Source organism: Scomber japonicus, chromosome 21, assembly GCF_027409825.1.
Source record: "Scomber japonicus isolate fScoJap1 chromosome 21, fScoJap1.pri, whole genome shotgun sequence".
Taxonomy (NCBI): Eukaryota; Metazoa; Chordata; class Actinopteri; order Scombriformes; family Scombridae; genus Scomber; species Scomber japonicus.
Genome location: NC_070598.1, coordinates 17261825 through 17383720, shown reverse-complemented (window position 1 = coordinate 17383720; position 121896 = coordinate 17261825). Strand labels below are relative to the sequence as shown.

The window sequence follows — 121896 nt, the reverse complement described above, 5'->3', positions numbered from 1 at the left end:
ACTGTCTAATTATGAGAAGTGTAGTAATAATCAGTATGAGAGTATGAAAGCCACACAGCTGTGTGTGCGTGTGTGTGTATGGTGATGGTATGTGTGGCTTTGATGCTGGTTCTCACTCTTCACACACAGATAAGATAGGCTCTGGCAGCAGCAGCAGTAGCAGAGACAGAGATATGGACACCTTTGGGCCTTATCATCAGGACCATCACAGTCTGAAGGGACCATGGAGACATAACACAGGTTAGGGTGAAAGGCATGAAGGGAGGAAGAGGAGGGGGAGAGGGAAAGATAGAAAGATGTAAAAGAATTTCTTCTTTGAGACATATGTGCTGCTAGAACTAGATATTATCATAATTATAATAAATGTATAGATCATATTGGATTAATATTTTACCCATTGCACGATTTGTTGGTATTTACAAGAGCGGTAACAGGAAGGTGCAGCCTCGTCCTGCAGCTGATCTAACCTTGGATTGTTTAGTTAAACGGTTAATTAAGATTTCTCAGTGTTTGAAGGAGATCGGATCACGTCTCCTTTGTAGGTGCTGTGCGTTATTGCTTGCTGTTTCCCTCTCCATCGTCAGGGGTCGTGCCTCAGCTGGAGAACATTTATTCTGCCTCCGCGGAGTAGACACGCACCTCTGCCGGATGAATAAAGATGCAATTATTTATCCGTGCTTCATTAGAGCAGATTTGGACATTTAAAAAAGTGTTGTATTATTAAGATTAAAGGTGCAGCCAATTATTTTAAGACATCTGGAGACACATCTGAAGCGCAGCTGTCCAAAACTGAAAGCGTGACCCTAAATTGTGGAGACAAACACCTGTAGACACACCTCAAACTAATACGCAGCTGGTCGCTAAAACATTACAACTGATTACCCCGATAATACAAGTAATAACATGTAGAAATGAAACGAAGTATCAAAAAGTATGAGCTTATGATGGGGTCTTTTTTTAATCACAGAGACTGTAAAGGAATGTAACAGGAACAACATGTTGCAATACGCATGCAAAGCAGACAAACCTGACGTTTATATTAGTATAGACAGGCTGTTATTCCGCAGAGAACAAAATATGGAAATATGATGTTAGAGTTGTCCTTGTAGCCTGAAGAGCTCCACCTCTGGCTAAGTGCGCACGGAGTGGGCGGTTTCAGGACACACACACACAGACACACACACACAAAAGTACACGAGAGCGCACGCATATTATGGACTGCAACCTGCTGATTCCTGTTAGACTCTCATACACAGCCCGTAGGAGTATGTGACCGCCACTGAGACCAGTTCAGTTATTAAAGGAAGGCTTTTGCGGTGCGCAACTTTGGAAAATCATATATTTTGGAGAGTAAATACATCCGCTTGAGTAAAATGGCTTCTTTCAGAGAAGTTGGTCTTCTTTTACTGGTGACCGTCACATCAATCGGTGTCTTTTGACCGACTAACTGCCGCGCTCAGAATAAAGTTTCACATGGTGCACTTTATCCTGAAGCAGCAAAGCGCGCTACGGGAGTCAGAAATGAAAGCAGGACCGACACTATTCTGCGCATTTTGCTTTAGGAAGTATTTCAAATGGCTTGACACACGAGTCCTTTTTCGCTTTTGATCTGTGGCTGCAACAGATAACAGCACGCTCGGACGGACTTTGGGTTACCATTACGCACATTTTGCTTTTGGATAGGCGACTGAAGCTCCGAGCCAGACAAACTCCGGACTCCGGAGAGCACAGCGGGACAACATCATGACCAGCTGCTGGCTTGCCTTGGTCGGATTGTGGTGGAGCGCTTATTACTGCATGTTCCCGGTCGCGGGGAGTAATTATTCACTGGATGGGAACAACGAGGTGCACCCGGGTTTCATCCACCGGAGGCTGCGGACGCACGAGAAGAGGGAGATGCAGAAAGAGATCCTGTCCATCCTCGGGCTGCCCCACAGGCCAAGACCGCATCTGTCACACGGAAAGTACAACTCCGCTCCACTTTTCATGTTGGACTTATACAACACCATATCTAGCGAGGAGAAAAGCCCAGTGGAAGGCATGCTGGACCGATACCAGTACATGCGGACGACTCAGAGCCCTCCTCTGGCCACATATCAAGAAACCGCCTTTCTAAATGATGCAGATATGGTGATGAGCTTCGTTAATTTAGGTAAGTTAGACGAACATATATCTTTAATATTAGGCTACATGTTTGTGAACTGTGCGTGTATGCTTGCGCTACTGTTAGATTCGCTGAAGTGTAGGGACGGTGAATGAAGCAGACAGTTTCAATTCGCGAGACTGAACTAAAGTGTGAACAGGTGTATACAAGCACAAGTGCTGTGCAATGTGGTGAAAACCCGCCTTTACTGACATGATTATTTTATATGACATTGAATATATTTTTTAAATGACATAAATTCTACCTTCTGCTTATTTTAATGTGTTTTTTAATATATTGGACCTATGATTACTACACCTGTAGCTCATACTTGACCCACTTTTTTAATTTACCACTCCATCACTGAACACAATGCTGCGCACAGCCGAAATGCCATTACGCGCGTTGAGTACTGGATCATGAACTAGCTCAGTTTCTGAACCACACAGGGGCCACATTCTCCCTCGTCTTCGTGGGTTTAGAGAACTGATGAGGTTTGTATTGTTTAGGGGTAATTTATTGTTACACGTCCTCTCTCCGGCTAGATTGGCCCTCCTCGGTTCATTTATAGCCCCGAAATTCTGTGGTCAGTGTTGCTGTGCAATCTATTCCATGATTTATGACTTTGCGGGAAAAATAGACCTAGTATCCTCAGCAAACCATCAACCACCACCGCTGGTATTTGTATATAAAGGGCTATTCCTGCCATTGACCTCCAGCGCAGAGAGTTGCGGTTTCTGTGCGTAAATTGTGTCGCGTTGTTTGTGATATCCCAGCAGATTGTCTTTAATTAGTTCCAGGGACGATAAAGAGGGACACTTTAATCATAACGAGTTTGGAACATAAAAGCCTAAAGCCCTTCCTTCCATTAGCAGCTCCAGTGTTTACTGGGAGACTCTAAACAGAGCGCCTGAAGATAAACAGAGGCGCTGCCAGAGTCAGACGCTGGTGGACAAGGAGGCTTAAATCCAGATTGATTGTCATTCTTCTTGGGAACTAAGGGCATTGTCATAATCCGGCCATGAGAACAGTGGGAATGTATCACTGCTGAGGAATGTAGTCTGGTCTGATGTTTTTCTCTCATTTTTAGCTGCTTTTGAAATAGGAAGTCCTTAAAATATTTTTACCCCTCACCTTTATAGATGTTTTAAATACCACACATGAAGAAAAGAATTAGGATTGGAACGGCTGAGTTAGAAAAAGTGAATGCCTCACTACTTATTGGTCCTCCGAGTATTGGTGTTGCAACATGTAGTGATGAATACCAGATATTCAGACAGAGGGAGGCCGTCGTTTGGGTCTCAAATATCGAAGCCCCTCTGTTGGCTTCTGTGTGGGAGTGTGACGGTGGCGGCATGGTGTTGGTGTGTCTGTGGTTTTGGTATTCCTGTGTCTGTGTCAGTTTGGGTTTCTACGCCTGTGTTATTGCACATCTGGCGCTCCACTTTGATTAATCACGTCCTGTGCATCTTTTGACGATTCCCTCAGATTTCTGCGGTGACCAGGGGATTAGGTTGCCATCTCCTCCAGTCGTACACAGAGTCCTAACCGCCCTGGAGGAGGGACGGCTTCCTCCCCGAATGTGATTGTAATTAATGTTGGACAGGCCAAGGCTTTCCATCTGCTTTGCAAATAAGACCTTGCACGACTACCGTGTGTCATCGCCACCCGATTAGTTTTTAATGTGTCTTTAATGTGTCTCGATTGCGTGGAGTGACTTAGAAAGCTATAGTAGAAAGAGGCCTGCAACACTTCTGGGTGGTCCTTCTTGTTTCAAAACCAGGATAAAAATCTGGATATCATGTGTGGCCGAAGTGAAACTACAAATTAGAATCAAGATAAATGAAAGGAAGAAAAGCACAGCGGCCAAACAATCCGTCTGAAACGATTTGAAAAAAAAATGGAGCAGGAGACACAGCTCAAGCTTGAGGCCCTTATTTGACAAATGTTGGGCATTGAAAGGCACTCCAACAACATAATCTGTTTGTGGAACCAAATCAAAGAGAATATGAAGACAGTGTCTCTGTTTACACTGATAGTCTGATTTAAAACTGGACTCACCTGTTTATATTAGAAAATCCTCCCTGTGCGTAGATCTGAGAATCTCAGGCTTTAAACTGACCCATAGCAAATAAAACGATGACAGTGATTTAAGCTTCGGCTTGAACTGATGTCTTTCACAGCCAGCTGCAGCAGTAGCACAGATAGAGAGCTCATTTTCTGGGGGTATTCTCCTGGGGCACGGGTAGATTTAAGAGCCCCTGCGTTACATCCAGTCTCAAGTGCGCTCTCTGCGAACCATATGCCTCTTCACCCCCCCCCCCTCTTTTTTTTTTGCATGATTCATGTAGACCTCTTGTTCAGTCATCTGTTCTCCTAAGCTTTCATCACTTGTTCTGAATGACCCATCGGGAAAAAAAAAGTAGAGCAAATGGTGGAAAACTTCAAATTGGGGGACCAGAAGCATATTTTCCAACTCCCTTTTCATCTTCATTCCTAAAATAGCATGTTCATCACTGTTTGCCTCACACACGTCCTGCTTTCCACTGAGGTCTAGCGAAGTGACACCGTGCTCCGTATGACTCATGCTGTGTGACACACTGCAGCTCCGAACATGTCGTGATGTACAGCGGGGCACCCGACTAATGGCCACAGCCACTGTTAACTAGAGTGCCGGGCTTGTACACACTTGTTGAATGTCGATTTTGTGCTCTTTGTAACTTTAAACATAAAAGGAAGGGATTCTACTGTGGTAAAGTACTGTGGTAAGTTTACATTAAACATCCACATAAGTCTACTTAAAGAAGTTAGTAGTAGTTTATGTGCAGGAACTCCTGAGAAGTCTCTCTGAAAAGACGCTCTTTGTGCTATTTTAAGTACAAATGTTTCTTTTTTGTATTTATATTTGAGGAGAGCTCCATTTCATATATATATTTAGTGGAAAAAAGGATGACCTACCCATTTCAGATGCTGGTCTCTGGTCACAGACCTTCTATAAATCTCTCACAAGGTAATACATTGTGGAGTGAGTGGGGAGACACTGACCAATATTGGCAAGGTACATGCCAGTGGAAAATAAAATACAAGAGGTCAATGCTCACTCAATTATCGAGGGGTGACTTATTGCTGAACAAATATCCGAAGCCGCTGCGAGAGCTATAATAGCCAGCAGAGGAAAGTGAGCTATTCCTATCACGTTTGGTTTCTGTGGCTGAGCTTTTACCTTGTGGATACGGTGAGTCAAGGATGCACAGAAATGGCTTTGGTTTCCCGGGTCACAGAACAGGAACTCCAAATGTTGTTCCTGTGTCATCTGTGTTTAGCTGTGATGAGTTTGCTTCGCTGTAGTACTCTCTTGCCAGCCAATCCAGCCATCTAGGCAGACAGGTGTGGAGGCCTCTCTGAGCTTGGCTTGGCTCAAAGCTCCAGCTGCTTGTTTGCTGTCCCATCCCTCTGTGTTTGTCTGCTGTGTCGTCCAAAAGGGACAACCCTGTAATAATTTAGGAAAATCCATTCACCGTTCTAGGGTTGATCTTGTTTTACTTTTCCTACAGTTTTAAATACACTTCCATGATATACAGGTGAGCTTGATCACCTTTTTAATTGGTCAGCTAATGTCTCTACTAAGGTCCAATTTCAAAAAAGTGTTTCATGTCTAGATAAAATCTTGTACACTGTGGTCTATACTTTGCCACATGTTTCCGTCAGCCAAATCACATATCTGATTGCATCCATCTTGTTGTCCCCGGGCTACACACAAATTAGTGTTCAAGCCTAGATTTAATGCACCTGTTGCTTGATAACTGTAAATAAAACACCAGAAAAAAAAACTTAATTTAGCAGTTTATTGATTTACAAGAGCAATGTAGCTAATAACTATCCCTTAAATAAACAGATGGATAAAAGTTGAGCTCTCGTCTGCTCGAAACAGAAAAAGTAAAAGTTTTAAAGCTGTTCCGATATCTGGAAAGTTAAATCACACATACCTCAAGTAGCACAAATATTCTAAAATTATTTTCTGCTTTCTTGCACGTCTGTCATCACGACTACCCTCATTTTCTTCTTTTCACTCTCCTCTCCCTCTTTGCACACCCCATTGCATGGCTATAGCTGAGCTGTCACTAGCCCTCTTACCTAAGTCAACAGCCAAGTTTTCTGCCATCCTACCTCCCACACTTTAAAGGCAAACAAGCCAGAAAGCTTTAAGAAGTGGCTTTTCAGGAGATTAGCCGGGTCCAGACAGCCCTGGGATTATTCTGAAATGAAGTGCCCTTATTAAACGGCTGTTTTCCTTGTCTTATGATGCCTGGCTGCATTTCTCTGCGCATAAGCCCAGGTAAGCCACTTCCTCTGCAACGAAATGTGTCCCAGAGCCCCAGCATGATCAAATAATTAGTTGGCTTCGATCAAAGAGTCAATTGTTTGATGCAGAAAGGAGCTTTGGAAACATTTCACTAAACCGTCTTGAAACACTTCCTGCAAAGCCTCAGAGACCAGAGCAGGACCACCCGTCACTTCACCTCAACTTTCAGCATACCGTAAACAGTATTAGCCAGAAGTTGATCGAGGAATTCAAGATATGCTGCAGCGGAATAAAGAATATTTTCCAAGACGTAAACTTGGCAGTTGCAACCTTTCTACAATGGTGAGAAAAATTACATTAACAAACTACAAACCACTGTGTTTGTTTTCATATGTTTACAGTATCAGATATGTTACTGCCGCTACAAGTTCACTTGAGCTCGCAGTGATGTTCAAGAACGGCCCAAGATATACAAATAATTCTGCTTATTGAGTTACAGTATTTTAAAGTGCTTCCTTTTTCTCATGTTTGGATTGTATTGGTTGTCAAGCTCTCTGGCAAAACACACAGCTGCCTCAAGAAACAAACAGGGCTGATGGGGGAAACATCTCTGGTTAACCGAATTATTTCTTTTCCAGTCCGGCTTCATTGCTGTCATTAAAGACGAAGTGTTACAGAACATCTCTATTGTTCATCTGAGCTTGTGTTTCTTATGACTTTACTGTCCTCCGCAAGTGGAGGAATGAGCTAACCTTTTGCTCGGAGTGTGTACATAGATGGAGTTGTACACACACACACACACACACGGCTGGTTGACTCAAAGGTCAGCGATAACCATTTGTAAGAGAGCATTCCATTTACACTTGTAGTCATCTCTGTCACACACCATGCTCTTAACACCCCACTAAAGACACACACACACACACACATACACGCATAAATCCTATGTCCCCACGCCCACCCACCCCGATGATATCTCTCCCTCTCACGCCATAACTCTCCAACTTGACGAGATGGCAGCCGCGATTGGGGCTAAGTACAGAGATTACACTTCTTGCCATGTTTTCTCTTTTCGCCCTCCTTTCTTCTCCCAGCAACTCTTATGTCTTCACTGGACATTCCAGTCCGGAATGATAGTGGTTTGGGATGGAGGAGTGTGACGAGATAAGGAGGTGAAGTGCGGCGCACTCCCGGCTGGTAACGATCTATGGAACAGAACTGATAACCCTGGCGGAACATCTGATTAGGGCCCGCTTACTCCCATTTATCACCTCTGGGTGTAGGCATGGAGGAATTTGCTCTGTTTGCTCTGCCGTGCCTCAAGGAGGACGGAGCCAGAGCTTCACTTTCCCCCTCACACATCTGTTGTTTTCTCCGTATCTCTCTATCTTTACACGTCTCTTTGCCGTGCCTCACTGTATTTCATCTTGATGCATGTTCTCACACCTTGATTGCACCTTGATTTTGCACACCAGCTAGAAGGAATCTTGACATGCTGCGCAGTAAGATACAACTGATCAAAAACATATTCATAGCCACTTTTAAGAGATCATATAAACAGACCGAGATATTGGGTGTCAAATACTGTTTCAAAGGCATTTCTACCCCTGAAAGAAGAAAATTCTGGCATGAAATGATTGAGATCTGGCTCAAAACAGTGAAAGGTTTATAAAAAACATGCATATATGTGTGTATAGTTATTAGTATAGGTCATCATGACTTTTCATTGTCCTTGTTGTCAAACTTTTGCATGTTTAAAAATTGTTGTAATGCTTTTAAATAACTTGGCTGTATGTTTTGCAGTGTGTCCTGTGCAACCTTATGTGTAACAAGTGTCAGTCAGTGCCTACAGAATACAATAGACTTGTATCAGTGCATGTACATCTAAGAGTGTGTGTGTGTGTGTGTGTGTGTGTGTGTGTGTGTGTGTGCGCATGTAAAAGAAAGAGAGTGAGTGTGTGTGTGTGTGGGTATTTTTACTCCTGCATCGCTCTCTGCTGCTCAAAGCGCTATAAACCTGTCAGCCTTTGTCTTGTGTTTAACCGTCTGTGAGGAGGCCATGCAGAGGAGATCATTAACCAGGAATTAGTGTTTGTGTGCCTGTGTGAGGCTGTGTTTGTATATAAGAAGTTTGTATATGTGAAAGAGAGACAAAGAGGCTCAAAGACAGGCAAAGATGCAAACAAGTGTTCCTCTTTGTTTTGATTCCTCTCATTTCTGTGTCCCTGACTACAAATAAAACCAAAACCAGATAATCCACTCATTTGAAAGTTAACACCCTCTGCCTATGGTCAGGTGATTGTAAAAACAGAACAGAGATGCACGCACATAATGAAGCATGAATACGTAGATTTCATAGGTGGTATTATTGCACACACGAAGCCTTTAGGCTGATGTTACACAGCTGGAAATCACAACAAACAGCTGTCCGAAACTAACATCCATCTTCGATTCTTCCACTTCAAACATTTTTTCTTTGTTACATTTTATTTAGGTTTAAACTCATTTAATACATTAAAGCTACATGAATCGATCATTTTATAATAACAATTCATCAGATTACCCTGTCTGACGTGAAAGATGTTGCTCATAGGCACAAACCCACAGAGATTTATCATCGACTGCAGTTCAGAGCTATAATTCAGGACATTGTTTTGTTTCAACACCCACATCTTTACTATTCTGATTCACTCTCGCTTCTTTCATAGCACTGTTTCTGCTGCAGCAGGCAGCCTCTGACCAGAAGGCAGGTGGGAAAAGTTAGCGAGTGAACGCAGTGGAGCATGTAACAGCTTAAGAGCCAGATGTTTTTCTCAGGAGCTGGTGGGGACCAAAACAGAGCTAAAAGGAGGGTGAATATTGGATCATTCATCACGTCACAAGAAACATGACTCCAAATGTTGCTCTGTGTCTACTGGATATGTAAATAAGCAACTGATTGCTAACATAGCCATATCAACTTGATAAGTTAATATGTCACATTGTGTTTTTAGCTTGTTACGCTGCCCCCAAGTGGCCAAAAAAAATCAGTTTATGTTAGTTTGGTTCACACTCTCAACTTGGTATGTATTTTTCAGGTCAATGTTGGTTTCTGAGCTGTTTTAAATAATTAATTTTGTTTGATTCCAAGTTGCTGTGGAGAGGAAAATTAAAAGAATGGCTGAGCTGAATGGAGATGTGAGGAAAAATCCTATGAAATCAAGTACAGAGCCACTTTTTCCTTCTCAGACGACTCCTGCATTGGCATTCTTTACATTTCTTTGATGATGAATGTAATGCTGCACAGCATAGTACAGGACACAGCTCTTTTAGTAAACACTGGTAGGTATGCCTTTGGAATTCCTAGCCCGCCCTGGTGTTAAAAAAGGTTGTGAACCTATGAACCACTGAACTCAGACTCAGCGTGTCCTTGTGTGCCCACTAAACTCCATCCATTATCATAATGACCCCGTCTTTTGCTCTGCCGGAGAGGCTCGTTCTGGTAATGGAGATGACCACGGCCATCAGGAATGGCGTTAATGTCACGGTAAACATTCCTGCTGTCACATTCTTCTGTGAAGTCACCGGGAAGCCCTCGGGGATTTATCTCTAGCCAATAAAAAAGAGACCAAGGAAGAGAGAGAAAGGAAAGAAAAAAAGGCACACCCAGAGGATGCTTGAGGGGTGAGAAACTCTGGGACAGATGAAAGGTGATTTAAAGCCTCTGGTGACCTTGAAGGAGCAGAGGAAGGAGGAGTGTGTGTATGTGTGTGTTTGTTCTGGGGGCTGCATACACATTTATGTATACATAAATGTCTTTGTGTTTACACGTGTGCGATTTGAAGTTATTTTATAGCCAGAACAAGTAGAAATATGGAAACCTTGCTGAGTTCGACTGGTTTTATTGTTGCTTTGCTTTTAGTGACCAGACATGACTGTAATGTTAAGGTTGGACATATTGGATACGTTAAAGGTAAATGTCACATTTTTACATATCACCCATCAGTGATGATTAGTGCCTTTTTAGGAGTTTTTATGTTGACCTCGCTCTCTGATGACCTGACTTACCTTTGTCTATATAGTGATATCCATCATAGTTTTGTCTTTTTTTTTTTTTGGGGTCAAAATCTTTTCTGTGAAAATATCAAAATCTATTACACCTGTATTGAAAAATGTCTCGTTATTTGGAGATTTGAATTTGAAGGATCTCTATTATCAAACTAAATAGAGAATTGTAGGGAGATCAACAATAGCATGCTTATTTAACAGTGATAAGTGAGATAGGGTGGAGATTTCCTTCAAGGCCAGGGTCAAGGGTCGTGCACTAAAGTCTTTGCAAGAAGACAAATACAGACATATGTGACTTGGCTTTTGCGTGTCTGCACTGATAATTGGTTTGAATGTACTTTTTGGATGACTGGGACTCCCACCTCGTTATACAAGAAGTCTTCATCAAACACTGGTGTCACAGAGAAAGCTACACCCCTCAGCCCCACACATGTTCCCAGGCTGGTCGTCTCTCTAAAGAGGACGTGCCTGAAACAACAACCGCGGGTTCGCAGTGAGAAAAAGGCCCCATGTGAGCGCTGATGCTCCTGACCCTCCTGAGCAAGTAGCCTCCCTTTCAACCACGCTGCCGCTGACAAATTTACGAGCCCTAGGCTGACCCATGGGCTGACTTTCCAAACATGATACTGACAGGAAAACAGTCGGGAGACGGGAGGGATGGAGGGAGGCAGGGAAGAAGAGTGAGATGAGAAAATAGAGCACGAAGGAGGAAGAGAGGTAAGATATGTATACGCTGTGTTTCCAGTCAGTGAATAATGTAATATATAGAACATAATTTAATTTGGAGCAATGAAAATGAAAATTGGAACTAACCAAGATGGTTGAGAACTGCAAATACAGACAATAAAGATAAGACACAAGAGTCAGGCGAGAAAAAAATAAGCTGACGGGAATCAAAGTGGATACAACTGTACACTAATGCTTCCAGAGGTTAAGGGTTTTGACTCCCAATGAGGCCACCCATACCAAAAATGTATCCACTCCCAGTGCCGTGAGGCAGTCTGGATAAAAGGATCTTATCACTAAGGATGTGCAAGGGAAACTCTGCCCAGTCCTTCCTCATGTACGGACACTTTCCACACCTCCAACCAGCCAGTCTTGTGGTTAGCATATCTGACTGTTTAAACGTGCAGTATGAATCCACCTCCAAGAGGAAATCTCACTTTTTTTTGTCATGTAAATCTCCATTGTCAGTTCCATATTACACATACTGTACAATATGGTCAGTAGGTTAAGAAGTATTCCTAGGCTGGTGTATATTTTCTGAGATTAGCTGCTGTTGAAGCCCAGCTGGTATTGTGTACACTCTGAGAGGAATGCAGCCTTGACATTCATCTAATACAGAATAATACAGAATGTCTTTGTGCAGATTAGGAAGAGAGGTGGTGCTTAGTGTCTCACTCTCTTTTTAATAACGTCTCCCCCTCTCTCTGTTACTGCTGTGTTAGACTGATGAACAGACATCGGTCCAGTACGTCTCAGGCCTTTGCAGTGCACAAATATCTCTTGGCCCGAGAATCCTGTGATAAGATTTTGATAATTATTTGGATCTGAGGTTTCAGGCTATTGGAGACAATAGTTTTATCATCCTAAAGTTCTAACAGCAACGCATTTACATTTTCAGCATTTTCTTTTAAAACGGTACTTTTGGTTAATCACATGGCACACAAAATATCCAAATTTTTCCCATCGTTAAAGTGTGGAAGTGTCATTCAGATAGTGAAGGTTATTATATTAAAGGATCATTCCAGGGTTGCTTATTTTTAGATTTTTGTCGTTGCTATCAGTAATATTAACTTGTTTGGAAGGAAATAAAGACTTCCTGGTTCAGCTTTGATGTAGAGTGGTTAATCTGGAGAAGCATTTGGCTTTGTTTACAAGCGGTATGTTCTTTTGGATCAGACCAGAAAAGCTGTAATGAACCAGAATTATCTTCTAACATGGTCATTAGTCACTTTTCCTCACTGTTTCTTTTTTGCAGATGATTAGGCTATATTAAGAAAAGATGTAAAGCCCCTCTGTATGATTAAATCTATAATGATACCCCAAAATAAAGACCATATTACCAAGTAGCAAAACATAATCAAATAGAATTACACACTAATTTCCTTCATTAAGGTATGTGGTTTTGACCATTGCTACAATTTATCCCCCGTTTTTTAAAGTACTTTTATTACAGTTGGTTACAAATATAGAGACATTGCACTGACCTCATGTTAAATGCACTGAATTGTAGATTTAGGAAACAGTATTTAGGGAAAAGTTCCCGCCGGAGATTCCCGACTGAAATAACACACAATATTGAAAAGTAGTCAGTGAAAACTCAAATGACACAAAGAAAGCTTACCTTCTCCACACTTCCCGCTCACCAGTATTGTGTTGACATTGTGGACAGATGTATTAGAAGAAACATTGATTATTTTTCTGATTTTCCTCAAGGCCCACCTGCTTTTTGAATATCCATGGATCTGGTTACCGTTGCTGTTTTTGGAGCTGTGTCTGTGTGTAAAACAAGCAGTAGGTCTTACATGTAAGTCAGCCCAGGGGGAAGATTGAGGCCGGGCTAGACTGATTTATCAGTGGATCATGTGCTCTGCCTTTAAGCCGCTGAAATGCGTTGCGGTCACCGCAGACTTTCCAAAGGGAATCGCACGGAGGCTCAACTGTCTTCATGACAGAGAGACTGGAGGGGAATAAAAGGCAGACAAAGAGGTGAGGATAGGAAGATATGATAGCGGAAGGGCAAGAAAAGATGTACAGAGAGGCAGAGAAGGAAGTGGAAGGGAGGTGTTCACAGAGAGAGAAAATAGAGTCCCAAACAGCATCGCCGGGTGAGCTGGCCTTCTATCTTGCGGCTATGGAATGCAAAGCCACCAATATTTTGACTTCTCCTTTGGAAACAGCTGCGTTTCCCTTTTTCAAAGATATTTTTTCCTTATTTATCGGATCCCTCAGGAGAGATCCATCTCCTGGCCCTGACACCGGCTTCCTCCTCTAAATCTGGGACCAGACTGGCCTAGCCCAGACACACGTATACACACACGCACACTCACACACATACACACCTGCTACCCAAAAGCAGACGTTAACAACAGATCACTATAGCAGGCCTCTTTACTGCCTGTAGTGCTGCACATAGAGGCACAGGGACACATAAGACAAACAAAAATACCTGCAAATGTATTCAAATAAAGGGACACACATACAGGCAGGGGTACAAACAAATACCCATAAGGTAATGAGGAGAGCGTGGTACTCCAAACACACAGACGCATAGACACACGATTGTGTGATCAGTTTGCAGATGGTTTCCCAAAAAGCCTGACAGGCCAGTAAAAAGGAATTCTTGACGACCATCATCCCTGTATTGACGCAGAATGAAAAAAATGAGGCCTGGTAAAAATTTAAACCCACAGAAATGTTTTGTTTTGCTCAAAATGGACTCCCATCAAAAACCATGGGAGTACATCTCTGTTTACGGAATATTCACTTAAGGCTGAAAAGTGGCGTAGCTCTACAGCAACCAAGGGAGCCGTTTCTGAGGGGGTCTGTGGTCGTGACCCAAGAGGAAAAGCAGCGGCCATCATCTGCCATATAAATCGCAGAGAAAATGGAGCCGAACATCAAGGATGGAAATTCGTGCAGGAAGAAGGAACGAGATCAGACGTTTCTTTTTTGAAATAATCAGACCCCATGTATGCCATGGTCCCCAATTTATCCAATAAATATTGACTTTAATAGCATCTTAGAAAATATTTATGGGCCTACCTGTTATCCTATATTTGGGGATTTCATATTTTGGCCAAGAAAGAGTCAAATACACTTTATTTTTCAAAAAGTTGATAGATTTATTGCAATTCAATCCAGTTTTATAGCAGAGAGTTGTAGATCTTGACAAACCCTTCCCTCCTGGCTTTTCAAACGTTTATTCCCTGTATCCCATGGCAACCAAAGGACACCAAATCCCGACAATCTGATCCACTGTAAACAATATATCCTTTAGTTCGCAGTGTATTGCAAGATTAATGATTCTGGGTTTAGAATTGTTGTTGTTAGTCACATACGTTACACAGTGAAGTGTTTGGTGTCACTGGTTTTGTTTATGAGTGCAGTGTTTGGTTGCGTTTATTTGCTTGTTCATGTCTAAATGAAACAGCCAATAGTTTTACTGCCAAACCAGACCCCAAAGAGAACAAGATGTTGGAGGAAGCACAAAATGGACACACACAATAAACCTCAGCAGGAATCTTGTGCTTTTATCCAAAGAGTTCAAGTAGCGTTGGTCCAGTCAGTTTTCACATTTGTGAAATTAAGTGCATCCGCCATACTATGACCACAATGCAGGACTGAATCCTTATTTTTGTCTGTTGTTAAAATTGACTCCTCTCACAATACTGAAGTGGCTCTTTACTGAACTTGTATTCGCAGTCTTTGCTCTGTACTCTTTCCACCACTGACAATTTGAGAAGTCATCTGGCTCTTCCGCACGCAGAACCGAATCTTGTGTGACCACTGATTTAAGTTGAAGTGAAGTGTAGGCCATCATTAGTCTGACCAGACGCTGTTGTGACAGCTGCTCCACTGTGGAATTACATTTTTATTAACTTCCCATAAAATTGAAAAGAAAAAAGGAATTTATGCATTGTTTATTTTCCAGCTCATTTCTTTCCTGATTTCATGGAATTTTCTTATAAATGTGAAAAAGGTGTTTCACCGTCTTTTGTTGACAGCTCATTGGCTCGAATTTGGGTCGAATGAAACGAACACTTGTTTTTACAGGGACTTTTGGGGAAATCACAACTGGCCATTAATGTCAGAGAATGTGACTGGACACATCTAGACCTGTAAGTGTTCAAACAGACACAAATAACATGTAAAGATTTATTATAGACATAGGCATGAAATGGTTGAATATGTACATACACATTTGTCTTGTTGTTCCTTTGAGGTCCTTCATCTTTTATCTCCAAACCAGTTTCACCAAATGTGCAACATGCAAGCTGATTTGCAACTTCAGATTCATTTTGACAAGTTTTACTGATCACAACATAAAACAAACACTGAACACGCAACTCAATGCGTGAGCATGCAAGAGACTTGCAAATGTATCCGTGAATGACACTAGCACCATTTGTGAGCTCCGTGTAAGTAGATGTTCTGACATTTGGTTTGCTTTTATATTTCCTTTGTATTTAATGGATAACAGAAGATAACAGTGGACTGAAACAATATCCAGTATATCAAATCAGTTCATTTTTCTTGTGGTTTTGTTCTGCTGTGCTTGTTGTGTCCTTGATATTTATATAAGCTTATTTCATTTTAGAAATATTTTCTTTGCACCATCTCATGATGCGATCCATTTCCAATGCTACCAAGCTGTAATAGCCTCTGGTACATTTATTTTTGTTTTACAGCTGATTTCAACGCCCTGTTCTCCCCCACATACTTATCAGGACATTTTCAGTGGTTTTGTCAACAGTTGATGTTATTACAGATGTGAGAGTGAATGGTGGTTGCTTTAGTCTTCCTTGTTGTCATATTATGACAGATTTGCTTGGCTACTTGTGATTAACACAACTGCATCACAAATTCAGATCTGCACAGTGTCAAAATTTGATCGCCTCAGCTTTTTGCCGTAGTATGCAGACTACAGTTGAAGGAAAAGGTTGAGCCCTTTGTAGTGCAACAGTACCTTACACTGTTTAACACTGCGTTACATTACCTTATTGTTACCTCATGTTACGGTATGTTACTTTTTGTTACAATGCATCAACAGAAAAACGGCTATTCAACTATACCCCAACAAAACATTTCTCCCTGTTTAAATTCCCACTGCTACAGTATCAGTGCCTCCACATCTTCATCTTGGATAAGAGCATTTGACGAGATGGAATAAAATCTCCTATTGACACACAGGTATGACATTTCCAGCTACTTGGAGATCAACTAGAAACTCAACCGAGAGCTGATGACTGCTACCACTCATCTGTCAGTCTCATCGATGGAAAATCCTGATACTACAAAGTCCAACAGTCATACCTTGGATATCTATCTGTTAGCAAAGCCCTAGCAGAGGAGCAATTACAGCAAATTATCCGCCTACCCTCAGGGTCAGACACATACACACACACTCACACACACAACCCACACACATCGCGCACTAGCTGAAAATCTCAAAATGAAAAAAAAGATAGATGTGTGTCCAGACCTCATTTTATCATCTTGTATGGAATGCAGCACAGTGATGATAGAGCAAGGGGTGGTGGGAACAAAAAACATCTAGCCCTGTGTGGATGTGTCTGAGTTTGTGTGTGTTTGTGTCTGTGTGAGTGTGTGTGTGTCCTGGGACAGTACGCCTGACATTATGTGTCATGGTTTTGGATGGTCCTTTAGAAACCCAAATGGTTTTTCAAGGATTATATGGAGGATGATGGCTGTAGAAAAATGTGATTATATGGTTCAAATGGAGCCTTTGTTCCTGGGGATGCCTGTCCAGTGAGGTCATTATGTACTGTAACCTGTGGGAGGTAATAGAAGAAGAACTGGCTGGATATCCAGGCCACCGATAAATATGTGTGTGTGTGTGTGTGTGTGTGTGTGTGTGTTTGCTAGAGGAGAAATTACTGCTTGAATTGTCAGGGTCTTAGAAAGTGCTGTCTGTTTTGAGTTATTTGCACATACACAATGTATTACAGTCTGAGTGGCTGCGGGGCGCTTGTAGTCTGACACAACAAATCAAATGTACATTTTCTTTCTTTTTTTCATTTTGATTTTTTTTCAAAACTTTTAGTGCTAACTACTGCACCAGGTTTTTTTAGTTTATTCCAAACAAACCGGCCTGAAACATAAAACGCATCACTTCCTGTGCACCAGAGGAATTTTCCCAGGAAAGACGCCCCACACCTGCTGTTTTGAGCAGTAAACGTGAAAACTGTCTTGCCCTGGCTGTAGATTAAATCACTGTGTTTCTAGCAAAACGGATATTTATTTCCATAAAATAGTCGCAGATCGTTACTTTAACTTGATTTATTGCTAATTTTGAAAGTGCATGGCCCGCTGAGTCCTGAAGATATTTCTTGGTGTTTCTCAGCTGTCTGTCATGAACATGAAACTGTAATCAGTAATGCACTGAAATCACTGCACTGATTCATGCTGAACACACAGATTAAAACTGTCGGCTGCTGTTCTCTGTTTGCTAATGGGCCTTGACAGTCTGTAAATGGGCTGGTCTAGCTGCCTCATATCTTCGCTATGGACTAATGCTCCTGCCTGGCCCTGAATTCTCACATCACTGACCTCTGGGACCACGAGTGAACACTGTGCATCACACACGCCCCTTTTTCTTGTATGTGTGTGTGTGTGTGTGGGATAGCATAATGCATGTGTGTCTTTGCTTTGACATTTAAATTTCTCTGTGTGTGTATGTCAGTGCCCATGTGTGTGGTGACAAAGCTGTGTCTGTGTGTGCGTGTGTGTGCGTGTGTGTGTGTGTGTGTGTGTGTACCTACTTGCATTGGACATAAACTCTCACTCTTGCCAGTGGCCCTTGGCTGGTCCTGTGGTGCTCAGTGTGTCGGCTTTGATGCTGGTTCAGGGAAGAAGATCAGAGCACAGGATGAGTCTCTAAAGACACACACATATATACACACACACACCTCTGCTCAAAGCAAATGATGACTCCCAGCGGACCCCCAGCCCCTTCGTCCATACCTCGACCCCAGGAGCTGCCTTACAAGCTGCCTGACTACAAAGGACCAAAAAACAGCTCCTGGTGGCAGCCAAGCATAGTGGCAACACCTCGGGCAGATCACACTACTATGGTATGTGTGGGTGTAGTTGTGTGTGTGTGTGTGTGCTCGCGCTGTAAGCTTTGCAAAATTGAACTAATGTCTCTGTTTTATCATTCCACCCCGCTCCGATGCCAAATGTTCCAGAGTTTGAAGTATAAAAGCTGGTTTGAGCCTTTACAGAAAGTGATGTGTTTACAGCATAAAGTTTTCCATTTAATGAGATGTTTCTCCTTTTGAATGAAATAGCGGTGATCACCGAAGATTTGCAATCTGCAAAAATGTCCTGAGAAAGTCAATCTGACGAGCCAAACCTTTAATTAGATGGTACTTTGGAGGAATTAACGATAAATAGAAGACATAGAGATATCTGACCTATCCTCTGAAACCATCAAGTCTGAGAGAGAAAACAGACAGATTATGGGCTGTAATTACATAAACACAGATGGATTCTTCTCATGCCTTGGACATCCAGAACATTTTTTTTATTGGTTTAGCCCTCCGCAAAGTCTTTAACAATCTTGACAGGTTCTTGGTGTGCAAAAATTTAATTGAAGGGTGTTTGTGAAAATGTCAGCTTTTTGATTTTCTTTCCTTTCCCGCATTCACTTTCATTCTGCGTCTCTCGCTTAACGTCTCCTTCACTCTGATGGTTGCGGGTCATGGGATATAGTAAATTAGAGATTTAATTAGAAAGCAAAGATTTTCTTAAGGATCCAGTTTTGGCAAGTTTTATTCATAAAAGCTTGGTCATGAGGGTAGATACTGTAATCTTTGCTGTGCTGTAGAGAAAAGTTCCGCTTGTTATACAGAAACACTGGCCTCTTGTTCCCATGTTAGTTCAACAAGGTCAGCGGTTCCTTTCATTAATAGGACTGCAGTCATCCTATTTCTTCAAGGAGACATCGAGAGGAAAAGAAACAAACATAGCCTGCTAAAAGAACAGTAAACCGGAGCATTAAGATGTCTTTTAAATCATACTTTAACTGTTTCACAAACCAAATATTATCATCAACTATTTCCTGTTGGAATGTAGAAGAAGTAAACTGTGGGTTGTCTGCTGCATTGTGGGGTAGTTCTGGACAAAAAGGTGTCTTGCAGGTTTGAATGTGCAGGACTGAGCAAAACACATTTTTAACTTCTTGAACAATCCCTTCAAAGCTGCTCCAGTAGAGATGTTCCCTGAATCTCATTTGATGTGCTGCTGTTGAAATCTTGTGCTGTGTGCTGTCTTCCCTGACAGTCCTGTAGGCTTCTATTTTCATACATTTAGACCAGAACAAACTTGTAGTAGAGCTTCCAGATCTCATCATAGCAGCTTTATTCTGCAGTGAGGACGGGCTTCCGTATGTGCTTTTTTGTGTGTATTTTTTATCAGAGGAAATAATTACGGTCTGTGTGCTCCAGATTTTTCTGAATGGCAGTGCTGATGTGAAATTATGATCTCAATGTGCTTTTTTAAATTTTTTTTTAGAAGTCTTAAGAAATAAAGTATTTGATCTGTTTAAAGTAAGACTATGTAACTTTTGAAATGAGAAATTATACGCTTCGTCTAAAAAAGAAAAATGAAACGTAACCTTATTCAGTTTAAAACACAGTGGTTTTGCAGCCACATCCTTACTTGGTTTGGTAGCTAATGTTAGCTAATGTGAGCATACTTTAAATAGATACTGTAGTGCTGTAAAACTGACATTTCTAAATCATTTCACTGACTTTATGACTCTTCTCCTCCTTTTTAAAGCGTCTAGCTCAAGCATTTTGGGAATTGAAGGGAAATACATTGTACCATTATCCTGTAAAAGCTAATTGTGGCTACGGTAGCAGCTGTTCAGCATAATTCATGTAGTCTTACTTTAATATCCCATAGCACAAAACATCTGAACTGGTTTAACATGCAACTGTCTGAGGTAGAGGGATTTGGATGAATGGATGTTTTACATGTCAGCAACTGTGGGAAGGATGAGAAAATCCAGTTTAAATTGACAGTATGAGCTAACTTTAGCTGTCTTTTTCTCTGTGTCTCTCATCACACTGGTACTCAGTAAAATCTTACTAATAGATCTAACAAGAGCTCCTTTAAGAGCCTGTTATCTGGGTCACAGGTGTTCTTTTCTCTGTAATCTACATTAATGTGAACACACGTAAACTGGATACAAAAGTAAAACTACAACAGAAGATATATTTTTGAAAATGCAGTATAAGTAGGGATGTGATTCTGAAAACTTGCAAAACTTCACAGAACTGTGACAGGCCTGACTATGGTAGATGTAGTAATAAAAAGCATCAAGGCTGCAGCTAAAAAGTTAATTGCTCATTAAGCTTTGAGGTAAAAAAAAATCTTCAATAGTCGTCTTATTAAAATGGACAGATATTATCTGATAACATAATTACTTTTAAAGCAAGCATCCATAATGTTCCCGTTATCACAGATAGCGTTAATGAAAGTGGAAAGAGCATTTTGGTGAAGGGGAGGCGGTTGTCAGTTGTTTTGCTCTGTGGTTGTGGGACGTGTGAGTGAAAGCAGGAAGGGATTTGATGCAGGCGGCCATAAGCCAGCTGTCCCTCCACGGGATTGGCTGGACGGCATCAAGAGTGCGAGCAAAGCGCTGACCACTGACCACAGACAAGTCAGCCTGTCAACCACCACCAGGCCTCTCCTACACAGTCCTGCTTCTTCTGCTTCACATCGAAGAACACAGCAGTTCTTCTCTAAACTATTTTCTTTTATTTTGTGTTTATTTATTTTTTTTAAATTAGTCATCTTTCCTTCTCCAACTTATAGCTACCTTCACTTTCTATTTTGTTATTTTTCCATCATACCTCCATCCTCACACCCTTTCAGCATCAGAATCACAAACATCTTTACATCTTTGTTCCCAGTTTAGTCGGTTGTCAATGTGCCAACAACACAAAAATCTTCAGAAATATACACAGAGACTGATGCTGTACAGGTGAAACTGTTTCTGTGAACTGTAAAGACAATACATACAAGAAATGAAGAGTGCAAGGAGCAATGAGATATTAAATGGTACTAAAGTTATATGTATGTATATATATATGTATGTATATATATATATCTAGTAGGTGGTTATGAACAGTATACAGCATGTTCAGATATACAGCATTGAGTGAAATGTATTACACATTTTGTATTTTAGACTAAAATAAATACATATAATTTGTAGGTACAGTGTGTATTATAGTGTTCCAGGCATATTACACAGTGCTACAGTGAGTTAACTGTTCATAAGCAAGGCAAGGACAGCGAGGCAGAAGAAACTGTTCTTGTGTGTGGTGGTTTTGGTGTATGGTGCTCTGTATCGCCTGCCATAGAGGAGAAGTTGGAAAAGGTTATTTCCAGGGTGTGAGGGGTCTGCTGAGATTTTCCCTGCCCGTTTCCGGACTCTGGAGGTGTACAGATCCTGGATGGTGGGCAGGTCGGCACCGGTGATCTTTTCTGCAGACCCGCCTGTCCGTTGTAGTCTGTTGCTGTCTTGTTTGGAGGCCGATCCAAATGATGGAAGTGCAGAGAAGCCTCAATGATTGCAGTATAAAACTGGATCAGCAGCTCCTGAGGCAGGTTGAACTTCCTGAGCTGGCGCAGGAAGTACATCCTCTGCTGGGCTTTTTTAATGACGGTGTTGATGTTCAACTCCCACTTCAGGTCCTGGGAGATTGTAGGACCCAGAAACCTGAAGGCTTCCACATCTGAGACAATGCTGTTGAGTATGGTGGGGGGACAGTGATGGAGGGTTTCTCCTGAAGTCTACACAGTTTCGGGCGTGTTCAGCTCCAGGTTGTTGGGAACGCACCACAGGGCCAGCAGGCTCATCTCCGTCTTGGATGAGGCTGATGACAGAATCTCAGCAGTTGAACAGACGGGTCTCCTGAGGTGCAGTTTCATGGTGTAGGGGGAAAAGAGCAGTGGACAGAGCACGCATCCTTGAGGAGCGCCAGTGCTGACTGTCCAGGTGCTGGATTATTTCTCCCAGCCTCATCTGCCACTTCCTGTCTGTCAGGAAGTTTGTGATCCACCGCAGTTGGCTGGGTGACTTTGGTGAGGAGCACCTCTGTGATGATGGTGTTGAAAACTGAGCTGAAGTCCACAAACAGCATCTTTGTGTAAGTTCCTGGGGAGTCGAGGTGTTGCAGGATGTAGTGTAGTCCCAGGGTGACTGCATCCTCCACAGGAAAACTGTAGGGGGTCCAGCAGAGGGCTTGTGCTATCCTTCAGGTTTATTAAATAACTTGTTGCGGTTGCTGTTTTTTTGTTATCTTTACTCCAGAGGTTGTCGTTATCAATCACCGTCACATTCATTTTTGTCTCTTCTTCTGTATTGTCTGCCTGTTTGTCCACTCATCCGCCCACCTCTCCTCACAAAGACAACCTTCTGGCTCAAAGATTGCTCACTTGTCTCTCTTTCAGCACCTTTTTCCCTTTTTTCCCTTCCTTTGCTTCTTAAAGGGGCATGCATCTCAGTTCATAAAAAGCCTTACATGCTGAAGTTCAAGTCTGTGTTTACGAGGGTTGAACTGTGAGTTCAGCTCTATTAAAGCCTTTTAAAGATTTTTTTTCAGTTTTTTTTCAAACAATGCATAGTCCAGTGACAGAAATGGGATATTATATGCCTGCTGACTCAGTCTGTTGATTTGGAGCAAGCATTTCATACGTAATAATAATCATATGAGAATATGATTGCAGATGGGACTTGACTTATTAGCCATTTTAGACTTTGAGATTTCTTTGAGATTTCTCAGAGATTGCTTTTATGCTCGAAATTGTATTATTTAATTTGTAGTCATATTCACAAAACAAGGTTATAAAGCAGTTTTCAATTTTAAGAATGTGAGCAGACTGTATATAAGATTCCTAAGGTCAGTGTGTGTGTGTGTGTGTGAGTGTGTGTGTGTGTGTGTGTGTGTGTGTGTGTGAGTGCATGTGTGCGTGTGTGGGGGTTGCTATAATACCTACAGCAGTAGGAACAGCGTAGCAGAGCCAGATGTTGCGCAGGTGGAAACGAGAGAACAGCTCCTATCAAAGCGTCCAAGTGAATCTGCAAATCGTCCTTCTCACTCTCTGTCTGTCACTCTCTTCCTCTCATTGCATCCCAGACTGTCTCTTCTCCCTCTATGTCTCTTGTCCCTTCGGCCTTTCCATCTTCATCTATGTGACACCAACTTTGTCTTTCTCCGTCTGGTCTTGTCATCTTATTCACTTCTCCTCCTCTCATTGTGTTCACTTGTATTATTTTAACCGACACAAAGGCTTTTTTTATTGACACACAAATTATGCTTTTTGTCTTTTCCATTCAACTTCATCACACATCTATCATTTTCAAACAAACGTCTTCTCCAATAAAACTAATTTATCTCTTTCTTTCTTACAGTACTTCATTTGTTTCTTTCTCTCTCAATTTTTCTTTTTTCTTTCTTTCAATTGTTTGTTTGTTTGTTTCTTTCTTTCTTTTTCTATTTCTCTATTTTGCTTTCTCTCTCTCTCTCTTTCTCTTTTCCTTTATATATATTCCTATTTATATCCTCCCATGTATTGCTCACCCTCTCTTTTCTTTCACTTTACCCCCTGTGTCTCATTGTTTGAGTGAATCATCACAGAAAGTCCCTGATATTATCAGCTTTAACAGTTAACTGTTTAGATAAATATAAACTTCGTCATATTGTGTGTTTGGGTGAATATTCTCAGGAAGTCATGACTAAAGATGGGTGGGTGGTAATAAAATAAAGCCATAAAGCACACTCACAGATTAGCGTTCACACGTATGACACGTTTTCCTGCAAATTCCTTTGTGCACAGTTTGTACCAAATCACTAAGATAATCACTTTTTTCCCATCTTTAGAATCACTCGGAATGAATCCCTCTCTGAATCATCCAAATCTAAATCCCTTTTCCCTTCTGTGTGTTCCTGTCTCAAAGCTCACGTCATGGTAGATTATTACAGAGGTTGTGCTCCCTGTACGCGTCGTGTGAAGACTTCCCTTTGATTTTAGATGCGACCCTCGGTGGATTTCAATCGAATTTCAGGCTGAGAAGGTGGAGAAGCAGCTGGAATGTTACTTATGGCCGTGACTCCCAGGCCACTTCGCAGAGGACTGCAGTGATAAAGTATGATTATGTGAGATGTGAGACTACAGCTATCTAAATATTTCATGCTTTTAATTGTTTGCCTTCATCTGGTGGCTGTTCAAAACAGATCCCCTCTCTTGAGATTTAAAAAATGATGGATTTGAACTTGAACCGGCTCGTGACTCGTTGAGTGAGCTCAGGAGAGCCCTGAGATTTTTTTCAGTGAGGAAAATCAATGAAAAGTGCTCTGTGAATTTCATTAAAGCCTCTTGAAATCAGTACATACATCTTTCACCTCAGTGAAAACAGTTTCTCTTCCAGACCAGAATCGTTTTCACTCATCCTATAAAATTTTGTCACATTTTACAGGAAATACGAAGAATAAAATGAAACACTAAAAGGAAATGGGTGAACACGTTATTATCTTCCCATCAAGGCTTTGAAACCTCTTACTGCGTCACTGGGTCTGTCTACTAAAAGACTGGCTATACTAAGTCTGTGCATGTGCAACTGGCCTTACACAACATTTCAAATATGCTGCTTTGACATCATATGACACAAATTGTAGATGTTAAGAATTTCTCATTGCTGCAATATTTCCTATTCAAAAAGACATTAACAAACATAAAATGGCAGCAAACCTAATAGTTACTCAATTGATTTTGTATTTATATTTCTGTAAAGTGGATGATCAGAATTGAAGCAGCAGAGACCAACATATCCTGAATTTTAGTCACTACTATTGGTCAACCTCCAAAAACTCTACATTTTACACACAATGCAACATATAGCATCTTTTCATTAAACACACATGCTTTTCAAACGCCAATCCTGCTATTTGTAATACAAGCTTTCTTTTACCAACGTTAAATCTTCAAGCTCAAGCAGACATAATCTCGATGATGTCACCGTGACATCATCAGGGTCATTTTCTCAGATTTGACAAAACTAATCTTTGCCAGCCACAGAAAACATTATACAAATTGACTGTTTTCATAAGTTGAGTTGTGCTAATTGTGGTAAGCAAAGTGAGCATGTGTAGGATTACTTTGAGTGCCCTTTAAGACTAATATATTTACCTACACTGTAACAGCAGTTGTACACTATTTATATCTTGTTTCATTTATTACTGGAACTGGTGCGATTACAAAGTAGCATTTGCAAAGTTAACTTAGCTTTGTTTGGTAAGATGCTGAGATTGTCACTACCTAACCCTAACCCTCTCTATCACTATCTGTACAGGTGCTGGATATTTTGTACATCTGACTATTGTATTTTTGCAGCAAATGTAATAAATATTCGATACATACATGTGAAACTCCTCCTGACCTTCTCACCACCTACACGAAGTTTATCAAAGAGCTTTCGTGCCAAAAAGTCAGTAGATTCTTTAGGAGGGAATATAAAATTTCAAGCTGTTGGTCTTCAGGCCCGGGGGTGTTGGAAGGAGTGTTGTAAAGTCATTTAGAGTACCATGACCTCTGCTCAAGGCCTACACACACACACATACACACTCTCTCACACACAAAGTTTAGCTGATTTATCTACCCTTCAACACAAGCCCAGATATCACACACAGTTACTGCAACATCTGTGTGTGTGTGTGTGTGTGTGTGCGCGTGTGAGAGTGTGAGTGTGAGTGTGAGTGGGCAGCTCATGGAGTAAGATGATGAAATGGTCACTGTCATATCTGATAGAAGACACAGGGACACTGATGGGAATAACATTTCATTCTCTATAGGTGGTGTCCTTTCCTCTGAGAAGTGTTTGAAGTGTAAGAGAGACCGGACCTGCTGAGTCGTAAACTGAGATGCTTCAATTACCATAATTTGTTTTGACCGAGTTGCAGCAATATGTGGTTCAGAATTGGAGTTCTTCAGAAATCCTATGAAACTAGACAGACATTCCTTCCCTCCCTGCCTTTTCTGCTCGGTTTGTTACTTAAGTTTGGCATTTATATAAGTTGCAAACGGCTGGGGACGAGGGGAGCTTTGACCTTCCTGGGTGTGGGTATGAGGTGGGGCTGGCACTTTTGAGAGGGTCTGATTGGTTCCAGTATTCCCACATCAACACAATTTTCTCCTCAGCTGTGACTCGGGGAACAAAATGTGTCATTGGTCCATTTTGGGTGGGTCCCCACATCATAAAATTACCAGAAAGTTTTAACAAGCCTGGCTCAGGTACAAAAATACATTTTTCTTACCTCAGGTTTGGGCTGTAAAAGTACCCAAATTAATCTTCTAAATATAATAGCTCTTTAAAAAAAATCAAAATGTGACTTTTTTTTTGACTACTTCAGTTATATACTTTATTAAATACCGCTGATACTTCTGGACACAATTAATCATAAAGCCATGTGTTGGGATAATGTAGGAAGATGTTTCTAGTGCAGCCTGCATTTATGTAGTCACAAAGACTTCTCACACATAGTTACCTTTAGCAGAGCCAGGCTAGCTGTTTCCAGGTTTATGCTAAACTTAGCTGCAGCTTCATGCTGTCAACATATTTTAAAATAAGCATTTCCCAAAACTGTTGAACTATTCCTTTAAGTCCTGCAGAGTAGACAATGTATAATGATGAATATCTATGTTTGGTACACTGCAGGTGAATAACTTAGTCGGTTGTATAAATCCAGTGTTGGTTCTCAGTCAGTCTGCACTCTGTGGTGGTGAAGCCGCAGCCTGTTGGACCTCACTGCACTGAGAGGAAACTGGCATGGAGATGATGACAGTGTATGTATGTTTGTGTGTATGTGGTTGTGTGTAGCATACAAGAACGTATTTAAATCAGTAAGAGTGTGATGGAGCAAGAATAGTAAGAATGTGTTGATGTGTGTTTTGGATGCTCAAGCAATTAAGTTAGACTACTTTACTTTTGTGTGTGTTTTGCAGAATATAGCACATATCTGAGGTTTTAGCTACTGTTTATGCTTACCAGGGTATTTCTGTGCACGACCTTCTAATTGCATTCGACATGCCCCTCTTTATTCATTTTCCCCTTCTCGCTCGGTGTCCTTCGTCGACTGACTCTGCTGGCCCTTTGCTGTGGGAGAAAAAAACCTCCAGCTGAAACAGGAACCGATTCCCCAGAGAGCACATTATCATTATGGCGCATATTGTACTTAAAAGCAGAGGAGGGAGCGCATTTGTTGGTTTTTGTCATTTCACGCTGTCAGAAGTGGTCTCAGAATGTCTCTAGGTCTGCTGCCACCGACAAAAAAAAAAAAATCATGGGCTTTTGCTTCGGACTGACGATAACAGGAGTTTATTTAGGGAAAACTGGAAACCACAAAACCTATTAGACGTTTAAGTATAAATCACATGTGATGGTTTTAAAGGCTTTCATGGTTGATCTGAGCGCAGTGTCTGTGAAAAGAATATCCGCTCATCACTCACTACTGTATATTTACACGGAAACCCTGTTTGTAAATATGTAATTTATCCCTATATTCTGAAAATGGAAGTTCTCATTTGTATAAAGTGTAAAATGTAATCAAACAACATGAACAGTAGTAAGGAAATGCAAAAGCATACCAGTGTTTAACTTTATTTAAAGAGAGGTCTTTTTCTTTCTCTTTGTTGATAAAGTTGTGACCCAGTGTGTGTGTGTGTGTGTTTGTGTGTGTTTCCATCCCATAGTGGAGTACGACAGGGAGCTCTCTCCACAGCGGCGTCACCACAAGGAGTTTAAGTTCAACCTCTCGCAGATCCCCGAGGGCGAGGCCATCACCGCAGCCGAGTTCCGCCTCTACAAGGAGTGTGTGAGCCGCGCCTTCCGCAACGACACCTTCCTGCTCAAAGTCTACCAGGTGGTCAAGGAGCACCCTGACAGGTAACACAAACCCACAGTTATAAGCATGTGGATTATACTGTAGTTTCTGCTTTAAATACATTAAGTTAGATTATAAAGCCCAGGATTCTTGTGGGTGCATCCTTATATCAAATGGAAATATCAAAGATTTTATACAATTGTTCCCAATATTCAGCATGATGTGTTTTGCATCATTAGAAACTCTGGGATCTGGGATTTGTGTGCATTGATACACTAGAGTTACACTGGGTCTCACACTGGAACTACAATTTAAAGTAATGTATTGCTGAAAAAAGCATGCTCAGTCAACCTTTTTCTGGATACTGAAGGTTAAAGAGTATGATTTGAAAAAAAAGTTCTCCCCGTGTGTTACACAGACTCTGGGCTCTCACCATGTTTATCATGTAAAATCAAGCAAAACCACGTCTTACAGAAATAGCACAGCTTCAAAAATCCTCCGGTCCCCCAAATGAGCACAGCTAATACATGCCAAACATTTACATTACGTCTACAGGGGTAGATAAACATCCAGTAAGATTTCTGAATGATATTTGTGTTTTATGAAGCCCCCCCAGTGCGAACCAATACTAACATGAAGAGAATTTCTGATATACACTTTTAGGCCAACATCTGATATCGCCGGGTATATTTTGTTTATCAGTGAACACACACATCAAAGTTACTGTGTGCCAGCCTTTCTTTATGTATAGACTGTAAAGCTGTAGATGTATGGAGAGCCATTACACATGATTAATATGTTATTTTGTGTTGAGTAACATCAAGAAACAGAAATACCTTTGGGTGGGGTCTCTTAACACCAAATGTTCTCAGACTGCAATCCCGGGATAAAACGGATCCATGCTGAAGTCCTCAGATTGAGCAAGTTTAACACCTTCAGCTCTAGATGTTTGCAGAGTATATTTTTCTGTCTGTCAGAAGGTTTCTACGGGTATCAAAAGCTACTTATTTGCTGCATTCCTTTATCCCTACAATGGGTGGTTTGTACTCCCTAGCCTGGAGGTAAAGCCTTTTATTTTTGGAGATATTCAGAGATTAAAGGGCCCATATATCTCCAATTTCTGTATTACTACCTTGAAGGAAATTACAGCCTGGATGGTGTGCTATCAGGTAGAGAAAGATTTCTCCCTCTGTTTTTTACGTTTCATGAGAATTAAAGGTGCAACATGCATTCAGAGACTAAATCAATCGACTTACTTTATAGTCTCGTCATTAATATGGACGTTTAATTAACTGCTCTGAAAGTATCTCCTGAAGATTGATGGGCAACAATATGAGAAAAAGTAAAACCTAGCAGTAAACAGTTATTTGCTCTATAAAGGCTTTGCTGTTGTTTTTCTAATTTTCTGCTTTTTTAACAAAACTGTACCTTTGTAATCGCCCAATCAGCGGGGAGCCTATTAACTTTCTTGTGCCCCTCCTTCCCGTAAAAACCTGACTCCTGTTTTGACTCTAAGCCATAATGATAGAGTGCTTAATTAGCCTGACACCCTTTGTACTTTTCATTTGATTGGGGCGGTTTCGCTAACAGCAGGCAAGGAATGTGAGAAACTACAATGCCAAAAATGTGGCAGGTCTGACATTGAATGAGAAAGGGCAGGTTGCTGCGAATGCTGTTTTTACTGACCAAGACCCATTCAGCAGCATTTTGCCAGCCATTATACTGTACCAAAGAGGGTGATTTCATTCCTCTCTTGTCTTACTCACAAACTTCAACTCCTACTAGATGGAATATTGCCGTTATTCTGATTCTTGAAACGCTTAGGTGTACAGACAGAGAGCTCTTCCCTGATCCCTTCCCTCCAGATGTCCTACTCGCATATTGCTTTTACAGTCTTACAAATATGCCTTCTCAGCAGTTTAAAAGATGAAAGCACATTAGCTTTGACCTACACTCTCCCACATTGCATTACATTTTAACAACAGCTACTGACAAGACTTATAAAGGAGATTTATTGTAGCAAAAAAAGACAACTTTGACCTTTAACCTTATTATTCCAGTTCATTTAAGGAGTCAGTCAATAAGAAGTTTTACAGTAGGCTCTCAGTAGCCTTCGCCCTGCAGGCGGCTCTGTGATGGACCCCCTGCAGTTCATCGTCAGGCAAACGGTGGCTGTGACGATGAGTCGGAAACACTGGTACGCTTGCTCATGCTGTGACAAATGTGTGAACTTAGCAGCAGGGTAGAGTGTGTGTGTGTGTGTGTGTGTGTGTGTGTGAGGGGAAAACAGGGACTAGAGGCTCATACGGAAGCTGTCAGAAACACTCTCATTAATGACCAATAAAGAGGCTCTGCTGATGCATGACTGCAGGGGCATTCTCCGAACACCTGGATGATTGTGAGGCTTTGATGTCAGGTTGGGAGGAGGGTCCGACAGACCTGATGCTGTGTTATTACTACTGTAATGGGACAGTGGGAGGACAGGCCCTCTTATCACTCACACTCTGTCTTTTCCTCACATCTCCTCTGCTCTCTCTCTGCAGTCATATTAGTCTCTATCCCTGTTTGACATCTTCCATTTTGAATCCTGATTTCAGTCTCACAAAACATTGTCAATGATATTAACACACCTGTAGCCTGATACCAAAGATTTAATTCCTTCCTTTCCCCTGTCCCTCAGAGAGGTGGACCTTATGGTCAAATCTACAGTGGAGAAGAATACGGTGCATTTTCTGTTGAGTGCTGCTATTCATCTTCCTGTCATTTTGTTATGATACTGTTACCCTGATACGAACCGAGAGCTCCTGTGTTTCTCTTGAGTTCTTAAAGTGGTAGATCTCTGCTGCTCTGAGCTATAATAAGACTATACTGCGCAGCAACTACATAAAGCAAATGATCAGACTAAAGCACAGCAGACACTTTAAATCATATTCTGTTTCTTTTTTTATGTAGTTTTGATGTTTTCTGATGTTGGTTATTATTTTATACACTCTCCCCCTCTCTCTGTGTAAGATATGTGCTCTGCTACTTCTCAAACGTGTCCGTTTTTGTCTCCCCACGTACATTCTCTTCTTTGGTGCTTAATCAAATGTGTAGCAGTTTCTCTGTATTTCATGAACTCTGTCTTCATGTCCTTTTTAAAAAGTTGGTTTGTAGGATCTTAACTCAACCTTTTTAATCATGGTCCAATTTAAAACTAACCTCCAATCCTTAAAAAAAATGAACTTCCATCTACATTTTTTAAAACCCAAATGTACCTAATTTAAATGAACAGATCAAACCTGACAGCTCTGTCAGAACTTTATTTAAAAACCTTGAAGTTGTGGCAAACTTAAAGGACAGTGGAGCTCTGGTCAAGAAATAATTTTGAGAGGGGAACGAATGATCTCATCAAACTGTGACCATGGCAATCATGGTGTTGGAAGTCCTTCAGGATTGTCTTTTTAAAGAGGTTGTGTTTGCTCTTTCCCCAGTTAATATTCTGTGTTTACAAAAAAGCACCGTATTACAAATGTACAATCCATAGAGCAGCCCATCTCTTCTTATTGGCTATTTTCTGAGTGACGCATGCCAGGCCAACCAAAGGTAACCCGTTGTAGCCAAACTCACCAGAAAATTGCAATGGCCACAGCTGAGGATAATGTTACTCAACCTTTGGAAGGTTTACAGAAATACAAATTTGCTTCCTGACGTCCAAAAACTGTGCAGCATTTCTTCTTCCACTGTCTGTCTCTCCTCTGTTCCGCTCTATTTGTGTGTCAAAGGACTAAGCCCCGCCCCCAGTGAAACACAGAGTGCAGAGGAGAGAAACTAGCATGATCATAAATGACAGCAAAACACAGTAGAGACTCTCATGCTGAGCTGAAATGAAACAAGTGCACATAAATAAGTTAAATACCACAAATAAACATTTTGTTTCTTTTAGTAGGGGTGAATCGACAATGGCATGGGAAACATTGAGTGTATAGGAGTCAATTTTGATGTTTAACTTGTTTGATGTTCCACCAGAGAGGCAGACCTTTTCCTGCTGGAGTCTCGCAGGCTGTGGGCTGCTGAAGAGGGCTGGCTGGAGTTTGACATCACCGCCACCAGCAACCTGTGGGTGATGAGCCCAGTGCACAACCTAGGCCTGCAGATCAGCGTGGAGACCAGCAGTGGTAAGACAATAAATAAATAATAGATTTATTTTACAGCACAATTCACAAGAAAAGAAATGATTCGTAGTTAAAAGTAAAAGTCATATAATGAGTGTGTGTTGTGTCTTTTGAAACAGGGCAGAGCATCAGCTCCAAAGAGGCGGGGCTCGTTGGGCGTGACGGCGCGCTGGAGAAGCAGCCCTTCATGGTGGCGTTCTTTAAAGTCAGCGAAGTGCACATCCGCACCGCCCGCTCCCCTGGCGGCGGCAAACGTCGCCAGCAGAACCGCAACCGATCCACCCAACCACAGGATGGATCCAGAGGGCCCGGCCCAGCAGGTCAGTCTGACGTCCGCTACACAAACACTGAACCTCAACTGACCTCATCACAAAGCACAACAGTGAACACAAGCAGACGTTTAAAAAAAAAGAGCGCATCCTAACCTCACTACATCTGTAACTGATGGCTAACCTGTTGAGAGCAGTGGATGGGCAGCATGTGTTTGAAGTATCCCTCTTTGGGATACTTGATAAATTGAACCTGACTTCTGCTGGATCTCTTTAATCAGCCCCTGTCAGATGAAAATCCTCGCCCAGTGATGATGTCCAAAAATTTCTTTTTTTTAAACTTTAGTTTCTGTGTATGGATTAAGAGTATTGCAATCTAACCCAGAAACTGCATCTTGAGCAGTGAATACGATATTTTTCAGAGCATTATATATGATGTGTTATTTATGAAGGGGATTTATATGGCACTTCTCCAGACAGGCTGAGTGATTGGATGGTTGGTTTGGCTTCATTGTTGAGCTAAAAAGACTAAAGTAAATGAGGAAAATCTGGAGTATGAGATATATGGGTGGTGTTAGAGAGCATAGATCAGAAAGGACTTAAAGATTTGATAATATAGTAGAAAGGTTGGGCAACAGCACTTAATGGCAGACACACAAAGCCGAACTATACAGTATTGTAAATATTAAAGACGCAGACGATGAATCATCTTGACAGGTGACCTCATCCTCCTCATCAGTCCCCCACGCTCCTCTTCCTACTCAACTCAGCAGATGATGTAATGAGCAGGTATAAGCTTGATGTTATGAGCTCCGCAAATTAAATCAACCCCTAATCCGCCCACGTTTCACCTGCTGTGTAATTCTGGCCAGCCTTTATAGCGCTTAAAGCTAAGCTGGTCCTGTGAAGCTTTATTGTGTGACTACCGCAGCACATAAAGCTCGCTCTCAGTGAGCCTGCTGTTAATATCTGTCTTCTCCTTGGCTAATTTGACAGATGAAGCATCATGCTAGTACTAAGCCTTTACGCCTCAAAGCTTTGATTCACAGGAGAGCGCTGTGTGCAGCAGTAAATATAAGGTATATAATGTATATTTCTAAGGATTAACATATACCTTTTTTTAAGTCCAATATATTTTGAAATTCTTGTCTCTCTCTATGTTTAATATGAGGGAAAGATTATGGTTGTGGCAAATAAACTAGGCAATGAAAACTGTTTAGTCAAAGATCATGTTTAGGTTTAATAAAAAGGTGAACTTTCCAGCTCTCTATATAAAGGGCACACTATTTTCTGCAATGGGACTGAATGCTACCATTCGAGTATCATAACATTGTGTAACTTCTACCTACTTTACTGTAATAGTGTACCTTGGATTTATGTCATGGATGTCAGCCTAAAACCTCGTAAACTTGATTCTACAAATGGTAAAATAATTAAAACTGTGTTTAGGAAAGTACATAATAATGTCTACACAGGACATACAGTTTTATTGCTGTATTTAAATATCTCATATAAAGCTGTGTGTCGGCTAACCTTCAGGTAGCCAAAATTGTTTGGCCCAACAGCAGCCTGTATTTGCCACACCTGCTTGTGGGACTCGTGTCAGCCTTGTGATAAATGACGTGCCAGAATCAGCCAAATTCTATTTGTGCTGGAAGTGAGACTCTTTAAAAATTAGCAACAGTGCTGCTAACTGTAGTTGAGGCTCAGCCATAACGGCTCAAGTCTGGAACCCCAAAACTTTGCCAAATCTGGCAGCCAGACTGGGACAGAGCCGGCTCAGTTTTGGTCCTCTGTTGCCAAAACACAGCTTAGTGTGCTGACACACAGCTGCAGAAGGCCCGACTTGGCCAGCTACCTGGGAAGCGATTTACCTTTGCTTTGCTTTTTCTGCTAACCGATTTAATTGCTATACCATCTGCATGGTACAGAAGTATTTGCTGGACAAGCTGGGTGTGCTCTCTCTACTGCTCCCTGAAAGTCTTTTGCTGAGATTTGTTGGCTTTATATTCTGTTTGTTCAGTGCATCTCCTTCAGCTTCTCAGTAGGTTACAGCACGCTGCTGTTAACACAAGAGGTTGTAAGTTAAATTCCTGCAGGGCCTTTTCTCAGTAATTGCATTAGATGAAAGCTTTGGCTGACATAACAGAGAACAAAGACTCAAAATTTGTTATGCTGCAGGACAGCTAGGGTGTACCACATGTTCAGTTTTGGCTCCAGACCTCTACTCTCTTTTACCCAGCTGTCACTTTTGGCTTGAGATGTCCTAGGATATCTTCAGACTTTAAATCAGGATGTCTTGAAGACACAGTGATACTGAGGTACACAGTGAATCAGAAGGCTAAAGTACCCACCATGTGTAACAAATGTCATCCCTGCTCTCCTTCATGTCACATTTAAATATATTAACAATTAAAGAAAGAGTTAAGTGCTGTTACATAAAACTGAGCTACCTTTATAAGCAAACTGTTCAGATAGTAGGTTGTCTGTAGTTTGCTTTAGTGTCCCAGTCTGTATCAGGAGAATTAGAAAACCTTCTCTGATGTGAATCTGCTCAAAAATTCTGCTCTAACAAGGACAATCTGTTAAATATGTGTCCTGGAGGATTGGACTTTACATAACCCAAAACATCAAGACCTCTCCGCCTCGCCACTCGGGACGACGGGGAGTGTAAATATTTAGATCCTACACAGGAAGCGGGGAGGCCCCCCTCGCGACAGCAGAGTGTCCGTGGCCAGAGGAGGACTGCTGGGATTGGACGGGATGGGAGGATCCGTGAGGAATTCAGGAGGGCATATGGTTTCAATACCGCATCACTCACTCCAGAGACAGGGAGGAGGACAGGATGGATGGGGAGAGCATCCGTCTTGTGGAGCTCTCGTAGGGAGAAACAAAATGTGAATGTTGTCCCCGAGTTTCTGTTTGGCACGGAGCTGCAGAGCTTCAGCACATCAGTTCAAGTCACTGCAGCTTCATTTAAAAGGAGCATTTCACCGATAATTCACCCTGATGCTTTTTCCAAAAAAACATGAGATCTAAGGCCGGAGGCAGCAACGTGTTTGTTTTTAATTGCTTTAGTGTGCACTAGCTTCCACTCACTGTAGAGGCTTTTTAAAACCTTTTTTTTCAGCATGAGTTACTGTGTGTATTCTGAAAATAGATTTTATCCTCTGCCCAAATTGCACACTCCTGACCTGTGTGGTGCACTGATTTTACTGCATCTCTTTTTATTAGGTTGTCCTCATTTTGAGTGCAACTGACAACTGGAGAACTATTTTTGTCCATTTTCATTTAGATTTAGGAATTTGGCCGCACTGCTTTGCTTTGTCATAAATTCCTAAAACGCCTTTCTCAGTGTGCGAGGGATATAAAACAAGCTTTTAACTGGGAAATCTACATACTCCCAGCTGTATTCCCTGCAAGGCTTTTGGGCCTTGTTATTTTCTCATTTTCATAATTTTGCGAGCTAGATTTAAAACGACGTGATATTAAATATCTTCCAGATGACACAAGAGGACGAAATCAGCCAAATAAATTTCTGCAGCATTAGTTTTTAGATAATGGTGTGATTATATGAGTAATGAATCAGCTCTGTTTTTACACTTTTTTACTCACAGTTTTAGTCTAATGTCTTGTTCCCTTGTTTAGTTTAGTAGTCATTTACACATTATCTTGAATTGTGACTTATGAGAACAATGTATGAATATTTTTGATATTTCCACCCCCTCTGGGTGTGCCTGAGCTGTGTGGAGTGGAAAACGCTGCCGTGTACCTTGCCAAAAGAACAATACAACACCTTTAAAGGTAATTTGGGGTTTTGTGGGCGAAGAAGGCCGGGGAGGTAATGGGAGTCAGGTTGGGCTTTGGCTGTGGGGGAAGTTAACAACCATCCGGGGAAGGAATATCACGTCCCAGCACAGCACAGGCGGCCTGTAATTAGGCCTAGCCAGTCATTAGCTGTGCAGCTAAAAGACTGACCACGCTAACAGTATCGCTTAAAGAATTATAATAACACGGCTCTCGGCCAGCTGTGTTTTTTCATCTGTCTCTCCTCTCCTCCCGCCTCCTCCTCATTCTCCTCGCTCCTTCCCCACCCGACCTCCTTTTGTTTACCGTTGGAGTAATTAGACATGGCGGAGCTCCCTCGCAGGGTTTAATAACCTCTGTGATGAAAGACAGGAAGAAAGATAAACTTCAGTAGTAGTGCTTGGAGGGAGGGATGGAAGGAGAGGAGAGGAGAAAACGTCAGGGACAACAGTGACATTCTCTCATGTCTTCATGGGCGTTGGGACTCTCTCCTTCCTTCTTCCGGGTTGAGGACGCAGATTTTATTTTAAACATTGGGCTATACTGTATAACCTAAGTTTTCTGTCACCACCACCTCTATGGGAGTTCATGTAATTGCTACTGTAAAACATGCAATCTTTCCTTGCTCCAAAATGAGTCCTGATTTGTGAAGTTGCTGGAGGAAACTATAGAATTACAGCGAGGCGGTCTGAGAGATTGTGGTCTGTTGGGCTTGAAATTACTTTTTAATGTCATATGTCACACACATACACACACACACACACACACACACACACACACACACACACACACACACACACACACACACACACACACACACACTTCATTCACATAACACCCTTGCTATAAAGTCTGAATTGGCACCATTTGATTCTTGTATTTTCGGAACGATGTGATAAATATAATTTATAGCCTTTTCCTTCTGACAGAGGTGCTGGTTAAAGTGTTTTTGAGGCTTAATGAATGGCAGGTAGTGTAGTGAAGGGTTAATATCAGCCCAGGACTCATACAGTGTATCGAAAGCCTCACTGTTAAAGAGCTACAGTGCCGAAGCTCAGTAAGGAGCAGTGTTTCCCCTGCTATTGAATAGACAGGGTGGAGAACCAGCATCGACGGCCCCACCTCAATGAATTCAATGTGAATTAGTTTCAGTGGAGAGTTTTAGTGTCACATGGTCAAATGGATGTTTGTCTACTCATAGAGAAACATTTCCAGGTTAAACACTGTTAGGTAAGCTGCTGTAAAATGGGAGCAGAGCTCAGTGCCATTCACATTAATATGTCCTGAAAAGAGCTTTTTTCCCACTTTATATTAAAATACTTGCTCTTTATGAAGCGGGTGAAACTACAGTTCATGATAATGTCCTCTGTGTCCAATAGTTTGACATTCTGTAAAATGTCTTTCTGGTAAGACTAAATCAACAGTTAGCAGCTGGTTAGTGAAGCTTGGCATAAATGGTATAAGCAGAAGGTAGCAGCTTGTTAAGATAGATAACAGTCCAGGTAGTCACTACACCCGCACCAAGAAATAGTTTGGCAAATAATCCCCAAATATAACCACCACTTTGACTAAACAAATAAGATTTAACCTTTTAATTAGTGATCTTTAGAGATGCTGGTAAGTGGTGTTAGTTAAGTTAGCACATTGCTGGCTGTAGTTTATTTCTCGATATGCTGAACTATTTCTTTAATGAATGAGAGTCATAAAACCGTCTGAATTACGTGCTTTTATATTTTTTTCACTACCCCAACTGGAATACTCCCAAAGACACTAGAGTGTCGTAACAGACTTTTAATTAGTAACTATTAGTACATATTAGTATAATAAGTATGATATGGGGACTATATTTCTTCCCACATCTTCTCTCTGTCAGGGAAAGGGAAAAAGAAATGAATGGAAGCCTCATGGGAGCCGGAGCTCAGCGGTAGCTGTGTGGCATTAAATTTTTACAGGCAGGAAGGGGAGATGTGGTTTATGGGCACCACAAATCTGGGCCTTTACACTCAATGAAAGCCCACAGTAAATATCAGCTTTATTCCTCTTAAAGAGCCCCACAGACTGTAAATGCAGATGGCTTTGAAGGCCGAGAGGTGCAAGGAAAATGAGTATGTATGCGTGTGTGTGTGTGTGTGTGTGTGAATGTGTGTTTGCATGTGTGTGTGTTTCTAAAAACCATACCTTATACCGTAGAGTACAGACAAAATATAATATATTTAGGCTGTTTACCAATTCAATCAATTTAATCTGATAAATAAACAGAGGTATTTTAATCAATTAAAATACAGTCATATTCGATGCCTGCAAATAAATCCTGTTAATGCCATAAAGTATATGTGAGATGATCAGATTTTCTCACCTTGCCTGTAGTTCTAGTGATGAATGATTTTATTAATGCCTACCAGTGTACTAGTGTGCCTACAACTGACAAGTGTGCAGGCGGCACTGCAGCTTCACTCACACTGAACCCTGGGCTGTGATGTGACCCGCAGCTGAATGTCACGCACCATTAAACCAGACCTGGATGAGGGAGCAGGGGGTCTCTGGGATTGTGTGAGTGAAACATGGATGTGTGTAGTCTGCGGCAGCGTGAATTTCAGAGTTCAGAAGCACTGAGTACTATATGTTATCTACTGACAGACACACACATACAGACATGCTCACTGTCATATACACACAAAGCTCTTAAAACTGATCGATGTACAGCTGCATCACCCCAGTCATCACATCATGATTGAGTCTACATGCTCCACATTCCAATAGAGACTTATAAATCTCTGCACATTAACTCCGTTAAAGCCCTATCAACCTTTTATTACTGTAATGTGTCATTTAAGAGCCATTGTAATTCCTCTCTCAATAAAAATCACCTCAAGTTCACATCAGGTCAGCCAAGTCACTCAGCCAATCAGCTTTGTTCTTTTCCTCTGGCACTCTTCCTCTGCCCTTGGTTGTTTCCTGTATATAAACACTGTACACACTGCAAATGTCCACTACAATGCATACAAAAAGTGTTTTTTATTTGCTGTTGTCGTAATTATGGAAAACATCAGTAGGATCCTGCAGCAGCTGTTTTAGGACCAGCCTGTTTCCTTGTTTGTGAAGGTCAACATACAGTAAATCTGTTAAATCCAAATGCTCTCTGCTGTTGAAAAGTCTGGCAGGTCAGTCAGTCCACAGGGAGGCAGGATGAACACCACATGACCCTGCATTCATACACACACACACACACACACACACATAAACAGAGCCAAAAATGCATGCCTGAATGTAGAGTACACGTGCATCCATAAAAAGATTACACACACCATCAACAGTACACACACTCTCAACTCTGCGTTTCCATATTAGAAGGCACCCAGCGAGCTGCCCTTCCTATCGAAGAGGAAGGAAACCCCAACTGGGGAAACACCTGACTGTATCCGACGCTTACGGCTGACCCTTTGACCTCACCCGCTACCGCCTGTCGTGACCAGTCTCACCTCTTCTTTCCTCTCTCCGACAGAATTAACCCGTCGAATCAAATGACGTATTCACGTTGTGCTGCAATAAAAAGAAACAGGGAGGATTTAGGTTTGATTTGTGTGATGACCCCTGAAAGGCAGGAGGTGCAGCTGTTTTATTGTGCCGCGAACAATATTTTCTTTCTTGCTATGGGTTCTCCCTGCAGCCTTTTTATTTCTCTCTCTCCTCATTAACTTCTAGCTTAAATTAATCCAAATGCCAAGTTCAACTCGCCCCTCACCCCCTCTCACTCTCTGTCTGCCATTTCTTTTTTTTATATTTGAGATGGATCCAGCTAAAACACCAGGGTCTGGTCAGAGTGCTCAGTATGTCTGTTTAATTTGATTTGATGATGAAATGTTAATGCAACTAAGTACCGCTGACTTTAAATGAGAATTCTTCCTTTTAATGAGCAGCAAAGTGGTTTTGACTGTTAAACACATAAACATCAGGCAATTTGTGTGTGTGCGTGTGGTTTTGTACGGAGGGGACACTGCTAGTGAATGATGCACACATCAATGAAGCATGCAGATTGGAAATGTGTGTCTATGTGTGTGTGTGTGTGTGTGTGTGTGTGTGTGTGTGTTGGCTGCTTTTGCTGAGTTAGTGAGGTGAGTGGCTGGGTGGTGGCTGTGACTTAGTGACAAATCTCCGCCTGCAGTCTGACTCACTGGCTCTGTCTTTTTTTCTTTTTTTCTTTTATTGACAGACGCGCACTTTTCTGGAAAATAATCTAATGATGGATATAAGGCTATACCTTTTTAATTTGCTTCTCCATATATTATAAAGGAATGAAAAATCTTTTGTAAGTGCTTCAATCGCAGTAATGTGCAGCTTTTTTCTCTACGCAAACACTTTATAGCCTGCGAGAAACAAATAACCATGTTGGCATAATTTGACAGGATAAGTGGCTACATTAAATAGACTGATGATGCAATGAATAACTTTGAAAAGTAGCAAATGAGGCAGCCAGTTAGAGAAAAAAGTCTGAAAACTGTAAAGTGAATAGCGTCAGCAGTTACTCTAAGGTTAAACATGGAATCAGAAAGCCATATTTGAACCCTAATGACAAACCAAATGACAAGCAGCTACCATTTAAATAGTCTCCAGGCTGAAGGGATGCTTAGGGCGCTGAGGCCAACAAGAAGCCACGCTTAGCTGATCACAGTGCCTCACACTTCCTCGTGACCTTCTGTTCTGACTGTTTGGACATTCTTGATGTCTGTAAACGGTGCTGCCATCCATCACAAGTCTTCCTGGATAAGGCTCTTTTGAGAATACACGACTAACTACTGTTAGAGCTTGCGTTCTCTTCCTGTCATTGTCTCTCTCAAGGAGGTTTGTGAGGGAAAAAAATAATAATCAAAACAATCAAATCAATGAGGTACGACAGAGAGAGGGTGAGAGAGAGAAAACACTTGAAACGTCAGTGGAAAGTTGGTGTCACCCACTTGACTTCAGCATGGTGACGGATGCCAACAATGACCTCCTCGCCTGTGAAAACCAAACCTATACCTGGGACAGTCTGCTGCAGTCCACCCCGCTGCTAGGCGGCTGCAGAGTGGAACAGAGAGAATAAAGAACACACTGCAGGGCGAGGGAATCTGACACAAGCACTGTTGTCACTGTGTCACCACTTGCGATATTTGACTGCTGATGAATTCAATTAGGCAAACGCATTAGACAGCAGATGAATGTGGAGCATGTACAGCAAAGTGACCACTGTAATGAGAATTTGTGCCTATGCTCTGGTCTACGCCCTCACATGCGTCTCCACCCAGTGCATTACATGAGGCGTATTGTGTTATTCTTCTGCTCTCACATTCAGAATGTAATGCGTCACATGCACAGGATTTAATTGGGAATTCTTATAAAAACATTATTTACTCAGGGTAGTTTTTGCTGAGTGTGTTTGTCCCATTGATCATGTAGTGACACACGTTCACACACTGAGACCCACACTTATGCAAACTCGACCAGAAAGATGTGAACCACAGGTTATGATGTCCTCCCACATTACTGTTTCTGTTCTTCTGTTTCAGATTATAACAGCAGCGATCAGAAGACAGCCTGCAGAAGACATGAACTCTACGTCAGCTTCCGAGAGCTGGGCTGGCAGGTATAACACATGTTCATACACAGTACATCATGAAGGCCTCAGTAGGCTTCAAATCAAGTGTTTCAAATGGCCCACACAGTCTGTCTATATGTATAGTTTTTATATTGCAACCATCATCTACAGAGCAAAAGTGCATTTTTAGTTTTATAGGGATTTAGATTATTTATTGATATAGTCTTTTTATTTTTTTGTAAACTGACATTGCAGTCTTTAGAAAAAGTAATTTAATTGTGTTAGACAGCATCACATGACACACTGTAAACACCACTGACTGTCAGATAAATGTGAAACTAGCACTGCCAAACAAGGGTGTGCTCAACAGAGAAAATTAATTAAATTAGTGTGTGTGTGTGTGTGTGTGTGTGTGTGTGTGTGTGTGTGTGTGTGTTTGTGTCAGACAGAGGAAGAAATAGATGCGAGGGGCACTATTACACATCCTTACAAACAAGCTGTAAGCTGTTAACACAGCACTGACATCTAGAGGGAGACTGCACTCTCTCACACACACACACACTTACACACACACACTAACACACGCACGCAGGAAGGAAGCGAGAGAGAGAGACAGGCAGAGAAAGACAGACAGATATTATTGACAAGTAGGAAGGTACGTGCACTAGATAAAAACACAAAAACAAGTTAGGTGGAGGTGAAACACGCAGGGAATTTGTCAGAGCGAAACGGTAAGACAGCGAGGGGAAGGAAGCAGAAGAGAAGTATTGCTTCCCTGAGCGATTCCACAGACACAAGTGTTTGAGCAGGGCTTTGTCCTCAGAGACGAGGTTAGCACTGAATTTCCCAACAGAAGTCAGGTGGGTCACTATAGAAGACAAGCAGTGCTGCATCCTCAGACAACAAAACGACATGAAGAGCTGCTTATTCAGTTACTCACAGTGATGCAAAGATGTTTTCCACTAATATGGCTGAATTACAAAACCAGATCTGACCTTTCTAGAATTTTCTATTTATAAAGCCTTAATGAGTTGGCCTTTAAAAATGCCAAATAACAGTTTATGTTTACTGCTGTGTGTGTCTCTAAGGACTGGATCATTGCTCCTGAAGGCTATGCAGCCAACTACTGTGACGGAGAGTGCTCCTTCCCCCTCAACGCCCACATGAACGCCACCAACCACGCCATTGTACAGACACTGGTAAGAAAAACCCACGGGATTCTGTCAACCTTGGTGCTGGAAAACTCAGTGTGTGTTTATGTCTCCCTTCATACAAGGAAAGCTTAAAGTACTCATGTAACAAATGTTTATATCATCAGTGGATGGCTACATTGTGAGGATGTGTATGAATTCACTGGAAGACTTTTGTTTTTTTAAACTTTTTTTTAAGCTCATTTTTCATCACTTGCAGATCAATTACTAAACAAACCAAGACATATTTATTTCTTTATCATATTTGTTTTTATTTATATCCTTCATCATGTACAAAGCCAACATCTGTGAATGGTGCAACCAACCAGTAATCCATCATTTAGTATTTTTTTCTTATGCAGTGAGCGTACAATGATCTAATAGTTGAAATCAAAGTCTAAACAGTTGCAGCAATTTAAAGCATTTTCTCTGATTTTCAGGTGCACCTGATGAACCCCGAGAACGTCCCGAAGCCATGCTGCGCCCCCACCAAGCTCCACGCCATTTCAGTGCTCTACTTCGACGACAACTCCAACGTCATACTAAAGAAATACAAGAACATGGTGGTGCGTGCCTGCGGCTGCCACTGACACCATCTAGGTAGCTGTAGTGCTTCATTTAAAGTTGGGTTGGCAAAGGGCTGCAAATCCAAGGTGAGGTTGACCTCAACTGGACACAGGTCTCCTGCTCACATCCTCAGCCTGCACGCCTGCAAGCCTGCACGTCTGCCTGAAAAGATCATTTACATGTTTGATTTAAGTAATCTTGGACAATTCAAGCAATGCATCTGCCCACATGAACAGTTTATCCTTGAAAGTTAAAAAGCAAGGATTTAAACTTAAGGGGACCGTTGTAAAAAACTTCACCCCACTCCAGCGTTGAGCCACCAAGTTGTCCATCACCTTCTCTATCGGCTGTGGAGAGGACTATTCACTTCATGGGTCTGCAAGTGAGTGAATGACTGTGTGTATGTGGGGAGGGGGGAGTGTTTAAGTTTGTATATTATGTGTTTATGGAAGTGTGCGTATGTGCGCCAGCGAGGCTACTGCACCTTCACCCTCACTTGTGAGGGCGAGGGCAAAACTGAACTGTCGTGGGACCAGTCAAGAGTGCTGCTTTCTTTCCCTTCTCCTCTCCGACAAAGAAAAAAACTACGCTGGATCAGTTCTCAGAAGAAGCTTGTGTAATTATTGATGAACAACTCTACAGCGCATGACCCCGGGGAAGAAATCCAACAGTACCCAATGACATATACATATACATGAGTCAAATCAGTACAAATGTGATTGGAGTTAGAAGATTCATATTTCCTTCCTCTTCCCTAATGTATTTTCTCCTCAAGCCATATTTGCCTTCCTAAAATATAATATGGACAGAACCAAAGTGACCGCAGGCTATTTTAGCAGTGCACTGCTCCAAATATCCCCTCAGTGTCAATATTTGCCGGGCTCACGCTGAGCTGCGATTCACCAGACTGGTTCAACATGATGCATGTTGTGGCTAAACTGATGTTTTTCTCCAAAGAACCGAAGAATACAGCCTTATCCCTCCGACATACCGCAAATGGCCATTTCCATGTTGCTGCACTCACAAAGTTAACAAACGCTTCCACCCCTGACAACCCATCAAGAGATTGTGGAAAAACATTTTGCGAGTCAAAAACAGCCGGCAGGACGGTTTCTGTGCCAGCTGTCTGAAATTAGCCCTTTTGCTTTTTCAACCCTAAGGGTAAACTTTTGTTGAGATTTGTGTCCGGTGGCAACGTCTTTCCAATTGAACTTGTTACTGTGAGTCTTGAGTTCAGTGTCTTTGAATGACGTGGAGTCTTTTAGAGAACATATTTTAATGAAAAACTAATACCAATAAGAATCTAAATACCTTACGTGCCTAACCAATCATAAATTACAAAATATACCTCTGGTAAGCTGCTGTTTACATTTGTGATCATGTTTAGACTGTTTTTTGTAAATACTTGTACATTCTCAGCTTATTTATTGCACCTTTTATTAAAAAGAAAAATCACATACCTTATTAAGAGACAGATGCAAGAACAAAATGAAAGTACAAACTTATTTTTGAAAAATTTTTTATTATGAAATCTCATGTTACAACTTGCCATTATTCACTCTTTTTTTGTACAAAATTCATGGGTAGCGCACAACCCATGACTCACAAGGAAAAAAAAAACTTCTGTCACTGGAGTTCCTTAGACCATGTGCTATCCATAAAAACTTTCTGACAAAAAGCTGCTTTGTGTGTGATTGTTTGTGTACCTGGGTTGGTGCCCTGTACCATGCTGCAGATATGTTTCACATAACCTGGGTCAAAGAGCATTTACACTGTAAGTGACACAGCCTGACAACTGGGTGAAGTTCACCACAATAGTCAATCACAGAAATGTACACATACACTTATTGGCATGGATGTAAATGCTATTAGACCCAGGTATGAATGCAGATGATTTCTTGGCCTTTGGCAGTTTAATTTCCAAACACCAATTAACCTTCTGTGCATGTTGCATCTATGTGTTGATGGTTATGATACAGTATATGAGAGACCTTTGCAGTACAACAGGAAGCTAAAACCAGCCAAATATTGACATATTTTGGTTGCATTTTTGTAACTGACAATACTTTTTACAGATTGTTTTAGTGTAAGATCTAGAAACCAGGAGTTGGTTGATTTTATCGTCAAACCACCAACTTATCCATGTTCACTTTCAGACAGTTTGACATCCAGATACACTGTATTAAGTGGAACCAGGAAAATGAAATGACATGAGATACAGCAGGTTCAATCAACTCAAAGAACAGAGCACAGTCAGAAAGATGATATTAATGCAAGCAAGCCCACGTTAACCTGAGCCACAGTAAAGTTTCCTTTCAGTTTAAATCTCACAAGTATCAACACCACAGAGGGAGGTTAACACTGTTCCTTTTACCCTCAATACTGACTCCAAGTGACCCAACTGCCCTCTTCTCTTCCATCTACAGGACCTGGCCTGAGAAATACAGCACTAAACTTTTACATTCACATTTTTTTTTGTATTACATTTGATGAGATCATGAAGGGACAGTTTTAAGCAGACACCAGGATGCAGCTCTTTCACATGAAACTAACAGTGTTCGGTAATGGAGATATGGGGCAACATGGTCCAGGCCTGAGACCCTGAATGCTAGCAGGAGTAGTGAGGGATGGCTGAATGAGATCACATGAGTCGACATTCCTTATCCCATTTCTGAGAAGTTACATTTACCAATTCTAATCAGCTTTCATAAGAAATGTGTCTGGTTATTTCCTTTAAAAAAAGCTATACTCCTCATCAGAGAGAGAAAATAACGTATGTGCCACATCAGCCTCCATCACAACTCCTTCTAGCCTGCGTGGGCATTTCCCTGAGAGTTAAGTCAGATAGGCCATCACTGGCATGGATAGAAAGTCCCCTCAACTTAACACTCAAATTCACATTAGTGTGATGCAACCTTTACAACCTTTGGAGTGACGGTACCGTAACATTAATGGCTTATGATTTAACAACAGATCCCATGTATAAAATTGAGCATTTTTGTAAAAAGTGGCTACAGAAATTAGGTCAGAAACTACAGGGTTTTTTTTTTTAAACAGGCAGAAACTGGGACATCTGTCCGTCAGTGCAACCCTTTTAATAAACATTTTATTTGTGCGAGGAGTTCTGATCGATTGAGCAGTGCTTGCAAAGTGGTTGTCAGACATGTTGCTTCTATTGCAGACCCAACCGGTACGACACAAGTCTCCTTTTTTTTTTTTTCTTAGAAGATTTGAGGTTGGGGGGACAGCAATGAAAAAAATACATTCACATCCCAAACACTCAGCTGAATCATTCTGTCCTTAATCACTGGAGAAAGAAAAGGAGAGGGGGGGAGGTTGGCAACTGTAGGACATAAGAGTGGTGTCCTACTGGCCAGATATGCAGTGTGGGTGAGCAGAGTGGTGAAGAGTGAGCGCTGGTTGGACTGTTTTTACAGCTCGTCCCTCGCCTGCCTCATCACAAAACTGTGCAGGCTCTCCATGTCCCGCCCGCCGTGGTGCTCGTCACCCTGCTCTCCTGCTCTGAACATGATTAAAGTGGGGTAACCTCGCACCTGAGTCCAAACAGAAGAAAAGGAGAAAAACTTAGTCCATGTGCTTTACTCTGTTTGAAATCCTTATTCTAAAAGTAGCATGCAGTGTTTCGACAGCTGAGACCAATTATCTTATGCTACAAAGATTAATACTAAATCACTCCCAAAATCTTATCAACAGTTTTTGGCCAAAGTTCTATCTGTTCTCCAAACTTTAGAAAAGCATAACAAATATGGCACATGTTATCACAGTGAATCATCACTCAAAAGCCTTCAGATAATTCAAACTGTGGATGTTGAACTCTGACGCAGCAATTCAACGTTGCAACTCCAAGTGTATTTTTTACAACTACAAAACTAGATTAATGATTTACCACCTGGCTTCTAAATGCTAAACACACTTTATCTGAACAAACAAGGAAGTGTCAAGACAAGAATTTTAAAGATGCATCGGATTTCAAGTGACTTTGCTTTTTATCACTTCATTATAGATATGTTACAGGTTAGTTTGGCGTTGAAGTTGAGAGTAGCATCTTCACACCACTGTCAACACTAAATAAGGCCCCCAAAGCTTTCCTCTCGGTAGCGTCATCCCAGCTGCCACATACATATTTAAGTATGTGGCAGTTGTATTGTTCTATAGTGTAATTACATCCTGTATAACACACTTAATCCTGACGGTTAGTGACGGGCTGCTATGTGAGACACAGAGTCACAGACTGTTGTAGTTGGTGTCTTACTGTATAAACTGTGGCTGACACCTGCATACTTACAGAGTACTTATTGCAGAGTGTGCGCTCAACAGTGCAATCCACTTTGGCTATCTTGACGTCCGTGAGACCGGGAAACTCCTTCGTGGCAAGATCATCCCATGTTGGAGCGAGGTTCTTACAGTGGCCGCACCTACACAGCAGGATAAGACGGGGATGACGTCACTTCACACCAAGAACGCTGACTGTGTTATATAATGCTTTTTATGATTCAGTCTTTTCACTTTTGTTTCATACTATTGCAGGCATTTCTTTTTAAAGAAAAGAGTGCCTTGAGTGCACACAGTATTCAGCTACATTAAAAGCTATTAAACAATGACATTTATTGATTCTATATTAAAATCACCTTACAATTTTTATTCGAGCAAGTTAATTGTTCCAGAACTGATCTTACCATGGAGCGTAGAATTTGATGAAGGTGAGTCCTTTGGCTACTGTTTCATCAAAGTTGCTCTCTGTTAGGACATAAGCGCTGGACTGCAGAGAGGACACATATACAAACGGTGATATTAACCTCTGCTGAAATGTGTCAGAGTGAAAGAATTAACACTAAGAGCACAAACAATAATGTATCCAGCATGACACATGATCACATCCATCGACACTGTAACTAGACACAACTAACAAGCAAGAAAGACATGAGAGGAAGAAAACAGGAATTCCGTGTATGGCATTCTTCCTTCCCTGCTGTTCACACTCACCTTCACCTCCTCTTTGGCTGGCTCATCGGTGGGGATCTCGTTTGATTTCTGCTCGTCATGTGGATGCTCGTCCTCCTCCGCAGTGAGAGCTGCTTTCAGCTGGTTGTCCACAAAGTCTTTGAAAGAGTCCAGGTCTCTTTTTCCTTTGTACTGTTCTGCCTGCATAAAGATGACACACAAGAATGAATGCTTTACTGCTATTACTATAAATGTGGGAGCTTTTTAATTAACTTCTTGGGATAGTCAGTTTGGTTATCAAAGCTATCATTTGGCAAATACATGTGCTTTACAATAAGTTGTTTTAACTACAGCACAATGTTGATTAATTTTTATCAAAAAGCACGTCAAAAATGGGCATACTGATGTCTTTGAAGATGTAACACAGCTGTTCATGCAGAGATCACTTGGGAATAAAGAGTTAAAAACAGTTCTGCATACCTTCTGTCCGTTGTAGAAGAAGAGCAGAGTGGGATATCCTCGCACGCCATTCTCAGAACAAACCTCATAGTGCTGTGTACAGTCCACCTAAACAACCAGTATATGAACATGTGTTATTAAATTACCCTGCACATTTGCTAAGGAGGCGTCAGTAGTTAATCCTATGTGTAAACAAATGACCAGAATCCTGTTCTGTCAAGCTGATAAGACCAGTGAGTGAGCAGGTTTAAAAAGGAACTGGCAATGAAGAGAGCAAGTAGAGTAAATAGAGTTCTGCTTCATCTCTGCAATAAACTGAAACTCAGACTTTCAGAAAGGCAGCACATATCATTGGAAGGACAAATACCAGCAAACTTATGAGTGAATAAAGAAAGCTAAAAACCTTTTTTAGTTGCCCTGATTTGTAACAGATATGTCATCATATGAAAAAGATCGCATAGCAAACTACACTTTTTATGCTTTAAAAAAAAAAAAAAAAAAAAAAAAAAAAGGTGCTACATGTAGGAATTGTGAAGCAATTTACATGTATTAATCCCTTTCTGTTGCCAATGAGTGAACAGGTCGTAAAAAAAAAAAGTCCTGATTTCTATGAAGACTATGCACTCCTTAGTTTGCCTCTCTCCGATGCCAACAGGGTGCAACATTAGCTAACTTTTTAGAAATGGAGTCTGCTAACTTCAACCAACAACCAGCACCTACCACAACACCGAGTCATGTTAGCTAAAAATACTGCAAAGCATAACGTTAGCTTACCTAAACATATATCGTGATATAGTGGTTTGGCTGGCTAAAGTTAGCTCTACTGCTCGCTCATGCTAACGGAATGCTAACTTCACTCACTTAACAGCCACCAGTGCCAAGAATTTGTAATTGTTACATATTGCACCTTTAAAATAAGATTATTTATGAGTTAATGTGACATATCCCATATTTACCAACTGTTCAACTTTTTCTTACATTTACATCATATTTAGCTGCTTCAGTTTTCAGAATACTGTTCAGGTATTGTTCTCAAACTAGTAGTCAGTCATTGCCAGACCATGAATATGCTGTAAATCTGTACAAAAAAAAGGACCCACCTTTCCTATTTTGACATCATCAGAGTGCTCCAAGCTGGTGGCCAGCTGCTCCCAGGTTGAGGCCATGGCTTTGCAGTGGCCACACCAAGGGGCAAAGAACTTAACAAAGTGAGCACCTGAAGAAAGAACAGAAAAAAACACAACAGATGTGTTTAATCACCAGGGGACCAAGGAAACACAGAAATGTGTAAATGCCTTACAGTATACACTAATTACTACATGGATAATCAGGCACAACTGCACATTTCTGAGCTTAGTTGAGGCTGCAGAAGTTTATGGTTACAAATTTTTTGATTTGATGAAATATTGTAAAAAGTTGATTCCACTACAAAGTGAGCACAGGCGGCTGTAAATGAAAATACACACCTCTTATACAGTTTACGCGACCAATTATACGTTTATTGCGGCTCTGTTGCCAAGATGTGAAGGTGGGACCTATAAACACGGCTTTAAAAATGCCTATGTCATATCCTGCCGTTTTTCATCTCCAAACAAGCAATCATTTATTTTTCTGCAGAACCAAAACATTCAGCTCCAGCGGGACTTAAGAGCCGCAATTTCAACGAGACAATTATCGTGAGAGCTGTTTATTTTTGCAGTCGTGGTGAAAATCCAGAAACGTTCATTGACATGAGACGAGTGTTACACAGCTGCTTTGCGTTGACTGACGTATAGACTGTGGCTCAGGTGTTCATGATGAAATGTCACTTATGTAAATCAAGGCAATGGGGTGTTTTCATTTTCTAAATGAGTGATCCAGAAACAAAACTCAATGTGGTTGAAAACTGAAAACAATTTTGAAATTGGGACAAAACAGAAATGTTTCATCAAGTATGACAGGAAGCAGCTGCGCACATACACAATACCAAGTTACGGTTCATTTGCTTTTGATGAAGCCATTATGAACAGCACATCTTCTACTAGAGCTTTACCTTTGGCTATGTGGGCCTTAAAGTTGAGAGCAGTGAGCTCATACAGGCCCTGTTTGGGCTCTGGAGCTTTAGGAGGCTCCTGTTCAGTCTCTGGTTCCTGGAGGAAACAAAACAACACGCATATAAGATCAATCATGCACTGCCATGATCAATGGTTTATTCATTTGAAGTCAAATGAATGATCATCACTTACTGAAGGATCCTCCTGCAGTGTCTTCAGCATCCACGTCTCCAGGGACTGCACATCTCTTGGTCCCTGATACTTCACTGCCTCCTGGTCAGGCTTAAACAACTTGAGCCTAACACATAACACAAAAATGTTTTGAATTAAATGAATTATAATGTGAGTGGTTTAAGTCTAAAGCCTCACAAAAACAAGCGTACTCTAACTCGGTGACCTATGTAGTTCATTCAGTCCTCATTACAAGCTTTAGTTATACGAGTAGAAAATCTGTCAATCATTACACACAGTCACAAGTGTGGTATGCTGTCAGCATTGTTTCAGATGTAAGAGAATGAAATTAAAGGACGGGTTCACAGTTTTACAAGCTTGTCTTCAGACAAAAATCAGGTCCCCTTATGAACATTGAAACAGGTTTTTTCTTGCCATAATGGTTATTCCTATTAATACTGATCATTAGAAGATCCCTTTACAATGTAAGTGATGGGGGCCAAAATCCACAAGCTTGCCTCTGTGAAAAAATGTATTTAAAAGTTTATCTGAAGCCAATATGTAGCTTCAGTCGTCCAAATGAGTCACATCAAGTAGATAGCTTTCAATGTTAGCCTTTTTAGTGCCAAAGTCTCTCTTTTTGTTACTATACTTCCACCACAGCCCAACAGGGATGCTAAAAAGACTGTAAATGTGGCAGATATCCACTTGATATGACAAACTAAGACTGCTGAAGCCTCATATAAGCTTCTGCAAACTGTTAAATACATTTTTACAAATCATACTGTGGATTTGGAACCCCATCATCACTAACATGTAAAGAGTATTTGAAGGGGATCTTTTAATAGCCAAATATGAACAGGAGGAATGATTACAATGAGGAAAACCTCTTTCACTGTTGATTTGGGCATCCGACTGTTGTTTTAACACAGATTTGAAACTTTGTGGAAGTGTCCTTTAAAATAATGGCTAAAATTTCAACGAAATGCATGTTAATGTGTCACTTATCTGTCAATCAGTGATGAAGACAACTGTTTGATTCTACACTATTAGCTGTGTTTTTATTCACTCTGCTTACATGAACATAAGAGTAAGACTAAAGGTGCGTCAGCTGGTGTGACTCTAATACTTACGTGGGATAGCCTCGAACCCCGTGGGCGTTGGAGCAGAACTTGGTGTCCTGGACACAGTCAACTTTTACCACATACACTGGGGGCTCATCCATGCTGTTGTATTTGTCTGCCAGTTCGTTCCATGCCGGCTGTAACCTCTGGCAATGGCCGCACCTGAACACAACAGTGGTAGAAATAGCGTCAGTGTGCGACATATGTTATTCTGAAAGCTTTCACATAGTTTGATCTGTTCAAATACATCTTTAACTCAAACTCTGTTTATAGACTGTGATCCTGGTTCAAACTTTTCATATGCACCCAGCACCTCTTGCACTCTTTCATGGTTTCTATGGTAAGTTATGTAAATTCATAAGAAATGTGAATACGCATGCATTAGAGCCCAAGTGATGAGTTTATACCGGTATATCAGAGGCACTGTATTCTTAGAAATACCCAGATACAGATGGTAGCCAGCTGCTGAAACATCTGATAAATATCTCCACTCTCCTCTGAATGACAAAAGAGTAATAAAGCAACATGCTTTCTTCTTTCCAGCACAAGCCTCCAGTTATTTCTGGCACTGAAGGCCACATGGAGCTTAGGTTTTATGTAGCATTTTAATACTACTTAACAGCAGAGTAACTTATGCATACCACCCCCTGATGAATACAGACACACAGGGAATGTGAATGCATATCAATGAAAAATCAAAGAAAAAGTCAAAAATTTGAGCTGGAGTTGTTCATAGTGCTTTGTTGCAACAATTGGCAAGAAGACAGAAATGCACTGCGTGGTTACATAAAGAGGTTACATGGAGACTGTTATGTTCAGCCTTTGTTGGAGATGAAGACAAAACAATGGGAAGTGCTTAACTTCTGCGCTTATCTACAACGACTATGAATCTCATCTTTTACGCATCTATTGTTGGTTTCATGCATATGAAACTCTGATGAATGAACTGAACTGCTCCCTAGTTTTATAAGAGAACTCCTGCAGCCCCCTCAAGGACCTCTGGGGGTCCGTGAACCCCATTTTTGGAACCACCGACAGTCAATCAGTGCATGCCACGTAAGCACAACTCACCAACCTACAACTTTGAGCCACATCGTTTCTGCTCCATAAACAAGCACAACTTTAAAAAGCTGCCTTTACTTATAATGTACCCGGTTCAATATTTACTAGAAGGCTACCCGCTGGCTAGCTGTTAGCATTATTAGCACCGAGACAGTCGTGAAAACTGCTCTACTATGCTAGCTAATGTTAGCTGCTAACTAGCCGGGTAGCTCTAATCCCACTGATACAGTCAAGTAACAGTTCTGCAACAAATGAGGCATGTTAGTGACAAATGTTGGTGCGAATTATTTCCTTTAACGTCGTTTATAAAAACTTGGGAAGTGTCTACTTACCATGGGGCGTAAAACATGACAAAGTGGGGTGCAGTCGGCACCGCCGCGTTGAACATTTCCACCGTGTATGAGTGCTTGGCGTGCTCATCTTCATCTTCATCAGAGTCGCCAAACACAGCGGTGAACAATAACGAACAATAAATAAAACACAGTAGAAAACGTGTGCAGCTCAGTGCTGAGGCCATGGTGAATCTCTGTCTCGGTGGATGGAAAGTGTCCCGGCTGCTGGTGTTGGAAAAGACGTGCACGCCTCCAAGATGAGCCTCCGCGCACTGTGGATGGGACGCATGCATATGAGGAAGCTTATTACTGCAGCTGGGTATGCATGTCAGCATGTTGTGTAGATCTGTGGCAGCCCGCAACTCTGTCCAAGCTGACAGGTTCAAACAAGTGCCAATCTGTGAGGAACTATGGAAGCCTGTGTGGTGTGGAGGCGATGTGAAGATAAGATGAATCACTAAATATTGAGCAGGCAGAGCACATAACTCGTAGTGAATGCATGGATGTATTTGTCATATCTGCTGCATGATATAGATACAACAGGCTCAAATCAAGTGCATTATTTCATTATGTCAAATTATGTTAATGTCTTTATTTGCAGCCTCCAGTTCAGCATCCCTCACTGTCCATACAGGTTGAGGTCAAAGATTTGACCAGATAGGAACCCTACTGAACATGTTCAATCAAGCAAATACAGTGCAGTTTGATTAATGTCTAAGGACACTGGATACAGTGTAAAGACTGACCCAAAATGTAAAACTATTACAATACTTACTTTCTGATGAAATCTAATTAAACACTATATAATTAGTTTGTATTGAGATGCAAAATCAAAGTATTATTCAGAGTGGAAACAGCATCTCCCAGAAGTTAAGCAAATATCTTAGTTTAGATTGTTGTTCATTCAAAAAGAGGTTTCAGAACATGGTTTGAAACAGAATGAAGCGGTCTAATACCAGAAAACAAACACTGAAAATGTGACGTGTATAGTTTATAATTCTGGGTAAAAGCCTCACCACACCATGTATATTACGGGTAACCATACGTAACCTTTTATAGACATGAAGACTTACAGCTTTGCACTACTTATTAAGATGATGAATGTGAAGTTGAACAAAATTGCTAATGTAAAAATATCTGTTAAGGGGAAAGGCAATGAAGTGCGGTGAGAAAAATCTCATTAGGACATAATTTAAGAGACATTTAGGAGAGTTTGTTCACCTCCAGTGGAGTTATTAAAAACCAAATTAGTTGATTATATATGGTCCAATAAGTTACGGTCGACTGCAGGACTGGCAGGCAGTGCAAGTTTCCTTCACACCTAAGGACTGTCTTTCTGGAACAAATCTGTTAAGACATCCATGAATAGATGAAATATTATGAAAATAGACTCAGGATCACAAAGTTAACGTTTTGCTTAAATTGTGAAAATATGGGCACTGAAGCTCAGGTGTCATATCCCTGTTGGTCTGGATGACAGATGGACTGAGGCTTTTCAACACCGATGCTCAGATATGAGTCAGAGTTGCCGCCTCATCATGACTGGAAACGCTGCTTGAGAGTGAGAACATTTTAGGTAAATATAATTAATCCAATTTATTACATTGGGTAAATAGTGCCTCTCGTGGGGGCTGTAGCCTTGCGTAATGGCAACGGCGTATATACATTATGCATCTATTCCCACGAAAGAGTGTGTTTGTGTGTGTGTGTCTGTTCCCAGAGCAGCGGGTACCTGCTGACTGCCTGGATTGACAACTCTTTGGCAAGTCTCCTCTCTTCTTATTATATACTCATGATTTCATGAAACCCAACGGAGACAGTGTGTAGTTTTTTTTTTCTTTAATCATCCACCTTTTTTCCTTTCATCTGAACAAGAGGAAAAGTGGGAAGAGGAAAGAAAGATGTTGCAGCATGGAAACAGACGGAGGTGTCGCCCAGAGCGGCACTTTGGTACTGTATATAACATTATTCCAGACTGTCACAGTTCAGCAGCTCTTGCAAAGCCTCTTGGATGTCTATATTCTAAAACTGGGTGAAAATGATCCTACCATGCACTGTTAGGAGTCTCCAGTTGGATATATAGATTACAGACTGAGGTGTTTATGAATGCTCCCAGTGTGTGTGTCAGTACCTTTTAAAGTAACCTGTGTCAGGAGATTGTTCCGCTGTTCCCTAGATGGCCATTGAAATTCTTATTTAACACATGCACACGTACGGTTTCTCATCTCATTAGAGTAGAGCTATAGAGTGTGAAGCAATGCTAGCCAAATAGTTACTGTGCACGCCTGTCTGCCTTTTAACTGTCCACCATCCAATAAAAAAGACAAAAATGCCCAAAAAGTAATCATAAAGAGGCTTGCAGAGATCAATACAGTGACAAAGAGTTTGACAAAAGGGGCTGTGACTGTTACCAATTGAACATATTTTCTCTTTGAAGAACTTCTTTAAGAGTCTCACTTTTTGGCTGTGACCTCACTTCACTTGTTGAGAGCAGACTAAAAAAAAGAAAAGAATAGACAAACCTAAAGGGTCAGCCATCTTCAGACGCCTGAATGGTTTTTGGAATTTTGGGATGGGACAAAAACTGAGTTGTTTTGTCTTTCCCATGTGAAAAATAATACAGCAATATGTTTCCAATATGTTCAAGTCTCAAGAAAGGCTCATTTTCTCACGCTAGTTAAAGGGTTAAAAAGTTCACTCCCAAATGCTACTGAATGAAACGTATTCATCTTTTTCATTACACATCAGAGGTATTTTTGTGTGGACTGTTATGACTGATCTGATCATATTATACCGTGCTGACATCAAGGTGTCGGCACTACGACGACTCCCACCCACTAAAGTTTATTTGAGCTATTATATCAAAAAATGGTCTTGACACCCACTCGTGACCCGCAGCTCTCGCTATGCTCTCACATTCCAGCTGCTGCACTCTCTGTGAAACACAAATGCCTTTATAGTTAATTGGAGGTGAAAAATGATATATGAGATTATTTTCCTTGACTTTTTGCACATGATAAATAACATCTAGAACACGGAGACCCAACTCTCCCAGAGGGGTTCTATTGTTTCCACGGCGAGCCAATAACCACACATCACCATTTAATCTCAACATGTCATATAGCTGTGGTAAATATGACCAAATTGCTGCTGACACATTTTACATTTCGCCTGGTGAAGCGGAGGCCACATACTTGTGGGTGTCTACTGGTTACCCATTGTTGATGGCCAGGCATCTTGCCAGGCCAGCTATAGCATGTTGTAATAGGAAAAAAAGAAAGATTAATGGTCCCAGAAGACCTGGGAACATTCTGTTTATTTTCTTAATTGCCTGAAGTTGAGAGTGCACGAGTTGGCAGGTGGAAAACGGGGTGAAAGTGGGAACTGGGAGACAGTAAATAACAGAGAGGAGTAGTGTAAGTGTGTACGTGTGTGTTGAGACAAAACAGTTCAAGCAATAGTTAGATATTGTGCCACTAAATTCACAGAGCGAGCAGTAACTCAAGGCAGAGTGCTAAAAACTTTATGAGGTGTTTCTGTCTGAATCTGAGGAAAAATGTTGTTTTTCAGGCTGGTCAGACCACAGATAAGACACCAAAATGCTACAAAGGACTATCTTCCCAAATGTGTTCAGTAATAACATAATGAAATTTTGCCCTCACAGATTTATGTACTCTCGCAGTACTGTCACTTGTGAACATAATGATCTCCTTGAAGCAGTATGTTCATCATAAAATGTAAATAAATGGCAGAAACAGTGCCTCTCTAACAGCTGTGGACTGCTTTTCACAAATAATATCCTTTTCAAATTGGGGTCTGCTTTCAACACTGCCAAGGAACACACTGAAAAACCCTTTAAGACGACTTTCTGGAATATTTCAGGGCCTATTTCTGACCAAATCTAATTCTGTCGTGTAAACATATGGGAATTACCTTGCTGGACACTCATTATTCCTGTAGAAATGCTCTCAGTGCTGTCTTCCCACAACTGGACATCATGTAGGCCAAAGCCAGACGTGTTTCCATTAGGGATACAGAGACTCATGGCAGTATCATATCCGGGACACAGGATGTGACCAACAGAGGGGAACCAATGTCATTTGCAGACAACCTACGAGAGCCACTACAGCAGGCACCTGTGCTGGGAAAAGACAGCAGGGAAAGGGCTCTCCCACATGATTGGAACAATCCCAGAAAGAAAAAAAAAACATTAAAGGATGGAAATTGGAAAGCTCCATGTCTTTTCATCTGGGTTTCTAAAAAGGGTTAGAGGAAGTAAAGGAGTGTGAGAGAGGAGAAAGAAAGAAAGAAAGACAACGAGGGAAAGGAAAAGTGGAAGAAAGAGAGTGCTAAATAATGTGAGTAAAAATCATTCAGGAAAGAAAGGAGGGGGTCAGATGGAGAAAGATTAAGAAGATAATAAATGATAGAGGAAGTATATGAGAGATTGTTATGGTGGTTGTGGATTTCCATGACAACTCCCGCTGCATCTCAAGTGTTTTTATATTCTACTGCTCTCTGCTGGATCCCGGCGGATGAATCAAGTCGTGCCAAGTCTCCTGAGGTATCTACAGTATTGGAATTACCAGCATTTTCCACAAGCCCTGCGTACTAACAGGGTCAGCTGCTTTCCCACTGCTGGAAACTCCATGCAGAAGCTGTAAACAGGTTGAACATTGTCAGGTGGGACTGGACATTGCTGTTGTTTGATGAAAAACATGTCCACAAAATGTATCTTGTTTAGCTAGTCACGGACAATCAAGTAAATATAATATTCAGATGTTGTTATATAGACTTCAACCATCATGAAATTAATCATAAATCATAGATAAATGTCCATGAAAAGTTTTATTTGACTTCAGTAAAAGCAAAGAATAAAAATATTACAGCATCTAGAGTACAGACATTCATATCGACCTAACTTTTCTTCGTCTTTTGGGTCAACTTTAAATCTCTCCACAATGGTTTATGACAAAATATAACTAGCGAATGCTGCTAATTAACTGTATGTTACCATGTCTGGTCAATTTACGACTTCCTATTTGAGAACGTGTGATGGAACAGCTCTCGAAGTCGGAGCTCAGGCGGGGAAACACCATTAATGGTACTCACATATTTCCACTGCCTAAAAAACACTGTTAATAAAAAAAGACGTATTATCTATATGTAGAGTTTTGTCGAAATGAATCGTAACCGCTGCAAATATTCTGCCTGCCACGTGAAGTTTCTCGCAGTCAGCCATGTTGATGGATTGCATTTGGCTTCATGAGTCGTGGAACGCTTTGAGCTCAGAGTATTCAACTTGGAAATTTCCGACCTCCGACTTGAACAGAACGCAACGTACGTTCAGCCTCACAAAGCAGTTTTTTTTTTAGCTATTTGTGGCACCGGTTTTTTATCAGCAAATCTTTTTCTTTCAAAATTTTTCCAGCAGAGAATAATCCTTTCGCAAGTTCACCGACAAAGAACTTTGATCGCCTTCCCAGTGGAAAGTTCAGAAGTTTGGCTGACATTTTTGGCAAATATGCTTTAACGATGAAGTTCCGTTTTATTTGCCCGGGTGACTAGATAGTACCTCTTGCACCACTAACTTGATTCTTTACGGTATGTGGCAGGGTTTACTTTCTTATGGAAAAAGCTAAGACAACGATTTGCTTAAATACTGCCACTGATGCCTATAATGGGCATAAAAAGGTATAAGCAGCTTGGAGTTTGGTGGGGAGGGGGCACCAGTGTCTCCTCTCTATGTTAACACTTTTTCATGTCTCTTCTTGTCTACATCAACTTGTTTCTAAAAACAGTACATGTCACCTTGAGTTGAGATGTCACAGGTGGTGACAGGACCCACCTTTGATTTGGAGACTGCCTTTCACAGACGTGTCTCGGTCCACAACCCTTGCTGTAATAGCCCCACTTCCTGCTGGTAAAGCCATCAGGATATACTGGCCAAAGTGGGAGTGCGGTGGGGCAGAGAGAGAAAGAGGGAGATGTAGAGGAGGTAGGTCGAGGACAAGGAGTATGGGAGAAAAGAACAGAAGAACAGAGGGGTGAACAAGAAAATTTACGTTACCTGCTATATAAAATAAAACATATTAGAGATTACAAATGAGCCTTAGAGCCTTTAAAACATCAACATTTTCATATCTTCAAATGTCTTTAATTAAACATCACATAAAGGATTTATGTAGGAATATCTTAAGCATGTTAGAGGCGTTTAATCCAACCTTTAAAAGGGTTTAGTAAAGTATTAATAAACCACCCTTAGCATTATTAAATGGGATATACCACAGAAATTAACACTGCTATTTAAATAATAGCAGAAATCGTCTCAAAGCCCACACACTGGAGAGCATCCAACCTGCCAAAGTGTCCTTGAGCAAGACACTGAGCTCCATGGGGACTGCTTTGTAGCTGAGCTCTGAAATAGAAAACATAATTCCCCTCTTAAGATCAATAGAGGATGACATACTGCAGAAAAAAATAGCGTTGTTGCCTTTACATGCATGTTGATCCAAATATCATTGACAACCTACAAATCAGGCGGCTGCCATGGACGCATGAAGCTACAAGGAAAGTAGGGCTCTAAAGTGATATTTCAGCAGACAGTATTTCATATGAGGCAAGCCGTAAATGTCATCAATAACCAATGAGGCTTCACTTTGCTTGAGCTAAAGCCGTATACAAAGACTGTCCATGGTTTTATTCATTTTGGACATACTGCAAGGCCCTTTTAGATCACCTCTAGTACCTGCCTTCATTGCGTCAAGGTTTGTTTTTATTTTTCCCCCGCTTTTGAAAAAAAAAAAAAAAAAAAAGAAATTACAGATGCTGTCACCCACTTACCGGTACTCCCGCTTGCTCTCATGGAAAATGTAAAAGGGGCCCAGCCTCGCTGAGGTCAGGCTGACATTGCCAGTGAGAGGTGGCCAAGTCACAAAACAGATGTTTACTGTTTTTCTAAGGATGATTTGTTCTCTGCTCAATATTGACTCCGGTCCAACCATAACTCAGCTCCGTTTAACAGAGCACCGTGTTGGAGTGGGCAGACTGGGGCACAATGCATGGACCAGGTGTTAATGTTTTATTGTAAATGTGGGTCTTATTGTATGCATGCTTCATCACTCTGTGGGTATTTTCGTGAGTTTATGATTCTGACAGGTGTCTGGGTTTGACTGTAGTCAAGCAGGTGTGCAATAAAATGATCTGATGGATCACACATAGGAAAGTGTGCGTGTTGTGCCTCTGTGTGTGCTATAAGGTGTGTCATTGAATATGAACGAGTTTTAGGAAGCCTCTGTGTGTGTGAGTGTGTGTGTGAGTATGTATGTGTGTGTGTGTGTGTGGGTGCAGGCTGCACCTCTATGCGTCTGCAGAGGCAGTCATAGACCCGGTAAAGGTCTCTCCACAGAAGCCATTAAACAGTGCGTCTGTTGGAATAATGTGTTTGACTTGGCTGCGGGGCAGCAGCAGGTGCTGGAAGGACTGGCCTGGAGCTGCTACTCACTCCCTGCTTTGATCTGCAGGCCAGGGACCAGTCTTCCCCTCCCGATGTCTTTCCCTCCCATCTCATCTTTGTCTTCCTGCTTCCTTGCCTTTGTTCCTCTTTCTCCCTCTTCATCTCCCCATTTTTCCCCTCTGTTGTCATTCTTGCCATTTACTCCTTTTTTTCTGCTTTATCTTCCGCTCTCCTACATGATCTTCACTTCTTTGCCAATGTCACACTTTCTCTGTTCACATGTCTTTTATCTTTTTCATGGTCTATTTTCTGTTTCTCTCTCTCTCTTCTTTACAATCCCCATATTTTTAGCTGTTAAAGAGCTTAGCTGCACTTCAGCCACACATCTGCCAGACCTCAACGATACGGGTGCAGAGCAACGAGTGCAACTATAAATTTATGCACTGAATGGATCATTGAAAGGAAGGCAGTAGGGCTTGGAAGTTGCTAACAAGGACATTTCACAGGTTCATCATGCTGGCAATGCTGTCTAAATTTCAAAGGATTACTCCCACATTTTGGCAAACAGCATTACAAAGATCCAGTAAATATGAAGCAGTTAACTATATGCTTAACTTAGCCAGCAAGTGTGGCTCTATCCAGATGCTACCAGCATCTCTAAAATGCTTCTTGGAGTTTCAACTTGTTGCCTGGCAACCGGAGACAACGTGACTCTGGGATGATACTGCACCGAGCCAAGAGTGTGGTATCAATCTTCTCATCTAACTTTGTGCAATAAACAAATAAGCATATATCTTTAAGGGGGTATACTTGTCTTACAAGGGGGACTTCCCTTCATTCACACGTCTCGTCTAGTTTCTGTTTTGGAATTTCTAGTAAAACATGTTTATCTCCATAATCTGCTGAATGAAAGGCAAAACCACGCGGAGCCTAAGGAGGTGTCTTGACATGGGCATACAGTAGGTGAGTCATAATTTTAGCTCTGGACCCACTCTTTCCTCTGTGCCTTTTTCTCTCAGCCTCAAGGTAAAGCCATTACACTTGAGACGAAGCAGCAGCAAAACAGCAGCCCACTTGGGTTCAGAGAGTCAGGGGAGGGAGACGATGAAAACTAAAGCCCAGGGCCGTCTCGGGGCCCTGAAAGACAGTTGCCTTTATTGAAGGAGCCCACTCCCATGCATTCCTCTGCCAAGAGTCGGGGCCTCCCTGGAGAAAGCCGGGATGAGAGGCCGACTCACATTCAGATGGGGGCTCATATGCTGGAGCTGCTCCGGGGGTGCAGACGCAAACACACACACACACACACATACACAAAAAATCCCTTCTACACAGAGGTACAAACAAGTATGCAGTCACACGCACACACACATTCATGCATGCACCTTGTCTCTCCATCTCCTGCTTCTCTCATTGTTCTGTCAGTCAGGATGGTTTTTAGCTGCGATCCACAGCAGGGATTGTCTATTTCCTGAATGGGTAACACACGCAGGCTTGTAAAGCACAACTGATTGATTTATTGGGTTTCAGGGTCTGAGGTAGGTGGGATATTAGATGCTCCTTGGAGATCTCATCGTGGGATCATTCAGTGAGAGCAAAGGGCCTGCTCTGAACAACGGGGAAGAAATTCCACTGTTTTGGGTCCAGATTTTCCCAACCTGACAATAGGACAAAAGTTAGCTTTGTGAAAATGTTCACTACATAGGGAGCTTGTCTTTTTCTTCCATTATACTTGGATCCAGCCTCCAAAAAACATTCAGGGATAATCCTATTTTTAAAATGCCTATCATTTATCATGAACTGAGAGGCATCCAAAAACGTCTTAGAGGAGAATCCCACAGTCACGATGAGCTACAACCACATTATTCATGTTTGGTTTACATCTCCCTCAACCTTTTCACAGTCTAGATGTATAATGTATAATTAGATTTTTTGGATTTACTTTTATGTGTTTTTTTAAAATGAAAACTTGGCTATGGCAAACTTTCCTTTCAACCTGTTCTAGCTAATGAAAATGACACGTATGGGATGTGACAAAGCTTGCAAATGTACTTTAAAGTATATTTCCTGACAGACCTTCATTTCTTTCTGAGGCTCTTAAGCGATTGACAGTACACTGGGGCTGATAAGTCAGAATTCATCTCGTCAAATGTCTGGAAATCTGGAAACCATCTGTCACGCCTTTTCTGAGAACGGTGTCTGATTTAATGGACTCATAGACTATTTGAACTTTTTACAGCTATATCAGTTTTATTTTATAGCATTGCTAACAACGCTGAAACTGAGAATAGTCCTTTGGAAAAGCCCCGTGGGTATGGCTTCAGTTTTCACAAAGTTAGCTGAGACTTTTTCAGAAAACAATGGAAATTTTGAGGGTTTTAATGTAATTTTCTATGTTTTTTACATAAACTGCATCATCTCTGTTATTTAAATCAATATGGACTATAACCACTGCAACAAGGCCTTCAATCGTCCTTTATATTGTCTACCTTTCTCAATAAATAACTGATCAAAAAGCCTCTGAGCAAATGGTTTTCTCATGACCAGTGGATTAGATTTAAATCACTGCACTGGGAAAAGGATGTAAATCTAGAGAGCAATGAGCTGGCAGGACGTTTGGTAATGAAGTCAAGTAAACTGACTGTTCTAGATGGATATCCTGTGAGACAATTATTTAAAGCGACTATAATCAACATTTTTTATGTTAACATGGAACAACATACTGTAACTACATGTAAGAGTCAGGTCATATAGATTACCCGACTATTCCTCTCTCAGCTGTACAGCGTATTCCTTTGTATTTCCTTGTCATTTTTATTCACAGTAGGAAGTTGTTTTCAGCGATAAAGCAACTGTATACTGGACTTTCTGTCCAACACCAAACAGGAGAAACATTTAATAACAAACTTAGTGAACCAGAGAGACCAAGCCTGAGCTAAAAGGAGAGTGAACTTACATTTGCCAGATGGCCACAAACACAATTCTAAATAAAATACTCATGTTGCTCCATATCTGCTGAATGAATAAATAGGGAACTATTTTTTAAACAAGTTTTCATAGCATTGCAAAAGGTGATGATTAATAGTCCGTTGTGTACACAGCTTGTTCCTGCTGTAAAGTAGCCAAAAAAGAAATCAGTTATTGCATTATCGAACATTAAAAAAAAAGAAAACAAAAAAAAACCTTACTTAAGAAAGAGGACATAACAAAGCATACCAAACTGTTTTCTATAGAGTTTAGCATCATTGAAACCACAAAAGTCAAACTGAGATAACATCTGGAAAATACCTGCCTGGTATAGAAAACAAGGAAAATCAAAGCCATTGTAAAGGTATGTGGTTGGCAGTGAAGCCAGACATGTCTCTAAGGTTCAGGAATCTAGACGACAACAAGCTTTGTTGCTGCTGGTGGCCATTGGCCGATGACAGCCCAGCTCAGCGTCCTCTCTGGCTATTGTTTGCCCTGTGATTGACTGAGGAAGGTGTTTGTTGTTGCTGGACTCTTATCTGTGTTTCTTGGACCTGGCAGACCTAGCAGGAACACGCCGTCGCTGTATTAGCAAGGCTGTCTGATGAAACTGAACAGACCCACAACATCACATACAGTTCAGCTAATTAGACAGTCCTCCATTACACAAAAGATGGCAATGGAGAGTGTGTCTATCAAGCTGAGAGAAACCTGGTCTGAGACTGAGTCTTTTTGAATGAGAAAATGACTGTTCACTGTAGAGAATAAAAACTGACATATTACAGTGTCAGTCCTCAGTATGGCAGCATATCAGTGCTTGCTAATAATGGAGCTCTGGCATATATAGCAAAAGGTGGGACGTTTAATTTCCAACCATTTTCTATCCAATGATTTCTTTTCTATGCCAACCAGAGCTAATTTTCTAAGCTGACAGGGTCTGAGACTATCCAGCATGTCTTAAACCTCCCCTCAGAGAAATATCAATTTTCTTAATTTTTTTTAACTGCAGCTTTGAGGAGCGCTCCCTCTCTAATTTAGCGATCCACTGGGTGAACATTTGCTATTGCCAAAGAATTCATATTACCACCTGCATTAACATCCGCCCAGGAACCATCACCGAGTCCCTGGGGTGTTGTTATGCTGGGTTATTAACTTAGAAGCACGGTGCTTTTGTTCAATGGCATTTTCATTTTGGACCCCTCAGTAATTGAGTAACAGGGGCCCATCATGTAACACAAAAGAAATAAAGAGTGAGCACGCAGCGGCTGAAAATTCTCATAAGCTGTCAGGAAAGCTCGGGTGAGTGAATACCTCCTCACTTTCCATTGTTCCAACACAGAACACTGAAACTGTGTCCCTGTTAGACCTGCTTTTTCTCATCATTTGACTGAACTGAAAGGCAATCAGGCCCAAAAGAACATGCTTGGAAATGCCAAGTTTGCTGTCAGCTTTGTAAAAATTGCAGCAATCCTCTGAGGTCATGTCTATTTTATTTGTTTCTATAAGGAAGTTCAAGCTCCATTCGTAGTTTATTAGTTTTCAGCTATAAAGAAGAGAGAATGGACGTGTGAATATGAAGCCATAACATGAGCTGTACAGGAAAATCGTATAAAAACAAGTGTACATTGTACCTTTTCTCCTGATAAAGATGCTAAAGATAAGAATCCATTCACAGCCGGGTTCGTAAACACAATCCAAATACTCTTCAGCAGGATATATACTGTACAGGTTTAAATGCGATTAGAACTTTAATTACACACACTATCACAAACACCAATGCAATCCAGTTAAATATCCTGCAATGACTTTTATGAAGCCTATAAAGTCCTATACTGTGTCAAAGATGAGGGACTTCTTGGTAACAACTCAATAGGATGTATCACTTTACTTGAGGGTTTGCAAAAAAAAAGTAGCTGATGTTTAAGTGATCAGTAATGAATGAGTTACTAGTTTTGTGGTTCAGAGTTTCCAGTCTCCAGAGAGCAGTTCTGTGTATGGCTAAGCAAGGACAGGAACGTGGTCACATTTACAGAGCTTCACTATAGCTTATTGTGCTGCATATCACAACCTTTTGACTCTTTATTCATTGCAAAATTCTCAAAGAACTTCAGCACAAAGTCAAGAGGTTGTGATATATGCCACTATAAGCTAGCAAAGCTCTGCAAACAGAACCACATTCCTGCACATACGCACTGGTGTCGGAAAACATGATCAATGTTATTAGTTTTTGGAGCCGTTTCTGAACAAATTACAGTGCCCAAATTTCTTTGTGGTGAAGTACATGTCATCCAGTATAGCAAGATAAATATAGAAAATCACCAGCCTTATCCTTTAAGTTGAGTCTGTATATAAAATAATGTATTGTTATATTATATGGATGACTTTTTAAACCTACATCATCTAAATGGATTACACATACAGTATAGGTTTTTTGTGGGTTGGCTAACAGTCAGACAAACAGTTCATATGTGCGTAATCAGCGTCCACTGTATCGTTACTCATAGCTGCACACCACATGTTCTTAGATAAATGTGTAACTGTGCAGACTCATGAGGTTCATTTCAATCAACGTCTCCTCAGCTGTGTGAGAAAGCCCAGAGGGTAGACTGAGCAGGGAAAACAAGGTGTGAGCTGCAGGTTACATCAACTTCAACTTGGCCTCCTTTGGTTTCCATTTCTGAAGGATGGACAGGTGATAAAGAAGGTGATCAGCGGTGACCGAGCCATATCACAAGGTGAATTAAAGCACTAAGATCAGATCCTGTTTTTTAAGGAGATGTCTTTATTACACATTATCAGTGCTTTCATCCCTGTGATATATTTCATTCTGTTCCAGTGGACATGGAAAGCACTTTTTCAGACAGAGCATCAGATTGCACGAACCAACACACTCCTTATCTCCGTCCATTACCCAATGGAGCTCTAGCTGGGTGCTGCCTGTTTCCTCTACCATTTATGTTGGCACGGGGAACGGCAGCTCCATGGCCCGAGAGTGCTGCGATCCCTTCAAAACAGGAAGAACACACTGCTCTCCGATGGAAACAGGAGACAAAAAACAAGCCAACGAGGGTGCGGAGACATGATGCAGCAGGCCGAGGAGGATATGACAGGAGATTTTAGACAGTGACCAGCCGGTTCCTGCACATGGAGTCGTGTTACTAGATTGCATGCTCAGACAAAGTTTCAGACCGTGTGCAAATATGACTTTTCTTTTATTGTTTTTCAAATATCCCCTCTATGTATCTCTCTAGTTTCAAATAGCTTTACCCCATATTATCTGTTTTATATCGCTACAAGATCTTGAAATACATGCAGGGCAGTGTTGGGTTGTTGATCAATGACAGTGACTCAAAAATGACTTAACCAGGTGCTGAGATTTTTGGCTTAACTTACTTTTCAGCCTGTACTCTGAATTAGAACCAAAATTCCCATGAATGTCGAAACCTGTTGTTGTTGCAATTCCTTGGTTGCAAACAGACGTTGATCTAAGTCCCAGATCACTTAATGTCCATTCAATTTGGCAAAAAGCATTTTATTACTGACAGAAAGTCACGTTGTGTCTGTGCAGATGGTGGATGGTCATTATCAGCTTCACAGCTGATTAAGTCTTTCTTGTTAAAATCTCCAAGCAAAGAGCAGGCCAGAAAAATGCAGTTAAGTTTCTACAAAGTGAGCAGTCAAACTCATGTCACACAAACTCTAAGCAGATGTCCAAATCACTTCACAAAATGATCTGACTTGAACTGATTTCTAAATGTGACATTATACAGCAATGTCGCAATTCATTATAACAGATAACAGATAAATCCTGTGCTTTCTAATATCAGGCCCAAAAAGCAGTTAAGCTTACAGTATGACTCTGTACTCATGAATAGCTAAAGCTCATATGCCTTAACGGTGACCTTTCGTATACTCTGACTGTTTTTCTTTCTTTCCAACGAAACCAAGAAAGTAAATAAGGGCAGATGAAAAGGTGCCTTGCTGGCAGAGGTACCCTACGTTTCCGTATTGTCACTCCTTGTTAGCTGATGATGGGCTGTCTCCACATTGGACAGCTGCGCCCAGTGACCAAGGCGGACGGATGGCATGCACACAAACACACACATGCAGACGTGCCGTACACGGGGCAGATTGGGCGCTGGCCCTTTGCCTCTAAACATCTGCTGGCATGTCTGTGCCCTCTCTGATCTCTGATGACAAGCCAACCACCGTGTCCTACTCTGACGCCAGCCATCACTAACTCTTTCTCTCTGACACGCATGTATGCATAGACACAACCAGAGTGTGGCCTTGCATGAGAGCTGCAGGAGACACAGCAGAGAGAGGGGGCGGTAGGGGGGGACAGGTCACTGTGAGCCAAATGGAAAAAAGCTGCACCTCAGCTTCTGTGAAAGGGGATACAGCACTGAGTTCATTTACTGTGCTGTCAGATGTGTCAAAATCTCTGCAGAGGGACTCCACTGCCGGGTTATTTTGTTTTATTCTTATTTTTCTAACAGAAACGTCATTTTACTGATGGATGAGGTGCCGTCCAAACCTGCTCCTTCAGATAACAATGGCACATTTGACAGTTGAGGCGTCTGTGCAGTTTGAAGGAGTTTGTGGTAAGGATGTGGAGGGGAGGAGGGGGGGGGGGGGGTATCATAAATATTTGTTTTATGACATTGTCTGAGATGAACTCGGTTCTCAGCCATGCCAGGAATGTGCCCAGTTTGCCCACACATCCATTAACCTGTCCAACCAGCTGCTATTGTCTCGGGGAAAAAACAAACTCAGTGCTGTTTCTAACACTGACTAGCTTCACTCAAAACACATTAAGATGATTTCACTTCTTTTCTGGTTCATATTACAACTTTAATACATCATTGTCATTTTTGCATAACTGTCAAAACTTAAAAAGTCAGTATTTACACAGTGACATTAACCTTTGTTTGTGTTTGTGTGTGTGTGTGTGTAGATTTAATAAACAGAAAAGGTAAAATAGAAATGAACACAGGATTTTAGGCACTCTACACTGAAATGCACTGAAAACTGAAGGATATTTTTTATGTGTACATGACAAGTGTTTATAATCCTGCTGCCGTCTGAAAGAAATTCAATCCAAAATCTGATGCATGTGCACAGCAATAAAACTATTGCATTAGTGACTGCTGCTGATAAGTGGTTTCAGCATAAGTCTTTTATAATGACAGCTGATTTACTTGATGTTAATGTCAGAGGTCAAATGTTCCAAACACGGGGGAGCTGATGAGGGATGATTTGCTCTGGCAGCGCTTCACTTTGAGCTCATTTCTCCAACATTTGACCTGTGCTTTAAAACACACCTGCTCAAAAGGGCTTTACTGACATTAATAATCTTGCTTTCAATCTTTTCTTTGGTGCCAAACTCCGGCTTCCTTTCAACTTGAGGCCGATGCAAATTTATCATCAGCAGCACCCTTCAGGCAGGCATCCATTAAAAATCTAGAAATGTTGAAAACTTCACAGCCAGTGAAGAATCAATGATTGCTTGTTTGAAAATGGCATATTCCAAACCATTTGTGTGCTGAAACTGAAAAGAAAAAACCCTGTGATTTTGATGACTTGTGAAAATGCAACATTGTTAATCACAATTTCATACTTATGATTTGGAAAATGTCGACTCTTTCGCAGGAGCAGAGCCTTCACGTTTTATGCTCTTTTTCTGCCAAGTACATCAATCAAAGCCAACAGCTTCATTTTACACACATGTAGAACAGGAATGCAAAACACACACTTTCATAGATCATGTGCACCGCCTCCACGATAAATGTGTTCGTGTAATAAGAAAGGGTCCGTTTGTTCACATCAGCTGATTAGAAGGGCGACATCTTGGTTAGATCCTTCTTCTTTTCGCTGTACTGAGCGCTGAGCTGTCCCACGGCCTTGGCGTGCTCCTCGTCCACCTCCTCCTTTAATCTCTGCTGCTCCTTCAGAAAGTCTGCCCACTCAACTTTTAAGCGTTCCATATTTGCCTGCAGCTCGGTGCTCTGGGAGGACACGGGAAGAAGAGGGAGAGGAGAAGAAGAAGAAGAAGAAGTGAAGAAGAGTGATTGAGCAGGGGTCTTACATCGATGTTGTTGAGTTGATGTGGCATTTCTGTTGCTGAAAGCTGCAATCGAGTCGGGTTGCTCAACTGATACAGCTGGAGTGAAATAGTTGTAGACATAACAAAAGTTTACTTTAAACTTAAGGAGAAGCTCCGGAAACCTAACTTGACAAACACTGTAACTAAGAGACAGTGAGGATGCTGATGATGTCAGTGAGTCTAAGCGGGGGTTACTGTAGAGTCTCTACACTGATTCAGACTAAATATGCTGCCTACACACAGAGAGGACACCGTCATAAATGCCGCAGCTAAATCTTGACTGTATGAGGCAATAATATGGAGTCCACACTCCAGCTGTTTTTTACCTGCTGTGCTTGTTGCTCCCTCTGCTGGACTCTCTCTGCCATGTGATTAGCAGCCTGCACTGTGGAGTAGAGTAAATAAGCTAGATTCAATATATAAATATTGAAATGATACATGCTCTCTTACACAATATAGGTATAAAAACTTTGGTAGCAGCATAAAAGTCAGCAGACATTCAAGTTGTATATTATATATCATATTTTGCCTTGAAGTGTATAATTTACAACATGAAATAAAGGAAATGATGCTTCAACCATCATGACGATCAAAAATACAAATTACAAATTCTATAAAACAGTGTAGAATTGAACGTCTTCAAATCTAAGTTTACATACATTACTGCAGAATATTCCTCTGCATTAGAACTTACATAAAGTTAACTTAAGAACAGGACAAGATTGTCAAAAGGACAATGAGCACATTGTTTTGATGACAGCAGTAAACTGACTAATATGTACAACATTACAGCTAATTGGCAGAAAACATAGAAGTGTTTGACTCTGGGCCAGAATTCGCATGACATGAACTATTTAATACAATTTCTTTCAAAACCAGGAGACTTACATCGTGCAATGACATCAGACATCTGCTGGTTTATGTCTTCTAAATTTTCAGGCTGTATTTTCTCATTTGCTTCCTGCACCATTTTGTTGAGATTCTCCAGCAGCCGGCTCTCCCTGTAACCCCGTTTCTCCTGGACAGCAGCAGAGGAAAGATTAGTGCTGTCACTTACCACGTGGTTCATTTAAAACATACTACATATAAGTCATTAAGTGTAGTCCTTCCTTACATTTAAATGAAGAGAAACGGGCAAAACAAACGACATGAAAATACTTCCCCAGTATTGTCCTTTACAGAACAAGAGATAATAAAGTATTATTATCACTCCACTAAAAGAAAGATGCCATTTGGCTTGTTAATATGTTAATATTACAATTAGCACTGGAAACAGCACACTGCATATTGTATTTTGCAGTTCATTACATGGGCTACATGGTTACAACATTATGACACAAACTACAAAATAATGTTTTTTTAATTCATCTGTGACCTGTAAATGTTGTGAGCTGTGCATGGGACAGATTGGTGATGGCACCACTAGTGTAACTCCCATTCACCCTCACACAACCACAGTTTTCTGATAAGCTATATCTGTATTCATAGCAGGCGTTATGATTTGGGTCTTATGACAGATAGAGTGTTTATAAGAATGTCTGTCCATGGTTGATGTTTTCATAATTGTAAAGAAAGTGAAGAGTTAGTAAGGAGGAAGAGTGACAGCAGTGTCATATGATTTGATTAACAAAAAAAAAAATCACAATCACACCACTGCATAGATATCATTGTCGTCAGCCTGTGAGCTATTCTGAAGTTTTAAGATGATCGACAGTCTTATACATAATGTCATGACATAAATAAGACATCTATCATGTGCATGACAAAAAATGACACATATAAAACCCCTAATATGTTAGTGTCTGTTTCCACGTTGCCTCCACTGGCACGTGTGAGGGTTTGGTGCAGTCAAAATAAAAACCTTGAACTGACAAACGGCTGCAGTGTCACCTTTATATCAACCACAACACCGTGTTGAGTGTGTAAAGCTTGCGTGTAACTGTGTCAAAACTGTATCATTGTGTCACATCATGTACCTCAAACTCTCTCACAAAGTAGCGGATCTCTGCATTGATGACGGGTCTGTGGTCCAACAGTCTGGACTGGATATCACCCACATCTGTAGGACCAATAGATCATATTCAATTCAGATTGAACAAGGAAGAACACACAGGACTGCTCTTTTTTTTAACATTAATGTAGTGTCATGTTGCAAATCAATCAATATCAATACTACTTTAAACACACATAGATAGACTGTACATTGTTTATACTATATGTTAAGTACATGCTAAAAAAGTAATATATTTTTACCCACTTCCAACAAAACTGATCCTCTTTCAATGCCTAACATGTTTACATTATATAAATAATCACAAGCACTTTACATTATGAACAACTTTCTATCTATCTATCTATCTATCTATCTATCTATCTATCTATAACCTGAAATGAGAGCTTTTAAAGGCAAACATCGGGGCTAACATGCTAACACTCGATTGTACTCACCTTTAGTGATTTTGTCCATTTTGTCCACCAGTTGACACGCTGTTCACTAGTGAAATATCACTTCTATTTCTGTCCTCATTAACGTTCACCTAAACCGCCATAATACGGCTCTGTATATAAACTATTACATGGATTATTTACAAGTATTCAGCTAATTGTAGTCATGTGAATGGAAGTCAGCTGACTATAAATATAAATATTTACAACTAGTTCCGGGTACGAGGTCGTGGACTAAACCAAGCTGCTGAAATAGGGGTGATATGTCCAGATTACTTTCTACGCTTTGACATTCGAATTAAATGTACAGCTCCAGGAGCCTGCGGTGCGTTCAGGTACGCTGTGTGCTTTGGTACTTTGAACTTCTGTATGTGTTTGTACTGTATGTTATGTGTATTTAAAAGACAGACAACAGGATGGACTGAGCGAGACTCGACAGCAGATGTCAGTCTTGCTCTGTGGTGGAAAAACTAATTTTCTCATATGGCTTTCATGGGATAAGTGAGACAGGGGGAAAACATATCATGAGTTGATCAATAAATAGTAAACTGTTGAGCTTAAATTGAGTGGCACCAGTGAATGGGTATAGGTTTAGTACAGTTGCAAGTATTTAGTGACAATATTAAGCCTATCCATACAATTTGGGCTGCAACTATAACTAAACTATTTTGTCAATAATCGAGTAATCATTATGTCAGAAGATATTAATAAAAGCCATGTATTCAAATTGCTCATTTTATGTCATAATATACATATACTATCATATATGACAAAGAAAAGCCTCAAATCTTCACATTTAAGAAGCTGGGACCAGTGAATATTTGGCATGTATTCTTGAAAAATAACCATTATTTGATTATGAAGCTAGTTGCCAATCATTTTCTGTCAATTGACTGTATGTAACAGGTCTTTTTCATAGTGGCTACATGATAGTTTTAAGGTGTGCAGTGATCCTCATATGATCTTACCGCCCAAAGACTTTATAGGGATTCACAGTCCTATGATACTATAAATCCATATAATAAATCAACTTTTATACCAGTGATTTTACACTATTATACACTATTCTGCCCAGTGAGAATATAACTAAAAACTGTAAATAGTGATCCCAAATGAGAATTATATAGTGAAGCATGATCATCTTTACTAGCATTTCTTTACTAATAATCATAGCCAGTATGTTTCTTTGAAAAACTGAAAAATGGTCTTCACCGCAGTGACCACAAGATGGCACCAAATCTCGCATTCCTTTTTAAAATCCAGGGCTGGCAAAAACCCTGGTGACTGAATTATCTCGGATTAGCAAATGTTTTTATTACACTTTATGAAATGCAAATATATTGGCATAAATGTATTAATAAACACATGACCTGTGGCAAGAGCAAAGTGCATGCAGATATTCAGTCAGAGTGAGAAGAGGCGTTTTTGGGGGGTAAATATTGCATATTAGCTGTCAGAAGTTTGTTTTCGAACCTTAAATTCATTAGGACAGTCGTGCTCAGTTAAGAGAAAATCATTAAGGCACCACTTAAGTCGCCCACTGTCCACATTGCTTAGTTAAACAGTTATTACATGCACCATTAGTTTGGATTTCAGCCTATTAAAGAGATTAAATGATTGATCAACAGCCGAGGGATAAAACACGAGCCCTTCACTGCGGCCTCGTGTTCGTGTGAAGAGGCACGAGAGGATCTTTGGCAATAAACATGTCAGAACCAGCGAAGGCCTCCGTGACAGGAACGTGCACAGTGTTGTTTTGTTTATTCATGACTCTGCAGGGTGAAATTAAAAACATTAAGATCAACTCTGAGAATGGTAGAGAGGCATACAGTATTCATTACCAAACTGCATGGCAGAGTAAATCTAGCTTTCAGTTTAAGAAGAAATGTTAAAATCAGTTATTATACTGTATATTTTCAAATAATAACAAAATAATGGTACCACAGATGCATTAGTCACTGAAGGTGTTAACAATGAATTGTTAAAATCAGAAATATTTTTAAGAATTTCTCTTCAAGATGTGACCTTTAAATATCTGTAACATCCTTTTGAAATTTTAAATGTGGTTTTGCACACAGCAAATTCCTTTAAGTAGTATTAGGAAAATTAAATACATTTAGTCTTGATTGTGGAGAGGATGTAAAAGAAGTGTAAATCTCTGCCCCTGTAAAACTTATCCTAAGTTTAGAGATCCACACCATTAAAGAATTTGGAGAGCTGAGCCAACATCAACATAACGAGGAAATATCCGTCCTTCTGCATCATTATCTGCCAGTGTCCTGACATTGGGCTGCAGTTTGCATGCGAGAGCTCGCTGCATGAGAGCAGATCATGTGTTTGCCTGTGTATATCCCACAGGTCTATTAAATGAATTCTGCTTTTTTATTTGACACCTCTGAACAGAGCACAGAGACTTTCTGGGACACTCTCCAAAATTTGTCACAAATGCTTCTCAGTTATATAATGAATTAAAACTTATCCACAGTAAATATGCCAACACATAATTCAATATTGTGTATTTTTAGTTGCTGTTCAATGAGTCATTTTAATTCTGTTCAGTGAGTTAATTTAATCCAATTGGTTAACAGTTCCTGTTAAATTCAGTTATTATAGATTTCAGATCAGTTCAGTTTATTACAGAGAATAATCATATTTACACAATATTATTTCTTATAATACAGCAAATTAATATAGTGTTATTACTTCATTAAACTGTTGTTTATGAAGAAGTGTTGATTAATTAAATGCTGCATGTGTATAAACTTACAAAAAAATTAGCTGCAGTTGAAGTGCCTTTAAATGTTTCATTGGCTTGGATCTATTACATAGAATCATTTGATTACTGAAGAATCTTTACATATTTTTCATACACTCTACACAATCAACAATATATATTCAGATGTATTTATTTTCTCTCGTCACTTTAGATACAGTCTCCCTCATCTTTTTTTATTACACTTTCACATATGATCTGTACACAGTATGTAGGTCTAAAGCAGCAGTGTTTCGCCCCCCCGTGCGTACTTGCTTGCCAGCAGCCAGATGATCTCCTGCAGCACTTCCACAAACGGTGCTTCAGCAGTGCAGTGGGAGGTCTGTGAGTGTGGTTTACCAAACATGCCCACTGGCCCTGTGAGCTCGCCCCGGTGACGCTCTTGTCTCTCTGCTCCCCAGCCCAACCACACAGCCCCTGTAACGACGGTGCTCGCATTACCCACTGGGTATAATTATTCTGCATTTTGCTGCTCTTCATACTCTTTCTTTCTCTATCTCTCTATCCCCCTCTCTCTCTCTCTCTCTCTCAGCTCGGCTGGGTCTTGACACCGAGGTCCAGGCGGAGGGCCGCGGGGCCCCTGCTTTGTGTTCACAACACACTGAACGCCACTCACTGTACCTCGGCTCTGAACAGGTGGGGGGCGGTGATGGGAAGGGAAGGAGGGGTGGTGTTACTCACCGGATGCCAAGGCCTCTGGGCTGGAGGGGAGGTGGGGGGTGGAGGAAGGTTGGTAGGAGAGGACCTGCTGCCCAGCAACCCAGCAAACCACCTACCTACCCGCTTCCCTTTCTCTCTGCCCTTCTCTCGCTCTCCATGTCCACCATCCTCTTTCATCTCTCTCTCTCTCTCTCTCTCTCTCTCTCTCTCTCTCTCTCTCTCTCTCAGTCTCTGGACAGCAAGCAGGTCATTCGTCCCAGAGCCACCACTCTCTTGTCCCTCAGTCTGCTGGAGGCGGGATACTTCAGAGCTGTCTGCCTTGGACAAGAGGCGGGGGGTGAAAGCAGAAAATAGAATGAAAAGTAGACAGTAAAAAAAAAAAGAACAGAGTGCAGCAGAAGGTAAAGACCCAAATAAACATAGGCTACTTAAGGGCCTTACACAGTGGCACTTTACAAGTCACTGTGTAGCGTGACACTATCCCGCTGTCACTCTGTCCCAAGGCCTGATGGGAAGACACAGTGGCGGTACATTGCTTACAGCCTGAAAATCAACATATGTACTCATCATCCTGCGCTTTTCAGGGAAGGGAAGATTTTTTCTCTTTCGCAGCAAAACAGAACGAGACCATGTCAGACGCATCTTGCGATGATGGTGAACTGTCCCTTTTCCTCTGAGCTTGAGATCGGCACTCAAACATTCAGAGCGGACTGGGAGTGTGTGTATGTGTGTGTAGGGGGAGACCAGTGTGTCATCTGCGATTAACATTCACGGTGGGCTCCTGCCGCCATTTCGGGGCTCGTCCTGGAGATTAACAGGAAACGCACTGTCATTTCTCCCACGGGGGGCTGTCCCCCTGTCCTCTCCCGTCCTAGCACGAGGAGGGATCGTCTCTTTCTCCAAGAGGCAGTGTCGAAGTCGACTGAGGGCAACAGGCTGGGGGGAGGCTCTAGACTTGTTGAGGCAGAGCGTCCTGCAAAGTGCCCACAATCAAAGTGACATGTGGGGTGGAGAGAGCGCTTGGATGAGGATATCTCTCCGTTTGTGGAGGGCAAAATCGTTTCTCCTGGCTGTAGCATTTCAAACACACACACATGCACTTAAATAACACAAACACATGCTTGCACACACACACACACTCCAACTTGAGCAGAGGAGTAGTGGAGACTGTAAGGTGGAGGGGAAGCATCCACTGAGCTACTCTTGATGGCTTTTGAAGTTTCGCTTCAGTGTGCGAGTGTGCATGTGTGTGTTGGCTGATATTGGACGTGGGACAGAGCAGAGGAGAAAGGCAAGGAGTAGGAAAAAGGGGGTCTGCCCTGGGGGTCACTCATGCACAAACTCAAACACACACTCACATGCACACACACACGCGCACACACACTTTTCAGGCTGCTGTGGCATGTTTGGAGCAGTGCCTCGTCAGATTAGGGCCATGCTGGCTGTGTTTGATGGCCAACCTGGACAGACAAGGCCTGCCAGGCACAAACTGCTCAGGCACATGATGTCAGGGCGGACACACACACACACACACACACACACACACACACACACATACACACACACACATACACAAAAATTATCCCGCGCCAGACCAAAGAGACAGATGACACCCAGCATGAAGCTAAAGCCAAATCTGTAAGCATCCGCTGCGATCCAGCTGGCTAGCCCTAGGGTACCTGTCTCTGCGAAGTGGAATCAGCGTCACCCCCGTGAGCTGTCAAATTAGCTCACAGGGCTGGAAATGCTGAAGAGATTTGGCCCCTCGTCGTGGAAGAGCAAAAAGAGGGGGGAAGGGAGGGTGGTATTAATTTTTCCTGTTGGGAAAAATGGTTAAACTCCCAACAACATAAATCGGGAAAGGTGGACTTATTAGTGTGAACCTGTGGCAGGGGAGACTTAGTAATGAAAAAACACACAGGACGCATGTACACACACACACACATGGACACACACTCTACTTCGATATGCACGCACATACATGCTGATACTAGCAGATGCACATGCTCAGGAACGTAAAAAAACGTTACGCACATGCTTCATGACTTGCACACACACATGTAAGCACCTTGCGCGTGATCATTCATATACACATACACACACACACACACACACACACACACACACACACACACACACACACACACACACACACACACACACACACACACACACATACAGACTCACATACACAGTGCCAGGGGCAAGTTTTCAATTACTGCCAGTGCTAAGCAGTCACCTGGGAGAGATGTACCATGTTTGAGTGGAAAGGCATTTCCTTCTTCTTTTTTTTTTTTTTTTTTTTTTTTACCTCTTCTTGTCCCAGTTGTAAGACAGCTGTGAATGTCAGGCACATGATCAGAAGTGACATTAAACAAAACATTAAATGTTTCCTCAGTGAATATTTACATCATGGGCAATTATCATGAAAAGCCTGTCTGAAAAATGAGATCTGTAACAACTGTTGAATGTGTAAAAAGGTGGATGATTGATAGGATTAAGAGTAATGTAGTCAAAATTAAATCATGTAGTTATTGTAAAAAACTCAAAAAACATTTAATACAAACAGTCAGTAGTGCAGACACACGAGGGAACAGCTAACAGTTTAAATAAACTTTTAGACATAAAACCAAAGCTGAAACCTTTCCAAGTAGTGGCTGTGATCACCACATCACATGAGCTTAAATCTAGTATATATTCTTTTTTTTTACCTTATTTTACATAACTAAAACTACACTACACTGCACTGCCTGCGAGCTAAGCAGACGAAAGGACTGCTCACTTCTAAAAAATGAATAAATTAAAGGTGGCTGCCTAGTTTTATCCGTGATGAAATCCTTGCGGGCCAAACGTGTCCCTGCCATGCTGGCACGCTAATAGCCACAGTGGGTTTCCTGTGTGTGAGGTGACATGGACAATAGTGAAGAGGTAGAGACTGCCAACAACAACACCGCTCCCTGGTGTGTGTGACAACATGTTGACCCCTTTGGAAAGCCTGTCCTGCCCTGAGACACACAAGTGTGTGCGTGAGTGGATGTGTGTATTTGGGCGTTAGGGTGTAAGATGGAACCTGACAGGAGTTTAGCGCTGATGACCACCAGGGTGAGAGATGGCAGCGCTCCTCCTTCAGGGAGATACTGTCAGTCTTCTATGTTTGTATATGAGTGTGTGTGTGTGGCCTTGCTGGTTGAGAAATGTGTTGAAAATAATGCAGAGTATAAGTTCATGCTTGCGCCTCAAAAATGTCCAACTTGTGGTTTGGAAATGAGCTAGTTAGATCAAATCTACTTGTGGAAAAGTTCTTTCAGAGGGTCATGAGTGCAGTTCAGTTCGAGTTGGAAAACATCCACTAATACAGACTGCGAAATGCAATGAAAACTCTAGTGAAATCTTGAATATCTTATTAAACTACAGTACAAGGTCACAGTTCTGTTTGACAGGCATAAATTAGAAGTATTAGATTAATTGATCACTTATTGGGCATGTACATTTTTTCTTTTCCTGTAACATTTCTTTCTCTTTTAGTAGCCGTAGATTGTGAGCATGTGTGTAAGTATGGAACAATTGTGGTGCTGAAAAACCAAAATGGCATTATAAAAACACTGTATTAGCCTGATTATAATAATACTATTTTTTTCTGGAAATTGTTTAGAAAAAGTGGAAGTTGTATTATATTTGAGAACTAGATGTTACATGTCAATTATTCACAACATCACATATTCTTTTGTAATCTTGTATAGAGACAGCTGCATCATGGGTTTCAATCTAAGCAATTTGGCTTGTTGCCATTAAGGAAATAAATTCTTGACTACTAAAAAACCAGTTGAATGTGTCTCCTGAAGTTGCCTGCAGATAGACACCAGGGACTGAATGTTCAGCTCAAAAAAAAAAGAAAATGAAAGAATTAAATGCTAACTGACAGAGAAAATCATACAGATCACATTTCCAAGAAGCTGACAGGAGAGTGTATGTGACTGCTAGAATTGTAGGCTTTACATTATGCTTTAATAAAAGTAATGTGGTCTAATTTTCAGGCCAGTATGTCACATTTCTTAAATGATATGCCTACTCAGTCTGTGATAATCAACATTGCTAATATTGAGTTGACCTTTGGCTGCAAAAAACTGGTGGAAAATTAGAGCAGTGAACTTGAACGTGAGCATGAGCGGATTACAGCAAGTTACTGAAATACCTGCACTCATGTTAACCGGTCTTATTTATCAATGCATACCAGCAACAAGAAGTTCACAAATGCCACAGTTGATGCTCAGTTTGTTTTGCAGCTTTTGGCTTCTGCTTCTCCTCTCCTCTGCTTCTCCTCTTCGCTCCTCTCCTCTCCTCTCCTCTCCTCTCCTAGTTGTCCCTGGAGGTGCTCTCTTAATGTCTTTGACTAAACTTCAGCCAGTCTTGACAGTGACAGTGCCCCATAGGAACACAGTTGAGAGGATACCAATACGATTATAATGGAGGGTTTGCGGGCAGGGTCTATCACACTGTGTCACCTATAAAAAGCACAAAAGCCAACCGGCGGGGTGCATGACACTTCTGGCTACAAAGATAAAAAAAAATAAAAAAATAAAATAAGGTACTCTACTGATCTATAGACTTCCAAAAGTGATGCTGTAGAGAGAGAGGGGACGTTTTTATTTTTGCCTTCCTGTTGTGTCACACTCACCATTGAAGCATTGAAGACTGTGTGGTGTCACATCAGCTGAAGAGAGGATTTCTTTTTAAATTAATAAAACCCTTGACATAGAATATTATGCCACAATGAAGAAGTTTCTAAAGGTTGCAAGGATCATTTATTTTTTTGATAAATGTACTGCCTTCATTTACAGTCGAAGATTAATTATGTTCAGATCAAACTATAAAAAACGGATCTAAAGTGCATCATGACATTGAACTCAAAAGGTAGAAAATATTTCCCACCTTTTCATTAAAAATCAACATTTAATAAGCACTCATTTATCTCCAAACAATAATATTATTTAAGCGTCTCCATATAATTAGCCCTAACACTGAACACCTATTGTGATAACAGTCCATATCATTAGCATAGCAAAGGCAGAACAGGGTGTGAAATGACATTAGGACAAATAACACAGCACATTAACACCATGTCAGCACTTGGCGAGTGTCTTAACTATTTTATTCAGATCTATGCATCTGTGTACGTTTACTCTGCGTGTTTGTGTGTGAGGCATCATCACATGCTCCTGTCCGCGAGGTTACTGGATGAATGAAAGCTGTAAAGTGGAACATGACAGCTGTGAAAGTCACAAGGGGAGTCTGCCAGCGCTGTAAAGAAGGCAAAGTTTCCCTCCCTCTGGGTATGACCTGAGAGTGTGTGTGTGTGTGTGTGTGTGTCCATTTATATGTCTGTGAGGAAACATAATAGCGGTAGTGTATACATATATATTTATATATATCTTTATATATGAATGTATTTATCTGATTGTATGCACGTGGCTAAAAAAAAGAGATATATTCAGTGTGTGTGTGTGTGTGTTTGCATGTGTGCGAACAGACACACACACACGAAGCCAAATGCCACACACTGGAGTCTATTGTGGAGCCTATCAGCACTCTATCAGCACCCCACATCCTCTGTCCCCTCACCCATCCCTCTGACTCATCAACAGCATCTTTCATTGTCGGCTCACCCTCCCACCTTCACCCCCCCAAGGCAGAGGCAGGCAGTGTGTGTATGTTTATGTGTATGTGTGTGTGTGTGACCGTGTGTTTGTATCCTCAGGATTTCACTTCAAAGACTGGTGGTTTTGGATGGGTCAAAGTTTGTGAAATGCTGAGGCATCTTTGAGATGGATAGATAGTTCAATGTGTTTGGGTGTGTGTGTGTGTGTGTGTGTGCATGCGTGTATGTGTGTAAACCAAGATTAGGGGATCAGGAGATACAGAGATGACTTTGTGTTCTCCTGTCCAAATGTCGATTTCACGCCACCCTCGTTTGTGGGCACTTTTCAAAGAGGCCAGTGATCAGCTGTGTGTCATGTGCTGTTAAATTTAGCCAGAATAAGGAGTGTTTTTTTGTTTTCCCTCAAGATCAAATGCTGTTAACACTGCGCTACAACACACTGTGCACAAACACACACAAATCAGTGACTGTCCCTCTGGGTCTCTAACTCAAAGCAGGAGCTTAACCCTTTTTTAGGGGTATACATTCTCTTTATGAACGTAATCAGTAATTTCTTTCTATCCAACTGTCACGATCAGTCAGTCCATTGATCCTGCCGTTCACTGACTCTTGTCTTTTGAGATGCGAGTGGCATTTGGATTTGTTGGTGTGAATCGAGGCCCCTGGCCCTTCACTTTGACAACAAGGCCCACTGGCTATTGTACTGTACAGAGAGGCTGTAATTCATTTCATGGGACACAGGCAGTGAAAATAAAAGCGGCCCTCAACAGCACACTCTGCAAATTGGAGAATTAGCTTGCCTTTCAGCGATCTGTTTGTCTTGTACTTATCCATGCCTGTCACTGTTAAACACACACACTCACACACTCACACACACACACACACACACACTGACTGCTTTAAAGATGAGGGCTACCCCTAAGCTGAAGGTTTTGGACCCGTATTAATTTATATGTATGTCAACACAACTTTATTGATTCATTAATGTAACTGCAGTTTAACACCTGATTTTTGACCACTTGAGGATGAATGAGGACAAAGCTTCTATCATAAAGCCTAATATGAGTTTGTCAAACAATGAACGAATAGTATATTTGCGAAGAATCGCTTACGTGCGTGCGTGCGTGCGTGTGTGTGTGTGTGTGTGTTGGGGTGGGGGTGGCTCTTCCAGATTGCATTAATTGATTTAACACCTTAAATTTTAAAACTCTAAAACAAACAATTCTTAGGATTTTATGTCTGTCAGCAGCTGTATTGAAATGGTTATTATTGATTCCCTTCATAACCAATGCAGGTAGTAGGTAAGAAATAACCTGCTTAAAAAGCTGTTGGCAGGGAATGCTTTGAAGAAACTCAGAGCACCATCATGTTTCTCCACATAAATATAGATTTTAATTTCTTAAAGAATTTTATGAGTAATAAGAAAAATAAAATGCTTGTTGTTCTGCTCTTGTATTACACATCACATTTGGCGGTTTCAGGAAAAAAATGGAAGTGCAAAGTTTGAAAAGAAGTAGGCAAATAAATGTGATTAGATTCATCTTTAAACTGGAAACAGAGGAGCTCAGTCACAACATGTTCATGAGAAATACTTTTGATCTGTGTTCTTGGATTAATCCCTGCCCAGGGGAAACCGGTGATTCTGGAGGGAGAGTTTACATTTAAATTACTACAACTTAAGCACTGTCTTAAATTGTCTGCAGATGGACTCTCCTCTATGGAGTCAAATCTTTTCTTTTCAATCTTTTGTTTTGAAGGTATTGTGCCAGGTCATTTCTACGGCATCCCTCTCTGCCAACCGTAACCACCAGGCACTGCTGCCATGTCCTCATTAAAAATAACTGTAGCTGGTTTTCACACAAGAATAATACAATGAGGGGGGTCATTAAGGTAACAACTCATATTCAAAGTTAATGACATGAAACCTTGTTTATGTTCTATTAAACTGTCATCAGCCCCCTGTTTTTTTAATCATTAGGGAAATGAGACCGAGAGAAAGTACTCTGGCAGTAGAGCATTTAACTGCAGGTTTAAATAAATTAGTCATCTCAAATTAAAGCCAAACTATTATAATAATAAAAGATGGGGAATAAAAATTCACTGTCTGGGTGACGTATGCAGATGAGTTGGGGAAATATGCAAATTAGGAGAATGTTGCTGTTTTTTTTCCCATGGAGGTCAAATTACAGAGAATGGCTGAGGGCAGTGTGCTCTGCTCTCTGCCCACCCAGGAGTCTGTCTGTTAGCTCCTCACTCTCTCTCCTCCCCTCCTCCCCTCCTCCCCCCGCCCCGAAATATCCTCCATGCTCATTTCAAATGCCATCCTCCCTGTGCAGCACTCTCTTTTTTCCCCCCATTTTTTTTTCAAAGTACACCCCCCTGTCGCAGGGTTTCAGCTGCAATTACTTTTAGTATCACTTCTCAGTGAGAAGTCAACTTCCCTGGAGGCTTCCTATCAGAACCTATTACAGCAGGGGGGCAGGCTGAAGTTAAGTGGCATGACCTGTGGGTTGCGTGGAGCAGGAGGGGGGGATAAATGTATGGCTAATTTGTGGAACATTTGAATAAAGGGATATGAGGATCATGACAGGGTCACACAATGTGACGGCATGGCAAATGAGGAGTCCTTGAATCGACTGAGGCCAAGTGGACTATAACATAGAATCGATTTATAGTTAAAATGTTTCAAATTGTTCAAATTCTATGTATTTGTGGGACTCAGAAAAAGCATTTCTCATATTTTTTCAACTACTGCTACAGGCCCGTTTTCTGAACTAATTCAGCTGAGTGGGTCGACCCTCTCCTTTGCTATTTTGCCTCCTTCACCCTTAATTCACCTCTTACCCCCAGGCCAAAACCATAACCCCATGAATGGGTGCATGACCACACACATACACAGACACACACACACACACACACACACACACACACACACGCACACAGAAAAATGTGAAGAAGCTGCAGCTGAGGTAGATCAGCAGAAGGGGTGAGGAGCGATTGAGGCGGCTAATTCAAGAACAGTCATCTGTGTGTGTGTGAGAGAGAGAGAGAGACTTGAGGTGCAATCTTGTGCAATCTCCTTGCCCCAGGTCACACATATGTACTTTAGCACCTACGTGCCGAATCAGCCACCCATCTCTCTGATTGATGAGCTGAGTGGTTGCATCTCGTAAAACTCTGGTCTCGCTGCACACCTGGGATCCTTATGCAATCAGAGGTGAGGCTGTGTCTTGGGAGAAATACAGACAGAGATAGAGAGGGAATAAAAGTTCTGTTGGCATAAATACATTCATATGGTAAACTGGCACATGCCAATTCACAATAGTGATATAAAACCCCTTGAGCCATTGTCTGAGGTAAACGATCAAACTGATGCCTGATTCTATTGCTGTCTGTATTATTTCACAGATGGTGATGAAAGATAAAGTCAGAATATATATACATCCACAACAACATCACATCTGCATCACTAGCCAGCTAAACAAAATGTTAAAGGATGATTTCTTACAGCTTGCAATTTTATTTTCAGAGCTACAGCCATAAAAATTGGACACATCATCTTAACTGTCTGAAGTCTGATGTGTTCAGACAAAAAAACAAAACTGTAGTAAGCCCTTATTGCACAAAAAAGTGTGTGCATGCACAGCTCAAGTTGAACCAGAAGGTTGGTATATAAACTGTGATGAATGTTTGATTAATCTGGCTATGCTGCAGGATTTAGTTGTAACTTGTATAATTACATCTCTTTCTTACCCCGTCTGACTTCTTTTTCAGCAATGTCACTGTAGATTTGAGCAATGAACTTTTAATATTATCATACCTGATAGAAACAATGGCCAGACCTATGCAGATAAGCTCAAAATACTGATAATAATTTGAATAATGATAATAATAATTTAAATCTGATTACTTGTCATGTCATCCCAATACATGGCGAATGTTGAAGTAAATACTACAGTAAGTACTCCTGAAGTATTATAACCAGGGCGTTTTGGCATTCGGGAGATTACACAGTTAAAGTAAGAGACTAGCTTTTTAAAAATAACTTCATTGTCAACAAATGTTCTAAAAGTACCAAAGCTAACAGTGCTGTTCTTTGTTCCGTGTGTGGCACTCAGCCACATGCCCACTTGTTCCTCCTGAGGATGTAAATCTCAGCCACAAATAGGCTGTATACTTTCAGTTTTCAAATAAGCTGAATCATTTACTGTAGTTTTTAGCAAATGTTACTAAATGATTTGGATTTGGTGCTCTAATAAGTATTTACAGCAGCAGGATGATGGACAATGTTGTTTAAAATACACTGTTGTATATGATCATTGTAATAAAGGAGCATCATCATTACAACAGTGGAGCTCTCTGATGTGTTTTTAATAGCTGAGCACAAACATCCTTGCTCCATCAGAGCAAAGTCACATCTCTCTCCTTCTTGTCTACAGGAATAACTTTACTGGAGGAACATGTTGTGAAAAACACATGCCCCCCCTCCTTCCTTGTGTCGTTCATAGCTGCATCTTCGCTCATACGCTCATGTAATTGCAATAGACAATCAGATGCCATCTTTATAGGCGCATGGTACAACTGTCACAGTGTGTAAGGCCACAATGAAGCACGGTCGATAAGTCCTGTCAAAAGAGCTTATGACATGCTAACACTCCCCTCACCACCACGCGGTGTTGATTGTTCCACTGAATCAGTCAGCCAGGGACGCCCTGCTCTTAACAGATGTCGAAGCCGATGTGTTTCCCTCTCCCTGATGTTGATAACAAGAATTAATGAAGGGTGGTGGCGGCTGCGTGGTTGTTTGTTGTTGGGCGGGTGGGTGCGGGGGTTGTCCATCTAATATGATTAGAAAACTCAAGGTGACAAAAATGTTGGGAGAAGATGAGGAGGTGATGTGTACACAACCTAAACGCTTGGCTGTTTTCACTTATCAAAAAGTGGAAACAGTGACATCTACTAGCGATGCATGTGTGGCTGTGCTGCTTTCATACTTTTTTAGTGTTACTTAGGTCAAACACATCATCTTGTCATCTCCATGAGTCCATCTCACCTCCAAATATTAGGAAATTAACTCAGTTTTACATTGACACTTTCTGTTGTCTAGTGTTACTTTAAAAAGCAGCTAGATTGGCTCAACAGTTTAAAAAACAACCTGGATGACATTTTTTCGACTCTATTTTAAAGTTTGCAGTAGAGGATTACAGGAAAGGTTCATAACTTATTATACTTTGGTATGATAAGATTTCACTGCTTCTGTCATGATAGTACTGTAGGTGCATTTTCTGTAGTATTCATTTTAGTGTGATTAGATATTTAGATTTCTCATCCTTTGTCTTATTTGACTCTGCACTGAAATGGGCTTTAGAGCGCCAAGACCCCCCAGTTCTGCAGATTTAATAGAAATATAAACTTTTTCAGTTGAAATTGCAATACTGACTGCTATTTTAAAGATGAGATCAAACAGCAACCAAAGTGTCAAAGTGACAGAAAGAGAGAAGCAACAGCTCCTTTGTGTTGAGAGATGAAGTCATCAGCAAATCCTGATGATAACCTTATCTTATTGACCCTTGACCTCGCCCTCACCAGGCAGCGGGCTAAATTGTGCCTTTATTCAGCTGCGGGAAGGGAGAGGAGCACAGTTAGTGAAGTAGGTGGATCTTAAAGAGTTTGAATCCAGGAGCACGGCAGAGGGCCTCCCATGTGGAGTGCTGCCTCTCGCTCTCAGAAGTCAATAGGAAGGTCGCCTCTAATTGGCACCTCTGTCGTGGGTTACCTGCTGCGGCCTCATCACTGCATCTAGCTTTGACTGCACTCAGGTTTGATCAGAGAGGAACCTGACTGTGAGACCACACTAGCATTTTGAGACATTATGAGCCACACAAGAGCAGAGAGAGAAATGACTGACACTGTCATTGTATATTTTAGAGCTGGAGTCATTTTTGATCTTAAATCCTTTTAACTTTTACTTTGACGACCAAATTTTATTGAGCAAAGTTTCTATAGATTTTTCTGTTGCCATCTGAATGCTTCAAAAAAATATAGATTAATGATGAAAATACTACCTAAATGTTTTACTTTCACCATTTAAACCCATTTAGAAGTTTCTGTAACATCTTGATGGGCTGAACTTTGTAATTTGACTTGCTTTAACTATTCATTAGATCACAGGTGTCAAACTCATTTTCATTCAAGGGCCACATACTTCCCAATTTAATCTCACGTGGGCCGGATCATTAAAAAGATGGAAGGAAGGAAGGAAGGAAGGAAGGAAGAAAGGGAGGAAAAGAAGGAGAAGGAAGAGAAGACGGGAATGAAAGAAGGAAGGAAGGAAGGAAGGAAGAAAAAGAAGACCGAAAGCAAGGAAGGAAGGAAGGACAGATGGAAGGAAAGATGGAAGGACAGATGGAAGGAAAGAAGGAAGGACAGATGGAAGGAAAGAAGGAAGGACAGATGGAAGGAAAGAAGGAAGGACAGATGGAAGGAAACAAGGAAGGAAGAAAAAGAAGACAGGAAGGAAGGAAGGGAAGATGGAAGGAAGGGAGGAATAAGGAAAGTGGGCCGCATTGGACCCCTCAGCGGGCCGGATCTGGCCCACGGGCCGCATGTTTGACATCCCTGCATTAGATAGAAGTGAATGTTTACGTTAGAGTCAAGTATTTTGTAATAAATAAAGTGCTCATTTGTATCCATTCAAGGTACAATGACCTTCCATTCATAGTAACCGTGGCAACATGGCAAAAATTGAATTTAGAACAATTTTTCCAGCTGCATCTTTTGTGGGCAAAGCTTGATTATTTACACCTCAAAAATAAATGCATCTGTCTAATGGTTTCACATCTGAAACCACATTCCAACTGAATGTTAACATAAGGGGAGAGAGCACAAGGGCTTCTTTTAATGGCAGCCCACACCATAAACTGCCCCGTCAAGTCACAAGGCTCGCTCAAATGACTCCGAGCTGTTTTTTTCTTTCACACAACACTTTCCACAAACACACAGTGAGCTGTCTTAAGCGTCGCTTTATCAAACAATAGCTCTGTTTTCTTGCTGGCTTGGTGCGCAAAAAAACAAATTCTTGAGAGATTATGAAAAGTACACACTGAATAATTTGCAAAGAAGTCAGGGGTCATGAGCTGCGTATCCCTTTGATTTATTGGCACAGGATGAGCATCATGGTGACATCATATAAAACCACTGCAGCTTTAAGCGAGAGACATGAAAGAGAGGCAGATGAAAGACTCTTTTCACTGCAGACATTTTAACTTGTCAAAGCAGGAAAAGCACAGGTGTAAATAATAACATTAATGATGGCTTCGTTCCATTAAGGGTCCCGGTAACGTCGATGACCGAGCAAGCACAACACCAGAGTGCTGGAACTGGCTCACCTTAATGCAATGCAACCCTCATTTAATGTTATTACTTCCACCTGTGATTTCCCTGCCTTGTCCTTGCTGAGGACATTGATAACGTAACTGAAATGGGAGAACTTAAACAAGACAGTGAAGAACTGCCAGCAAACACTGACGCAAAGACTAAAACATCCAGTATTACATGAAGTTGTTACAGTCTACAGTCTGTAAACGTGTTTGACTGCAAAAGCAAAGCAATGAAAATCAGAAAACTGTACCGCCTATGATCAATAAGTTATATTTATTCCTCTAGTCTTCCCTAATATTTCTTCATCTTTCCCTTTTCTTGTATTTGTATTGTTATGTTCATAAAGATTCTGCCACCACAGCCATGACGTGGCCCGATGATGGTGCTAATAGCAAAACATCCAGCCAGCAGCAGTAAGGCATTCGGAGTCACGGATCATTGTTCACATGTCACAAAAAGATCCCTCGGCCTCTGGGTGCTCTTTTCTTTCTCTGTGAGCCTCCCTCCCTCCCTCGCTCGCTCACTGCCTTCCTCCGTCCTTCTCTCTCCAGTAGCCCCCGTGGGAGTGTGAGGGTTGAAATGACACACAGTGGCTGACTGTCGCCCAGGGGCCTGGGTTCTGGCCTTGGCTGGCTGGATCTGTGTGGCAGCTGGTGAGCCCGCTGCCCTCTCTGTGGCCTGCAGCATCAACAGTGGTGGTAGTGGGACTGATTGGAGCCTCACTCTGATCTCTGACTCTGGGGCTGACGCTCAACTGCTCACTGCTGCCCACACGACTGGTGGTGAGGAAGTGGGACAGAGAGCGGGGATATAATCAGGATGGCGCACACACAGAAAACTAAACTGTCCAATGAAATGTCAGAGAGTTGTATGTGAAAAAAAGATAAAAATCCTATGAAAGAAAAAAAAAACAAAAAACAATATGATAGGGATGAAAGGCTTTATGCATCGGGGCAGGGAGATGGCAGTAGTGGCAGAACAATGTGGACTCAGCAGTGACTGTGGTCATTATAGGGTCATGATGCTGAATTAGTAACCACATTTATTTTTTAAAACTATAGTGAGGATATGCATTGATACGGCATGAAGGATGCTGCTTCTCCTAAGGACATAATGCACTGCACTGTCAGCTAAGTAACATCCCAGTGAGGCCTCTTAAATCCTGTAATACTAAATCATCCTGTGTTCAAGGCTCAAATTAAACAAAGAATTACCATTTATGGACCATTTATAAATAAAAACACCCTTTTTAAAAAAAACTATTGAGCTAGCAGCACTTGTTTTTCGCTTCACTACAACCTGTACAGCCTTCGCTCAGAAAACAACTACACATATGTAGACTTCCAAAAACTCCCTTCAAAAATTACCAACACAAAAAAAAAAAACATACAACATGAATATAACTGTCACTCAGAATTGCTCCCTGGTATTTTTAGAAAGGTTACGACACCAAACTTCTTATAAATAGTGTTAGTTTAATTGAGGGGTTACGATGACAGATGATGATTCCTTCTTCCTCCTGTTCCCAGCCCTTGTCAATAGTGAATGGTAGTGAGCAATATTATTTAAAACACTGATATTTCTGACAAAAAAAGGAAACAAATCCAATGAGAAAAAAAAAGGTTGAGCTAAAAAACTCAAATAACCAAAATAATGTTGAGGCAGTTAACTGGGACAGAACATAAAGGCAGGAATTACGATCCATAACAGGAATAAAACAGGAGCTCTTGAAGGGAAACATCCTCAAATGGTAAAGATGGTGATGTGATATCATTTGAGTCAGGCTGGGTCAGGTGGGGTGGGGTCGGGTCTCAGTGGTGTCTGCTGGTGTAGATTCTGTTCCTGAGCACAACTATTGGAGAGAGGTGGTGTCGGATGCCGGGATAGTGCTGGATGTGGTCGAACCATCGCGTCACATTCACGTACTGCTCCTTTTCCTGGACGGCCAAGTCCACCTAGGTGAGAGAAAAAGAGAGGGAAATTATTATATACTGAATGTTGACACTGCTAAATCCAATTTATATTTTATAGAGCACATAGCTATGTGAAAAACTGACGGTATCTTGTTTTTAGCATTTTGATGTAAATCTCATAAACCAGTATACTGTTGCTGTTACACAAATGTTAATTGTGTTTACATTTTGATTTCTGTTTTTGTTAAATACTGAATACTTTGACTTCTTCATGCCTCTAAAACCCCTTAAAATTAAACAACCAGAGAACCAGTCAAACTGATAATAACTCAAGTAAACAATATAGAGCTGCAACTGTTCTGATAATCCAATAATAGTTTTTAATTTTAAAAAGGAATAATTTCCAAATTCTGATTCCAACTTCTCAACACAACTTCTGGACAGAGCAACACATTTTTAAAAACATCATCTCAGGAAACAATGATCAACAATTTTCACTATTTTTAGAACATTTTATGAACCAAAATCAATGAATTGAGAAATGAATCTAAAGATGAATAAAACTATTAATTGCAGTCCTATAAACAATGCTGAGTTTAATGGATCTCTCAAGCAAATAACTAAACTGATATCGCAACCAATAAATTAATCAATTATAACCTGAGCTGATGACACCAATGACCCTGTGTGGGCTGACATGGTGCATAATGGGAAGATCAGAAATAGACTATTGACTAAAACTTATTGAAGCGGTCTTGGAATGGACATTTTGTATTAAACAAGTTTGTGTTAAACAGATACATTTTCTCACAACTATGACAACAAATGGATTCTAGCCAAATGTGCTTGGAGGAGAAATCTATCAGACGCTTGTTGTTTCATCATCTAATTAATTGGAAAGTGGAAATCCCCCACGCAGGCAACAATCCAGCCTAAAACCATTGGAGCGTCAGTCAGGTTTAATGTTTGTGTAATGTTGTCTTCCATGAATTGAACATCAGGACAGGCTGTGGTTAAGGGTTGGGTTATCTGACCCCTTGTCCCCGAGGTTAAAAACCACACTGATTGCAAACCAAAGTGACGCTCCTCTGCCTGGTGGCGGGGGCGACCTTCCATCTCCGCCACAACCACTGACATCTCTCAACATGTGATTCCCAAACCACCCCCTCCCCTCCCCTCCCCTCCCCTCCATCTCATTCCGTCTTTCTCATCTCTGAACTCACTCTTATCTTTCTTCTTCTTTTTTTTTTTTTAATCACGGGAGGCGTAACAAACTTACTTGTCCTGGTCTGAGGCTAAAGACATCACTTTGTGCCACATCACTATTTCTCTGAAGTGAAGTGAGAATGTGTTTATAACCCGTGTGTTTATTGCCAACTTGTTCTCAGTACCCTTTGGCCATATGACTGGTCTCATAGTGTCTTATGCACTGTGACGAATTGCTTATTAAAGTTGTGGTTTGACTGAAGTGAGCGCTGATATGGAGGGAAAGGAATGGATGAAGAGATGAGTGGAAAGATGGGTGGAGGAGAACTGAGTAAATGGTGTTGAGACATAGGAAATCAGTACAATTTACCTTGAATATGCAATCCTGGGAAACTTCTGAAAACTATATATTAGGTCAGGCAAGGCTTACTTGCAGTCATTGTCAGTTGCAAAATGTTTTTAGATAAAAGATAGAAGAGTACTTAATTGGGATAAAATTGTGTTAGAGAAGTACATAAATGACCGGTACCATGACCGAAACCATAGCCTCACCTATCCCAATGTTTTACCTTAAAACCAACAAATAACTCAAATCCACATCATTACATATACTGACATTTCTTTTCACTGTGTTGTGTCATTTAAAACTCTGTAGATTCATCAGTAACACGTCACAGTTTTAGTTATATTATCTGTAAATGACAAAAAAGGTAACTTACTATGATTGGATGAATTCCATTGTACACAAGCGCATCAGCTAAGGTGAAGCGGTTGCCAGCCAGGTACACCTTGTCTTGCAGGTAGAGGTTGAGGTCCTGTAAGAGAAAATTCCAACATTATAAGCACTAATGCTAATGAGGTCACTACTTATGATAATTTATGCATTGTGCAAAGCATTTCTGTGTAAACACACTTGTCTTCACATGACAGATGAATACATTATACATTAGGGAAGAAAATAGCATGTATGAGAATCACTAATGAAGTTTCCTTTTATAGAAGTAAAGTGAATATTCAGCCCTGTCAAAGAAGAATTATACATGTGTGTAAAAATGAAGTGTTTATAATATTTCCACTGTCTAAAAGGAGACTAGAGGCCTAAAGTGTGGCATGACAGCAGGTTCGTTAACCTATATATCTGTGGGTGCGTGAGGTACATGAGTCTGGAAGCTGACTAGCGTGTGTGTCTTTGTGCTGTGCTATGTGGATAGGAATAATATGTAACCTGAGGGGGTATGGCATCTCTACCCATGACTGGCGACTTAGCACAGATGCCGTACAAAACAGGCTATTTGTTTACTCTGCTACCAAATGACTGCAACTCTCGCTTGCAAATCTAATGAAGCTGTCCTAAACTTGGGCAGCATGATGTGTATTTCTCAGTCCATGTCTGTGTGTGCAAAGTCGTGCATGGAAGTGCTGGTCCCAGGGGAAGAGACCATCTTTAGCACTTGTACATTGTGCGAAGGGAACACGCTGCGCACACGGAGCATCTTGGGGGCAAATGGAGTTATTGTGCGGCAAGAGTGGGTGATGCCAAACAAGGCATGAAGACTGCAGACTTCCTCCCCTTCCACAATCAGATCCCTGCTTTTCTTAGCCTACAGCCATGGAGCTGAAGCCCAGTCGAGCATCAGAGGAGAGGCAGCGCTCCTGCTACCCCTATCCAGCACATGGAGCTCCAATCCTAGGTTCTTCTCTACCTGCCCCCACCCTGACTATGCACTCACATTATTAGCACATTGCAATAAAAATAACAGTGGCAAAGTCTGTAGCAGAATTTAGACAAAGTGCCTTTGTACTATGACAGTGTTAAGAGCAAACACTTTCAAAAAAGCAGTTTCTATTCCCTTTTGGATAGGTCACATACAGGCTAGAAAACTACAGCTGTTCCTTTCTACATTAGACAGAAATTGAGCCAATAAATAACTGAAAATACTGCATGTGATTCTTTTAAAAATAATTACAGTGCTTTGCATATTTTTGTGCCTATTTCTTTTCCTACATTTCTGTAGCTAGTATTGTGTGTCTACTACTGTTGTCCTCACAGTACAAAGAGCATTTTCTGTCTTATTTATTTATTTTTTACTTATTTGATCCAAATACAACTTTCTTTAATTCAACGTCTCAACACTATTTTCTATTCAGGCAACCATGACTGTTGATGTCAAGCTCAGAATTCTCAGTGATTACATGACTTAATATCATCAGATGTTTTTGATTGAGTGCATGAAGTTCAGGATGTCAGTGCTCTTTGTTGACTGAAGACAAAGTAGGAAGTGACTCAGATGTAATTAGCTGTATGCTTGTGCATGTGCTTCATTAAACCACTGATAGTAACTTCTGAGGCAGCAGGAAGTCACTCAGTACTGGCCTAATTGGTTTAAGGTGGAGCGACAGACCTTCCCTAATATTCGGCTAAATGTGAGTTCCAGACCAAAATGTTTTGGGGTGTTTATCATCACATTACATGAGTGACATGATACTTGCTTCAGAAAAAGGTCTCAGCTTGAAAATCTATGAATTTCCTATTTGCGTCCTGGGGTGAAAAAGTTGAACAACTCCTGCAGTTGACAGTTTTTATCTCTGGATAATTTAATGGGAGATGACTGGTGTGCTTGAAAGACGAGTGTTAAGGACGCTGCTAAAGCAGCAGGACAGGACAGGGGGCCACCGGGCACCAGAGCTGAGCTGCTCAGGGCGACTTCCTTCTGTAAGTGGCACCATTAAAATATTTAAGAGGCCTGGCTGCTGCACAGCATGACTCTTTGGCCATGCCACAACAGTGTGTCACGCTGAGAAGTGCGCATACAGATACACACACACACACACACACACACACACACATATAAACACACAGACACTTCATGCTGACAGGACAGTGCCAAGAGGCGCCTCGCGTCCAGCAGACCAGTGGCTGGCGATCCATTTCACGCTGACTGGCGTCAGGCACATTAAAGCATTTTTCTCTGTCTGTGGGGCCATGTCACTGAAGGGCCATACATCAGTCTGTATTCCTGTCGCTTGTGCCTTAACAAGACGGACAAACACACACACAGACAGAGTGTGGCCTATATTGTGGACAGAGAAAGGGAATGTGAGAGAAACAGAAACGTTGTGGCGCCTCTCAAAGGTAGGGAATGATTTCATGGTTCTGCATAAATACTGCATAAAAATTGTCATTACTAGGGGTGGGTAAAAATATCAACTCATCAATGCATTGCAATATATTTTTTCCCAATTCAATATTGATTCATTAAATCCTCTGAATCGATTCAAGCCTCTGGCCAGTGAGTGTGCTGTGAGCAACACCTTTGTGTGATTTGCGGTGTACGGACGGAGGCCACACTCAACCACACAGCAACAATATGGCAACCGAAGCAGGTAGCAGCAGTGTTAAACCAGCACCTTAAAACAGATTGCACTTTACTTCAATGTTAATACAATACTGTCATATTTTTTTTAAACTTTTGTAGTCCATTTTCAGTATTATCGTGCTAATGCTTTATTTTCAGATGCGTTATTGGTCAACAATGCTATGAGTTATACCATGGCTGTTCATATGGGAATGAAAATACATAATTATTTTAAAATTATCAACAGGTACTCAAATGAATTATTTGTGTAATTCTACTTATTACTGAATCGATATTGAAGCATTTAAACCAATATTGAATCAAATTGAATCGTGAGGTTCTTAACAATATCCAGCCCTAGTCATTACAAATATTAAATGAATAGTTGAATTCTGATGAATATATTCTGCTTAAAAAACAAAACAAATACTATGAAGGCCATTTATTTTTTAAAATCCAAAACTTATTTTCTTTCCATTGTTCTTCAAACTTTAGGTTAAATACCAAAAAGAGGAACAAGTTGAAAGTGAAACGTACATAGAACCACAGCTGCATTCAAATCTGGCAGTGAGAGACGATCAGATTAACATTTACAGCAAAACAGGATGAACATGAGCAGATTCGTTGCTTCTCATTCTCTACCTTAAGGATGGTTTTGACATCCTCCCTGGCGCAGACATCCAGCTTGCTGACTCTATACTCCAGCCACTGCTGCACCACAGCTCTGTTCTCTGCAGAGTCACCCAGCAGCTCTGGGCGCTGGGCCTGCTTCACTAGATGACAGGCTACGGTCACCAGGCCAACCAGTGGAGGACCATTATTATTCTGTAGCACAGGTACCTGAGGGGAGTGACACACAGTGACAAGGCAAAAAAATGTATGAAAGAGTTAAACATATTAGCCAAAGCCTTAATGTTGTTTAAACCCACATTCAGATTTGTGAAACCTTTATTTTGCTTATACAATATGAATAAAAGGCTATTTCACTGTACTTTTCCCATCCAGACCGAAAGAGCTCAAGTCCAGATAAACCCCCCCCCACTAAATTTAGACTTGTCAAATCTGAACTAGATTAACAAGGAGACTCCAGAAACTCATTAAAACACAATTTGAGATGTATTAAGTCCTTACTCTATTTGTGATAATGAAAAAAGGGGAAGTGAGAGAAAAACAACCATTTAGTATTTAAAAAAAAAAAATACAGGAGTGGGAAGAGAAAATAATCTATAAATATATTTTGTTATTTTATTTCAAAAGGTAAAAATAACTTTACTACCTTACTTTTAAAGTGAAAAAGGGGAGATCTACATGGCTACAATCAATGAAAGAGGCGTGGAAACATGCTGTGAATTTCTAGCCGCAATATGAACTTTCCCCTTAACCCCGAATCGAAGGCCAACTTCAGTATCGTCTTGACCCCTCTCCCTTCTCCTTGAAGGTGTAAAGCCATCCTACGGTCCAATAATTTAGACAGTGACAGCTCACTCCCCCTCCCTCTACCTCTGTGGACGGGCATGCGCAAAGCATGGAGCTATTTCTATTGTGCTGACATGTGGAAATAAGAAAAATGGCGACAAGCGTGGGTGCATAACGGATTAATAAAACCACTTAAGACCAGAAGACTATCAAATTATAACATAAGGTATAAGCCAAGAAAACTTCCCGGCGTTTTAGTATCAAAACACATGACTTAGCTTAGCTAGCTACTATGAGCTAATTTGCAATATTTCACTAGCTTCCATTTGTATCAAATAGCGGTTTGAAGCCGGCAGTGAACACCATTACATTACGGTCCTGTCACCTTTTTATCCCCCTGTGTACTGTACTTGTTCGGCTTTTTCAGTCCTAAATATTTCTCCAACGACGATAGCTCCCTCAACGCCATCTTTCTGACTGAGACGGGCAGTAAAGCGTGTGTCTGATCTGATTGGATAAAAGTCTTTAGTCCCGCCCACCGGAATTTGACAAACGGTAGAGCTAACCAATAATAACGATGTATTGGAGCCCGTCGTTACATTGCATCAGTGAATGATACTTAAAGAGCCACTGTGGAGTAAATTAACACGATTTATTGCTTATCATATCTTCTCTCTCTTTACCATACTATGGGAAAAATGACCACTCTAAGTACTGCAAGTTATTTATATCATTATTTACTTTTTAATTACAACCCCCTGGTGTATTTATGATTGTACACTGAAGCTGTGTACACAAGGTGCTGTACACGTGTTGTTTCAATAAAGCTGTTTGTTTTCTAAGATTAAAATCTTAAAATACAATGTGAATTCAACAGTGATATATAGGCTGTATATATTTTATAGCCAGGTTTAAATTGCCAAGTAACTAAAATAAAATTATAAACCATATAAACAGAGGCTTGGGACAAAATGATGGAGAATAGTTAGTCTTAAAGATTGCAAAGAATGGCAAATAAATGATTGCTATACATGGCTATGAGGAGTATTAAACATTTGTAGTCATGTGTTTTGTTTATGAATATATAAATCTGTTTGTATGTTTGACCACATGCCAAAATGGATCCAATCTACTTTAAACGGTTTTATTTAAATTGGGTTACTAATCCACAGACAAACACAGACTATCATTACAATGTGCGTATATTGGATTTGAGTATATCACAGCATTCCCTATAGGTGGGCTCAACTTCATCTCATCCAACTCCTCAGCATTATGTGCTGAACTGATCAAAAGCTGTTATGCAGTCCTGCCAGTTCCTAGCCTGTTTTCACAGAAGTTCTCGTGAGGATTTGTTGTTAAATGGAATCAAAATGACAGTGGATGGTATGGAGTCCTGCAGCAAACTTTCCCCACTCTGTCTGTCTATGTCTCCAGTGTGTCCCAGCTTTGACATTGAGTGTGTCATGTCTGTTTGGATTTGTACTGTGCCTCTACGATTTCCCCATAATGAAATGTCACCTGTCAGTCAAAACTGGGCTTATTAACTATATACTGTCCTGGTGTTTGCGCGAGTGTGCACTTGTGTATGTATGTTTGACACCATAGAGAGTGACAGCTGGGCTAGGGTGTCACTCTACAAGCTCTCTTTTCATCCCCAGCGGTCCGTCTTTGTAACAGCTCACCTGGATGACGAGGCTCGAGGTCATACTGGCGACTGCAGCAATACAAATAACATTCATATCTCTTCTCTGGACATTCATTGACTTTATTCAGACTGCAAATAGACAAGGAGATGCAGAGTAGGAGAGACAAAGACTGATGCTTTTCTTCTCATGCATTTTTGACTATCAGTATTTTATTGATTTGACTACAGCAGCAAGGCAATATCACATTAATAATTTTATTTTGTTGGTTTATGTTTTCAAAATACTTTTGGCTGAAATATTTGTGTTTCATGAGTCATTCTCCGGTCATTCTCTATCCTTAAAGCATTAGGTCATGAGCAGTTCATATCTCTCTCACATTGCTCTCAGGATAGAAAAAATGACCCATGGAGCATAAATATCTCCCCCACAATCCTAATATGCGAAGTGACTAACTAAAGCTGTCAAATACATGAAGTGGAGTGCAAGCATAAAACAACATAGGATGGGAATACTAAATACTGGTAAAATGATGTATCTAACAGTTGTATTCAAGCCCAAAATAGTACTTGAGTAATTATGTATTTAGTTACTTTCCACCATTGAATTTGGGCAAACTGTTCAGTGCAAAAACATTACCCAATAGATGCATGAACTGTAATAAAGTGACAATAAAAGACATTTTCTAAAGGCTTTAGTTTTCAACCACTTTCTTAAAATAAATTATTCTCAATAACAGTTTAACTAGGGTCAACAGCAACATATATAACATATATACCCTTGCCTGACATACTGTCTTTTTCTGTTTCATATTTATTCTAAGGAGGAAAATAATGAATACAATGTCTTTATTCCACATCATGGAATTCAACTTCACTTTTTTAGACCAAAGCATACAAGCCTACACTGCTCTGTTCAGCTTTCAATGTCACAGAACATTACAGAAAAAAAGGAGTCTCTATATTGTACCTTTTTGTCATCATGGCCAAAATACTCCACGGTCCTGTGGTGCTCTAGATTCCACTGAGCATCTCCAGTGCTATTACACTTCCTGCCATACTGCGTCATACTCTAACATAGCATCAAATTTCCCATAGTAAGCGAGCTGTGAATATCTACGATAACAAATATCTATGAATACCTGCGTCATACTGTAGTCTAACACAGCAATTTAGCTTTGAACATCTAGAGCTTCTTGATTCTCATAGAGGCAGCAGTTTTGCTTCATGTGAACTACTTCCACTGATGTTTATTGCCTTGCACATCCACTGTATCCACATCTGCCCCTTTTCATCGCATGCACTTAATATAAAAGAACAGATGATATTTTTAAACCCAATTTGTTGAAAAAAGCTGTCCCAGAAAACAAATTAATTATAAGAATGAGTACACAGACTATCACAAATGATTAGATGCCATGGAACAAGGTAAGGCTAATTCTCTGTATTTTTTTTTCTTCTAACCTTCCATTTTTGCTGTTTGTTTATAGGCTCCAGCACGTCATACACTTTCACCGTATAGGGCTTCCATAAATGCATGCCTGCAGCGTTAAAGTGCGTCTCCTTTAACTAAATGCCTCCAAGCTGCCACATCCTGTCTGTACTCAAGCGGGCTGAGGACAACAATCCCCAGTACCCAGGACTAACGGTAGCCTGTGGGAGTTTTCTCATGCCGATTGTGATACACAATCTGGGGTCACATTAGTAAGGAAATCTACAGTGGGGGTCACCGATACTGCCGTGGGGCTTCCCAAGGCATGCATAGCCATAAACACAGCCTCAGTCCTGGTAGATATATCCCCCTCTTCCTGGTTTGTAGTCTACAATATGCTGTTACACTGATTTGTCTAGCCGGGATGCAGGGCCGCTGCCCCGCCTGTCTCCTCTGTTACCTTTCATGACCTGTGAAAGCTCTCTGACTGAACGCTGTATTTTAACCACACAGATGCTTGCAGAAGGGGAGAGGGGGCGATTAGCTGTGAGTAGTCAACATGAACGCTGTCAGCACGGATTGGTGAAATTGCATATTGGTGCTAGGTCGGATCCCCAGCGTGAAGTGATCATGGGGACGTGCGCCAGGCGGCCGGGTGACAGTTTGGGAGAAGGCTGAGAGTTGTGAGATGGAGAGACAGATGTATGGGGGCTGGAGTGCTGCCTGTACCTTTAGCTCCTGTCAGGTTTTATTTTTGACTTTATTTTGTCCAAACAGCCTGATTTATGGTTAACCTTTTGAAGCAAAACTTATAAAGATGGGATTTTGGATAAATGGATAACAGATGCAATAAAGCTATTACACATAATGTAGGCATTTTTACAGAAGTACTTTTTGTACTCGCTACAAAAAAAAGCTGTAAAATCCTAAAAAAATCTTGAGGGATTTGTTTACATCACATGATTCTTTTTCATTTGAAACTACGGGTGGAACTAACAAAAAGCCTAAGGAGACATCTTAAAATGTCTTGTTTTGTGCCACTAACAGTCAGCACTATTTTACTAACACATAAAACATAGAAAAACAGCCTCATATTGGAGAAGCTTGAACCAATGAGTGCTTTACATTTTTGCAAGAAAAAGTAGTTAAATGATTTATTTTCTTCCAATGGACTGATGTATTAATAGAATAAGCTCGAGTTTTAATGTTTATGTTTTACTACTTGGGGATCTGGGGATCAAAAACCTGAATCTCATCCCCATCACATATTTCTCATTCATTTCTACGCAAGATCCACCATACAGAAAGTCACTTTCAACCAGTGTAGTATATGACTAGTGGTAGTCCGCACACTGTGTCTCTTGGCTTCGGAACTGCTGGCTCTTGCAGTGGAGGAGAGTCAGAGGATGCCAGAAATGTCGCACCTCCAGGCCGGGCCTTTGGGCCTTCATGACGACAACAGTGATGGGATTATAGGAACCACCCTGCTGCTCCATGCAGAAACAGGCACCCAAAGGCTAAAAACAACAAGCTGGTCCCCCACTTCATCACACACACACACACACAGACACACACACACACACACACACACACACACACACACACACGCACACTTGCACACACAAATGCACGCACACATGCAAATGAGTGTTTGTTAGAATATGTTTACAAGGGGGATGGAAGGGTTGGATGAGCCAGTGACAGGGGTGGAGTGATGACATTTTTGTGGCATTTCATGTCTTTCCCTTAACATTTGTGACACAAGATTAGCATTGGAATGCATGCTCGTAAGGGTGGGTGTGTGTGTATGTAGAAGGAGTTACTGACTGATCAGGAGAGGCCCTGGAGACAAACGAACGAGTAATAAAGGCAGTTTCTCCATTTCCTCCTCCTCTGCTTACATGCCAACCCACAAGGCTGTGGGACATGCTGGGGGACACAGTACCAGCTCACAGTAACAACAAACCCTGTCCCTGCCTCCCATCCAGCAGCAGTCACTTAGGACTATTAATTACCGCTCTGAATTTCCTCCTCCTTACCCGTAGCCATCCGTGTCCCCCTCAGACAAACAACCTCGGTGGGAGGATCTTGATTATTATAGCTTCTGAAAAGTCAGATTGTCTTTTATTGAAGTTGCCCACTGGCCATGCAGGTTGCTCTCTCTCTCTGTCTCTCTGTCTCTCTGTCTCGCTCTCTCTCTCTCTCTCACTCTCACTCTGTGTCTCTCGTCCATGATTCAGACAAAATCTTGGAGGACACAGCTATGCCGGTGCTCTCGCTGTGGCCGGGAGGTTGATGAGGGAGACTCCCATGTTGTTGGAGGTTTGAACTCACGCAACTCACGTGAGGCTGAAGCATGCGCACACATGCACAAACACACACACATGCAAAAGGACTGGCTGCAAGTTTAAGCCTCTGTGTGCAAGCTCGGGCATACTTCAGGATATTCTTGTTGTTTTGTTCTTCACCAGCAGGGAGCACTGTGGGTCTTTCAAAAATCACAAACTGGACTCTCTTTACAGTCCAGCTGCATCTAAACCAGGGCTCTGCCTTGTAAAAATGAACTTTTTTATCTGAAATAAGAAAGTGACTATTAAAAAGAGATGGAATCATGTTGAACTATTGAAATTACTCTGTACTGTATCTCGAGAACTAATGAAACCAATATGTTCAAGTTTATCATTGAGAAGACAATGGGCCACTTTTATTTTCTCTTAAGAGCAGGTTTTACGATAATTTTAAATTAAAAATTATCTTATATTATTTTTAAGACTTACAGATCTTTCTCTTCATAAGAAAATGTACATTTTCAACACATGAACTCATATCTAGGCTGGCTCAGTTATTCTTCATTCCACAATATCAGATGAAGGAGAGGTTCACTTATGGTTTTAAGCGCCTTGCAGTGGCCCGTTTGTACTTTGCTCAGGGGCGCATTAATGATTTTTTTTTTTGTGCAGTTTTAAAAAGGTTAAAATGAAACTCCATCTTTTTAAATGTGAAGTTTGAAATGTTTGAAAATTACAGGCTTATGAGAGAGCATTTGGGAAACCTCTGCCCAGGTCCTAATCCTCCCTGCTCATCCGTCTTCATGTCTTTAACCCATTAGTTTGATTCACTACCTCTGGAGCCGGAAAGTGAAAGCTCAGGCCGGCACTTGTCTCTCCTATGACTGTGTCCACTATATCCCTTTTGCTTGGCACTTTATGGCCTGCTGGAGAGGGTAGAAGGGACATGGATGTGTGTGTGTGTGTGTGTGTGGGTGTGTGTGTGAACGAGGAAGACGGAGAGTAGGGGGGGTGGGGGGGTGGAGAGATAGATATAGGGAGATTCAGAGGGTTATTTGTCCCTCTTCTCCTCTCTGAGAGCTAGGAATCATGGTGTGCATGACAGGTCGCCAGACCCCGTCGGGGGTGATCTATATGAGACCCTCTTTATTGGCAATTTCAACCCAGGGACAGATGAGACTGCAGCCAGCCAGCCGGACAGCTAGACTATGATGAAAGCGCCGAGGACTCACCTGTGACTCTCGCACTGAAGGCTAGAGAAATAATGCATCAGAGGTTATATGTGGAGCTATGTGCGGTGTGTGGTGTGTAGATGTATGAGCCATGTGTGTGTGTGTGTGTGTGTGGTAGGAATAATGTATGGCTGCTGTCATGCCCAGAGGTCTCTGTTTAGTATGGAGAGAATCACTGAGCTGTGTTGCAGGCAGATTGCGATTGAGATGGTTTGGATAGGCTACTTTACATATTGTTGGAATGTAGGGTAAATAATTCAACTCAGAGCAACAGTCAAGAATCTGTCCATGACTTATTGCTTTTGGCTTCCTCGGAGTAACATGGCTGTCGAACATGCCTATTCCATAACAAAGCACATACTGCACTGCATGTGAACCATATAACTCCTTCAGCACTGTATGAGTTGGGTATTGTTCTGCCTCAGTGCGGAAACACATAAAAATGCATTCTAAAACCTGGATGCAACGCTGATTGTAATAAAACATTAAAGCCACCATAAGTACTAAAACATTACTTTAAGATTCTGATTGAACTGAAACATAACTCCACTCTCCCACAGACTTTTCTTAACATCCTGCACTGGGTAACACTGATATCACATTCAGCCCTCTCTCCCAAGTCTGCGAAGCACATTTCCCATTTTTCAAAGTCTTGAATTGCACGAGGCAAATCACTGAGAACTAGCATGACAACATTCAAGCTCTGAGCAGACAATATATCCTGAGGCCATTCCTCCATCCAACGCGCTGCTGAATGAAAGACAGAAGCTTGCAAAGTGACGAACACCATGAAATAGCCCTGTAATGAACAATTGCTCTCATATGAGAAGGCCTGTTCAGTCAGGACCAGCCATTAGACCCGTTTCTCTCTGTTCACTCCTAATCGATTAATACAGTCTGCAAAGCATTGATCAGTGGTTTCCTCTGAAGTGTCGGGATGGTGAAGAGGTTTAGAATATACAGATTTAACGGCATTGAACAGGTTTAGAAAAACTGCTCTTCATTTGTGGTTCTCCATAAAGTCAAGCCAGAGTGTGACGACACAGTAAGAGTTATCAAGCCTTATGATTTTGAGAAATTGTGCACATGTGAAAATCTAACATGTGAATACAGTGGTATATTCACATGGAAAACTAAAAAGTCACCTTCATCTTAATATTATGTTTGGGGTCCAGGAGACCCTGAATACTGAACAATTTAACAAATGCACTTAACATTGTTTTATCACTTTAAAATATATTTTTCTTATGAATGGAGTATCTAAGACAAGTAAGACATGGTTTAATACAATGTATTTTCTAATGCCCTGTAAATGAGAATTGTATTAGTTGTACACAGCACCACAGCACCACACCTCCCAAATCCCAAATAAGTCTGTCAGGATTTCTATTATTGGAGTAATTTGTCAACTGTAAGAGGGAGTTAGACATCTCTAAGGTCTAACTGGCTCCAAATTATTATAGGTAATATCACTTGATAGGATAACATACTGTATATTTATTTGTCAGTGAATGATTTTTGGCAGACAATAGACATATATGGTAAATTATGTATAGAGTATATACAACACATACCTACTGTATACATATAAGATATATAACATATATTTCTGTATTTTGTCACATTCATCAAACATGAAGCCCAGGTTGTGTCTATATAATGAGTTTGAGGAAAATCTGAGAAATATATATTTAAATGGAAAAAAAGCATTAATTTTATACATACAGTAGAGAGGTTATGTGGGATGCCAAACGACGAGGAAGTAAAGCCAATATCCACAAAACAGAATGGCTAAAAAACGTCTCTTGGAGGTGTTCATGGTCATGGAGTTTCATCTTCTCATTAGACCTATTCATCATTTGAAATTGAAACAAATGTGCTTCAGCTGTTTAAACACAATCATTCAGGCTAGAGGATAAAAGTATGAGTCTCATGCGATGGTGATGATGAGGAAATTTAAATTTTTTCATATTTGATTGAGTGACATACACATGCATTTTTGAAACATTGCAAATGTTTTGCCCACGTGATGTTCTCTGTATTGCTATTGGTCGGATCTATCCAAACATGCAATCATTATGATTTCACTTCCGCATTTGCAGCAATGACAAAAATACAGGTGCACAGGCTTATAGTATTTAATTTCAGCAGACTGTAATAAGTTAATGATCTATATTACACGTCATTTCATGTGTGTTAGTGGCTATGTATGATGGTGTGCTTCATTGCACAGATAGTACATATATAAATATAACTGTATGTGTGCGATTAAGTGCACAGTAGACGTCAATGCATTTACGTATATATGTCTATATATACTTCTGTGCCCTCTGTGTGTTGTGCTTTGCTGTAACTGTCAGTGCTCCTCATTGTTTGTCCTTCTGTCTCTCTGTGTTTGTCGTCCTGTCCCGACCCTCATGTACACTGAGCCTCTAATTAACTTAATAAAGTGTAGCAATTTTGACATTTAGGGGCCTAATTTGCTCCACAGTAACGGACCGGCTGACCGGCGTTGCAGATAACGCGGACTGACAGGATCAGAGAAAAGTCTGTTTATCTGGAGAATTAAAGGGTAAAAAGAGGCCTGGCTTGGGTGATAGGTACTCTCTTGTATGGTGTGTGTGTGTGTGTGTAGGTAAAGAGAGAACTTTTGTGTTTGCATGTGTGTTACTTTGGGTTTGTGCATTTGTGCATGTCTTTGTTTATGTCCAACTGAGACTAAGTGAGAGACAGGCCCAGTTATTACTTAAATGGCTGATATAGAGCGTCCGCTTGTTTAGGCCTATCAACATTGTCCATCTAAAATGTTGAATTGGTGACCTTTGCCTGAGGTTTTTCTATGCTTGCTGGTGTCGCTTCACATACACTGTGTTCTGTCTTTGCAAATCTCCCTCTTAATAAAGATATCAGATTTACCAATAGACAGAGAAGCAGAGACACACACACACACACACACATGCAGCAGTGCTCTGTTTGCAGATACAGCCAAAGACAATCTTACCATCTACCTGGGGGGACCTGCTAGCACTGGCGCTCGCGGCTATACACATCCTCCATCAAAACATCACCGACAGTGAAGTCAAGTCACTCACTCTCTCCCCTCCCGCCGCCTCCGACCCGTAACCCATTTATCTTGAGATAACTTTGTCAGATTGTCAACCAAACTCTCCAGTGGGAACCGAGCCCAAAGCCTATTACGGGGGAATCAGCGCAGGCCGAGGCTGGTCACTGCTAAACGGATACTCCCTCCGAGCTCCCCCTGCCCCGACTGCATTATTGGGGCTGCTGTTCCCACATCCGCTCCAGTCAGGCAGCCGGTAATCGTGTTGCTGAAGTCCCTCAACATTCAAAACTGGACTGGTTTATTGATTACATAAACAGAGATTGGTTATCAGTGAGCAGATGTAATGCTTGTAAAAATGTGAGTATAACTGCATTCAGTGTTGTTGACCTTTGGGGTCACTCACCTGTTCTTCCTTCCTGCTTCTGTCTCTGGCTGCTGGGAATTAAATATGTGTGTGCACACACTGAATAACCAGAAAGTTGTAGCAGTGTTGGTGGCAGTAGCAGTATCAGAGAGACAGGTTTGTGTTGGAGTGTGTGTGTGTATGTGTTGTGTAAGTGTGTTTCTTTAACCCCGATGCTTTGTGACATGTTGCCCAGGCCACTCTGTGCTATTCCCGGCCAGGAGACCTTGGGTTCATGAATAATTTGCCACCGTTAATCTTGAGCGGTCTTGATTTATTCTGGGATGCCTTTGAAGCGCCAACATGCTGAGGGCTTTTACAGGGACAGCTACCAAACTAAGGAGAATAACAACAGCAATAAAGGGAGCTGAAAGAGTGAGAGACACAGCGAGAGGGGAATGAGGGGAATCTATTCTCCTTAGAAAGTTTGCTGCTCTTTTTTCACAGATTTTATTTAAAAGATAGTACTCAAAGGCTTTTCACACGTACAGGAAGTTATTTGTTATATAATAGCAATGTTATATCACTGACTTTGCAATAAGGTAAAGTTAGTATGACTTATTGATTTGGCATTTGACTCGTATATACAGAAGTCTCTATATACCAGCAATTTAAAACTGAAATATGATATTCAAAGAGTCAATAATTGAGGTCTTTTACAGGAAACATTTTAAATAGATACATAGTATATGTGCGGATAGAATGAGAGTGCAAGAAAGACGTCCATCCATGTCATCTCCCCCATAGTCCTCTGTTTGACACCCCAGTTTAACAGTGTAATGACCCGGCACTAACGTCTTTCATTTGACTCTATCAGGGTCAATGTCAGCGACTGTATTCTGAACCACTGGCCACAAATGGACACACAGACAGGTGTACAGATATTAATAGTTAATGAATACATATTTAATTTGTTCATTCTTGAACCTATTCATCATACATTTTGTTAATTATTTTGCCTTATTCCTTTACGAGTTTATTCTGTTTTAATTATATTATGTATGTTCACCTTACCCAATGCTTTGTATCTCTATTAGGGTCCAAAGTGCTATTTTCTTCACACACAGTATCAAAATGTTCAAATACACAGGCAGTAAAGAGTGCAACTTGTTTGTAGTTTAGTTTATCCTATTCCAATAAGGTTTTGAAGCAGATCAAGATAATGCCAAAAGATATAAGTTAACTGAGTCCTCAAGTTGGCCTAACTGCTGGATTAAATGAGTTGACTTCTGATGGATCACTACTGATGGATACTTTCCCCAGTGCAACTACCCTCACTTGTTAGAAAAAGATGATAAACAACCACTTTGACAAATAAACCGACCTACTCTGAAAACACAGTCTTGTTGTGTGTGTGTGTCTATGTGGTGTGAGTAGATGCTATAAGCTGTTAGGATACAGAGTGCGGTCCCAGGTGCTCTCCCTCATTGTTGTGGGACCAAACCCCTCGGGGCCATGACGGGGCCCTGTTGTTTAGGCTGGAAGGCTGAGGTGGAATCACTACACTCGTCACTCTCAATAGGATCTCGCGGTTTTTACCGAACATACCTGGAGCTAAACATGGCAAACTGTTTGCTGAACCAAATCCAAACGCAAATGTTGTTGTGTGCATTCATGGTTTTCTAACTTTTTGTTTTGCTACTTTCTTTTCTGACATTTTAGCACACTATTGTCAAGAAAGTATTACTGTGGTTTAGCCGGCTGTACTGTTGTTTTTATCCTACATACTATTAGTCTCTAGCAGGTCTATCTAAAACCAACTGCATAATTCAGGCAATATTTGATCATGTCATTTGATTTTGTGAAGAGTTTGATTTGAAGACTGGTAGCTCTCTTGTCTATGCTTAATATGATGCTACAGCTAGCAGCTGGTTAGCTTGTGTTAGCAATAAAGACTGAAAGCTGTTTTTACACTTCTGTTTTTGTAAAAATGTAAAAACATGAAATGACATTTAAGACTGTGAAGTTGGGTGCACAACTTGGGAGCAAACTAGGAAGCAGGAAAACTATTTGGGTGTATGTGCTGAGCTAGCAATTTTCAAACAAATGCATGGGTGCCATCTCGAAGACCAGAATCCATTTCCTGTACATCCATTTTCATTTTTACGCTAAGCTAACAATCTCGTGGCAGTAGCTTCATACTATTGATACGAGAGTATTGTCCTATTATTGTTGTACATGTCAGACTAAGCTTAGTACTAGCTAAGTGTTTTGCCCATGTCATCTATTATCTTGTTTTAAACATATTTAAATGAATCATTTTGTTTGACTTTATTTGTCTTTTGTGTAATATGTACACCTGTGTTAAAAATGCTACTGCTATTCTTTCTTTTCTTTCATTCGTTCACTCTAAATTCATTCTGATCTAGCTATAGAAAAAAATGGCTGTGTACAGTGCTGTGTTACACCAAAAATGTTGAATAACTCTAACTTTGGGGGGCTGTGTGACTACTTTGATGGAGCCATGATGGCTTTAGACAGAGAAACATGGCTTTAAAACACAAACATATGCATTGAAGTTTTGTCCCTCTGTTAATTTCCTATCTGCATTATTCACTTATAGACAGAGCAGTGGCTGAGATGTGTATCACTCCGGATATAAATTGACTTCCTGGAAACATTTAACCAGGATGTCCTGTTTATTAGTCGTGCCACTCATCAAATGCATGTTCTTACATTACACTAACTCTTTACAGGTAGTACAGTTGTTCACTGCCATTTATACAGGAAACACTTTGAATATTCTGCATTTCACTGTCACATGTTAGAGATTGCATTTTGAGTCATTTCAACTGGTTCAGCATTTGAGAGGTATACAAATACAAAAAAATTACAGTTTTAAAAAGAATAAAATGAGATTATTGTTAAAATGATCATAGCTTTGTGACTCTACTCAGTGATTCAGGCTCATATTCTTCTAAACAACCCTGCTGTTACTTGTACATTGGATTGCCACCATGTTTTGTGTCATGCTCATACGGCCTTATTTGTAAGTGACAACTGTGCATGTGCACTGTCTGTATCAAATATTATGCAGTGTTGTAGTGCATGTAATGAGGCAGAGAGTAACAAACAGTAATAATGATAACCTAGATGTGCTTTAGAGGCAATAAAGCAACAACAGACCGGAAAAATCCAACGTATTACCCGATGCGACCTGTCTGAAGATGACCAGACTATGTGTGCAGTGGCCGTGACTAAGTACACACAAATCATCTGAGGAAAAAAAAAATGAAATGGGGATGCATTATATCGATTTCTTTTTTGGGGCTTTTTTGTTTTGAAGGCGAATGGTAACTGACCGAGACGGACAACCTCATCATTACCCAGCGAGACGGAGCACCTCACCTTCCCAGTCAGCTGGCCCCGTCAAACCAGGGACAATGGCACTGCAGTAGGGGGGCTGGGGGTTGAATGGAGGAGTCGTCACAGTAGCAGAACGGGTAGCCTGCCTGTCATTTCTGTCTCGTCCACGCTCGCCAATCTCACTAACTATACTCTCCCACGGCCCGGGCTATCTCTCTCTCTCTCTCGCTCACTGGCTGGGTTTTCTACCAGTGCTGACAACCCACATATAATTAAGAGCCATGAATGCAGCGCTACCTATGAGTGGAGCTGACAGCGAGAGGCCTACCTATAGCTCCTCTCCTTCCTCTCCTCCTCCTCCTTCTTGCCTTCCATCTCCTCTGCACCGGTTGAGCAGCAGCTCAGTGGAGCAGTGGGGAGGCTGAGGGACGGTCGAGGACCCACTGGCCCTAATTGATGGTCTCGTATTCCAAGGAGGGTGGGTCTGGGTGGGCGTAAGGAGGCGTGGGGGTGGCTGCTCATGGACTTGGGGGGTGGTTGGCTATCTAGACGCCCCCCTTTTCCCGTCACCATCACCCCACCCCCTTATACTGCACCTCCTGCACTCTTATCGTGGCTTGCTTCTATTCAGGGTTTGGCACAGTTAGCATAAACTGTGGTCTTTTTCTCTTTCTATGTCCCTTTTTCTTTCATAGAGGGCTTAAGAGAGAGAGTCAGAGACCTCATGTTGCTGCTTCAGTGACAATAACAGTATAAATGTGTTGTATCTCAATATAAAGCTTTGAAAAAAAGGCTCAAAAGTGTTGCATAATGTGCTTTATCATGGACTCTAGAGTCCCTTATCCTTCACAGGCAATGCAAGACAACATTCAGCAGAAAGGAAAAAATAGCAACCATTGAAAACTCAACTTAGGGAGAAAGAAAGGAAAAAGAAGATGGACGGAGAAAAGAAGAAAGTGACAGGGGAAGGCGGAGGATGAATACAGTGGGGAGCGTGGCTCATTCACACCCCCGTCTCTTAGCGCCGTACCCCAAGAGGTCACATTTAGTGTAGACATTTGAGTATGTGTGTCAACAGTGATGGCTTGATAATCGCAGGACATCTCTGAAGAGATTTTCCTGCACTGCTCGGTCCGCCCTGACGTTGTTACCGCACTGACGAGGTAGCGAACGGGGGAGTGGGAGTAGAGGGGGGGGTGGCTTTCAGTCGTGAGCCGTCAAGTGATTAGAGCAATTACTCGTCAAGGATCTGTCACAGCCAATCACATCTGTCGTGCGGAGACAGGCGAAGGGGTGACCCAGACCTGCCTGCACTGGACCGACTGCAGCCCTCACTGTATGTGAGTGAGTGTAAGTGTTGCTAGCGATATTAGGTTATGCAGGCCTGCATGCCTTGACACTCTCAGGGCTATTATCCCTTGTTAATGATTTCAGAGGGGGAAGTGGTGTTGCTATGGATAGTTAGTGATTGGGTAGGTGGTTAGCTAGGGGGGTGGCAAGGTGTGTCACACGTGTATATGTGTTTCCTCAAGGCAGTTGTTTCTATTATTGTATGTTTAAAAGCTCCTGAGCTCCTACAAATATACTATAATGTATCATAATTATAAATGTAGTATTAATGTGTGTGTGTGTGTGTGTGTGTGTGCATTACACTACCAGTGTGCACACTCTTTTGCAGTATTATTCCTCAAACTACTTCTGTTGCCACTCTCCCTGCTCTCTGTGCCATCACCCCTTTCCCTCTCCTGACTTCTCTCCTCCTTCGCTTGAGCTGCAGCCAAATTTTGTCTCCTGATCTTCCCATTTTTATCTTTTCAGCACAGTGCAGTCACACTGATACTCTTGTTTTCCAAGGTGCCAAATTCAGCCAGGGCAATTGGAAAAGAGACACTTCACTCTTATATGCCTTTTTGTCAAAAAAGCTTCCTCCTAAAAAGTCATTTTATATACAAGTCTGCTGGTGACTCCACAGTATCTCCTCACTGTTTATACATTAAACAATATTTCAGAATTTTATTGGTGATTTTAATCTCTCCTGATGCACTAAAACTTAACTTGCATCAACATAATCTTAATTGAGGGCACACAACGAAACAACTTGTGGTTACCTTGTGTATTGCTTAGTGATATATGGTGATAAAATCGGCTAAGAAAACGTCATGATATAAGATCAGAGTGGAGATCTTGATATCACACTGAAGTAATCTAGTAATCATTTTAGACCATAATTAGTTACAAATTCACTATCAGACTATACCCAATCGTTTTGCTCTCTTGCCCTTTCTCCCTTTCTCTGTTGATCTCTCTTTCTCCTTCACTCTATCCTTCCTTCCTCTCTTGTCTGTTTGACTCTGCTAAATTCAGAGCTGTGACACCAAACGAAGGTTTTTGGCAGAACAGCACTGTTATGGAGGACTGCCTGGCCCCGTAGATTCCCTGCTGTGAGAACCGTGGCTACACAGCTCAGAGGTCACTGCGGATGACCTGCGTTGTTGCTGAGCCTCCTGTGCTTGTGTGTGTTGTTGTGCCTCTGTGCCTCTCAGTCCTGCCTGACCTTCTCTGCTGCGAGTGCTACAAGTGTACAAACATGTTATTTCAGTGTTGGGTTAGAAAGTGTCTCTCAGGTCCATCTGATTCCATTTTTCTAGCTATTTATTTCTTTTTACATCTATCTAGATACCTAAAAGCATTCAAGTTACAGAAGAAAACAAGAATACAGCTTGAAATGATGCCAAATTATGCGTGTGGCAGGTTCTATAATGATTTTACACCTCTTGTTCATTCACAAGGAGATACTACACATTTAGATATTACATTTAAAACATTTGAATAACCATAACAGAAAAATGCACGGTTGTTGACCTGTGCACAGTTGTTTTTTGTGTACATTTCCCTACCTTTCATACCTTTAAATATGCACCTCTGTAAGCTGCTATGAATGTGTAATGTGCATGTGTGTGTCGCTTCCTGACCTCCTCCTTTATGCTGTGAGTACTCCAGCACCGATCACACAACAACTCATCGTGCCATTCTCATTCATTCTCACACTGTGGCACGTTTTAAGTGATTGTAAATTCATGGGTGTTACAATCTGACTATGAGCTTACATGCACAATGCGGGTGTCGAGCTTTCCCGACACATGAGCATGAATAATTTCAGGTTATATATATATATCTCGCCCCGTGTTTTTGCAAATAGGGGTGATTATGAGTGATTATCCTCAAAAAGCTCTGTACGCAGCATATGTATGTCATATCTGTGTGATTACATATGTGCATAAATACAAGGATTACATGTGTGCTGGAGTAGGCCTTTGCAATTTTAAGTGTACGGGCATGATGCCATTTTGATCAACTCTGAACTTTGTCTTGTTTTGATGATCAAGACAAGACAGAAGAGAGAGAATACAAACATGTCAATATTAACTTGATGTATTTAGTTCCATATTTATTTTTGTATGTTGTTTTATATGGACTGTGCTTTTAATTAATGCTTTAAACATAGTAATTTGTTCTTCCGCAGATCCATGTCTGTTTGTTAAGTGGGCTAATCTCTCTTAGCCTTTTAGAGAAGCGACCACTAAGAATAGCAAACAGTGACAATCTGCCAGAAACTGTGACTGGCTGGGGCTGGGAATATGTGCTCCAGGCATTTTCCAGCCCCATCTGAAAACCTTACATCATCTATTATTCTCCTGCTCATATTGATATGTAATTTTTTTTTCTTTTATCCATGTACAAATTCAAAACGACAGACGCAGAAGAGCAAAGAAGAACAAAAGACTCAATTTGTAATTTTCTCTCCATCCCTCCTTTATACAAAACAGACACACATATTTCTGAAAGTGTTGTTTTTTTTATTGTTCTCTATCTTTGGTATGATTGTTTTTGAAGTTGAAGTCAGATATATTGTTTGTGATGTCTCCATGCAGTCCAGCTGTCACCAGCCCCCAATGTCTACATTCTAGATATTATTTCTGGCTGTCCCTACTCCATCTAGGGGCACAATGGAGCCTCTTTCATTTTCTGTGTCATAATGCGATAGCACAAATTTCCCTGCGAGGCATCACACTATTGGAAAAGCGAATAACATATGTTGTGTCTCAAACTCACCCTTCTTCCCCTTATCCCACTGGTGCAGATGACCAGTGAGTCTGCCAGTGCCAAGGGCTGAGGACGAAGAGGCAAGGCAGGAGGAAGAAGAGAGTGTTCTGGAAACATGTCACATGGACTATCATTCATCTCCACAGTGAGGAGCAAAATAATATGAATCCTTCCTATCAAAAGCCAGAAGAGGAGCCACAATGCATTAAATTCAGAGTACCGCCACCACCAAACATGGCTCTGTAATGTATTGCCTGTATGTTTTATTGATATTGGAGGAGAATAGTCTTTGCGCTGCCTTGAGGAACCTTCACAAAGCAGATTATCTTTTCCTTGGCATGTACTCTGACTTGGTTCTGCTTTCCAGGAGGGTGTGTGTGTTTGTATCTCTGTGTTCTTTTAATATTGTATCATGTTTCACTAGATGGCTTGGCCATGCTAATCTTTCACTCAACACTGAGCTTGCAGGGCATGCTTGCGGCTTTGTTCTGAACCCCCCCCCCCCACCCCCTCCCAAAAAAAAACATCAACAACAACAACCACAAAAAAACAACACAAGATAAATAAGCTAAGATCTAGAAGTACTATACCGCAAGCAGCAGATCCTCACTTCAGGCCAACTCTAATGCTCTTGTGAGCAGTGTTTCCATATGCGTCTGTGAAATAGATAGGGTAGAGCTTTGACAGCCAGGTAACTTCAGATGGTTCGTCTATCCCTTGATTGGAAGATGAGGGGCGGCTATTAAAGCAAGATAAAGAGAAAGTGAAATGGAGAGTGAGCGAACAAGCCAGTGAGCGGGAAAATGAGAGAGAGAGAGAGAGAGAGAGAGAGAGAGACAGTTAGAGAGCTGGAGAGAGTGAGAGTGAGTTCAGATGAGGCGAGAGAGATGATGAAAAGAGTAGCCACTTGGTCCTTTGAGACTCTTTTTCTTCCCTTGCTGCCAAATTAGCCCAATTAGTCAGAGTGGCCTCTGTTCAGGCTGCTGTCAAACCCTGACACCATACAGCAGCGCCAGCGGTCATTCCCTCTCATTTAAGTCAGGCTTTTGACTCTCTACTCTGCCTCCTCTCCTGAGCCACCTGCACACGTCTCTGCTGAATGATTACTGTAAGTGTGTGTGCAAGTGTGTGTGAGTGTGTGTGTGTTTCTGTGTGCGTGCGTGTGTTTGTGGAAGAAAGCTTGAAAGAGAGACGTTCCCTTCAAATCAATCCCCACTTCGCTTGCATGGTGTCGGCGTGTCCTTCTTATAGCTGCAGCTTTCAAAGCTGAGGTGTGAGAATTCTTTTCATTCCTCAGGTAAAATCTACCAAGTCTCTTTAAAGCTCACTATTGCCATAACTCTTTTATCTTTACACATCTAAAGAACCAAACTTTTACACAGTGCAAAGGAAAAGATTTGAGAAAAAAGGTTGTTGAGGATGAGTAAAGTCTAGGAAAAATGCCCTTAGCATGGGTGTAGTATTTGCTGATTTGGCAACACAATAACAAAGCCTCACCCCCCCCAAAATAAACTACAGCAATTTACTGTAATTATTCAGTCTACCATGCTATAACACCAAAAAGTCCTGGAAAGAATAATGGGCACTTTCACCCTACAGCATGTCTCATGACATCATTGTGTCACCAAAAACTTAAAGTTCCTACAAAACAGCCACCGCTTGTTCCCAAGATGAAGGAATCACTTATAACACGATAGCCACAATCATCTTTCATTTCAAATCTGTGGAATTGGAGGAAGAACTGGTCTCTGATAATCACCTGCCCACGGGCTTTGGGATAACAGAGGCAGAAGAAGTGGGAGAGAGATGGAAGCAGATATAGAGATGAAGAGGGAGAGAGAGGGAGGGGGGCTAATTGGACGTCCTCGTTGCATGAACAAACACACCTTGAGCCACATGAATGGTGGTGACGAGACGGAGAAGTCACTAAGTGAGCCAAAGCGCATGCATTCATCTCTTTAATTTACCTCACCAGTGTTGTATTTCACCCTGGGCCCTGTCACAGGGAGGCTAAACACAGTTCTGACCGGCTGAGACGAAGGAGGAAGTCTGTTTACCTGTGTGTATGTGTGTGTGTGTAATAATTTGTCAAGGCTCAGAGGCCTTCTAATGTATGACAAATACACACAGTGCCACTTAGATGCTCCTACCCAGGGGGGCATAACTCGCCTAAGGATACCACAGTGGATCTGCTTTGTTTGCAACATAATACAGAGCTGAATGATTTAGAGCTCAAAATGAGCTGTGAGTGTATGACAGTGATCTTTACATATATATATATACAATAAATAATATTGTGTTTTGAACTTAACACATGCCATATTTGTTTTCCTCTACATATGGTAGCTATACATGTATTGTATCAAGTAAAATGAATGGGTTTTTATATGTTTTTCATACCTTGGACATTTTTCAGATCAGTGTAAATTCCTAATGGTTGTAAATATCAGTATCCTAGAGAAAACATGTATCTGCTTATAGTGGAATTTTTTTCCAACAGCAAAAAAAAGAAAAAAAAAGAAAAAGAAATCTGTGGTGGATATTTTACATGTTTACATGTGACTCATATTAGCACATATGATTTTCATCTATGGTACAGGGTTTCATGCATATGAGATGTTTTCCTTTTGAAAAAGAACAAATGCCTTTGATCTACTGTATCTATTTACTGCAAATACAATAACACAATTTCTTTATAGTTTTATCACTGTAATCATTTTCCATTAAGTCCGCTAACATGGCCTGTCGAAATCTTGTCTAAACAAGGCATCACGGTGTAAGGCTGATGGTTATCCAGCTGGATTTGTGTCAAAACCTACAAAAATTATCCAAAAGGATTGTTAGAAGTGGATACAAGACTCCACCTACTTTGCCCCCCCCCCCCCCCCCCCCCCCGAAAAAAGGAGAAAAAATTGCGTGTATCCACTGATTTTCCTTTCAAAAGTGTAAGTAAAGTGAGATGTAATGGAGAACTACGGCCTGTGATTGGCTGTGTCTACATCGTATAAGAGGTGTGGTTGGTCGTTTGGATGCGTGGGTTGTCTCATTCGGAGGCTGTAATGTGACCTGATGAGAGGGGAATGGGAGGAATGGGGGGACAGCCTTGTAAAATACTCCCGCTCCTTCTAATGCCAATAATTCATACAGTATACACACATGTATGGACATACATGCCGTTGAACATAACGTGACCCCAAAACCCCTTTCCCAAAAACACTTCATTCAAATGACCTAATTGTTTGAGTGAGGTCTTCATTCCCTGTCTCCTCCTCCCTTCCTTTCTTCCTTTAGAACCCCATCTCTTTTCTTCTTATATTACTCCTAATTCCTCCTCCCGCTTCCTCTCCTTCTTCTATATAATTGCTCCTTTGCTCTACTCTCCAGCCTAACCCCTCCTTTCCCCCTCTTTTCCATTCTCTCACTAGCTTCCTACCTCTCTTCTGTCGTCACCTTGTCGACTTTGCAGAGTTCATTTCCTACAGGCTGCTGTATAGTAACAGCAGGACAAGTGTGTGTGTGTGTGTGTGTGTGTGGGTGTGTGTGAAAACTTCTTGTTGGCTATCTTTGTTTCCCTCATGCACAATCATCCAAGCTTGTGACCTTTGACCTCAGAGTAGTGACCCCAGGACTTAGGCACCTCTCCTTCCATGTTGACAGATTTTCCAGATGGTAGCTGATTATAACCTTTATTAAACTTTATGACTCAAACACATCATTGTAAAAATTCTTGAAAAGTATCATAAACAGGAGGCTGCAACACACAGTGAGACGCAGATGCATCTCATAAAATCTGCACACATTTTAACATTCTTCCTGTGTTGCTATGTGCTCCTCAAAAAGCAACTTTCCAGTGAGTGAGAAAAACATTTTTAGCATTTGACAACACATTTCCAATATGCTGTGTTGCCCTAGGGCAATGAAATGTGTTTTTGTGCTGTGGACAATGTCAGCTGCCAATTACAGCACAGGAAAAAAAAGGAAAAGAAAAAAGAAGCAAATATTTAACAACAACAATGTTTGACCAACAACCAAGTTGAGAATTATAGAAAAAACTCTTTTGACACTGCTGTCTTTCATTATCAAACATTGGAATATTCACGCTCCCCACATCAATCTGCTCTACTCCCATTTTGCTTTGCTAGAGGGGATCGAGCGGACCACCTCTTAGGCCCTGCTGGCCACCTCTTAACCCCAGCTCCGGCGTATGTCAGGCTGCTCCAGGACCCGCCAGGCGCTTCCAAAAGCCCACCGACTAATTAGGCCCTCCGCATGGGTCTGATAAGAAGAGCTCACCAGCGATGTAGAATCGACACAGTCCTACTGAGCGGCCAAATGAGCCGGGCACGGAGACGGATGAACAGACAGATGGCTGCTGGCTGACTGGTGGGAAGGGGCCGTGCAGGGCTGTAAAGGAGACCCAGGGGCCACGAGGACTGGGTAAAAGGGGTCGAGGCAACTGAGGTCTGGTGCCATCCAAATAAGAAGAATGGGCGAGATTGAGATGCAAATAAGGAAGAAGTTATAGAAAGATGGATGGAGATATAGATGGAGCAACATGACATCATCGTGGGATGTTTCATGGAGTAAATGTTGGCATGGAAACTGGTGGTCATGGGGTCTTCTCATTAACCCTTTGTTTACCCTTCACACAATGTTGTTTACTAGTTTTACCTGAGGCTTCTTCGAGTGCAGAGAACTCTGACTTTAGAGGCATTTTATTTCATGTTAAATCTTGACATGGGTAATTACAATTATTCACTGGAGGATTACAGTACATTGTCATCATCTAATAATGCATAGTGCTTGCTTTCAGAGGAGACCATAAATGTTAAACAGGAAACACTGGATGCATCATGTGCAGATATTTTCTATGCTGTCGAAAACACTGATCTCCTGTTGAAGTGTCACGGACTGCCTGTATCTCTGTCTTCATGTGTGTCTGTGCATGCACGCTGTATATCTCAGTCTGGATTTTTATTCAACATGTGGGTCGAATATGTGTGTTTTTGTCCTAGAAAAGAGGACATGATTTTTCTTGTGTGTCAGCAGATACTCTGTAAGCCGTGGAGATCTCAATGACAAAAAGATTCAAACCTGTTCCTCAGTGTAGAGCTCTTTGTTTGTCATAGACCCTGCAGACAGAAGCAGAAAGGGCATTAGCCTAAGCATCAGTCTGTATGTGTGTGTGTGTGTGTGTGTGTGTGTGACAGCTCACGTCCACCCTGGTGACACGCCAGCAGCTAGCCCCTCGGTCGTGCTTTGACATACCTTCAGCTTGGTAATCATGAAAAGCACAGAGGTGTGTGCATGTGTAAGTGCTTCTGTGTTATTTGATGTGTCAGAAGGATGATGTTCAGCACTTTCAAGGTGGCTGGAAGTCTCAACAGCTTTGTGGTAGCCTTCGACTTTTAGAAGACAAGCCAGGTCCACCCTGATGACGTGCCCTTGGTAGCGCTATGACACACAGTGACTGGAGCTGAAATGAGGAGGTGAATATATGTGGGTGTGTGTGCATGTATCATGGTTATAACAGTTCAAACAAAGGTAAATGCAATGAGATTGGTATCTAGGACAAAAATGTGTAGATTAATTTAAAAGGAATAGTTTGATATTTTGAGAGATCAATGCCACTTATGTCTGTCACATGTCTGTCTGTTAAATACGACACTAGAGCCAGGAGACAATTAGCTGAAAGTAAAAATGTGGTAAAAATGACAAGAATGTATGTGCAGTAACTATGTCCTGGCACCAGTGGCTGTTGTTGATGTGTGTAATTTCATATTTTTTGAATGATTTCCATTCATTTGTTGTCCAAGATAAAAATCTATAATGATTCTTAAAACAATACAGATGTAATTGTACAGCAGAAAGTTAAGAATTTCAGATTTATCGTGTAGTACGCAGCTCTGGTAACTCTTTATTTGAGCTATTTTTCAGTGTTTGACTGCTAAGCCATGAGGCAATATGTGTTTCTGAGATGCACTTAAACCTCCCCATTAGAGGTTCTCAGTGCTACACCCACCCAGACAACCTACAGTTCACGTTTTCAGAAATAGAATGGGCTCAAACTCTCTTAAATTTGACTCACAGTGCAGATGTACATGCCCTTTGTTGGACGCTTTTATCCACAGTCCCTACAACACTGCGAGTATGGGTGGGCCCAGAGGGAATCAAACCATCTCTCCTTTTCTCTCTGTCTCCTTTTCTCTCTTTTTTCTCCTTCTGAGGGGAGCGACTGAAGATCTTCATCGGCTTGTGAATGATCAAAGTTCACCAACTCAGCAGTCTGTCTCAACATACTTACAACAAAAGGAAGATGCTCTTGGGAAATTATTTCAGGTGCTGTACTTTGTTAAGTGTGTTGTACTTATAAAGCAATGCTGTGATATGTATCAACTATTGAATGCCTCATTTTAAATAGAGAACAAAACGAAGAACTGTGAGTCTGTATTTAAACCCAGGTGTACTTTGGCTAAATGCTAACACCAGCATGATAACATGCTCGCAATAATAATGATAATGACAATGGTGAGCATGTTGATTTTTAGCATTTAAAATTGCTTATGGTTAACCATCTCAATCAAATCAAATTCCGTTGCAATCTCTTCAATAGTTGCTGAAATATTTTGATTTAAACAAATGGCAATGTCCTGGAGGCACTTAAATGAAAATCACAGGATCACCAAAATCACCAGGATACATCATCCAGAAAATACAAATATCTGTACGCAATCTGGTACATCAAGTAAATTATATAAGTGCTATTTCACTGAATGAGTTAACAACCTATCCTGGGTGTCATTGCCCCTCTCTGCCCCCTGTTTCCTGTCTATCTCTACTAACCTGTCCATTAAAGGCAAAAAAAACGCCCAAAAAAAAAAAATTTCAAGGCAATCTTTGCAATACTGTAGTTGTTGAGATATTTCAGTCTGGACTAAAGTAGTGACTGACTGACAGACCAACATTACCATCCCCAGAGCTTCGCCGCTAGCATGGCTAGAAGTGACCTCTCACACTTATTATTTACATATAAATTCTATACACACTTGTTCTTTAAAATCCATAGCCTAAATGTGGGCAGTTGTGCATTTGTCATGTGTGTTATGTGTGTGTGGTCTGTTTGTGTGTTTGCATGTGCTCCATTCCAACTCTCCCAGGAGGCCTGCTGGTACGGGCAGTTTAAATTGGAGCTGTTGAAAGGCCCTTGGCACAGATGTCACCAAGCCCGAGTGTTTTCCAGGCTTATCAGATCATGTT

General features: G+C 41.2%; 4 protein-coding genes across 4 annotated transcripts; 1 reads left to right on the top strand and 3 right to left on the bottom strand.

Annotated features, from left to right (window-relative positions):
- Nucleotides 1-1281: 1281 nt before the first annotated feature.
- On the top strand, nt 1282-45701 carry bmp6 (bone morphogenetic protein 6). Its single transcript, XM_053342674.1, has 7 exons — nt 1282-2152; nt 28002-28194; nt 32141-32289; nt 32406-32606; nt 41906-41982; nt 43023-43133; nt 43565-45701. Exons 1-7 carry the CDS (start codon nt 1744-1746, stop codon nt 43712-43714), a joined length of 1290 nt encoding a protein of 429 aa, XP_053198649.1. The 5' UTR covers nt 1282-1743; the 3' UTR covers nt 43715-45701.
- Nucleotides 45194-54107, bottom strand: txndc5 (thioredoxin domain containing 5). The gene is made up of 10 exons (XM_053342673.1): nt 53835-54107; nt 52450-52602; nt 51338-51443; nt 51145-51241; nt 50213-50328; nt 49134-49220; nt 48696-48854; nt 48389-48471; nt 47998-48127; nt 45194-47245 (listed from the first exon to the last, which is right to left on the bottom strand). Exons 1-10 carry the CDS (start codon nt 54017-54019, stop codon nt 47123-47125), a joined length of 1239 nt encoding a protein of 412 aa, XP_053198648.1. The 5' UTR covers nt 54020-54107; the 3' UTR covers nt 45194-47122.
- A 15152-nt stretch (nt 54108-69259) lies between these two features.
- On the bottom strand, nt 69260-73125 carry bloc1s5 (biogenesis of lysosomal organelles complex-1, subunit 5, muted). The gene is made up of 5 exons (XM_053342678.1): nt 72809-73125; nt 72337-72419; nt 71249-71378; nt 70687-70745; nt 69260-70262 (listed from the first exon to the last, which is right to left on the bottom strand). The coding sequence occupies exons 1-5, from the start codon at nt 72825-72827 to the stop codon at nt 70089-70091; spliced, it is 465 nt and encodes a 154-aa protein (XP_053198653.1). The 5' UTR covers nt 72828-73125; the 3' UTR covers nt 69260-70088.
- Nucleotides 73126-89258: 16133 nt separating this feature from the next.
- eef1e1 (eukaryotic translation elongation factor 1 epsilon 1) lies at nt 89259-97634 on the bottom strand. Its single transcript, XM_053342677.1, has 4 exons — nt 97551-97634; nt 96392-96589; nt 93113-93208; nt 89259-91229 (listed from the first exon to the last, which is right to left on the bottom strand). The coding sequence occupies exons 1-4, from the start codon at nt 97632-97634 to the stop codon at nt 91086-91088; spliced, it is 522 nt and encodes a 173-aa protein (XP_053198652.1). The 3' UTR covers nt 89259-91085.
- Between the last annotated feature and the right edge of the window lie 24262 nt (nt 97635-121896).

Bases quoted from the DNA above. Each gene is read 5' to 3' on its own strand.
- bmp6 (XM_053342674.1), top strand. From the start codon at position 1,744: ATGACCAGCTGCTGGCTTGCCTTGGTCGGATTGTGGTGGAGCGCTTAT. The intron at 2,153-28,001 runs GTAAGTTAGACG...TCCATCCCATAG, and splicing joins GATGAGCTTCGTTAATTTAG to TGGAGTACGACAGGGAGCTC. The intron at 28,195-32,140 runs GTAACACAAACC...ATGTTCCACCAG, and splicing joins GTCAAGGAGCACCCTGACAG to AGAGGCAGACCTTTTCCTGC.
- txndc5 (XM_053342673.1), bottom strand. From the start codon at position 54,019: ATGGCCTCAGCACTGAGCTGCACACGTTTTCTACTGTGTTTTATTTAT. The intron at 51,444-52,449 runs GTAAGTATTAGA...GTTATGTGTTAG, and splicing joins GGGGTTCGAGGCTATCCCAC to GCTCAAGTTGTTTAAGCCTG. The intron at 48,128-48,388 runs GTAAGATCAGTT...CCTGCTGTGTAG, and splicing joins ATCAAATTCTACGCTCCATG to GTGCGGCCACTGTAAGAACC.
- bloc1s5 (XM_053342678.1), bottom strand. The intron at 71,379-72,336 runs GTACATGATGTG...GCTGCTGTCCAG, and splicing joins ACTTTGTGAGAGAGTTTGAG to GAGAAACGGGGTTACAGGGA. The intron at 70,263-70,686 runs GTAAAAAACAGC...GTGTCCTCCCAG, and splicing joins GGGAGCAACAAGCACAGCAG to AGCACCGAGCTGCAGGCAAA.
- eef1e1 (XM_053342677.1), bottom strand. From the start codon at position 97,634: ATGGCGTTGAGGGAGCTATCGTCGTTGGAGAAATATTTAGGACTGAAA. The intron at 93,209-96,391 runs GTAGAGAATGAG...TTTCTCTTACAG, and splicing joins ATGTCAAAACCATCCTTAAG to GACCTCAACCTCTACCTGCA. The intron at 91,230-93,112 runs GTAAGTTACCTT...TCTCTCACCTAG, and splicing joins ATGGAATTCATCCAATCATA to GTGGACTTGGCCGTCCAGGA.